This window comes from Ranitomeya imitator, chromosome 4 (genome assembly GCF_032444005.1).
Source record: "Ranitomeya imitator isolate aRanImi1 chromosome 4, aRanImi1.pri, whole genome shotgun sequence".
NCBI lineage: Eukaryota > Metazoa > Chordata > Amphibia > Anura > Dendrobatidae > Ranitomeya > Ranitomeya imitator.
In genome coordinates, this window is record NC_091285.1 from 166,300,870 (window position 1) to 166,445,048 (window position 144,179).

Here is a 144,179-nt window from a genome sequence, read left to right on the forward strand (position 1 = left end):
CCCAAACTGCCTTTTCTCCATTCACAGAATCCGATACTGCCTTATCTTCAAACCTACACTGTCCGATCTCCATACTGAGCCCCAATACTGCCCCATCTCCATACTAAGCTTGCTCATACTGTCTCATCTCCACACAGAGACCTAAACACAGTCCCAACATCATATAGAGCTCCCCCATTCTGTCCACACTCCATGCAGAGTCCCCCTACACAGCACCATCTTCATAGAGGCCCCATCACTGACCTATCTCTATAAAGATACATCCCATGCTGCCCCTTATCCATACAAAGCCCCTTATACTTCCTAATCTCCATACAGAGCTCAGCCATATTTACCATCTCCATGACAAGCCCCCCATACTTCCCCATCTCCACACAGAAACCCCAACAGTGTCCTACCTCCATAATGAGAGCCCTCTACTCTCCAGGGTATCCCTATACAGCACAATCGCAACAGAAAGCCTTTCCATACTGCCCCATTTCTACAGAGACCCCAATATTGCTCCAGCTCTATAAATAGCTCTCTTATGCTGCCCCATCTCATTACAGAACCCTCTAAACTTCCATATCTCCATTTAGATCCCCTATACTGCCCCATCTTCGCACAGTACTCAACATTGTCCTATCTTTTGGCCTTTCTCTATACAAAGAAAGAGTTCACCTACACTGCTTCATCTCTATACTGAGCCCCCTATATTGTCCCATCATAATTTAGAGTCCCCACATACTGCATCATCTTTATACATATCTCATTATACTGCCCCATGTCCATAAAGACCCCTTATGCTGCTTCATCTCAATAGCATCCCCATATAGAGTCCTATCTCAGCCCCCAACTCTCTTTTTCTGCCCTGCATTTTTAAAGAGACACCTGAATCCAGCTATAATGTCCCATATCCATACTGAGGCCACTTTCCAAATTTGGACCCTATCAAGGAACCCACATCTTCAGCTCTGCGAGCTCTTACTGACTCCCAACTGCCACTCCTGCGTTACCACGTCCTCTGTGGCGCTCTGATGACATCTGCAGCGTGATGAGATGACTTCATCTTCCTGCATGTCAGGCAAGGAGCTGAACCCGGACGGCCGGAAGCATGTATTTTCATCTGTAATGAATGTCAAAAACTTCTGATTCTGTTCTCCCTCCTCACCCCATAACGACTTTGATTTGGCAAAGGATAGGGGACATTGTATTATTTATGTATATATATATTTTTATTTTTACATTAGCCAAGGAAGTGCCAGATCTCCGGAGTCTGGTAGAAAATATGTCCCTGAAGTCTAGCAGTCAAGCAGAAGTCTAGGTGTCATACATATCTTTTTAGGACAATTGGAGGATTTGAAGTACTCATGATTCTCAACAAATTAATTTGCTGCAATTGACATTTTTAGGAAAATTCGGCAAAACTAGCAAAATTAAATTCAAAAGATTGTCTCATTTTCAATTTCTGCATTACAGTTGTATTAATTTATATTTACCGCACTTAAAGCAGAGACATCCATTATGCAAAACTAATAATGTCTTCATTTTAAGAGCAGTTCTTATTTTAAACTGGCAATATATAAACTCTGAACATAAGTCCTGAATATTTTTATACATATACATTGGCCTTAAGCATATTTTGTACTCTGAAATTTCAGTGCATCAGCTAGAGAGTGGCAGTTTGTCAAGTAAATTAACATCACTCTGTATGGATGATCCCATTTTTTTAATTGGAACATCTGGGTAAGTATAAATGGCTAAAACTATATCTCTATTTATGTTACGTCAACAATGGAAATTTTGATATCGAATCAACATTTACATTTTACTAGATAGAGAATCTTAGGCATGACAAATTCTTTGAGTGGCACTTTGTATATTTCATTGGCCTGTCAATCAATATCAAAAGTTACATATATATTACCCAAGGCAATACACACCACAAATGTAATACAAATGGATTCCAAATATTGATGATCAAAATGCAAATTTATTCTGAACAGTGCATTTGAATATTAATTTAGGACATTAGGTCTCATGCACATGGTCATATTTCAACATTGTAAAACCTGTATAGAGTCATAATACGATGCCAGTACAAGTGTGCTATGCTTCTGATTGCCTACGATTATGATCACACACAGAGATGAAGCATGAATGCGGTTTGTCAAAGCGTTTCAAGGTTTCCAAAGCTCTTCATCAGGACCAAACCACAATGATCATTAATTACAATATAACTCCCTGGTGGTCCTTCTGGAGCATGTACATGCTTCTGTAGCTGTTTTGTCTGTCACCACAACCCTATCAGGAGAGCATACCTAGAATATCTTATCTTGGTTGTCAGATAAGACCTTGTTTGCGCTTTTTGTCTCTCCAGCTTTACCGTTTGGATGGCAATTGGAGCAGAGGAAATATTAGATGTCGATGTCAATATAACTACTAGCCTAGATAAACATTCATATCTTTAACAAATAAACTCCAAGCAAAGAGCCACCCATAATTGTAAGTAATTGTAATGTTTCCCTTTTGGATTCCTTTTTAAAATAATTTTTGTTCATGGTTTTAGAGTTTTAATTCCAAAGTCTAGTTCAACAGCTTGTAATATTTTTCACTATAAAACAGGGAAAAACTTATGATGAAACAAGACCTTCCAATGCAGTTATTGCTAAATAGCATTGTATTAGGCTACGCTCCCAAGATGAATATGTAGCGCTTCTGCCAGCACCCATGCATGGTGTCTCCTTCTCCCTCCATACAGGGACCCCGGCTTACTCACCACCCCAGCTCCATGGCGTTGTCTCAAGGTGTCCCTTCTGCTTACTCGTGTGCATGCTGAATGTCCCAGTGGCATGCCCAGTATGCACGAGCATTCCACTGTTCTTAAAGAGGCAGCTCTCATACACTAAATGTTCTCAGCCTGTTGCTAAGAGGCTGTTAGTACGATGTAGTGCACTTGCAAGATGGGTCCCAGCCAATATCTGGGAGGCATCTTGTATAGAATACTCCCTTAGGGAGTCGCCAAGCAACATGCAGTATTATTATTATTTATTATTAAAGCGCCATTTATTCCATGGTGCTTTACATGTGAGGAGGTGTATACATAATAAAAAACAAGTACAGTAATTATAAACGATATAAGTCATGACTAGTACAGGAGGAGAGAGGACCCTGCCCATGAGGGCTCACAAACTCCAAGGAATGGTTGAGGATACAGTAGGCGAGGGTAGAGCTGGTCGATCGGTGGTTATTGCAGGTTGTAGGCTTGTCATAAGAGGTAGGTATGGTGTCATCAGTTAGTATCGGGTACTGCTAATGAGTTCTTAGGATCCCTTGTCCCGGTGTGTGGCCAGTGTCCTGTATCCATAGTCCCTAGGTCTAGGTGTGTCCTGTCCGGTATCCAAAGTCCTTTTCTCCCCAGAGTGGCCAGTGCCTGAACCTCATCCCCCTGGTCCTGGAGCAGCCAGTGCTTGAATCTTGTCTCCTGGTCCCAGAGCGGCCAGTGCCTGAACCTCATCCCTGGTCCGTGTGCTGCCAAATCCTGATCCAGTATCCTAGACTGGTGTGTCTTATCAGTGTCAGCATACCTATGTGCTTAGAGGAAGCGCACAGACAGCTGAGAAATCACAACTTCTATCAGAAGTTGCCCTCACATCCAAAACCAGTTTTTACCACCAAGATCAATAATCTTGTAAAGCGGGCACACATTTATGGCATTATCTCACTAAATGTACCCACATTTCATAGGCTTCCTAAGATTCACAAGGATCTCAATAAACCCCCAGGCCATCAAATTGTTTCCAGCACTGGCAGTCTCTGTGACTGCACATATATGAATTTCTTCTTCTCCACATATATGAATTTCTTCTTGCAACCATTTGTCCTGTCGCTTCTCTCTTACATTAGGGATTCATCTCATTTTATCAAGATTTGTCATCATGGCATCACCCTACCAGAGCAGGCCTTACTCGTGAATAACTCCAGTTCAGCTGACATAATTTTTTGTTACAAACTTAAAAACTTGCGATTACAAACTTTATTAAAAACTTACATTTTTCCTAATTTTTTATTATTGAGATTTTTTTCCTTTATATTTTGCTCTCTCTTCTCATCATGAATCTTCTCAGGAGATAATGATAGGCAATCTTTAGGATAATTGTGTTTTTTTTTTAGTTTTGCACAGTACTATTATTCAATGTAGAATGGTATTATGTAAAGAAGTTGATTTTGTGTTGGTAATATTATTTTGTCTGATATGTAATATTGTTTTTAATAAATTAACTATTACTTTGTTTTGTGAATGGATCACTTGACTGTGTTTCCATTCACAAATCAGAAGTTCTTTCTGAGCAATACAATAATCATGAGGCAAATCCTCTTGTGAGACTAACTCCCCATGGACAAAATGAGACTGATGACGTGAAAAGAGTGAAGCTGGTCACATGCAGTGTAACAGACTAGGCCGCATACAGGGTGTATGAGCGCAATGAAGAGATTTTATGAGGTAGCAAGGTCTCTAACTGTACTGCATATGGTGTCCATAATGGTAGTTCCCTTGGCACTACTCCAGAGGCTGTGTGCTGCCTTGGGGAAACTTTCCACTGAGTTACCAGCAAATCCAGAGACAAATAATTTCCAAGACACCAGAGAGATGATTCTATTCCTTTATTCATCCAAAATGGATCATAAAAGTAATGTTCCGGTAAGCAAGTGACCGTTTTCAAGCATAAACAAAAATTGGGTTCAATTTGCCATTTTGTTTATGCTTGAAAAAAGCCAGCTGCTGGCTGAAACGTTGCTTTTATGATGAATTTTGGATGACTAAATGAATACAATCATCTCTCTGGTGATTTGGAAACGATTTGTCTCTGTAAAGGATAAAGTGTAAATCTGGAACACAATATGCCTAGAACATCCTGGATCCTGGAAAGTGGGACAGACAAGGAGGAAAAGCTCAACTGCAATGGTTTTGAGAGCTCAATGAACTATAATTGTGGGTTTTTGTTAACCTGGTGCTAGCACAGGTAAAGAGGGCTGTAGAGACAACATTGAGGCCAGACTGGGGAGCCTTTGTAAATAAATAGTGGACTTGTCAGGTTGGGACAACGGCACCATAAGGAAGCAAAATGAAAATTACATATAGAGAATGGGAGGAAAATAACTAATTAACAGTATGTGAGAAAAAGACAGGTACACTAATAGATCACAGACTGCACATGAGTCAACAGTGTGATGCAGCAGCTAAAAAGGCAAACACAATTCTAGAATGTATTAAGAGAAGCATAGAGCTAAGATCACATGAAGTAATTATCCCCTCTCTTCCACCTTGGTCAGGCCTCATCTGAAATACTGTGTCCAGTTCTGAGCACCATATTTTAAAAAAAGACATAGAAAAACTGGAACAACTTCACAGAAGAGCTGCCAAGATGATGAGCTGACTGCAGAGTATGTCTTATAAGGTATGTTTAAAGAATCTGGGAATGTTTAGCTTGCAAAAAAGAAGGCTAAGAGGAGACTTAATAGCTGTGGTTAAATATCTAAAGGAATGTCGCAGTGTAGAGGAATTATCCTTATTCTCATTTGCACATGGAAACCCGAGAAGCGATGTAATTAAACTGATAGGAAGAAGATACAGATTAGATATTAGAAAAAACTTTTTCACAGTGAGGGTGATCAATGAGTGGAACAATGTAATAGAACAACCTTCAGCACTCTCATAAGAAAAAAAAGTCTTGTGTCAAATGATGAGTTCTTTATTGTAATTATTATAATTATTTGTTCTGGGAGTTCACAGCCATGACAACAGGATATAACAGAAAATTTTCCCAACGTTTCTACCATAAAGTGGTCTTTGTCAAGGGTACAATCTGTATAAGAGACAAGGTTCCAGATGGCAGTCCCAGAGCAGACTGAACTCCCAGAACAAATAATTATAATAATTACAATAAAGAACTCAACATTTGACACAAGACTTTTTTTTCTTATGAGAGTGCTGGAGGTTGTTCTATTACATTGTACTATTTTTTCCTCCCAAGCACCAGCGAATATTGTGTGCGGGTGACTCTGGTCATTTATATACAATGAGTGGAACAGGCTGCCACGAGAGGTGGTGAGTTCTCTTTCAACAAACATCTTCAAACAGTGACTGGACAGACATCCGTCTAAGATGGTTTTGTGAATCCTGTGCTGCATTGAGCAGGAATTTGGACACGATGACCCTGGAGGTCCCTTTCAACTCTAACATTCTATGATTTTAAGTTAGCTATGGTCAGTGAAGGACAGAAACAATGAATGTAGTATTCAAGTTAGTCATGCCATATTGCTTAAATGTTGTTTGTAAGAAATGTGCATAAAACCAATATGTTGAAACAGAAGATATGAAAACCAAGCTTTGTGCCTGCTACCTACTGTATTCATGTTACACCAGTTCAAATAGTAAAGTAGACTATAATTATAAAAAAGACTGAAATATTCCTTGCTATTGCCCTACATATGGTGTTCTTGAGTCCTCTGAGGGTATGAGGACCCTCAGAATGAAATAACATCTCACACACACACTGAGTAAAATAGGCTTGTTATTAGTGTTGAGCGATACCTTTTGATATCCGGAAATATCGGATCGGATTGGATCGGACCGATACAGATACCGGAAACCAATGCAAGTCAATGGGACACAAATATCGAAATTAAAATAAACCCTTTCTTTCCTTGTAGGTTAATTCTACATGAAGGAAAACAACTAAGAATAATGTAGAATGTATTGGGGGAGGTGGAGGAGACATTAAAGGCATAGAGGTTTATGCCAATCAAATGGAATAGCAGGAATTAATTTTTTTTAAGACGTTCAGAGTTACAAAGATATTGACTATGTAAAGCTTTTTTATATTTTGTTAGATATTTATGTTTCACTACTTCCATGCTCTTCACCTTCTTTTTTACTTCTCCCACACTTTCTCCTTCATCATCCTCAGCAGCAGCATCTTTTTCATCAACTTCTTCTTCACCTTATTCATCTTCTTCTTCTTCACCTTCTTCCTATTATTCTTTTTTTTACATTCTTCATATTCTTCTTATTCAACTATTATTCTTCCTCATATTCTACTTCTTCTTCATATTCTTCTTCTTAATCATATTCTTATTTGTGACAGGCATTCCTATAGTTGTTATCTGTAAAAGTTTGAAGATTACACCTTCCGTTCTGCCTGTCACAAAAGATTTACAACAGGATTTGTCCGCGTTCAGTTTTACCTGCAGCAGCAGGTTTTTTCCAGGGGCACCACGAGGAGGAACAGACTCACCCCCATACAATGCTTAGTCTTCTTCTGCTTATAATTTAGATAATCTCCTTTGCTCTCATTTTTAGTCTTATGCTTAACGTTTTTCTGCTTTTTGTTCTGCAGCTTCTTGTTCTTCTGCTTCTTGGTCTTCTGTCTCTTGTTCTTCTGTATTTTGGTGGTTGTCTTCTTGATCTTTGCCCTTTTGGTCATCTTCTTCAGGGTCATCTTCTTGGTCTTCTTCGGGGTGGTCTTCAGGGTCGTCATCTCCAGGGTCATCATCTCCAGGGTCGTCATCTCCGCGGTCGTTGTCTCCGGGGTCATCGTCTCCGGGGTCGTCGTCTTCTTCGGGGTGGTCTTCAGGGTTGTTGTCTCCAGGGTCATCGACTCCGGGGTCATCATCTCCGGGTTCGTCTTCTTCAGGGTGGTCTTCAGGGTCGTCGTCTCCAGGGTCATCATCTCCGGGGTCGTCGTCTCCGGGTTCGTCTTCTTCGGGGTGGTCTTCAGAGTCATCGTCTTTAGGGTGGTCATCAGGGAGGTCCAGAGTGATTACCAAAAACCATTTCAAAAAGCTTGAACTTGGAAATGAAGCAGAAGGTAAAAGAAGGCTGAGGAACTGCCGAGAACCAGCTGACGGTACTGGAACCCGGATGGGTAGCAGAAGGTACAAGAGCCAATGGAACTACCGAGGACCAGCTGATGGTACTGGAACCCAGTTACTAAGCAGGAGGTACCCATGCCAGAAAGCACTACCAAGGACCACCAGACGTTGGTGGAACTCGGATACCGAGAACGAGGCATCTAAGCCAAAGGCTCTGCCTGGGACCAGCTGACGATACTGGAACCAGGATGGGTAGCAGAAGGTACAAGAGCCAAAGACACTGCCGAGAACTAGCTGATGGTACTGGAACCCGGATGGGTAGCCGAAGGTACAGGAGCCAATGGAACTACTGAGGACCAGCTGATGGTACTGGAACCCGGTTACTAAGCAGGACGTACCCATGCCAGAAAGCACTACCAAGGACCACCAGACATTGGTGGAACTCGGATACCGAGAAGGAGGCACCTAAGCCAAAGGCTCTACCTGGAACCAGCTGATGGTACTGGAACCCAGGGGGACCTATTCAAGATTGACTTCCAAAGAACCAGCTAATGGTGCTGGAACTCAGAGAGGCAGCAGAAGGTCCACATGAAAAAAAAATTGCAAGGTCGCGAGCCGGCTGGAGTTACCGAAAACCCACAGTCCTACATGGGGAGCTTGTCCTATTGGCACTACAGAACCAGCCTTGATTGCCAGATCCCACAGCCCACATAGGAAGCACCTAAACTGCATGCACCATAGAGTCGGCTAACATGACCGCAACACGACAGGACAACGTATTGATGGCAAAGTGACCTTGACACTACCCAGAAACAGCTGGCGTGCTGGAACCAAGCTGGGCAGGAGGGAGTACCCGTGCCAAAGACACTGCCGAGAACCAGCTGACGGTACTGGAACCCGGATGGGTAGCCGAAGGTACATGAGCCAATGAAACTACCGAGGACCAGCTGATGGTACTGGAACCCGATTACTAAGCAGGAGGTACCCGTGCCATTAAGCAAAACCAAGTACCATCAGACATTGGTGGAACTTGGATACCGAGAAGGAGGCACCTAAGCCAGAGGCTCTGCCTGGAACCAGTTGATGGTACTTGAACCAGCCTTGATTGCCAGATCCCGCAGCCCACATAGGAAGCACCTCAACTGCAGCCACCAAAGAGTCGGCTAACCCAACCGCAACGCGACAGAAAAATGTATTGGAGGCAAAGTGACGTTGACACTACCTTGAAATAGCTGGCGTGCTGGAACCAAGCTGGGCAGGAGGGAGTACCCATGCCAACGACGCTGCTGAGCAGCAACTGGCGGTGTTGGAGCCCAGGGTCAATTCCAGAAACAGAGTGGAGGCAGAGGCGTAATTGGAGCAAGTTTAAAATCTGTAGTAGTGTGAATGTGGACAGAGCAGGCAAAATTACCGGACACACAGCAGGGGAGCAGCTGACGTTACTCAACCCCATTAACACAGCAGCAAGTGTTGACTATGCAGACAGCACTTCTGAGCAGCAACTGGTGCTGTTGGAGCTCAGGGTCAATACTAAAAACAGAGTGGAGGCAGAGGCCTAATTTGAGCAAGTTTAAAATCGGTAGTAGTGTGAATGTGGACAGAACAGGCGAAATAACCGGACACACAGCAGGGGATCAGCTGACATTACTGAACCCCAATAACACTGAAGCATGTGTTGACTGTGCAGATGGCACTTCTGAGCAGTAACTGGTGGTGTTGGAGCCCTGGGATTACAGTTCAGGTGGTAGAAACATGAACACAACATGAGACCTGGATGCCGTTGCCAACCAATTATTTAATCTGGAAGAGGACTGGCAAAATCCTGCGAGATCCAGGCCTTGTTCATTTTCAGAAAAGTAAGCCGGTCAACGTTATCGGAGGATAGTCACATGCAACGGTCTGTTAGTACACCACCTGCGGTGCTAAAGACGTGTTCTGATAATACACTAGCAGCAGGGCAAACCAGAACATCCAATGCATACTGGCAAGAGACCCAAAACTTGAAGGGGGAAGAGCCGTGTGGGAGAACACATGTAGTCTGTCACCATCTGACAGAAACGTTGCCTCCTGCTGACTGGAAACGTCTGTGATGGTGTAGACATTTGTGGCGGGGACACAAAACTTTGCCACATTTGGGCCATACTGGTCTTGCCTTGTGCTGAGGCGCTGCTTCTGCTCCCTCTTTGTGCAGAGCTTCCTCCACTGCCTTGACGCACTGAGCTGCTTTGTAAAGCACTAGCAGCACTGCTCCCAGTTGAAATGGAGAACATGATGGAATGCACCAGTGTGTCTTGGTACTCCCCCATTTTACGCTCCCGGTTCAACGGTGTCATGAGGCTTTGTAAGTTGTTCCGGTAGCGAGGATCTAGGATGGTGTACACCCAATAATCAGCCGTGTTGAGAATGTGGGCGATGCGGCGATCGTTACTCAGGCACTGCAGCATGAAATCAACCATGTGCTGCAGACTGCCAACTGGCCAAGATATGCTGTCCCCTGCTTGAGGCATCATCTCTACCTGCTCTGCATCACCCCACCCTCGCTCTACATACTGACTACTAGAGCATTGTGTAACTCCCTCCTCTGGACAATTGTCTTCCTCCTCCATTGGCTCCTCCTCATCCTCCTCACAAAGTGTTCCCTGCCTAGGCATTTGTGAGGAACCCCGCTGCGCAGACTGTCCAGAAGCAGATGGCATTTGTGACTCCTCATCCTCCACCTCTTCCACAACCTCATTTCTTAGGGCTTGCAGTGTTTTTTCAAGCAGGCAGATAAGGGGGATAGTCATGCTGACTAGTGCATCGTCTGCACTTGCCATCCACGTGGAATCATCGAAGGCATGCAAAGCGTGGCAGATGTCCTTCATAGAGGCCCACTCAGTGGTGGTGAAGTGTGAACGGCGCTCAGTGCGACTTGTTTGTGCCTGATGCAGCTGATACTCCATTACTGCTGCCTGCTGCTCACACAACCCCTCCAACATATGTAATGTTGAATTCCACCTGGTGGGTAGGTCACATATGATGCGATATTCCGGAAGGTGGACGTTTGGCCATGGCTGTGCTCATATCGGTCTTAACAGGTAAGCATTCACGGGTCCATGTGGAGGTAGACTGTGACGGCTTCTGCAGCAATGATTCAGAGGAACTGGAGTTTGAGGAGGAGTCAATGTGTACAGACTGGATTCCTGCAATCCTTGGAGTTGGCAGAACACATACAGCGCCACTCTCAAGATCTGTACCCGGCTCCACAACATTTACCCAATGGGCAGTGAGGGAAAGGTATCGTCCCTGTCCATGGTTACTGGTCCCCGCATCGGTGGTCAGGTGGACCTTGCTACTGACGGCGTTTAGTAGCACATGTTTAATGTTTCCCTCCACATGCTTTTGCAGGGCAGGGACGGCTTGCCTGCTGAAATAAAAGCGGCTGGGCATGTTGTATTGTGGGACTGCCAATGCCATGAAGTTACGGAAGGTGTCAGTCTCCACCAGCCTGAATGAGAGCATTTCAAGGGACAGTAGTTTTTCAATGCCAGCATTCAGAGCCTGTGCTCGGGGGTGGTTTGCCGAGTATGGGTGCCTTTTCTCCCATGCCTGTGCTACCGATGGCTGTAGACTGGCCTGGGAGTGTGAGGATGACAGTGAACGTGGTGCTGTGGGTGCAATTACACTGTGTCTCTGTACAACAGTGCCAGAGGAACCAGCTGTGTGTGAGTTGGAGGAAGAGGCTACAACATGAGCTGAAGAGGTGGTAGGTGGCACTGTAGGTTGGCCTAGGTCTTCAATGTGTCTTTGTAACTCCACCACGTGCATGGTCCGCACATGTTTCCACATATTTGTGGTATTGAGGTTGCTGACACTTTTCCCTCATTTGACTTTCTGATTACACAGCTTGCATTTGACAAAGCAAATGTCATCTGCAACTGTGTCAAAAAAGGACCAGGCACTGCAAGTCTTGGGAGTGCCCGTTTTGGGTTTTGGAAGAGGCATGCAACTAATGGGTGCCAAAGTGGAGGCTACAGGCAACACAGTCTGCCCCCTCCCTCTCCCTCCTTTTTGGGCCGTTCAGGGAATCTCTTCCTCAAAGCTGCTCCCAACACCTTCCTGTACCTCACGCCACGATGGGTCAAGGACCTCATCTTCTACACTACCCTCTTCCAACAACTGCTTCTCCTGGGTAGTCTCGGCAGCACAGTACACACTAGAAAGTGGCACCTGAGTCTCATCATCAGATGCGTACTGAGGTGTGCTGACAGTAGGCACTGGCCCACCTACCTCTTCAGATTCAGTGAGACAAAGCAGTTGCGCATCACTGCATACTGCCTCTTCTTCAATTTCTCAAGTGCTCCTTGGCTGGCCCCCTCTTTCCAAGCCAAGAGATTCAGAGAACAGAAGTAGAGATGGCTCCTGTCCAGGGGTCTCTGACTGCCTGGTCAATTTGGCAGGTGGTGAAGAGACAGATGGGTGCTCTTCAGTGCTCTGGACCTGAGATGATGTGGCACTAATTGAAGTCGATGTATTAGCTGCCATCCATCCGACAATGGCTTCAATTTGTTCGTCCCACAGCAGTGGGGTACGGCGAACTCCTACAAAGCTGCGCATAAAGGACTGTTCCCTGGTAAAACTGGGGGATGCTGAGTCACTGGTGCCCGCAGCAGGCAAAGAATCCCCACGTCCTCTCCCTGCAGAAACTCCACGCCCATGACCATGTGTCTTACTCCCTGCCTTCTTCATCTTGGTAGACTGATAAAGATAGGCAGAAAAGTACTAAGGGCTTAGTGTGCTTATTCCTGAACAGCTGCTAACAGGTATAAGAAACACTAATTTTATAAAGTGTGGACTAGACTTTAATATGAGCTAATGTGGCCTACACAACTGTAGAGTGGAGTGTTTGGTGAACTTCATTAACTTTTTGTTTTTTTCATAAAAAGACACTGGATGTGCCCAAAGATGTAAAACCGATAGTATCACAAACTTTTTGTAGCTATTACAGTGCAGGAAGGTAACCTACAATGCAATAGATGAGGCTCAAAAAAATAGGCTAATACTAATCTGGCTGGGGCTGCAGGGCACAAGGCTGCAGAAAGGCTCCTCTATATACTGCACTAATCCGTACCTCCCACTCCCGACTCCAAGACTTCTCCCGTGCTGCGCCAATCCTCTGGAATGCTCTACCCCAAGATATTAGGACCATCCATAATTTGCATAGTTTTAGGCGCTCGCTCAAAACACATTTGTTCAGAGCGGCCTATCACGTTCACTAATCAAAGTCATTTTATGTTTGTGTGTGTGTAGCCCATTCACTATCCCCATCTATTCCCCAACCCTGAAGATGGCTGGACCATGATTGTAAATACATCATTGTAAATACACACTCTTTGTAGATTGTAAGCTCTCACGAGCAGGATCGTCTTATTTTGCTTTAATTATTGTATTGTTAACGTTGTTACTTATGACTTTTGTTTTTGAAACTGTTAAACTGTAAAGCGCTGCGGAATATGTTGGTGCTATATAAATAAAGATTATTATTATTACTCATATATAGTGTTTGCACGCAATCTAGCTGGATACGGATGGAAACACACTAATAGGAGAAATCAGGAAAAATGTGCAGCAGCACTAATGCAAAAAAGGACAATGTAACAATATGAGGCAGTGACGCACGCTGAGCAGACTACAACCAGATGTGGCTGCAGAACAGACTACAGCATGAGCTGCATTCACACACAGAGACCTTGCAGACAGCCATGAACAGCACTGCAAGGCTGCAGAAAAGCTCCTCTATCTACTCCTATATAGTGTTTGCACGCAATCTTGCTGGATACGGATGGAAACATACTAATAGGAGAAATCAGGAAAAATGTGCAGCAGCACTATTGCAAAAAAGGACAATGTAACAATATGAGGCAGTGACACACGCTGAGCAGACTACAACCAGATGTGGCTGCAGAACAGACTGCAGCGTGAGCTGCACTCACACACAGAGACCTTGCAGACAGCCATGAACAGCACTGCAAGGCTGCAGAAAAACTCCTCTATCTACTCCTATATAGTGTTTGCACGCAATCTTGCTGGATACGGATGGAAACATACTAATAGGAGAAATCAGGAAAAATGTGCAGCAGCACTAATGCAAAAAAGGACAATGTAACAATATGAGGCAGTGACGCACGCTGAGCAGACTACAACCAGATGTGGCTGCAGAACAGACTACAGCATGAGCTGCATTCACACACAGAGACCTTGCAGACAGCCGTGAACAGCACTGCAAGGCTGCAGAAAAGCTCCTCTATCTATTCCTATATAGTGTTTGCACGCAGTCTAGCTGGATACGGATGGAAGCACACTAATAGGAGAAATCAGGAAAAATGTGCAGCAGCACTAATGCAAAAAAGGACAATGTAACAGTATGAGGCAGTGACACACGCTGAGCGGACTACAACCAGATGTGGCTGCAGAACAGACTACAGCATGAGCTGCACTCACACAGAGACCTTGCAGACAGCCGTGAACAGCGCTGCAAGCCAAAAAAAAGCTTCTCACACAGCAGTTGCTAAAGTAGCCTGGGTAAAGCACAATGAAGCAAATCGCTATCTCAAACTGTCCCTCAGTCAGAACAGCAGCATCATGTCCCTAACTGAATTCACAGCAGAGTGAACCCAAAATGGCGGCGGCGGCTTTTATAGTGCATCATGACATCATTTCAGCCTTCAATCACAGCCATGCCATTAGTTACATGCCTAAAATGCATAACAGGATGTGCCCACACCAAACTGGCTCATTGCATTATGGGAGCTTCCAATTCCGGTATTCGATATTGTAAAAGTATCGGAACTCAGTATTGGAACTCCGATACCGCGAATATTGGCTGATACCCGATATTGCAGTATCGGAATGATCAACACTAGTGATGAAAAAAAAATTATTTTCCCTATTAGTTTTTATTGTATAAAAGCAGCCAAATCTAAAAAAAAAAAAGTAAAAATAGATAACTGTGATATTGCTGTAATAGTACTGACCCAAAGAATTAAGCTGCTTTATCACTATTACCACATGGTGAATGGCATTAAAAATAAATATATATTTCTGAATTACTGGTTTTTGTTCACCCCGTCTCCCAAAAATCGGTAAATAAAGGGATCAATACATGTTCTATGCCTGAAAATGGTACTAGTAAAAAAAATCAACTCATCCCACAAAATAACAAAGCTGTCACATGACAGCAGAAATATAACGCATCGGGTATTCTAGAATATGCATATCCCCGTAGTATATGGACAATGATGATTCCAGAATTCCCTGATTGGTCGAGGCAACCTTTATGACATCATCGTCGCCATGGCAACCATTATGACATCTATGTCGATACTGTGCCCGTCGCTGATTGGTCGAGGCGAATTCGTGGCAGACTGTGCCCGTCGCTGATTGGTCGAGGCAACCTTTATGACATCATCATCACCATGCTGTGCCCGTCGCTGATTGACGTGGGATTTCCAGGATGTCCTTTATGACATCATCATCGCTGTGCCCATTGCTGATTGGTCGAGGCCGCCAGGCCTCGACCAATCAGAGACGCGGGATGTCTACGTCCTTTATGACATCATCATCGCTGTGCCCGTCGCTGATTGGTCGAGGCCTGGCGGCCTCGACCAATCAGAGACGCGGGATTTCTATGTCGATACTGTGCCCGTCTCTGATTGGCTGGCGTGGCCTGGCGGCCTCGACCAATAAGCAACGGGCACAGCGACGATGATATCATAAAGGACGTCCTGGAAATCCCGCGTCTCTGATTGGTCGAGGCCGCCTGGCCTGACAGACAGACAGACAGACGGAAAAACCCTTAGACAATTATATATATAGATTATAGCTCTCAAAATATGGCAATGCAAAAACTTATTGTTGAGAAAAAAAATCTTTTAGTGTGTAGTAGCAATTTTTGAGCTGTTGTACGTTTGCTTATTCTGCCTCCCAAAAATCACAGTAAGGCTCAGCTCACATTTATCCTATGTTCTATGAGGAGCGCTTACACCCGCGATTCTATGTAAATATCTGAAGCATGTGATTCAAATGGAAGTCCTTGCAGAAGATTTCCTATAATGAGGCAGATGGGTGCAATGTGGACTCTGTTTGGACTATGTGCATAAAAGAAGGGTCGGACACAGTTTTGTGCATCTCTGAAAAGAATAACGCCGCTGAATGAGCCTTGTATGTTAAGACAACCTACTGAACTATTTTAGAGTGACAAGTAGTGTCGAGCATTCCGATACTGCAAGTATTGGGTATCGGGTAGTGTTGAGCGATACCTTCCGATATCGGAAAGTATCGGTATCGGATTGGATCGGCCGATATTCAAAAAATATCGGATATCGCCGATACCGATACCCGATCCCAATGCAAGTCAATGGGACCAAAATATCGGAATTAAAATAAACCCTTTCTTTCCTTGTAGGTTCATTCTACATGAAGGAAAACAACTAAGAATAATGCAGGATGTATTTGGGGAGGTGGCGGAGACATTAAAGGCATAGAGGTTTAGCCCAATCAAATAGAATAGCATGATTTTTTTTTTTTAAAGACGTTCGGAGTGACAAAGATATTGACTATGTAAATTTTTTTTAATTTTGTCAGATATTGATGTTTCACTATTCCACGCCCTTCCCCTTCTTTTTTTTTACTTTTCCCACACTTTCATCTTCATCATCATCAGCATCTTTGCCATCAACTTCTTCTTCACCTTATTCATTTTCTTCTTCATCTTCTACCTATTTTTTTTTTATTACATTCTTCATATTCATTTTATTCAACGATTATTATTCTTCCTATTCTACATATTCATTTTATTCAACTATTATTATTCTTCCTATTCTACTTCTTCATCATATTCTCATTTGTGTCAGGCATTCCCGTAGTTGTTATCTATAAAAGTTTGAAGATTACACCTTCTGTTCGGCCTGTCACAAAAGTTACATTTGTCCGCGTTCAGTTTGGCCTGCAGCATCAGGCTTTATCCAGGGGCACCACGAGGAGGAACGGACTCACCCCCATACACTGCTTAGTCTTCTTCTGCATATAATTTAGATAATATCTTTTGCTCTGATATTAAGTGTTATGCTTAATGTTCTTCTGCTCTTTGTTCTGCAGCCTCTTGTTCTTCTGCTTCTCGGTCTTCCATGTCGTCGTCTCCAGGGTCGTCGTCTCCGCCGTCGTCGTCTCCGCCGTCGTCGTCTCCGCTGTCATCGTCGTCATCGGGGTGGTCTTCAGGGTCGTCATCTCCAGGGTCGTCGTCATCTCACTGGTTGTCGTCTCTGGTGTCGTCGTCATCTTAGGGGTGGTCTTCCGGGTCGTCGTCTTTAGGGTCTTCAACTTGGAAATGTAGCAGAAGGTACAAGAAGGCTGAGAAAATGCCAAGAACCAGCTGATGGAACTGGAACTCGGATGGCTACCCGAAGGTTCAAGAGCCTATGGAATTACCGAGGACCAGCTGACGTTACTGGAACCCGGTTACTAAGCAGGAGGTACCCGTGCTAAAAAGCACTACCAAGGACCGCCTGACGTTGGCGGAAATCAGATACCCAGAAGGAGGCACCTAAGCCAAAGGCTCTGCCCGGAACCAGCTGACGTTACTGGAACCAGGATGGGGAGCAGAAGGTACAAGAGCAAAAGACACTGCCGAGAACCAGCTGACGGTACTGGAACCCGGATGGGTAGCCGAAGGTCCAAAAGCCAATGGAACTACCGAGGACCAGCTGACGTTACTGGAACCCGGTTACTAAGCAGGAGGTACCCGTGCCTAAAAGCACTACCAAGGACCACCTGACGTTGGTGGAACTTGGATACCCAGAAGGAGGCACCTAAGCCAAAGGCTCTGCCCGGAACCAGCTGACGGTACTGGAACCAGGATGGGGAGCAGAAGGTACAAGAGCAAAAGACACTGCCGAGAACCAGCTGATGGTGCTGGAACCAGGATGTGTACCAGAAGGTCCACAGGAGAGGAGAGAACAACTAGGCCGCGAGGCAGCCGCAGTTACCGAACCCCAACAGTCCTACAGGGGGAGCCTGGCCTACTGGCACTACAGAACCAGCCTTGACTGCCAATTCACGCAGCCCACATAGGTAGCTCCTAAACTGGAGGCACCCTGGAGTTGGCTAACCCAACCGCAACACGACGGGGCAAGCATAGGCATCTCAGTGAGCTTGACACTACCCGGAAACAGCTGACGGTGCTGGAACCAGGCTGGGCACGAGGGATTACCCATGACAAAAACACTGCTGGGAACCAGCTGGCGGTGCTGGAACCCGGATGCGTTGCCCCAGTGTGCAAGAGCCAATGGCACCGAGGACCAGCTGATGGTGCTGGAACCCGGTTACTAAGCTGTAGGTGCCCGCGCTTAAAAGCACTACCAAGGACCGCCTGGCGTTGGCGGAACTCGGATACCCAGAAGGAGGCACCTAAGCCAAAGGCTCTGCCCGGAACCAGCTGACAGTGCTGGAACCAGGTGGTGGACCAGAAGGTCCACAGGAGAGGAGAGAACAGCTAGGCCGCGAGGCAGCCGCAGTTACCAAACCCCAACAGTCCTACAGGGGGAGCCTGGCCTACTGGCACTACAGAACCAGCCTTGACTGCCAATTCACGCAGCCCACATAGGTAGCTCCTAAACTGGAGGCACCCTGGAGTTGGCTAACCCAACCGCAACACGACGGGGCAAGCATAGGCATCTCAGTGAGCTTGACACTACCCGGAAACAGCTGACGGTGCTGGAACCAGGCTGGGCACGAGGGAGTACCCGTGACAAAAACACTGCCCGAGAACCAGCTGTGGGTGCTGGAACCCGGATGCGTTGCCTATTCAAGATTGTCTTCCTAGAGCCCCAACTAGCGGTGTTGGAGCAAAGGGTAAGCAGGGGGAGCATAGTGTAGGCCGAAGCCTGCACTGGAGGCAGCTTTGTGTCTGCGTTGCGTTTGCAGGACACGATGCCGGCTACACAGCGGGGGAACAGCTGGCGGTGCTTAACCCCACTAACACATTGGCTGGTGTTTTTCTCTGTGCAGCTAGCACGTCCGGGCAAAAACTGGCGGTGTTAGAGCCCAGGGTCAGCAGGAGGAGGAGAGGAGCAGGGTGTAGGCCAAAGCCTGCACTGGTGGCAGCTTTTGGTCTGTTGTGCCAGCGTGGCTTGTGCTGGACACGTTGCCGACTACACAGCAGGGGAACAGCTGGCATTGCCGAACCCCACTGACACATCAGCTAGTGTTTTTTCTGTGTAGACAACTTTTCCAGGTGGCAACTGACAGTGTTGAAACCCAGGGAATCAAAGAGGAGCAGAGTGTAGGCCGAAGCCTGCAGTGGAACAAGTTGAAAGGGAACCTTTAACCCCCCCCGCAGGAATTTGTTGCTGAAAGAGCCATCTTGTACAGCAGTAATACTGCACATGGAAAATGGTGGCTCCTAAAATTATGCTCCTTGCAAACGCTGAAGTACACACTCATATAATGTGTCCCCTCACACCGTTAAACCGTCCCGGAAGTGGGACTTTCCTTTGTAATGTGACAAAGCACAGCCGTCATTCCAACCCCCTTGGTGCCGTGCGCCACCTCCTCAACGTTGTTTGGTTCTGTCACGGAGCCCGCGCTGTAATGTTATCCCTTGGCCATGCACAGTTAGCGGTGCCCGTCTTCTGACATCATTTAGGTGTCAGGCTGGCAGTGCCTGTGCGTCAAAGCTGCCCGAGATCCAACCTCACAGTGTCATCTAATGTAATCCCACTGCGGGCCAGGGTTTCCATGGGCATGCGCAGTGCATATCATCGCCTCTCACTCACCTCCTTCCTGCTTCTTCAGACTGTGCGGCATCACGGCCATGGCATGCTATTAGGGATCAGCTGACGCCGCCTAGTCTGAAGAAGCGTGAAGAAGGGGAGTGAGAGGCTAGTATATGCACTGCGCATGGCCATGGATACCAGGCCCACTGTGGGATCACATTAGACGACACTGCAAGGTGGCATTTCGGGCAGCGTGAACGCACAGGCGCAGCCAGGACGACAACAAATGATGTCAGAGGACGGGCAGCGCAAACTGTGCATGGCCAAGGGATAACATAACAGCGCAAAGTCCATGACGGAATCAAACAACGCTAAGGAGGCAGTGCACAGAGCCAAAGGGGTAGGAATGACAGCTGTGCACATTACAAAGGAAAGTACCACCTCCGGGATGGTTGGACGGTGTGAGGGGACACATTACATGAGTGTGTAGTTCAGCGTTTCCAAGGAGCATAATTTCAAGAGCGACCTTTTCCTTGTGCAGTATTAGTGCTGCACAAGGTGGCTCTTTCAGTAACAAACGCCTAGGGGGGGGGGACAGGCTCCCTTACATTTTTGTTGTGCCAGCGTGGCAGTCGCATGACACGTTGCCGGATACACAGCTGGGGATCAGCTGACGTTACTGAACCCCAATAACAGAGGAACGACTGTTGACTGTGCAGACAGCACTTCCAGGCACCAACTAACGGTGTTAGAGCCCAGGGACAGCAGGAGGAGCAGATTGGAGGTATTGCCGCACACACAGTTGGGGATCAGCTGACGTTACTGAACCCCAATAACAGAGGAGCGACTGTTGACTGTGCAGACAGCACTTCCAGGCACCAACTGGCGGTGCTAGAGCCCAGGGACAGCAGGAGGAGCAGATTAGAGGTATTGCCGCACACACAGCTGGGGATCAGCTGACGTTACTGAACCCCAATAACAGAGGAGCGACTGTTGACTGTGCAGACAGCACTTCCAGGCACCAACTGGCGGTGTTAGAACCCAGGGACAGCAGGAGGAGCAGATTGGAGGTATTGCCGCACACACAGCTGGGGATCAGCTGACGTTACTGAACCCCAATAACAGAGGAGCGACTGTTGACTGTGCAGACAGCACTTCCAGGCACCAACTGGCGGTGTTAGAGCCCAGGGACAGCAGGTGGAGCAGATTGGAGGTATTGCCGCACACACAGCTGGGGATCAGCTGACGTTACTGAACCCCAATAACAGAGGAGTGACTGTTGACTGTGCAGACTGCACTTCCAGGCACCAACTGGCGGTGTTAGAGCCCAAGGACAGCAGGAGGAGCAGAGGAACAGAGTGTAGGCCGAAGCCTGATTGGATCAAGTTGAAAGGGAACCTTTAACCCCCCCCCCCCCCCAAGACGTTTGTAGCTGAAAGAGCCATCTTGTGCAGCACTAAGGATGCAAAAGGAAAAGGTTGCTCTTTTAATTATGCTCCTTGCAAACACAGAAGTAAACACTAAAAATGTGTCCCCTTATACCGTAAAACCGTCCCGGAGGTGGGAATTTCCTTCGTAATGGGACGCAGCACAGCTGTCATTCCTATCCCCTTGGTGCCGTGCGCTGCCTCCTCAGCGTTGTTTTAAGCTGTCACGGAGCCTGCGCTGGTCTGTTATCCCTTGGCCATGCCCAATTTGCGCTGCCTGTCTTCTGACATAATTTGGTGTCAGGCTGTCAGTGCCTGTGCGTCCACGCTGCTCCAGATCTCACCTCGCAGTGTCGTCTAATGTAATCCCACTGCGGGCCTTGGATCCATGGGCATGCACAGTGCATATCCTCGCCTCTCACTCCCCTCCTTCCCTCTTCTTCAGACTGTGCGGCGTCACGGCCGTGGCATGCTGTTAGGGATCAGCTGACGGCGCACAGTCTAAAGAAGGCGGAGGGAGATGAGCGAGAGCCCGAGGTGAAGATATGCACTGCGCATGCCCATGGATCCCAGGCTCGCAGTGTGATTCAATCAGAAGACACTGCGAGGCGGGTTCTCGGGCAGCGCGGGCGCACAGGTGCAGCCAGCCTGACACCAAATTATGTCAGAAGACAGGCAGCGCAGATTGGCCATGTCCAAGGGCTAACAGAACAGCGCAGGCTCCGTGACAGCTTAAAACAACGCTGAGGAGGCAGCGCATGGCACCAAGGGGGTAGGAATGACGGCTGTGCTGCGTCACATTATGAAGGAAAGTCCCAGCTCCGGGACGGTATAACGGTATCAATGAACACATTTTATAAGTGTTAAGTTCTGCGTGTGCAAGGAGCTAAACTAAAAGAGCTACCTTTTCCTTGTGCAACATTACTGCTGCACAAGATGGCTCTTTCAGTAACAAACGCCGGGGGGGGACAGGTTCCCTTACATTTAGGTTGTTGTGCCAGCGTGGCGGTCGCAGGACACATTGCCGGCTACACAGCTGGGGATCAGCTGACGTTACTGAAACCCAATAACACTGGGTCGTATGTTTTGACTGTGCAGCCTGCACTTCTGAGCCGCAACTGGCGGTGTTGGAGCCCAGGAATAGCAGTTCAGGTGGTAGAAAGATGAACACATCAGGAGACCTGGATGACACCCAATTACTTAATCAGGCAGAGGAGTGGCAAATTCCTGCGAGATCCAGGCCTGGTTCATTTTCAGGAAAGTAAGCCGGTCAACGTTATCGGAGGATAGTCGCATGCGACGGTCTGTTAGTACACCACCTATGGCACTAAAGACACGTTCCGATAAGACACTAGCCGCAGGGCAAGCCAGCACCTCCAATGCATACTGGCTTAGCTCTGGCCATGTATCCAGCTTAGAGACCCAAAACTTGAACGGGGAAGAGCCGTCTGGGAGTACAGTAAGAGGGCAAGCCATGTAGTCTGTCACCATCTGGCGGAACCGTTGCCTCCTGCTGACTGGAGCCGCCGGTGATGTGTAGACATTTGGGGCGGGCACACAAAAGTTTGCCACAGTTGTGCCATACTGGGCTTGCCTTGGGCAGAGGCACTGCTTTTGCTCCCTCTTTGTGCAGAGCCTCCCCCACTGCCTCGACGCACTGAGCTGCTTTGTAAAGCACTAGCAGCACTCCTCTCAGTTGAACTGGAGAAGATGATGGAATTCACCAGTGTGTCGTGGTACTCCCGCATTTTACGCTCCCGGGTCAACGCTGGGATGAGGTTTTGGACGTTGTCCCGGTAGCGAGGATCGAGGAGGGTGAACACCCAATAATCAGGCATGTTGAGAATGTGGTCGATGCGGCGGTCGTTTCTCAGGCACTGCAGCATGAAATCCACCATGTGCTGCAGACTGCCAACTGGCCCAGAAACGCTGTCCCCTGCTTGAGACATGATCTCTGCCCGCTCGTCATCACCCCACCCTCGCTGTACACACTGACCACTGGCCAATTGTCTCACTCCCTCCTCTGGACGGAGCTCTTCCTCCTCCATTGACTCCTCCTCATGCTCCTCACAAAGTGGCCCCTGCGTACCCCTTTGTGAGGAACCACGTGGCGCTGACTCTCCAGAAGATGATGGAAAAGGTGACTCCTCATCCTCCACCTCTTCCACAACATCATCCCATAACGCTTGCAAAGTTTGTTGAAGCAGGCAGATAAGGGGGACAGTCATGCTGACTAGTGCATCATCTGCACTTGCCATCCGCGTGGAATAATCGAAAGGACACAAAACCTGGCAGACGTCCTTCATAGTGGCCCACTCTGTGGTTGTGAAGTCTGATCGACGCTGACTCCGACTTTTTTGCGCCTGATGCAGCTGGTACTCCATTACTGCTTGCTGCTGCTCACACAACCGCTCCAACATATGTAACGTGGAATTCCACCTGGTAGGTAGGTCACATATGAAGCGGTGTTCCGGAAGGCGGAATCGGCGCTGCAGAGCAGCAATGCGGGATCTTGCCAAGCTGGAACGCCGCAAGTGAGCACACTCTAGGCGGACCTTGTGCAGCAGTGCATCAAGATCCGGATAGTCCCTCAGAAAACTCTGCACAACCAAATTGAGCACATGTGCCAGACATGGGATGTGAGTGAGGTTGCCAATGGCCAAAGCTGCCACCAGATTTCGGCCATTGTCACACACTACCATGCCTGGCTGGAGATTCGCTGGCACTAACCACACATCGCTCTCCTGCTTGATGGCATTCCAGAGCTCCTGCGCTGTGTGGCTTCGATTCCCCAATGAAACTAGTTTCAAGACGGCCTGTTGACGTTTGGCCACGGCTGTGCTCATGTCGGTCATAGGTAAACGTTCACGGGTCCATGTGGAGGTGGACTGTGACAGCTCCTGCAGCGATGATTCTGAGGAATTTGTGTATGAGGAGGAGTCAATGCGTACAGACTAGATTCCTGCAATCCTTGGAGTGGGCAGGACACATCCTGCGCCACTCGCACGATCTGTACCTGGCTCAACAACATTAACCCAATGGGCAGTGAGGGAAATGTATCGCCCCTGTCCATGTTGACTGGTCCACGCATCGGTGGTGAGGTGGACCTTGCTACTGACGGCGTTCAGTAGCACGTGTTTTATTTGTCCCTCCACATGCTTGTGCAGGGCAGGGATAGTTTGCCTGCTGAAGTAAAAGCGGCTGGGCACCTTGTACTGTGGGACTGCCAATGCCATCAAGTCACGGAAGCTGTCAGTCTCCACCAGCCTGAATGAGAGCATTTCCAGGGACAGAAGTTTGGCAATGCCTGCATTCAGAGCCTGTGCTCGGGGGTGGTTGGCCGAGAATGCCCGCCTTTTCTCCCATGCCTGTACTACCGATGGCTGTAGAGTAGACTGGGAGTGTGAGGATGACTGGGAATGTGGTGCTGTGGGTGGAATTACACTAGGTCTCTGGACAACAGTGCCAGAGGTTCTTCCATGGCGATCCTGGGAGGAAGCCAAACCAGCTGTGCATGAGCTGGAGGAAGAGGCAACACGAGCTGAAGAGGTGGTAGCTGCCTGTTGTGAATTCTGTGGCTGAGTTCACTTCTGTGGTCACAAGTGGTATTGCAGTCTCTGGGCTTCCTCCCTCAGGTGTTTTGGTGAGCTCGTTGGCTGCCTTGCTATTTAGCTCCACCTGAGTCTGTCTTCCTTGCTCCTTGTCAATGTTCCAGTGTTGGATCTGAGCTACTGCATCTTTCCTTGGTCTGATTCGTTCGTTCGGTCTACTGTTGTGAATTCTGTGGCTGAGTTCTTGTTTGCTCGGATTAAGGGGGGAGAAGATTTTGGATTCTCGTTTCTCTTCAGGACAGGTTGAGTCTTCGGACTGTCCTGGTGTGGATTCTGTGGTGGACAGGTTGCAGCAGATCTGGACTCAGGTAGTGGACAACTTGACCTTGTCCCAGGAGAAGGCTCAGCTTTTCGCTAATCGCAGACGCCGTGTGGGACCCCGACTTCGTGTTGGGGATCTGGTTTGGTTATCTTCTCGTCATATTCCTATGAAGGTTTCCTCTCCTAAATTTAAACCTCGTTTTATTGGTCCGTATAGGATTTCTGAGATTCTCAATCCGGTGTCTTTTCGTCTGATCCTCCCAGACTCCTTTTCCATACATAATGTATTCCATAGGTCGTTGTTGAGGAGATACGTGGCACCTATGGTTCCATCTGTGGAGCCTCCTGCCCCTGTTTTGGTGGAGGGGGAATTGGAGTATATTGTGGAGAAGATTTTTGATTCTCGTGTCTCTTGACAGAAACTCCAGTATCTGGTCAAATGGAAGGGTTATGCTCAGGAAGATAATTCCTGGGTTTTTGCCTCTGATGTCCATGCCCCAGATCTTGTTCGTGCCTTTCATGTGGCTCATCCTGGTCGGCCTGGGGGTTCTGGTGAGGGTTCGGTGACCCCTCCTCAAGGGGGGGGTACTGTTGTGAATTCTGTGGCTGAGTTCACTTCTGTGGTCACAAGTGGTATTGCAGTCTCTGGGCTTCCTCCCTCAGGTGTTTTGGTGAGCTCGTTGGCTGCCTTGCTATTTAGCTCCACCTGAGTCTGTCTTCCTTGCTCCTTGTCAATGTTCCAGTGTTGGATCTGAGCTACTGCATCTTTCCTTGGGCCTGCTGCTCTGCTAGATAAGTGCTTCTAGTTTGTTTTCTGTTTTTTTTTGTCCAGCTTGCTATTAACTTTTGCTGGAAGCTCTGAGAAGCAAAGGGGTGCACCGCCGTGCTGTTAGTTCGGCACGGTGGGTCTTTTTGCCCCTTTGCGTGGTTTTCGTTTAGGGTTTTTTGTAGACTGCATAGTTCTCTTTGCTATCCTCGCTCTGTCTAGAATATCGGGCCTCACTTTGCTGAATCTATTTCATTCCTACGTTTGTCTTTTCATCTTGCTAACAGTCATTATATGTGGGGGGCTGCCTATTCCTTTGGGGTATTTCTCTGAGGTAAGTCAGGCTTGTATTTCTATCTTCAGGCTAGTCAGCTCCTCAGGCAGTGCCGAGTTGCATAGGTAGTGATAGGCGCAATCCACTGCTGCTTATAGTTGTGTGAGGATAGATCAGGTACTGCAGTCTACAGAGATTCCACGTCTCAGAGCTCGTCCTATTGTTTTTGGTTATTGCCAGATCTCTGTATGTGCGCTGATTACTGCACGCTGTGTTGCCTGATTGCCAGCCATAACAGCTGCCGCTGTTGGTTGGCCTACGTCTTCAGTGTGTTTTTGTAACTCCACCGCGTGTCTGGTCCGCACATGTTTCCACATATTTGTGGTATTGAGGTTGCTGACACTTTTACCTCTTTTGACTTTCTGATGACACAGCTTGCATTTGACAAAACAAATGTCATCTGCAACTGTGTCAAAAAAGGACCAGGCACTGCAAGTCTTGGGAGCGCCCTTTTTGGCTTTGGAAAGAGACAGGCTCCTATTGGGTGCCAAAGCGGAGGCTACAGGCTCTGCAGTCTTCCCCCTCCCTCTCCCTCTTTGGCCCGTAAGGGGAATCTCTTCCTCAGAGCTGCTCCCACCACCTTCCTGTTCCTCACGCCACAATGGGTCAACGACCTCATCATCTCCACTACCCTCTGCCACCAACTGCTCCTCCTGGGTAGTCTCGGCAGCACAGTACGCACCAGAAAGCGGCACCTGAGTTTCATCATCAGATGCGTACTGCGCTGTGGTCACCGCATGCACTGGCCCACCCGCCTCTTCAGAGTCAGAGAGACAAAGCTGTTGGGCATCACTGCACACTGCCTCTTCTTCCATTTCTCCAATGCTGCTTGGCTGGCCCCCTGTTTCCAAGCCAAGAGATTCAGAGAACAGAAGTAGAGACGGCTCCTGTCCTGGGCTCTCTGACTGCCTGGCCAATTTGGCAGGTGGTGAAGAGACAGATGGCTGCTCTCCAGTGGTCTGTGCCTGAGAGGATGTGGCACTAATTGAAGTCGATGCCGATGCGTTAGCTGCCATCCATCCGACAACGGCTTCAATTTGATCTTCACGCAGCAGCGGTGCACGGCGCTCTCCGACAAAGCTGCGCATGAAGGATTGTTCCCTTCTGAAACTGAGTGATGATGAGTCACCGGTGCCCGCAGCAGGCACAGAATCACCACGTCCTCTCCCTGCTCCGTGCCCACGCCCACTGTTGTGAATTCTGTGGCTGAATTCACTCCTGTGGTCACAAGTGGTACTGCAGCTTCTGAGCTTCCTCCCTCAGGTGTTCTGGTGAGCTCGTTAACTGCTTCATTACTTAACTCCGCCTGATGCTGCTATCCTTGCTCCTTGTCAATGTTTCAGTGTTGGATCTGAGCTTCTCCTGATTGTTCCTGTGACCTGCTGCTCTGTATAGCTAAGTGCTTTTTGCTTTTTTGTTGCTTTTTTTCTGTCCAGCTTGTCTTTTGTTTTGCTGGAAGCTCTGAGACGCAAAGGGTGTACCGCCGTGCCGTTAGTTCGGCACGGTGGTTTTTTTTTGCCCCTTTGCGTGGTTTTGCTTTAGGGTTTTTTGTAGACTGCAAAGTTCGCTTTACTGTCCTCGCTCTGTCCTAGAATATCGGGCCCCACTTTGCTGAATCTATTTCATCCCTACGTTTTGTCTTTTCATCTTACTCACAGTCATTATATGTGGGGGGCTGCCTTTTCCTTTGGGGAATTTCTCTGGGGCAAGTCAGGCCTATTTTTCTATCTTCAGGCTAGCTAGTTTCTTAGGCTGTGCCGAGTTGCCTAGGTAGTTGTTAGGCGCAATCCACAGCCGCTTTTAGTTGTGTTTAGGATAGGATCAGGTGTGCAGTCTACAGAGTTTCCACGTCTCAGAGCTCGTTCTTGTATTTTTGGGTATTTGTCAGATCACTGTGTGCGCTCTGATCGCTAAGCACACTGTGTTTCTGGATTGCCTTCATAACACCTGTCATTAGCAAACATAACAGTACAAGGAGCCTAACTAATGATTCTCAATAGAGGGAAAGAAAAAGTTCTGACATCATTTTTTTTTTTTTTCTCAGCTCTGTGTTCACTTTTTTTTTTTCCCCTAGACATTTGGGTGATTCTGGACACAGGTGTGGACATGGATATTCAGGGTCTGTGCTCTTCAATGGATAATCTCGTTATAAATGTACAAAAAATTCAAGATACTATTGATCAGAAATCTATGTTAGAACCAAGAATTCCTATTCCTGATTTGTTTTTTGGAGATAGAACTAAGTTTCTAAGTTTCAAAAATAATTGTAAGCTATTTCTGGCATTGAAACCTCATTCTTCTGGTAATCCTATTCAACAGGTTTTGATTATTATTTCTTTTTTGCGCGGCGACCCTCAAGACTGGGCATTTTCTCTTGCGCCAGGAGACCCTGCATTGAGTAGTGTCGATGCGTTTTTCCTGGCGCTCGGATTGCTGTACGATGAGCCTAATTCAGTGGATCAGGCTGAGAAAAATTTGCTGGCTTTGTGCCAGGGTCAGGATGATATAGAAGTATATTGTCAGAAATTTAGGAAATGGTCAGTACTCACTCAGTGGAATGAATCTGCGCTGGCACCTTTGTTCAGAAAGGGTCTCTCTGAGGCTCTTAAGGATGTCATGGTGGGATTTCCTATGCCTGCTGGTTTGAATGAGTCTTTGTCTTTGGCCATTCAGATCGGTCGACGCTTGCGCGAGCGTAAATCTGTGCACCATTTGGCGGTACTGCCTGAGGTTAAACCTGAGCCTATGCAGTGCGATAGGACTATGACTAGAGTTGAACGGCAGGAATACAGACGTCTGAATGGTCTGTGTTTCTACTGTGGTGATTCCACTCATGCTATTTCTGATTGTCCTAAGCGCACTAAGCGGTCCGCTAGGTCTGCCGTCATTGGTACTGTACAGTCCAAATTCCTTCTGTCCATTACCTTGATATGCTCTTTGTCGTCGTTTTCTGTCATGGCGTTTGTGGATTCGGGCGCTGCCCTGAATCTGATGGATTTGGATTATGCTAAACGTTGTGGGTTTTTCTTGGAGCCTTTGCGGTGTCCTATTCCATTGAGAGGAATTGATGCTACACCTTTGGCCAAGAATAAACCTCAATACTGGGCCCAGCTGACCATGTGCATGGCTCCTGCACATCAGGAAGTTATTCGCTTTCTGGTGTTGCATAATCTGCATGATGTGGTCGTGTTGGGGTTGCCATGGCTACAAACCCATAATCCAGTATTGGATTGGAATTCCATGTCGGTATCCAGCTGGGGTTGTCAGGGGGTACATGGTGATGTTCCATTTTTGTCGATTTCGTCATCCACTCCTTCTGAGGTCCCAGAGTTCTTGTCTGATTATCAGGATGTATTTGAAGAGCCCAAGTCCGATGCTCTACCTCCGCATAGGGATTGTGATTGTGCTATCAATTTGATTCCTGGTAGTAAATTCCCTAAAGGTCGATTATTTAATTTATCCGTGCCCGAACACGCCGCTATGCGCAGTTATGTGAAGAAATCCCTGGAGAAGGGACATATTCGCCCATCGTCATCACCACTGGGAGCAGGGTTCTTCTTTGTAGCCAAGAAGGATGGTTCGCTTAGATCGTGTATTGATTACCGCCTTCTTAATAAGATCACTGTTAAATTTCAGTATCCCTTGCCATTGTTATCTGACTTGTTTGCTCGGATTAAGGGGGCTAGTTGGTTCACTAAGCTAGATCTTCGTGGTGCGTATAATCTGGTGAGAATCAGGCAAGGAGATGAATGGAAAACTGCATTCAATACGCCCGAGGGTTATTTTGAGTATCTAGTGATGCCGTTCGGACTTGCCAATGCTCCATCTGTGTTTCAGTCTTTTATGCATGACATCTTCCGTGAGTATCTGGATAAATTCCTGATTCTTTACTTGGATGACATTTTGATCTTCTCAGATGATTGGGAGTCTCATGTGAAGCAGGTCAGAATGGTTTTTCAGGTCCTGCGTGCTAACTCTTTGTTTGTGAAGGGATCAAAGTGTCTCTTCGGTGTGCAGAAAGTTTCATTTTTGGGGTTCATCTTTACCCCTTCTACTATCGAGATGGATCCAGTTAAGGTCCAAGCCATCCAGGATTGGATTCAGCCGACATCTCTGAAAAGTCTGCAAAAGTTCCTGGGCTTTGCTAATTTTTATCGTCGCTTCATCTGTAATTTTTCTAGCATTGCCAAACCATTGACCGATTTGACCAAGAAGGGTGCTGATTTGGTTAATTGGTCTTCTGCTGCTGTGGAAGCTTTTCAGGAGTTGAAGCGTCGTTTTTGTTCTGCCCCTGTGTTGTGTCAGCCAGATGTTTCTCTTCCGTTCCAGGTCGAGGTTGATGCTTCTGAGATTGGAGCAGGGGCGGTTTTGTCACAGAGAGGTTCTGATTGCTCAGTGATGAAACCATGTGCTTTCTTTTCCAGGAAGTTTTCGCCCGCTGAGCGTAATTATGATGTGGGCAATCGAGAGTTGCTGGCCATGAAGTGGGCATTCGAGGAGTGGCGTCATTGGCTTGAAGGAGCTAAGCATCGCGTGGTGGTATTGACTGATCATAAGAACTTGACTTATCTCGAGTCTGCCAAGCGCTTGAATCCTAGACAGGCCCGTTGGTCGTTATTTTTTGCCCGCTTCGACTTTGTGATTTCGTACCTTCCGGGCTCTAAAAATGTGAAGGCGGATGCCCTGTCTAGGAGTTTTGTGCCCGACTCTCCGGGTTTATCTGAGCCAGCGGGTATCCTCAAGGAAGGAGTCATTGTGTCTGCCATCTCCCCTGATTTGCGGCGGGTGCTGCAAAAATTTCAGGCGAATAAACCTGATCGTTGTCCAGCAGAGAAACTGTTCGTCCCTGATAGGTGGACTAATAAACTTATCTCTGAACTTCATTGTTCGGTGTTGGCTGGTCATCCTGGAATCTTTGGTACCAGAGAGTTAGTGGCTAGATCCTTCTGGTGGCCATCTCTGTCACGGGATGTACGTACTTTTGTGCAGTCCTGTGGGATTTGTGCTAGGGCTAAGCCCTGCTGTTCTCGTGCCAGTGGGTTGCTTTTGCCCTTGCCGGTCCCAAAGAGGCCTTGGACACATATTTCGATGGATTTCATTTCTGACCTTCCCGTTTCTCAAAAGATGTCAGTCATTTGGGTGGTCTGTGATCGCTTTTCTAAAATGGTCCATCTGGTGCCCTTGGCTAAATTGCCTTCCTCCTCCGATTTGGTACCTTTGTTCTTTCAGCATGTGGTTCGGTTGCATGGCATTCCTGAGAATATTGTTTCTGACAGAGGTTCCCAGTTTGTTTCAAGGTTTTGGCGAGCCTTTTGTGGTAGGATGGGCATTGACCTATCCTTTTCCTCGGCTTTCCATACTCAGACTAATGGCCAGACCGAACGAACCAATCAGACCTTGGAAACATATCTGAGATGTTTTGTTTCTGCAGACCAGGATGATTGGGTGTCCTTTTTGCCGTTGGCTGAGTTCGCCCTTAATAATCGGGCCAGCTCGGCTACATTGGTTTCTCCATTTTTTTGCAATTCTGGGTTCCATCCTCGTTTCTCTTCAGGACAGGTTGAGTCTTCGGACTGTCCTGGTGTGGATTCTGTGGTGGATAGGTTGCAGCAGATCTGGACTCAGGTAGTGGACAATTTGATTTTGTCCCAGGAGAAAGCTCAACTTTTCGCTAATCGCAGACGCAGTGTGGGTCCCCGACTTCGTGTTGGGGATCTTGTTTGGTTATCTTCTCGTCATATTCCTATGAAGGTTTCCTCTCCTAAATTTAAACCTCGTTTTATTGGTGCGTATAGGATTTCTGAGGTTCTCAATCCTGTGTCTTTTCGTTTGACCCTCCCAGACTCCTTTTCCATACATAATGTATTCCATAGGTCGTTGTTGCGGAGATACGTGGCACCTATGGTTCCATCTGTTGAGCCTCCTGCCCCGGTTTTGGTGGAGGGGGAATTGGAGTATATTGTGGAGAAGATTTTGGATTCTCGTGTTTCTAGACGGAAACTCCAGTATCTGGTTAAATGGAAGGGTTATGCTCAGGAAGATAATTCCTGGGTTTTTGCCTCTGATGTTCATGCTTCCGATCTTGTTCGTGCCTTTCATGCGGCTCATCCTGGTCGGTCTGGGGGCTCTGGTGAGGGTTCGGTGACCCCTCCTCAAGGGGGGGGTACTGTTGTGAATTCTGTGGCTGAATTCACTCCCGTGGTCACAAGTGGTACTGCAGCTTCTGAGCTTCCTCCCTCAGGTGTTCTGGTGAGCTCGTTAACTGCTTCATTACTTAACTCCGCCTGATGCTGCTATCCTTGCTCCTTGTCAATGTTTCAGTGTTGGATCTGAGCTTCTCCTGATTGTTCCTGTGACCTGCTGCTCTGTATAGCTAAGTGCTTTTTGCTTTTTTGTTGCTTTTTTTCTGTCCAGCTTGTCTTTTGTTTTGCTGGAAGCTCTGAGACGCAAAGGGTGTACCGCCGTGCCGTTAGTTCGGCACGGTGGTTTTTTTTTGCCCCTTTGCGTGGTTTTGCTTTAGGGTTTTTTGTAGACTGCAAAGTTCGCTTTACTGTCCTCGCTCTGTCCTAGAATATCGGGCCCCACTTTGCTGAATCTATTTCATCCCTACGTTTTGTCTTTTCATCTTACTCACAGTCATTATATGTGGGGGGCTGCCTTTTCCTTTGGGGAATTTCTCTGGGGCAAGTCAGGCCTATTTTTCTATCTTCAGGCTAGCTAGTTTCTTAGGCTGTGCCGAGTTGCCTAGGTAGTTGTTAGGCGCAATCCACAGCCGCTTTTAGTTGTGTTTAGGATAGGATCAGGTGTGCAGTCTACAGAGTTTCCACGTCTCAGAGCTCGTTCTTGTATTTTTGGGTATTTGTCAGATCACTGTGTGCGCTCTGATCGCTAAGCACACTGTGTTTCTGGATTGCCTTCATAACACCTGTCATTAGCAAACATAACAGCCCACGTGCCTTACTCCCTGCCCTCTTCATCTTGGTTGACAGATAAAGATAAGCAGAAAAGTACTAAGACCTTAGTGTGCTTATTCCTGAAATGCTCCTCCTAACAGGTGTAAGAAACACTAATGTTGTAAAGTGTGGACTAGACTTTATTATTTATAAAATGTGGCCTACACAAGTGTTAAGTGGTGTTTGGTGAACTTTACTTTTTTTTTTCTGCAGATCGGGCTACAGAGCGAGTTTCACTCACACGGGGACCGTGCAGAGAGCCGTAAACGGCGCTGCAAGGCCCAAAAACCCTCCTCTAGGTTATCCTATGTAGTGTTTTTCCACTATTTAGCTGGAGACGGGTGGAAAGACACTAATAGGAATTTTTTTTTTTAATTTTCAACAGGCTGCACTATTTGAAAAAAAAGGACAAGTTATTTAACGGTATGAGGCAGTAACGCACCCTGAGCTGAATCCAACCGGCTGTGCTTGAACACAGACTACAGGGCGAGCTGCGCTCACACGGAGACCTTGCAGACAGCCGTAAACGGCACTGCAAGGCCCAAAAACCCTCCTCTAGGTTATCCTATGTATTGTTTTTCCACTATTTAGCTGGAGACGGGTGGAAAGACACTAATAGGAAATTTTTGGAAAAATTTTTAGCAGGCTGCACTATTTGAAAAAAAGGAAAAGTTTTTTCACGGTATGAGGCAGTGACTTACCCTGAGCTGAATACAACCGGCTGTGGCTGCACACAGACTACAGGGCGAGCTGCGCTCACACGGAGACCGTGCAGACAGCCGTAAACGGCGCTGCAAGGCCCACAAACCCCCCTCTAGGTTATCCTATGTAGTGTATTTCCACAATTTAGCTGGAGACGGGTGGAAAAACACTAATAGGAAATTTTAGAAAAAATGTGCAGCAGGCTGCACTATGAGCAAAAAAGGACAATGGATAGAACTGTATGAGGCAGTGTGAACCGCCCCTGAGCTGAATACAACCGGGTACATGGCTGCACACAGACTACAGAGTGAGCTGCACACACACACACACAGAGACCTTGCAGAATGCTGTTAAAACAGCGCTGGAAGGCAAGAGCAAGGTGAACAGTGAACAACACACAGCGTTTTGCTAAATTAGCCTTGGGAAAGCAAAATAAAGCAATTAGCTATCTCAACTGGCCCTCAGTTAGAACACAGCGTCCTGTCCCTAACTGAAATCACAGCAGAGTGAGCGCAAAATGGCGGCAGCATTTTTTATAGTCCAGAGTGACATCATTTCAGCAGCCAATCACAGCCTTGCCAGTACTTACATGCCCACCATGCTAAAAAGGATGTGCCCACACTTCCATTCATTCCTCATTGGCTGCTGCGTGCAGTTTGAATTCTGGGAACTTCCGATTCCGGTATCCGATATGCGGGAAGTATCGGAATTCGGTATCAGAATTCCGATACGGCAAGTATCAGCCGATACCCGATACTTGCGGTATCGGAATGCTCAACACTAGTATCGGGTGATACTTGCTGTATCGGAATTCCGATACCGAGATCCGATATTTTTGTGATATCCGAAATCGGTATCGGAGTGTGCGGCGCATGTGGTTCCAAGGGTCTGGAGGAGAGGAAACTCTCCTTCAGGCCCTGGGATCCATATTAATGTAAAAAATAAAGAATACAAATAAAAAATATGGCTATACTCACCCCTCCGAAGAACCCTGGCTGTCACCGCTGTGAGCGTCCGCCTCCGTTCCTGAGAATGTAGTGAGTGAAGGACCTTCGATGACGTCGCGGTCAGGTGAGCGGTCACGTGAGCGGTCAGGTGAGCGGTCACCTGACCACGACGTCATCGAAGGACCTTCACTCTCTGCATTCTCAGTGACGGAGCCGGACGCTTGCAGCGGTGACAGCCAGGGTTCTTCGGAGGGGTGAGTATAGCCATATTTTTTATTTTTATTCTTTATTTTTTACATTAATATGGATCCCAGGGCCTGAAGGAGAGTTTCCTCTCTTTCAGACCCTGGGAACCATCGAGGAATACCTTCCGATATTTGTGTCCCATTGACTTGTATTGGTATCGGAACTCGGTATCGTCGAGATCCGCTATTTTGCCGGTATCGGCCGATACCATCCGATAACCAATACTTTCAAATATCGGAAGGTATCGCTTTACACTAGTGATAAGCCCTTCAAATTATTTTAGACCCCAGACCAGATCGTTAATTAAATTTATACCTCAGACCATATCCTCAAATTCAAACCCTAAACCTAATCACTTAATATACTTATCACCCCTTGTTTCTAACTACTTCTTAAGCTGCCACACACATGTTCATAGCGTGCTTGCAAACCAGGAGGTTGTGTGCCCTGCTGCTAGTACCCAAAGCACTGACTTCAGGAGCAGAAAGTGTCAGTCAATATTTCTTAATAAAAATAATAGAAAGGTCCAAATTGAAAAAAAAATGTACAACCCCTGTCAAAAATTATGGAATCACCAGCCTTGGAGGATGTTCTTTCAGTTGTTTAATTTTGTAGAAAAAAAGCAGATCACAGGCATGGCGCAAAACTAAAGTCATTTCAAATGGCAACTTACTGGCTTTAAGAAACACTAAAAGAAATCAAGAACAAAAAATGTGGTAGTCAGTAATGGTTACTTTTTTAACCAAGCATAGGGAAAAAATTATGGACTCACTCTTTTCTGAGAAAAAAATTATGGAATCATGAAAAACAAACAAACAAAAAACATCACTAGTATTTTGTTGCACCACCTCTGGCTTTTATAACAGCTTGCAGTCTCTGAGGCATGTACTTAATGAGTGCCAAACAGTACTCTTCATCAATCTGGCTCCAACTTTCTCTGATTGCTGTTGCCAGATGAGCTTTGCAGGTGGGAGCCTTGTCATGGACCATTTTCTTCAACTTCCACCAAAGATTTTCAATTGGATTGAGATCCGGACTATTTGCAGGCCATGACATTAACCTTATGTGTGTTTTTTCAAGGAAGGTTTTCACTGTTTTTGCTCTATGGCAGGATGCATTATCATCTTGAAAAATTATTTCACCATCCTCAAACATCCTTTCAATAGATGGGATAAGAAAATTGTCAAAAATATCAACATAAACTTGTGCATTTTTTGAAGATGTAATGACAGCCATCTCCCCAGTGCCTTTACCTGACATGCATCCCCATATCACCAATGACTGTGGAAATTTGCATGTTCTCTTCAGGCAGTCATCTTTGGAATCTCATTGGAACGGCACCCAAAAAAATACCAGCATCATCACCTTGCCCAATGCAGATTGGCGATTCATCACTGAATATGACTTTCATCCAGTCATCCATAGTCCACGATTGCTTTTCTTTAGCCCATTGTAACCTTGTTTTTTCTGTTTAGGTGTTAATGATGGCTTTCGTTTAGCTTTCTGTATGTAAATCCTATTTTATTTAGGTGGTTTCTTACAGTTCGGTCACAGACGTTGACACCAGTTGCCACCCATTTATTCCTCATTTGTTTTGTTGTGCATTTCCTGTTTTGGAGACATATTGCTTTAAGTTTCCGGTCTTGATGCTTTAATGTCTTCCTTGGCCTACCAGTATGTTTGCCTTTAACAACCTTCCCATGTTGTTTGTATTTGATCCAGATTTTAGACACAGCTAACTGTGAACAACCAACATCTTTTGCAACATTGCATGATGATTTACCATATTTTAAGAGTTTGATAATCCTCTCCTTTGTTTAAATTGTCATCTCTCATGTTGGAGTCATGATTCATGCTAGTCCACTTGGTGCAACAGCTCTCCAAGGTGGGATCACTCTTTTTTAGATGCAGACTAACAAGCAGATGTAATTTCATGCAGGTGTTAGTTTGGGTTATGAAAATTTACCGGGTGATTCCATAATTTTTTCCTCAGAATTGAGTGATTTCATATTTTTTTCCCCATGGTTGGTTAAAAAAAGTAACCATTACTGACTACCACATTTTTTGTTCTTGATTTCTTTTAGTGTTTCTTAAAGCCAGAAAGTTGCCATTTGAAATGACTTTAGTTTTGTGCCATGTCTGTGTTCTGCTTTTTTCTACAAAATTAAACAACTGAATGAACATCCTCCAAGGCTGGTGATTCTATAATTTTTGTCAGGGGTTGTAGTTGTTTAGTTGAGAGAATGGTCAACAGCCTGAATCACTCCCTACCTAATATGTAATACATATGCAGTGTATTTTGCAACCTATTGCAGATATTTACCAAACAATTGATAATTTATTGCAATTTGTGTCTACCGTTACATAAATTTGGTCAAGTACTCCAATTTCTCCCAACACAAATTCAGTAAAACACTGTGTTTTGTTCGCAAAAAGCTCAACAGACTGCAACCCACATCATCACCACTTGGTGGCCAATCATACAGTGGGTGTAGAAAGTATTCATAACCCTTTAAATGATTCACTCTTTGCTTCATTGCAGACATTTTGTAAATTCAAAAAAGTTCATTTTTTCTCATTAATGTACACTCTGCACCCCATCTTGATTGAAAAAACATAAATGTAGAAATTTTTGCAAATTTAATAAAAAAGAAAAACTGAAATATTACATGGTCATAAGTATTCAAACCGTTTGCTCAGACACTCATATATAAGTCACATGCTGTCCATTTCCTTGTAATCCTCCTTGAGATAGTTTTACTCCTCCATTGGAGTCCAGTTGTGTTTAATTAAAATGATAGGACTTGATACAGAAAAGCACACACCTGTCAGCCTCATAACTCACAGTGCATGTCAGACCAAATGAGAAACATGAGGTCAAAGGAACTGGCCAATTAGCCCAGAGACAGAATTGTGGCAAGGCACAGATCTGGCCAAGGTTACAAAAGAATTTCTGCAGAACTCAAGGTTCCTAAGAGCATAGTGGTCTCCATAATCCTTAAATGGAAGAAGTTTGGGACCGCCAGTAGTCTTCCTAGACCTGGCCGACCAGCCAAACTGAGCAATCGTGGGAGAAGAGCCTTGGTGAGAAAGATAAAGAAGAACCCCAAGATCACTGTGGCTGAGCTCCAGAGATGCAGTAGGGAGATGAGAGAAAATTTCACAAAGTCAACTATCACTGCAGCTCTCCACCAGTCGTGTCTTTTTGGCAAAGTAGCCCTATGAAAGCCCTAAGGAGAATCTCAGTGCAAGACCCATGAAAGCCCACATAAAGTTTGCTGAAAAACACATGAAGGACTCCCAGACTATGATAAATAAGATTCTCTGGTCTGATGAGATGAAGATAGACCTTTTTGATGATAATTCTAAGCGGTATGTGTGGAGAAAACCAGGCACTGCACATCACCTGCCCAATACAATCCCAAAAAGAGAAACCTGGTGATGGCAGCATCATGCTATAGGGGTGCTTTTCAGCTGCATTGACAGTACGGCTGGTTGTTATTGAAGGAAACATGAATGCAGCCAAGCACAGAGATATCTTGGATGAAAACCTCTTCCAGAGTGCTCTGGACCTCAGACTTGGCCAAAGTTTTACCTTCCAACAAGACAATGACCCTAAGTACACAACTAAAATAACAAAGGAGTGGCTTCAGAACATCTGTGACCATTCATGACTGGCCCAGTCAGAGCCCTGACCTAAACCCAATTGAGCATCTCTGGAGAGACCTGAAAATGGCTGTCCACCAATGTTCACCATCCAACCTGACGGAACTGGAGAGAATCTGCAAGGAAGAATGGCAGAGGATCCCCAAATTCAGGTGTGAAAAACTTGTTGCATCATTCCCAAGAAGACTCATGGCTGTACTAGCTCAAAAGGGTGCTTCTACTCAATACTGAGCAAAGGATCTGAATACTAGTTATGACCAAGTGCTATTTCAGTTTTTCTTTTTTAATAAATTTGCAAAAATTACTACATGTCAGGCCGCTACAATACAGGTAATTGCAAGTTCCACTAGGTGACAATAGAGTGGAGGGAGGACTGCACACAAGCAGGACCAGACGTGCAATGCAGCGGCGAGGCCGCGACCAGGTGGCAGCAGAATAGTCAAAACAAGCAGGGTCAAATATTAGACTGTAGTGCAGTACAAAGGGAATAAGCAAACAGAGTCAATAACAAGTCAAATGGGTCAGTACCAGTTAGGAGTGGATATGACAAGAACAAAAGACAAACCAACAGGTCAGGGTCCAAGCTGAGTAAAAAAAAAAACAGAGAGTCTATGCACGAAAGGGGAACACAGAGCATGAAAGGGAAGAGGGGATAAAGAGACACGGGTTCAGTGAGCAAGCATCAGGACAAATCAAGGCAAACGGATCAGCTACTCACGCCATAGGCAAAAGTTATAACTGACATGGTCTGCTGGACACAGCGGGGATAAATAGCAAACCTGAGACCAGACTGAGGCTGAGAAAGTCAACCCCAGGCATAACCAGACCGGAAAATGGGGAAGACAGAACTCAAAACCTGGTCTGGATCATGACACTACACGTCTGTTTTTTTCAGTCAAGATGGGATGCAGAGTGTACATTAATGAGAAAAAAATGAACTTTTTTGAATTTACCAAATGGCTGCAATGAGACAATGAGTGAAAAATTTAAAGGGGTATGAATACTTTCCGTACCCACTGTAGATAGATGTAGCATAAACATTGCTTGACAGAGTAGCATAAAATCATGCCTCTTAAAGAAAACATTCCACAAATCTGAGGATAAGTTAGGTCAAAAGCATAGTTAAGGAAAGGCAAATCAGTATAATTCTTTTACAGATTTGTGTTTAAAGTACTTTTCTTTTAAATCACAGAACAAGAGATATATTAACACATCCTCACCAGTTCAACAGCATTTAAAAATCGGACAGCAGCATTATCAATTTCATTCAAGGCTTTGGCATATCTTTCATGGTTGTTTTTCATTTAACTTTCCTCATAATTTAACTTTTCTTTACAGCTAGAAACTGTTTACAGTTCAAATAAGGATCAAATAGCTTAAGCACTTGCATTCAAAATTTATTATTGTTTGCCACTTGATCTTCCATTTTCTTAGTGAAGGATATATCCTCCAGCATTGCGTAAAGAAATGCTAACATTAAAAAGAACAACTGCACATTTCGACTTAAAAAAAGATGTTGGCTGCTATTTTTCCAAACATACAGTGTGATGGTGCTAAATATTCAGTGCATATATTTTGACAAGTTGTTTTTTCTCACATAGAAAGGGATACGTTTAGAGATGCCCTTTATGTTTAACAAGAGACGTTTGCCATTATATTTTGGTTTCTGTTGCCATTTGTGATTTAACTTTATTGTATTCCATACCATATGCTATTTTCAGTGTCTGGAAATCAATGAATAAGGCAATCACTGTTCTACAAAGTCAACTAGATAGCTAGAAGGAATATAGAACGCACATAGGATCTTATCCAAGATAAAATGAATGTTAGATAATTCACTCACCTCTTGTGGTTTCCTGAGACAGAACCACTGTACTTATCATTGGCAGCTGCTGCAAGCCCTGGAGCGATGATTCTTTGTTGGGTAAAGAGAATGGGCATCAGATTGTGCTGCTCGCCTGTCAGAATGATGAACCAGAGGAGTCCAAGTGGATACAATAGAGAAATAGACTTTATATCTATAAGTTTCGTGCATAGACGTCGGTCCCAGTGTCTCACTCAGGTTCATGCTGTTTGTTTGGTTACTGATGGCTCCACAGCCTAGCCCATAGTAACCAGTAATATTCAGGTGAAGTTCAGCACTCTGGAGCCTAAGTCCAGAAATCACCTTACTGAGCATGTCCGTGATGTGGCATCTCCGGATTGGCCTGCGGGCAATGTCACGGCCGGCTGGGCATGAGTATTTGGGGTGGAGCCTAATGTTTAATAGGCTCTCAGAGGTGCACGTCAATGCCCTAGTATCGTTTTATGTATGACTATGTGAGATAATCTCTACCACTCTGTCTGCAAGTGTCATGAGTCTGTCTAAGCTTGGGACTGTACACTTAGGCAGGCAGCTAGCGTCAGTGGGGGCAATTAGCCATTGGCTTAAAATATGGTTCCTACATGTGTGCCATTAGCACAGCAGAGTTCCAGAGCAAGCACAACCCTAGTCAGAGTATTAAGCTCAGAGCATCTGTTCCGTTTCTGTGTGCGAGTGACACAGCTCAGTTGCAGAGCTTCTCTTTCATTTCTGTGTGTGAGTGATACAGCTCAGTTGCAGAGCTTCTCTTTCATTTCTGTGTGTGAGTGATACAGCTCTGTTGCAGAGCTTCTCTTTTATTTCTGTGTGCGAGTGACACAGTTCAGTTGCAGAGCTTCTCTTTCATTTCTGTGTGTGAGTGACATAGCTCCATTGCTGAGCTTCCCTTCAGTTTCTGTATGCGAGTGAAACAGCTCAGTGCAGAGCAGCTCTTTTGTTTGTGTGCGAGTGACGCAGCTCAGTGCAGAGCAGCTCTTTCGTTTCTGTACTGTTCCTCTCTGTGGATTAACAGAGGTTGGAACTCAGCATCCTGTTCACACTGAGAGAGTAAACCCAGTGTGTACAGGCAATTGCTCGCCTTGTGTTCTGACATTGTTTACTAGCAGCAGTTTTCCTTCTCTGCTTGGTGGACCCCGGGTTGCGATTGTGCTTTATTATTTATTTATTTAGCGCAGTCTACCAACCCCAACACTTTGTATGTGTATGTGTATAGACTGTCCTGAGGAAGTGGTGTGATCACCACGAAAAGCGTAAAAATAAAGTCTATTTCTCTATTGTATCCACTTGGACTCCTCTGGTTCATCATTCTGACAGGTGAGCAGCGCAATCATAAAGTACATTAATTCAAACGAATACAATATCAAATTTACCCACAAACAGAATAAGGACAAAATTTCATTCTTGGATTTAGAGTTAATGGGAGTAGAAAATCACACCATTATCTGTAAAAGGCATAAAAAAAAGTGGGAACACTGTCTTACATGCTGCTAGCAGACACCCGAAACACACCATCAAATCTATACTAGTGGGTGAATATACAAGACTAAAGAGAAATTGCAGCAGAGAAGATGATATGAATAAAGAATTTGATGAACTTCAGAAAAAAGTTAAGTTTAAGAAAATATCCAAAATGGTCTCTAAAAAGAATGCAAAAAGTAGTGGAAAAGAAAAATAGAGAAAGTTTAATAGCACCCAAACAACAAGCAAACAAATGAAAAGAATATAAAAAAAGGAAGCCATATACATGCTTACAATATAGTCCACAATTTAATCAAATAAAAAATATACGGTAATCAGTAAACGTATACCAATTCTGAATGAAGATAGTACCTTGTCAGGTTTATTGGAGGAAGGTATCAACATAGTGGCTAGAAGAGCACTAACCATAGGAAATATAATATCTCCAGGATTATTTATATCTAGATCCACATCAAGAACATGGTTAGATTGCAAGCGCTTGTATAAGTGCGGAACGTAGATACGCTCACACAGGTAAAACATTTAATAACTCTAATAATTCAGAAACACATCGTATAAGACAGTTTATAAATTGCCATACAACAAATGTAGTATACCAGATTGATTGTACAATCTGCAATCTATCTATATAGGGTGCACCACAAGGAAATTAAAAACTCGTGTCTCCAAACACCTAAGAGACACAGCAAATTTCAATATAAGTAATCAAAATATATCTATGTTGGCAAAACATTTTGCCATGCATCATGCAGGGGATATCTCCGCTATGAAAATCCAGGTTATTGAACAAATAAAAAAATTACCTCGTGGCGGAGATCTCAAAAGATGCTTGCTAACGAGAAAAGCTTTCTGGATATACAACTTAGAAACAAGATATCCAAGTGGCATAAATAAGAGAAATGCGTTGATGTATCATTATTGTTAAATGTTTTAAACCAAGGATGTTAAAGTACGCCATATGATTTTAGAACTTATACAAAACACTTAGATATAGAGCACAATATTTTAAAGCACCTTAATCAAAATCATGTGACCACATAAGCTGAGTGTCAGGCTGATGAATACTATAGAAGATCCAGAGGTAAGACACAGAGGCACGTTGTGACAAAGATCTGAATAGATCGAAACTCGTTGCTTTTATATTTTCTTCTGCTAAGCTTGCATCTGTTTTTGTACAAGAATTTTATGCAAACTATAGAGTTTTAATGGATCAATAAAGACTTTTCAACTTTAAGGAGCTGGAACTACTAATCAATGTACGTCCAGTCAAGACGTAGTTCCGTGCACCTGTGGCTGTCGGTGAGATGGTTGGGGCTGTTGCCTCTGATTTTCCTTTTTCCTTGTTTATAGAATCTACAACTAGGACATACCACCGACAGTCAATAATATTACCCTACTAATTGGCTTCTTAGCAGTTTCGATTACTCCAATATTAACAGAAAAGAAGAGAGAATCCCAGTGTTAGGGCAGGTTCAGATGACCATGTAGTCTCTTATCTGAGACGATTGGGTCAATTATGAGATGAGAAGAAAGAAAAATAAATATCTTCGCTTCTCCATTGTGTCAGTCCTTGGAAATCAGACTGCACTCCTAGTTCAGTACAATGTTTCCCATGCATTCATTGACTTGTATGGTTGAGTGCAATCCGAATATCAGATCACATTCTGACATTTTGCAATTCTTTCCCTGGAACGGCACTGTCTGAGGAAAAATAGGACATTTGCACTGCCTCATAGGATAAAATTGGTCCAGGTGCAATCCAATATTTTCTCAGATTGCGCTCGGACCAAAAATATGCTCTTCTGCATGTGCCCTTACTCATGTCACCCTAGTCTAGCATTGGGTTCCTGCTTTGGGTCTCCGTGAGCTAGGACGGCTCCTATTAGTATGGTTTCTAGAAAATGATAAGCCGCCTTCTCTTCTGATTCAGTTTCTACTGTCTTTAATGTGCATAGCAAGTAAGGTTGCCAAAGTTACTAGCGCTCCCAAAGAAAAGTTCAGACCTCATGAGTCCCATGAGTTGATCCACAAAAGATAGACTTCAAGTCGAATTGCCTGATATGCACACATCCTTGTAAATTTGAACACTGAAATTTGAATCATGAAGATTGGCAAAGAATAAAAATGCCAAGCACAATTTCACATACTCAGAGAGTCGGCTAATGGTGTCACACATTGCCAGGCGGGCTTCCAATAAAGTTCTGCAGCTATAACATCACATGGAAGACTATATCAGCCAGTTTAATAAAAGAGGAAGGCAGGCCAAGGAGTGTAATTTTTTGATTTTACAGTATAGGGATAAGAGTTAAGAGCACACAGATTATTCCACCTAGGGTTTAAAAGGCCTAATCTGATTGTGCTGTACTACTTGCAGGCTCAAACAGATAGAAAATGTGAGCGCTAGTGTCAATATAATATGTAATAAGTAGGGAAGTTCTGTAGCTGAATAGTCACTCATAGTGACTAAATTGTTTGATCTAAGATATACAGCAGTAACAGTACCTTTTTTATTGCTCATACACTGCAAACAAGGAAGGTACTATGAAAAACCATTAAATACTATTTTTACAACTAAAATAAAATCCTGAATGCAAGGCTATGTCATAAAAATTGTGCTCCCTGCATTGTAAGACAAGCAGACATATTTTATCTTAAATCCACAAAACGTTCTCTACACTGCAAACATTTAACATAACTGGCCACTAGAGTTGAGCGACCTTGACCTTTTTAGAGTCGAGCCGGGTTTCGCGAAACCCGACTATCTCAAAAGTCGGGTCGAGTGAAATCGGCCGATTATGACGTAAAGTCGGGATCGACCGAAACACGAAACCCAATGCAAGTCAATGGGGCAGCATAGTCGGCAGTGAGTGGGGGCCAGGAAAACACCTAGAGTGCCCATTTTAATGTCAAAACCATCCATTCTTCTTAATGAAGCTTGTCAAGCGTAATTTACCTTATAATAATTGGAAGGCATTTGAAATTGGGGGTCATTTGGCTAAAGTTGTGGTGGGTAGGGCTGGTTCAAGTAATTAGTGGGCCCAGGAAATCTGGACCACGTCACGGCAGTGGAGCAGGGAGAGGTAAGTATTTCAACTTTGCAAGTGCTGTGAACCTGAGCAAGCAGGGGGGCCCACTCGTTGGCATTGGCACTGGCACAGGGCCCCTCAAAGTACAGCGGTGTGTTTGCACGGCGGGGGCGCCTCCCACCGGCAGCAACACTTTTGCGTACCATGAGAGGCCCTGTGCCAGTGACGTCGCCAACTAGTATTCCTCCCCCCACCTGATGAGGGAACCTGCACTTTCATCTGCACCTTCCTGTTTGTCCCCGTGTAAGGTGGTATGGTATGCGGGAAGGGGGACCTGACTTTCAGCAGGGTCACAATCTTGCAGTGTAGCGTGCACGGGAAATGTTGCGTTATGGGTCAATGTACCAGCAGACTCATCTATCACTGGCTGGGCAATGGGCAGGATGAGGAGGAAACACAGATATAGGCCCAAAGAATAAAGTGGGCTAAATGCAGTTCAAAATTGGTAACACAGGACTAATCAGGGGGCATTGCAGTGGAGGACAACTGGAATGAGAGGCTGACACAGAGAGTAGGCCCAAATCAGTAAGTAGTCGAAATGCAGTTCAAAATTGGCAACAGTAGTAAACAGGCGGCACAGCTTTGTTCAGTGGAGGAGAACAGCAAGGAGAGGCAGACACCGATAGTAGGCCCCAAACCAACTAGTACGCCAAATGCAGTTGTTCCGTTTAACCACAATTTAATGAGAGCCTGAAGATAGAAGTTCAGGAAAGGCAACCTGGAGAACACCTTGGAGTGGAACACACCATCTCACTACACCCCATACCCAATTTGTATGTCTAATGCAGCGTAGTTTCCAACAACTACTAAACGAGAGCATGATGATCGAAGCATTGGCGAGGAAACCTGGGGAACACCTTGGAGTGGAACACACCATCTCTCTACACCCCATACCCAATTTGTAGGCCTAATGCAGCGTAGTTTCCAACAACTACTAAACGAGAGCATGATGATCGAAGCATTGGCGAGGAAACCTGGGGAACACCTTGGAGTGGAACACACCATCTCTCTACAGTGGAACACACCATCTCTCTACACCCCATACCCAATTTGTAGGCCTAATGCAGCGTAGTTTCCAACAACTACTAAACGAGAGCCGGAAGATCGAAGCTCAGGAAAGGCAACCTGGAGAACACCTTGGAGTGGAACACACCATCTCTCTACACCCCATACCCAATTTGTAGGCCCAATGCAGCGTAGTTTCCAACAACTACTAAACGAGAGCCGGAAGATCGAAGCAATGGAGAGGAAACCTGGGGAACACCTTGGAGTGTAACACACCATCTCTCTACACCCCATACCCAATTTGTAGGCCTAATGCAGCGTAGTTTCCAACAACTACTAAACGAGAGCCGGAAGATCGAAGCAATGGAGAAGAAACCTGGGGAACACCTTGGAGTGTAACACACCATCTCTCTACACCCCATACCCAATTTGTAGGCCTAATGCAGCGTAGTTTCCAACAACTACTAAACGAGAGCCGTAAGATCGAAGCAATGGAGAGGAAACCTGGGGAACACCTTGGAGTGTAACACACCATCTCTCTACACCCCATACCCAATTTGTAGGCCTAATGCAGCGTAGTTTCCAACAACTACTAAACGAGAGCATGATGATCGAAGCATTGGCGAGGAAACCTGGGGAACACCTTGGAGTGGAACACACCATCTCTCTACACCCCATACCCAATTTGTAGGCCTAATGCAGCGTAGTTTCCAACAACTACTAAACGAGAGCATGATGATCGAAGCATTGGCGAGGAAACCTGGGGAACACCTTGGAGTGGCACACACCATCTCTCTACAGTGGAACACACCATCTCTCTACACCCCATACCCAATTTGTAGGCCTAATGCAGCGTAGTTTCCAACAACTACTAAACGAGAGCCGGAAGATCGAAGCTCAGGAAAGGCAACCTGGAGAACACCTTGGAGTGGAACACACCATCTCTCTACACCCCATACCCAATTTGTAGGCCCAATGCAGCGTAGTTTCCAACAACTACTAAACGAGAGCTGGAAGATCGAAGCAATGGAGAGGAAACCTGGGGAACACCTTGGAGTGGAACACACCTTCTCTCTACACCCCATACCCAATTTGTAGGCCTAATGCAGCGTAGTTTCCAACAACTACTAAACGAGAGCCGGAAGATCGAAGCAATGGAGAGGAAACCTGGGGAACACCTTGGAGTGTAACACACCATCTCTCTACACCCCATACCCAATTTGTAGGCCTAATGCAGCTTAGTTTCCAACAACTACTAAACGAGAGCCGGAAGATCGAAGCAATGGAGAGGAAACCTGGGGAACACCTTGGAGTGTAACACACCATCTCTCTACACCCCATACCCAATTTGTAGGCCTAATGCAGCATAGTTTCCAACAACTACTAAACGAGAGCCGTAAGATCGAAGCAATGGAGAGGAAACCTGGGGAACACCTTGGAGTGTAACACACCATCTCTCTACACCCCATACCCAATTTGTAGGCCTAATGCAGCGTAGTTTCCAACAACTACTAAACGAGAGCCGGAAGATCGAAGCAATGGAGAGGAAACCTGGGGAACACCTTGGAGTGTAACACACCATCTCTCTACACCCCATACCCAATTTGTAGGCCTAATGCAGCGTAGTTTCCAACAACTACTAAACGAGAGCATGAAGATCGAAGCAATGGAGAGGAAACCTGGGGAACACCTTGGAGTGGAACACACCATCTCTCTACACCCCATACCCAATTTGTAGGCCTAATGCAGCGTAGTTTCCAACAACTACTAAACGAGAGCATGATGATCGAAGCATTGGCGAGGAAACTTGGGGAACACCTTGGAGTGGAACACACCATCTCTCTACAGTGGAACACACCATCTCTCTACACCCCATACCCAATTTGTAGGCCTAATGCAGCGTAGTTTCCAACAACTACTAAACGAGAGCCGGAAGATCGAAGCTCAGGAAAGGCAACCTGGGGAACACCTTGGAGTGGAACACACCATCTCTTTACACCCCATACCCAATTTGTAGGCCCAATGCAGCGTAGTTTCCAACAACTACTAAACGAGAGCCGGAAGATCGAAGCTCAGGAAAGGCAACCTGGGGAACACCTTGGAGTGTAACAAACCCTCTCTCTACACCACGGAAGGGCTGATTCTTAGGAAGGAAGGCTGTCGGAAAGAAGCAGGGCGCGTCCGAGGGTGATTATATTCTTATTAGGTATATACTCACCCTCGGACGCGCCCTGCTTCTTTATTTGTAATGAATGTTTATTTGCAATGTGGTTTTGACTTACTCTATTTTTTTGGTAAATAATGATTTTATTATTTTCATTGTTTTGCATCTTCTTGGCAATAATATAAAGAAGACGCGACAGGACAACACTCGGTGGATGCCATATCTGTGTTTAAAATTGAAAAAACCTTTCAGTTAACTACTTGCAGGAGAAAGTTATTGTAGCTGGTGGCCATTTTTAGTACTGTACCAGATTTTTGTTGTATGTGTTTGTTTTTAATGTTAAAATGTCTGCATTTGATATCTCTCCAGTATTTTCTTTTTTATAAGCAAAATACTTATTTTTATATTTTCTGATGTTGGTTCCAGGGGTACACGGGCAGCAGTGGTGTGGTCAGTGGAGGCCTAGTGGAAGGAGTGACCGCAGACAGGCATCGAAGGCCTAAAATAATAACACATGGCTGTAGGCAATTTTAAATTGGTTCCAGGGGTACACGGGCAGCAGTGGTGTGGTCAGTGGAGGCCTAGTGGAAGGAGTGACCGCAGACAGGCATCGAAGGCCTAAAATAATAACACATGGCTGTAGGCAATTTTAATTTGTTACAGGGGTACACGGGCAGCAGTGGTGTGGTCAGTGGAGGCCTAGTGGAAGGAGTCACCGCAGACAGGCATCGAAGGCCTAAAATAATAACACATGGCTGTAGGCAATTTTAAATTGGTTCCAGGGGTACACGGGCAGCAGTGGTGTGGTCAGTGGAGGCCTAGTGGAAGGAGTCACCGCAGACAGGCATCGAAGGCCTAAAATAATAACACATGGCTGTAGGCAATTTTAAATTGGTTACAGGGGTACACGGGCAGCAGTGGTGTGGTCAGTGGAGGCCTAGTGGAAGGAGTCACCGCAGACAGGCATCGAAGGCCTAAAATAATAATACATGGCTGTAGGCAATTTTAAATTGGTTACAGGGGTACACGGGCAGCAGTGGTGTGGTCAGTGGAGGCCTAGTGGAAGGAGTGACCGCAGACAGGCATCGAAGGCCTAAAATAATAACACATGGCTGTAGGCAATTTTAAATTGGTTCCAGGGGTACACGGGCAGCAGTGGTGTGGTCAGTGGAGGCCTAGTGGAAGGAGTGACCGCAGACAGGCATCGAAGGCCTAAAATAATAACACATGGCTGTAGGCAATTTTAAATTGGTTACAGGGGTACACGGGCAGCAGTGGTGTGGTCAGTGGAGGCCTAGTGGAAGGAGTCACCGCAGACAGGCATCGAAGGCCTAAAATAATAATACATGGCTGTAGGCAATTTTAAATTGGTTACAGGGGTACACGGGCAGCAGTGGTGTGGTCAGTGGAGGCCTAGTGGAAGGAGTGACCGCAGACAGGCATCGAAGGCCTAAAATAATAACACATGGCTGTAGGCAATTTTAAATTGGTTCCAGGGGTACACGGGCAGCAGTGGTGTGGTCAGTGGAGGCCTAGTGGAAGGAGTGACCGCAGACAGGCATCGAAGGCCTAAAATAATAACACATGGCTGTAGGCAATTTTAAATTGGTTACAGGGGTACACGGGCAGCAGTGGTGTGGTCAGTGGAGGCCTAGTGGAAGGAGTGACCGCAGACAGGCATCGAAGGCCTAAAATAATAACACATGGCTGTAGGCAATTTTAAATTGGTTACAGGGGTACACGGGCAGCAGTGGTGTGGTCAGTGGAGGCCTAGTGGAAGGAGTCACCGCAGACAGGCATCGAAGGCCTAAAATAATAATACATGGCTGTAGGCAATTTTAAATTGGTTACAGGGGTACACGGGCAGCAGTGGTGTGGTCAGTGGAGGCCTAGTGGAAGGAGTGACCGCAGACAGGCATCGAAGGCCTAAAATAATAACACATGGCTGTAGGCAATTTTAAATTGGTTCCAGGGGTACACGGGCAGCAGTGGTGTGGTCAGTGGAGGCCTAGTGGAAGGAGTGACCGCAGACAGGCATCGAAGGCCTAAAATAATAACACATGGCTGTAGGCAATTTTAAATTGGTTACAGGGGTACACGGGCAGCAGTGGTGTGGTCAGTGGAGGCCTAGTGGAAGGAGTGACCACAGACAGGCATCGAAGGCCTAACATAACAAAAATGTCAATACAATGGTATTGTCAGTGGCAGGCATTGAAGAATGTCAGCGCATAGACTAAACATTGGTGGAGCTGTGAGATAATATTGCAAGTGGTAGAGCACTGTTTGAGCTGGGGGGGGGGAAACTGTCTTGTGGCCAGCGGTACAGGCCCAGGGCCCCTCATATTACAACGGTGTGTCTGACGTTGGGTGCGCACCACCACCGCCAGAGACACTTTATTGTACTAGGAGGGACCCAGTGGCAGTGCCGTCGACCAAAAGCGGGCTCACCCACCTCTTCAGACAAACTGCACTCTCACGGGTGCTGTCGCCAAGTGTCGATACCACGGCCCCGTGTGGGGAGTTTGGCCATTTAGTGAGGTGTAAACATGTCGTATGCTGGACAATCAGGTGCAGAAAATTACGAGATTGGAAAAGGCATTCAGAATAGTCCACAGGCAAGACCTTTTCATAGGAAAGCTAGGTGTCAGCCGGGCAAGGTGGGGCAAAAGATTTCGAAATCCAGTTGTGGCTCATTTTAATGAAGGTTAGATCATCTACATTTTGGGTAGCCAGACGAGTTCTTTTTTCTGTTAATATTGAACCTGCAGCACTGAATACTCTTTCTGATAGGACACTAGCTGCCGGGCAAGCAAGCTCCTGCAATGCATATTCTGCCAATTCTGGCCAGGTGTCTAATTTTGATGCCCAGTAATCAAATGGGAATGACGGTTGAGGGAGAACATCGATAAGGGATGAAAAATAGTTTGTAACCATACTGGACAAATGTTGTCTCCTGTCACTTTGAATTGATGCTGCAGTACCTGTCCTGTCTGCGGTCATAGCAAAATCACTCCACAACCTGGTCAGAAAACCCCTCTGGCCAACGCCACTTCTGATTTCTGCCCCTCTAACTCCTCTGGTCTGCTGGCCCCTGCAGCTCGTGTGAGAACGATCACGGGCGCTGTGTGCAGGGAATGCCAGAAGCAAACGGTCAACAAGAGTTGATTGTTTGGTTGCTAATATTAGTTCCAAGTTCTCATGTGGCAATATATTTTGCAATTTGCCTTTATAGCGAGGATCAAGGAGGCAGGCCAACCAGTAATCATCATCGTTCATCATTTTAGTTATGCGTGTGTCCCTTTTGAGGATACGTAAGGCATAATCCGCCATGTGGGCCAAAGTTCCAGTTCTCAAATCTGCGGTTGTGCTTGGTTGAGGGGCAGTTTCAGGCAAATCCACGTCACTTGTGTCCCTCAAAAAACCAGAACCCGGCCTTGCCGCGCCACCAATTTCCAGTGGCCCCGGAAAAGCTTCCTCATTAAAAATATAATCATCCCCATCATCCTCCTCGTCCTCCTCCTTCTCTTCGCCCGCTACCTCGTCCTGTACACTGCCCTGGCCAGACAATGGCTGACTGTCATCAAGGCTTTCCTCTTCCTCAGCTGCAGACGCCTGATCCTTTATGTGCGTCAAACTTTGCATCAGCAGACGCATTAGGGGGATGCTCATGCTTATTATGGCGTTGTCTGCACTAACCAGCCGTGTGCATTCCTCAAAACACTGAAGGACTTGACACATGTCTTGAATCTTCGACCACTGCACACCTGACAACTCCATGTCTGCCATCCTACTGCCTGCCCGTGTATGTGTATCCTCCCACAAAAACATAACAGCTCGCCTCTGTTCACACAGTCTCTGAAGCATGTGCAGTGTTGAGTTCCACCTTGTTGCAACGTCTATGATTAGGCGATGCTGGGGAAGGTTCAAAGAACGCTGATAGGTCTGCATACGGCTGGAGTGTACGGGCGAACGGCGGATATGTGAGCAAAGTCCACGCACTTTGAGGAGCAGGTCGGATAACCCCGGATAACTTTTCAGGAAGCACTGCACCACCAGGTTTAAGGTGTGAGCCAGGCAAGGAATGTGTTTCAGTTGGGAAAGGAAGATGGCAGCCATGAAATTCCTTCCGTTATCACTCACTACCTTGCCTGCCTCAAGATCTACAGTGCCCAGCCACGACTGCGTTTCTTTCTGCAAGAACTCGGACAGAACTTCCGCGGTGTGTCTGTTGTCGCCCAAACACTTCATAGCCAATACAGCCTGCTGACGTTTGCCAGTAGCTGCCCCATAATGGGAGACCTGGTGTGCAACAGTGGCAGCTGCGGATGGAGTGGTTGTGCGACTGCGGTCTGTGGACGAGCTCTCGCTTCTGCAGGAGGACGAAGAGGAGGAGGAGGGGGTGCGAACGGCTACAGCCAATTGTTTCCTAGACCGTGGGCTAGGCAGAACTGTCCCAAACTTGCTGTCCCCTGTGGACCCTGCATCCACCACATTTACCCAGTGTGCCGTGATGGACACGTAACGTCCCTGGCCATGCCTACTGGTCCATGCATCTGTTGTCAGGTGCACCTTTGTGCTCACAGATTGCCTGAGTGCATGGACGATGCGCTCTTTAACATGCTAGTGGAGGGCTGGGATGGCTTTTCTGGAAAAAAAGTGTCGACTGGGTAGCTCGTAGCGTGGTACAGCGTAGTCCATCAGGGCTTTGAAAGCTTCGCTTTCAACTAACCGGTAGGGCATCATCTCTAACGAGATTAGTCTAGCTATGTGTGCGTTCAAACCCTGTGTACGCGGATGCGAGGCTAAGTACTTCCTTTTTCTAACCATAGTCTCATGTAGGGTGAGCTGGACTGGAGAGCTGGAGATCGTGGAACTAGCGGGGGTGCCGGTGGACATGGCAGACTGAGAGACGGTGGGAGATGGTATTGTTGCCACCGGTGCCCTAGATGCAGTGTTTCCTACTACGAAACTGGTGATTCCCTGACCCTGACTGCTTTGGCCTGGCAAAGAAACCTGCACAGATACTGCAGGTGGTGCGGAAAATGGTGGCCCTACACTGCCGGAAGGGATGTTGCGTTGCTGACTAGCTTCATTGGCCGAGGGTGCTACAACCTTAAGGGACGTTTGGTAGTTAGTCCAGGCTTGCAAATGCATGGTGGTTAAATGTCTATGCATGCAACTTGTATTGAGACTTTTCAGATCCTGTCCTCTGCTTAAGGTAGTTGAACATTTTTGACAGATGACTTTGCGCTGATCAATTGGATGTTGTTTAAAAAAATGCCAGACTGCACTCTTTCTAGCATCGGATACCTTTTCAGGCATTGCAGACTGAGCTTTAACCGGATGGCCACGCTGTCCTCCAACAGGTTTTGGCTTTGCCACGCGTTTTGGGCAAGATACGGGCCCGGCAGATGGAACCTGTTGCGATGTTGATGCCTGCTGCGGCCCCTCCTCCTCCGCTTCAGAACTGCTGCCGCCTGAACCCTGTTCCCCCAATGGCTGCCAATCGGGGTCAAGAACTGGGTCATCTATTACCTCTTCTTGTAGCTCGTGTGCAACTTCATCTGTGTCACCGTGTCGGTCGGTGGTATAGCGCTCGTGATGGGGCAACATAGTCTCATCAGGGTCTGATTCTTGATCAGCACCCTGCGAGGGCAATGTTGTGGTCTGAGTCAAAGGACCAGCATAGTAGTCTGGCTGTGGCTGTGCATCAGTGCACTCCATGTCAGATTCAACTTGTAATGGGCATGGACTGTTAACTGCTTCACTTTCTAAGCCAGGGACGGTATGTGTAAAGAGCTCCATGGAGTAACCCGTTGTGTCGCCTGCTGCATTCTTCTCTGTTGTTGTTTTTGCTGAAGAGGACAAGGAAGCGACTTGTCCCTGACCGTGAACATCCACTAACGACGCGCTGCTTTGACATTTACCAGTTTCACGAGAGGAGGCAAAAGAGCTAGAGGCTGAGTCAGCAAGATAAGCCAAAACTTGCTCTTGCTGCTCCGGCTTTAAAAGCGGTTTTCCTACTCCCAGAAAAGGGAGCGTTCGAGGCCTTGTGTAGCCAGACGACGAACCTGGCTCCACAGCTCCAGACTTAGGTGCAATATTTTTTTTCCCACGACCAGCTGATGCTCCACCACTACCACTACCCTCATTACCAGCTGACAATGAACGCCCCCGGCCACGACCTCTTCCACCATACTTCCTCATTGTTTTAAAAACGTAAACAAACTAACGGTATTTGTTGCTGTCACACAAATTACACGGTGAGCTATAACTTCAGTATGATTTAGCTACCCCTTTACAGGTGAGTGAGACCACAATGAAAATCAGGCACAATGTTACACACTCTGTTGTTGGTGGCAACAAATGAGAGAGAGCCCACACACGCAGGACTGTCACTGAAGCACAAATGTAAATATTAATCTCCCACTGATTTGATTTTTTTTTTTTTTTAAGGGAGACTTTAGGAAAAAAAATAATAGAATAAAATGATTTTTTCAGGAAGAATTTAGAACCCAAATAAAATAAAATGATTTTTTCAGGGAGAATTTAGAAAACAAATAAAACAAAAAAAGGCTTTCTATGGCCCACTGAGTGAGAGATGACGCACACAGGAGTCAGGAGTGGCACACAAGCCCAGAGGCCAATATTTATCTCCCACTGATTGATGTAGTGATTTTTTCAGGTAGATTTTGGAACCCAAATCAAGCTAAAAAAATAATAGGCTTTCTATGGCCCACAATTGGAGAGAGAGAGAGAGATGGCACACCCAGGAGTCAAGACTGGCACACAAGCAGAAAGGGCAATATTAATCTCCCACTGATTTGTTTTTGTTTTTTGTTTTTTCAGGGAGACTTTAGGAAAAAAAAAATAGAATAAAATGATTTTTTCAGGAAGAATTTAGAAACCAAATAAAATAAAATGATTTTTTCAGGGAGAATTTAGAAAACAAATAAAACAAAAAAAGGCTTTCTATGGCCCACTGAGTGAGAGATGACGCACACAGGAGTCAGGAGTGGCACACAAGCCCAGAGGCCAATATTTATCTCCCACTGATTGATGTAGTGATTTTTTCAGGTAGATTTTGGAACCCAAATCAAGCTAAAAAAATAATAGGCTTTCTATGGCCTTGTCAGGGAGTCACAAAAACATTGAACTTTAGGAAGGCAAAGTTTGAACAGCTTAGAGATGCCCTTAATCTGGTAGACTGGGACAATATCCTCAGAAATGAGAATACAGATAATAAATGGGAAATGTTTAAGAACATCCTAAATAGGCAGTGTAAGCGGTTTATACCTTGTGGGAATAAAAGGACTAGAAATAGGAAAAACCCAATGTGGCTAAACAAAGAAGTAAGACAGGCAATTAACAGTAAAAAGAAAGCATTTGCACTACTAAAGCAGGATGGCACCATTGAAGCTCTAAAAAACTATAGGGAGAAAAATACTTTATCTAAAAAACTAATTAAAGCTGCCAAAAAGGAAACAGAGAAGCACATTGCTAAGGAGAGTAAAACTAATCCCAAACTGTTCTTCAACTATATCAATAGTAAAAGAATAAAAACTGAAAATGTAGGCCCCTTAAAAAATAGTGAGGAAAGAATGGTTGTAGATGACGAGGAAAAAGCTAACATATTAAACACCTTCTTCTCCACGGTATTCACGGTGGAAAATGAAATGCTAGGTGAAATCCCAAGAAACAATGAAAACCCTATATTAAGGGTCACCAATCTAACCCAAGAAGAGGTGCGAAACCGGCTAAATAAGATTAAAATAGATAAATCTCCGGGTCCGGATGGCATACACCCACGAGTACTAAGAGAACTAAGTAATGTAATAGATAAACCATTATTTCTTATTTTTAGTGACTCTATAGCGACAGGGTCTGTTCCGCAGGACTGGCGCATAGCAAATGTGGTGCCAATATTCAAAAAGGGCTCTAAAAGTGAACCTGGAAATTATAGGCCAGTAAGTCTAACCTCTATTGTTGGTAAAATATTTGAAGGGTTTCTGAGGGATGTTATTCTGGATTATCTCAATGAGAATAACTGTTTAACTCCATATCAGCATGGATTTATGAGAAATCGCTCCTGTCAAACCAATCTAATCAGTTTTTATGAAGAGGTAAGCTATAGACTGGACCACGGTGAGTCATTGGACGTGGTATATCTCGATTTTTCCAAAGCGTTTGATACCGTGCCGCACAAGAGGTTGGTACACAAAATGAGAATGCTTGGTCTGGGGGAAAATGTGTGTAAATGGGTTAGTAACTGGCTTAGTGATAGAAAGCAGAGGGTGGTTATAAATGGTATAGTCTCTAACTGGGTCGCTGTGACCAGTGGGGTACCGCAGGGGTCAGTATTGGGACCTGTTCTCTTCAACATATTCATTAATGATCTGGTAGAAGGTTTACACAGTAAAATATCGATATTTGCAGATGATACAAAACTATGTAAAGCAGTTAATACAAGAGAAGATAGTATTCTGCTACAGAAGGATCTGGATAAGTTGGAAACTTGGGCTGAAAGGTGGCAGATGAGGTTTAACAATGATAAATGTAAGGTTATACACATGGGAAGAGGGAATCAATATCACCATTACACACTGAACGGGAAACCACTGGGTAAATCTGACAGGGAGAAGGACTTGGGGATCCTAGTTAATGATAAACTTACCTGGAGCAGCCAGTGCCAGGCAGCAGCTGCCAAGGCAAACAGGATCATGGGGTGCATTAAAAGAGGTCTGGATACACATGATGAGAGCATTATACTGCCTCTGTACAAATCCCTAGTTAGACCGCACATGGAGTACTGTGTCCAGTTTTGGGCACCGGTGCTCAGGAAGGATATAATGGAACTAGAGAGAGTACAAAGGAGGGCAACAAAATTAATAAAGGGGATGGGAGAACTACAATACCCAGATAGATTAGCGAAATTAGGATTATTTAGTCTAGAAAAAAGACGACTGAGGGGCGATCTAATAACCATGTATAAGTATATAAGGGGACAATACAAATATCTCGCTGAGGATCTGTTTATACCAAGGAAGGTGACGGGCACAAGGGGGCATTCTTTGCGTCTGGAGGAGAGAAGGTTTTTCCACCAACATAGAAGAGGATTCTTTACTGTTAGGGCAGTGAGAATCTGGAATTGCTTGCCTGAGGAGGTGGTGATGGCGAACTCAGTCGAGGGGTTCAAGAGAGGCCTGGATGTCTTCCTGGAGCAGAACAATATTGTATCATACAATTATTAGGTTCTGTAGAAGGACGTAGATCTGGGTATTTATTATGATGGAATATAGGCTGAACTGGATGGACAAATGTCTTTTTTCGGCCTTACTAACTATGTTACTATGTTACTATGTATGGCCCACAATTGGAGAGAGAAAGAGAGATGGCACACCCAGGAGTCAAGACTGGCACACAAGCAGAAAGGGCAATATTAATCTCCCACTGATTTGTTTTTTTTGTTTTTTTTTTCAGGGAGACTTTAGGAAAAAAAAAATAGAATAAAATGATTTTTTCAGGAAGAATTTAGAAACCAAATAAAATAAAATGATTTTTTCAGGGAGAATTTAGAAAACAAATAAAACAAAAAAAGGCTTTCTATGGCCCACTGAGTGAGAGATGACGCACACAGGAGTCAGGAGTGGCACACAAGCCCAGAGGCCAATATTTATCTCCCACTTTTTTTTTTTTGTTCCAGGGAAAATTTATAAACCCAATAAAAAAAATAATAAATAGGCTTTCTATGGCCCACTATCTGAGAGACAGAGAGAGATGGCACGCTTAGGACTGGCACACAAGCCCAAAGGCCAATATTAATCTCCCTTTTTTTTTAAGGGAGAATTTATAAAACCAAAAAAAAATAAATAAATAGGCTTTCTATGGCCCACTATCTGAGAGACAGAGAGAGATGGCACGCTCAGGACTGGCACACAAGCCCAGAGGCCAATATTAATCTCCCACTTTTTTTTTTTTTTCCAGGGAAAATTTATAAACCCAATAAAAAAATAAATAAATAAATAGGCTTTCTATGGCCCACTATCTGAGAGAGAGAGATGGCACGCTTAGGACTGGCACACAAGCCCAAAGGCCAATATTAATCTCCCACTGATTGATTTATTGATTTTTTCAGGTAGAATTTAGAACCCAAATAAAGCAAAAAAAAAAATGGGCTTTCTATGGCCCACTGAGTGAGTGATGATGCACACAGGAGTCAGGAGTGGCACACAAGCCCTGAGGCCAATATTTTTCTCCCACTGATTGATGTAGTGATTTTTTCAGGTAGATTGTAGAACCAAAATCAAGCAAAAAAATAAATAGGCTTTCTATAGCCCACTGAGTGAGTGATGATGCACACAGGAGTCAAGAGTGGCACACAAGCCCTGAGGCCAATATTTTTCTCCCACTGATTGATGTAGTGATTTTTTCAGGTAGATTTTAGAACCCAAATCAAGCAAAAAAATAAATAGGCTTTCTATGGCCCACTGAGTGAGAGATGACACAGACAGGGATGGCACTCTAGCAGAAATGTCAATCTTAATCTCCCACAAAAAAAAAAAAAAAAACAGAGAGTGTCCTTCAATTACTATCTCCCTGCAGTAATCTCAGCCAGGTATGGCAGGCAGCAATAAGGAGTGGACTGATGCACAAATTAAATAAAAAGTGTGTACAAACCAAAAAGATAGCTGTGCAGAAAGGAAGGAACAAGAGGATTTGTGCTTTGAAAAAAGCAGTTGGTTTGCACAGCGGCGTACACACAGCAATGCAGCTATCAGGGAGCCTTCTAGGGCAGCCCAATGAGCTACAGCACTGAGGGGGAAAAAAAAAAATGTAGCTTCCACTGTCCCTGCACACCGAAGGTGGTGTTGGGCAGTGGAAATCGCTACAGCACAAGCGGTTTGGTGGTTAATGGACCCTGCCTAACGCTATCCCTGCTTCTGACGAAGCGGCAGCAACCTCTCCCTAAGCTCAGATCAGCAGCAGTAACATGGCGGTCGGCGGGAACGCCCCTTTATAGCCCCTGTGACGCCGCAGACAGCAAGCCAATCACTGCAATGCCCTTCTCTAAGATGGTGGGGACCAGGACCTATGTCATCACGCTGCCCACACTCTGCGTTTACCTTCATTGGCTGAGAAATGGCGCTTTTCGCGTCATTGAAACGCGACTTTGGCGCGAAAGTCGCGTACCGCATGGCCGACCCCGCACAGGGGTCGGATCGGGTTTCATGAAACCCGACTTTGCCAAAAGTCGGCGACTTTTGAAAATGAACGACCCATTTCGCTCAACCCTACTGGCCACCTCACAAAGTGTGCTTGCTGTAAATAAAAAATGTTTTGCTTATTTCTTTGATGTAATATCTCAATATTAGATTTAGTGCTTGTTTTTGGGACATAAATCTTCCTATGCCTCCTTGTTAAGTGATATCTTCTTTTGTAAAATAGATGTAGCCATGTTTTTGTTTTTTTATTCTTTTAATGAAAGGTCACATTTCAGTTTATGAAAATCTGTTTGTTACACACATGGCTTCCTGGGCTCTGTTTTCTTCCCCTGGGCCAGCAGTCCTTTGTTGTGCTCCATGTCGGGTTTTGCTGGTTGCCCAGCTTGGCTCAGTGAAACAATTTCCCTAATCCAATATAATGCCCATTAGGAGACACACCTGTGTTTTAGAAATGAGACTCTAGACTTCTGTTTGGTGTGCTCAACCTTCTGTGCATTCTGGGCTTCAACTAGCTTCTGTCCCTGTAGGGTTCCATTTCATCCATCCTACTGCTCCTGAGATTCTTGAATGTGCCAAGTCCTTGCATCCCAGTGACTACCTGCTTGGTGCAACAAAGCCCAGAGTCTGCATACCCTCCTAGACTTGAAATGTAGAGGATTCACCTCAGCAGATTTAGTCTAAACACTGTTTTAATTGTCCAATCTTTCAACCAAACAGTGTACAACTTGTACAAGCTAATTCGCAAAATGTAATTTTAAGACAGAGTAACTTATGTTGAATTTGTGATAAAACTATAGAATTGTAAAAATTATTTAATCAAATTGAAAAAAAACTAAATAATAATTTCAAAGAAAAATATGAAAAATATGGCAAGTATTGAGCTGCTTGCTGTAGTTTTGCTAAAGTCACTGTTTACTAGGGTTGAGCGACTTTTATTTTTATAGGATCGGGTCGGGTTTCACGAAACCCGACTTTCTCAAAAGTCGGGTCGAGTGAAATCGACCGATCCTATAGAAAAGTCGGGGTCGGGGTCGGCCGAAACACGAAACCCAATGCAGTGCAATGGGATACTATGAAAGAAGCAGGGCGCGTCCGAGGGTGAGTATATACCTAATAGGAATATACTCACCCTCGGACGCGCCCTGCTTCTTTCCGGCAGCCTTCCTTCCTAAGAATCAGAGCTTGAATGACCTTCGGTGACGTCGCGGCTTGTGATTGGTCGCATGAGCGGTCACATGGGTGGTCGCGCGACCAATCACAAGCCGCGACGTCATCTAAGGTCCTTCACGCGCTGATTCTAAGGAAGGAAGGCTGCCGGTTAGTACCATGGCGCGTCAGAGGGTAAGTATAGCAATATTTTTTATTTGAATTCTTTATTTCACACTTAAATATGGATTCCGATACCAATTTCCGATATTGCAAACATATCGGAACTCAGTATTGGAATTCCGATACCAGATTCAGAAGATCGCCGACCTCATGGCCGACCCCACACAGGGGTCGGGTCGGGTTTCATGAAACCCGACTTTGCCAAAGTCGGCGACTTCTGTAAATGGCCGACCCATTTCGCTCAACCCTACTGTTTACCATCATTAAATTATCACTAGAGAACTAGCAAACGTGCTGCCATGTAATCCTCAAAAATCATAAACTCTGTATAACCCTGTCTCACCGATGATTGATAGCTTTCTATGTACGTTAGACACAGAAAACTCTCAATCAGTGGTGTGGGTGGTGTTGAATAGATCTCAGCATTCAGAGAAATGCAGCAGATAATATTGAATTTTTAAAAAGCCAAACAAGCAACCTACTAAATGATACATGACTAGAATATTTGTCTCTGCTTTCCATCATGCCGATTTTATGTGGGGTAGCAAAAACATAGGTCATGGGTCTTCCAGCAGGACAATAACCCCAAACATACTTAACCCCTTAACGACCGCCGATGCGCCTTTTAACGGCGGTAGTTAAGGGTACTTAAACCACAGCGCCGTTAATTAACGGCACTGTGGAAAAAGTGAATAGCGCCCCCCAGAGTCAGATTTTCTCTGGGGTCTCAGTTGCCGGGGGTAGAACATGATTCGGGTTTTTTTTACTGACCCCCGGGTTGCGATCGCCGGTAATTAATAGCAAAAAAAATGCGATTTCCCATTTAATTTCTCTGTCTTCCGATGTGATCGCACATCAGAGGACAGATAAATGGGGTCCCCAATAGCACCCCGATACTCACCTGTCTCCCCATTTAATGGCAAAAACATACATTCTTGTTACTGAAGCTTGTCAATCTTAATTTACCTTATAATAATAGTAAGGCATTGGAAATTGGGGGTCATTTGGCTAAAGTTGTGGGGGGTAGGGCTGGTTCAAGTATTTAGTGGGCCCAGGAAATCTGGACCACCTCAGGGCAGTGGAGCAGGGAGAGGTAAGTATTTCAACTTTGCAAGTGCTGTGATCCTGAGCAAGCAGGGGGAGGCACTCATTGGCATTGGCACTGGCACAGGGCCCCTCAAAGTGCGGCGGTGTGTTTGCACGGCGGGGGCGCCTCCCACCGGCAGCGACACTTTTGCGTACTATGAGGGGCCCTGTGCCAGTGACGTCGCCAACGAGTTCCCCCCCCACACACCTGATGAAGGAACCTGCACTTTCATCTGCACCTTCCTCTTTGTCCCCATGTAAGGTGTTATGGTATGCGGGAAGGGTAACCTGACTTTCAGCAGGGTCACAATCTTGCTGTGTAGCGTGCACGGGGAATGCTGTGTTATGGGTCAATGTACCAGCAGACTCATCTATAACTGGCTGGGCAATGGGCAGGATGAGGAGGAAACACAGATATAGGCCCAAATAATAAAGTGGGCTAAATGCAGTTCAAAATTGGTAACAGGACTAACCAGGGGGCATTGCTTTGTTCAGTGGAGTATAACTGTAATGAGAGGCTGACACAGTGAGTAGGCCCAAATCAGTAAGTAGGCTAAATGCAGTTCAAAATTGGTAACAGAAGTAAACTGGCAGCACTGGTTTGTTCAGTGTAGGAGAACATCAAGGAGCGGCAGACACCGTTAGTAGGCCCCAACCACACTAGTAGGCCAAATTCAGTGTAATATTAACAACTATTTAAGGAGAGCCTGAAAATGGAATTTCAGGACAGGAAACCAGGAGAACAGCAAGGAGCGGCAGACACCGTTAGTAGGCCCCAACCCAACTAGTAGGCCAAATGCAGTTGTTCCATTTAACAACTATTTAACAAGAGCCTGAAGATAGAAGCTCAGGAAAGACAACCAGGAGAACACCTTGGAGCGGCAGACACCGTCTCTACAACCCAGACCGAACTTGTAGGCCTAATGCAGTGTTGTTTCAACAACTACTTAATGAGAGCTTCAAGACAGAAGCTAGTGAGGGGCAACCTGGAGAAAACCTTGGAGCAGCAGACACCGTGTCTACAACCCAGACCCAACTTGTAGGCCTAATGCAATGTTGTTTCAACAACTACTTAATGAGAGCTTCAAGATAGAAGCTAGGGAGAGGCAACCTGGAGAACATCTTGGAGTGGCAGACACCGTCTCTACAACCAAGACCCAACTTGTAGGCCTAATGCAGTGTTGTTTCAACAACTACTTAAAGAGAGCTTCAAGATAGAAGCTAGGGAGAGGCAACCTGGAGAACACCTTGGAGCGGCAGACACCGTCTCTACAACCAAGACCCAACCTGTAGGCCTAATGCAGTGTTGTTTCAACAACTACTTAATGAGAGCTTCAAGATTGAAGCTAGGGAGAGGCAACCTGGAGAACACCTTGGAGTGGCAGACACCGTTTCTACAACCCAGACCGAACTTGTAGGCCTAATGCAGTGTTGTTTCAACAACTACTTAATGAGAGCTTCAAGACAGAAGCTAGGGAGAGGCAACCTGGAGAACACCTTGGAGCAGCAGACACCGTCTCTACAACCCAGACCCAACTTGTAGGCCTAATGCAGTGTTGTTTCAACAACTACTTAATGAGAGCTTCAAGACAGAAGCTAGGGTGAGGCAACCTGGAGAACACCTTGGAGCGGCAGACACCGTCTCTACAACCAAGACCCAACCTGTAGGCCTAATGCAGTGTTGTTTCAACAACTACTTAATGAGAGCTTCAAGAAAGAAGCTAGGGAGAGGCAACCTGGAGAACATCTTGGAGTGGCAGACCCCGTCTCTACAACCAAGACCCAACTTGTAGGCCTAATGCAGTGTTGTTTCAACAACTACTTAATGAGAGCTTCAAGATAGAAGCTAGGGAGAGGCAACCTGGAGAACACCTTGGAGCGGCAGACAACGTCTCTACAACCTAGACTCAACTTGCAGGCCTAATGCAGTGTTGTTTCAACAACTACTTAACGAGAGCTTCAAGATAGAAGCTAGGGAGAGGCAACCTGGAGAACACCTTGGAGCGACAGACACCGTCTCTACAACCCAGACCCAACTTGTAGGCCTAATGCAGTGTTGTTTCAACAACTACTTAATGAGAGCTTCAAGATAGAAGCTAGGGAGAGGCAACCTGGAGAACACCTTGGAGCGGCAGACACCGTCTCTACAACCAAGACCCAACCTGTAGGCCTAATGCAGAGTTGTTTCAACAACTACTTAATGAGAGCTTCAAGATAGAAGCTTGGGAGAGGCAACCTGGAGAACAACTTGGAGTGGCAGACACCGTCTCTACAACCAATACCCAACTTGTAGGCCTAATGCAGTGTTGTTTCAACAACTACTTAATGAGAGCTTCAAGATAGAAGCTAGGGAGAGGCAACCTGTAGAACACCTTGGAGCGGCAGACAACGTCTCTACAACCTAGACTCAACTTGTAGGCCTAATGCAGTGTTGTTTCAACAACTACTTAACGAGAGCTTCAAGATAGAAGCTAGGGAGAGGCAACCTGGAGAACACCTTGGAGCGGCAGACACCGTCTCTACAACCCAGACCCAACTTGTAGGCCTAATGCAGTGTTGTTTCAACAACTACTTAATGAGAGCTTCAAGATAGAAGCTAGGGAGAGGCAACCTGGAGAACACCTTGGAGCGGCAGACACCGTCTCTACAACCAAGACCCAACTTGTAGGCCTAATGCAGTGTTGTTTCAACAACTACTTAATGAGAGCTTCAAGATAGAATCTAGGGAGAGGCAACCTGGAGAACATCTTGGAGCGGCAGACACCGTCTCTACAACCCAGACCCAACTTGTAGGCCTAATGCAGTGTTGTTTCAACAACTACTTAACGAGAGCCTGAAAATGGAATTTCAGGACAAGAAACCATGAGAACAGCACGGAGCGGCATACACCGTTAGTAGGCCCCAAACACACTAGTAGGCCAAATTCAGTGTAATATTAACAACTACTTAAGGAGAGCCTGAAAATGGAATTTCAGGACAGGAAACCAGGAGAACAGCAAGGAGCGGCAGACACCGTTCGTAGGCCCCAATCCAACTAGTAGGCCAAATGCAGTTGTTCCATTTAACAACTATTTAACAAGAGCCTGAAGATAGAAGCTCAGGAAAGACAACCAGGAGAACACCTTGGAGCGGCAGACACCGTTACTAGGCCCCAAACAAACTAGTAGCCCCACTGCAGTTGTTCGATTAAAAAACTATTTAACGAGAGCCTGAAGATTGAAGCTCAGGAAAGGCAACCAGGAGAACACCTTGGAGCGGCAGACACTGTTAGTAGGCCCCAACCAAACTAGTAGCCCCACTGCAGTTGTTCGATTAAAAAACTATTTAACAAGAGCCTGAAGATAGAAGCTCAGTAAAGGCAATCAGGAGAACACCTTGGAGCGGAAGACTCAGTTTGTAGACCACAACGAAACTTGTGGCCCCAATGCAGTTTTATAATTCTGACAGGCTGAAAACCAGCCTTTTTTTTTTTTTTTTTTTAGAGGAGGGCAGCTGTATTAAGTGGCGCAGACAGACACTGCTAGTAGGCCTTACACCACAAAGTAGGCTCACTGCAGGTTGAAAAAAGTTACATGGGTACACGGTCGGCATTGGTGTGCTCAGCGGAGGACAAATGGAAGGAGAGACCGCAGACACACTTAGTAGGCCTAAAATTAAAAAAACATAGACTCAAAGCACCTTCGATTATGTGGCAGGGGTACACAGGCAGCATTGGTGTGGTCAGCGGAGGACGATTGGAAGGAGTGTCTGACACAGTTAGTACTCCCAAAAAATAAATAGATGTTAATGTCTCGCAAAACAACAAAAACAAAAAACAAAAGGGTGGCATACTTAGGTAGAGGGGTGGGCTCCTCTGCTGAGTTTCAGACATAGTAATTTGGTGCTAAGTATTTACTGGTGTCAATATAGGACACTGACCCTGACTACTTTAACTAGCATCATACATGTCAACAAATTGGTATTGTCAGTGCCAGGCATTGAAGGATGTCAGCGCATAGACTAAACATTGTTGGAGCTGTGAGAGATAATTTTGCAAGTGGTAGAGCACTGTTTGAGCTGGGGGGGAACTCTCTTGTGGCCGGCGGTACAGGCCCAGGGCCCCTCATGGTACAACTGTGTGTCTGACGTTGGGTGCGCGCCACCACCGCCAGAGACACTTTATTGTACTATGAGGGACCCAGTGGCTGTGCCATCGACCAAAAGCAGGCACACCCACCTCTTCAGACAAACGGCACTCTCACGGGTGCTTGCACCAAGTGGCGAGACCACGGCCCCGTGGGGGGAGTTAGCCCATTTAGGGAGGTGTAAACATGTCGTATGCTGGACAAACAGCTGCTGCAAACTAAGAGATTGGAACAGTCAGTAAGACCAGTTCACAAGCAAGACCTTTTTATAGGAAAGCTAGGTGTCAGCCGGGAAAGGTCGGGCAAAATAATTAGAAATCCATGAGTGGTTCATTTTAATGAAGGTTAGATCATCAACATTTTGGGTAGCCAGACGAGTCCTTTTTTCTGTCAATATTGAACCAGCAGCACTGAATACTCTTTCTGATAGCACACTAGCTGCTGGGCAAGCAAGCTCCTGCAATGCATATTCTGCCAATTCAGGCCAGGTGTCTATTTTGGATGCCCAGTAATCAAATGGGCATGACGGTTGAGGGAGAACATCGATACGGGATGAAAAATAGTTAGTAACCATACTGGCCAAATGTTGTCTCCTGTAACTTTGAATTGATGCTGCAGCACATGTCCTGTCTGCGGTCATTGCGAAATCACTCCACAACCTGGTCAGAAAACCCCTCTGTCCAACGCCACTTCTGATTTGTGCAACTCTAACACCTCTGCCCTGTTGCCCCCTGCAGCTCGTGTGAGAACCATCATCGGCGCTGTGTGATGGGAATGCCTGAATCAAATGGTCTACAAGAGTTGCTTGTTTGGTTGCTAATATTTGTTCGAGGTTCTCATGTGGCATGATATTTTGCAATTTGCCTTTATAGCGAGGATCAAGGAGGCAGGCCAACCAGTAATCATCATCGGTCATCATTTTAATAATGCGTGGGTCCCTTTTGAGGATACGTAAGGCATAATCTGCCATGTGAGCCAAAGTTCCTGTTGTCAAATCTGCGGTTGTGCTGGGTTGAGGGGCAGTTTCAGGCAAATCTACGTCACTTGTCAAAAACCTGAACCCGGCCTTGCAACGCCACCAGTTGCTATTGGCCCCGGAGAAGCTTCCTCATTCAAAAAATACTCATCCCCATCATCCCCCTCGTCCTCCTCCTCTTCGCCCGCTACCTCGTCCTGTAGACTGCCCTGACCAGACAATGGCTGACTGTCATCAAGGCTTCCCTCTTCCTCGGCTGCAGACGCCTGCTCCTTTATGTGCGTCAAACTTTGCATCAGCAGATGCATTAGGGGGATGCTCATGCTTATTATGGCATTGTCTGCACTAACCAGTGTTGTGCATTCCTCAAAACCCTGAAGGACTTGACACAGGTCTTGTACCTTCGACCACTGCACACCTGACAACTCCATGTCTGCCATCCAACTGCCTGCCCGTGTATGTGTATCCTCCCACAAATACATAACAGCACGCCTCTGTTCGCACAGTCTCTGAAGCATGTGCAGTGTGGAGTTCCACCTTGTTGCAATTTCGATGATTAGGCGATGCTGGAGAAGGTTCAAAGACCGCTGATGGTTCTGCATACGGCTGGAGTGCACGGGCGAACGGCGCATATGCGAGCAAAGTTTGCGCACTTGAAGGAGCAGGTCGGGTAACCCCAGATAACTTTTCAGGAAGCACTGCACCACCAGGTTTAAGGTGTGAGCCAGGCAAGGAATGTGTTTCAGTTGTGAAAGGGCTATGGCAGCCATAAAATTCCTTCCGTTATCACTCACTACCTTGCCTGCCTCAAGATGTACAGTGCCCAGCCATGACTAAGTTTCTTTCTGCAAGAACTCGGACAGAACTTCCACGGTGTGTCTGTTGTCGCCCAAACACTTCATAGCCAATACAGCCTGCTGACGCTTGCCACTAGCTGTCCCATAATGGGACACCTCGTGTGCAACAGTGGCAGCTGCGGATGGAGTGCTCGTGTGACTGTGGTCTGTGGACGAGCTCTCGCTTCTGCAGGAGGACGAGGAGGAGGAGGAGGGGGGCGAACGCCTACAGCCAACTGTTTCCTAGACCGTGGGCTAGGCAGAACTGTCCCAATATTGCTGTCCCCTGTGGACCGTGCATCCACCACATTAAACCAGTGTGCCGTGATGGACACGTAATGTCCCTGGCCATGCCTACTGGTCCATGCATCTGTTGTCAGGTGCACCTTTGTACTCACAGATTGCCTGAGTGCATGGAAGATGCGGTCTTTTACATGCTGGTGGAGGGCTGGGATGGTTTTTTTTCTTAAAAAGAAGTGTCGACTGGGTAGCTCATAGCGTGGTTCAGCGTAGTCCATCAGGGCTTTGAAAGCTTCGCTTTCAACTAAACGGTAGGGCATCATCTCTAATGAGATTAGTCTAGAAATGTGGGTGTTCAAACCCTGTGTACGCGGATGCGAGGATGAGTACTTCCTTTTCCTAACGAGAGTCTCATGTAGGGTGAGCTGGACTGGAGAGCTGCAGATCGTGGAACTAGCGGGGGTGCCGGTGGACATGGCAGACTGAGAGAGGGTTGGAGATGGTATTCTTGCTGGTGCCCTACATGCAGTGTTTCCTACTACGAAACTGGTGATTCCTTGACTGCTTTGGCCTGGCGACGAAATCTGCACATTTACTGCATGTGGTGCGGGAAATGGTGGGCTTACAGTGAGGGAAGGGATGTAGCGTTGCTGACTAGCTTCATTGGCCGAGGGTGCTACAACCTTAAGGGACGTTTGGTAGTGAGTCCAGGCTTGCAAATGCATGTTGGTTAAATGTCTACGCATGCAACTTGTATTTAGACTTTTAAGATTCTGACCTCTGCTTAAGGTAGTTGAACATTTTTGACAGATGACTTTGCGCTGATCATTTGGATGTTGTTTAAAAAATGCCAGACTGCACTCTTTCTACTATTGGATACCTTTTCAGGCATTGCAGACTGAGCTCCTTTAACTGGATGTCCACGCTGTCCTACAACTGGTTTTGGTTTTGCCACACGTTTTTGGCCAGATATGGGCCTGGCAGATGGAACCTGTTGCGATGTTGATGCCTTCTGCGGCTCCTCCTCCTCCGCTTCAGAGCTACTGCCGCCTGCATCCTGTTCCCCCAATGGCTGCCAATCGGGGTCAACAACTGGGTCATCTATGACCTCCTCTTCTATCTCGTGTGCAACTTCGTCTGTGTCACCATGTAAGCCGGTGGTATAGCGTTCGTAACGGGGCACCATAGTCTCATCAGATGCTCCGGCACACACAGGAGTGGCACTGAAGCAGAAATGCCAATCTTAATCTCCCACTATTTTTTTTCAGGGAGAATTTAAAAGAAATCTGGCCCAGTATTACACACTAGGTATAATGTGGCACAAAATTAGAGACAGATGCCACACACAGCACTGGCACTGAGGCAAAATTGCCAATCTTAATCTCCCACTATTTTTTTTTTAATTTATGGGAGAATTGGCAAGAAATCAGGCCCACTGTTAGACTGTATGTTTTCTGTGCCAGAAAATGAGACACAGATGCCACACACAGGACTGCCACTGATACAGATTTGCCAATTTTAATCTGCAACCTTTTTTTTTTTCTTCAGGGAGACTAGTGAATAAATCTGGGCCACTGTATTAGAGTATATTTTCTGTGGCAGAAAGTGGCTTGAAGAGATATAACGAAACAAAAAAAAAGGGACTGTCCTACAATTACTATCTCCCTGCAGTAATCTCAGCAATGTATGGCAGGCAGCAATAACAAGGAGTGGACTGCTGCACAAAATAGTCAAAAGTGTGGACAAACAAACAAGAAAGCTGTGCAGAAAGGAAGGAGCAACAGGATTTGTGCTTTGAAAAAAGCAGTTGGTTTGCACAGCGGCGTACAAACAGCAATTCAGCTATCAGGGAGCCTTCTAGGGCAGCCCAATGAGCTACAGCGCTGAGGAAAAAAATGTAGCCTCCACTGTCCCTGCTAAGAAAAGGTGGTGTTGGACAGTGGAAATCGCTACAGCACAACCGGTTTGGGGGTTAATGTACCCTGCCTAACGCTATCCCTGCTTCTGACGAAGCGGCAGCAACCTCTCCCTATGCTCAGATCAGCAGCAGTAAGATGGCGGTCGGCGGGAACGCCCCTTTATAGCCCCTGTGACGCCACAGAAAGCAAGCCAATCACTGCAATGCCCTTCTCTAAGATGGTGGGGACTGAGACCTATGTCATCACGCTGCCCACACTCTGCGTCCACCTTCATTGGCTGAGAAATGGCGCTTTTCGCGTCATTGAAACGCGACTTTGGCGCGAAAGTCGCGTACCGCATGGCCGACCCCACACAGGGATCGGGTCGGGTTTCATGAAACCCGACTTTGCCAAAAGTCGGCGACTTCTGAAAATGACCGACCCGTTTCGCTCAACCCTACTGGTCACATCTATTGGCTCACGGTGTCATCTGACGATGTGGGATGTTACCGCCGATCAGAGCCCATATTTGCCACGCTGTTAATCAAAAACTGTGTTACCTAAGTACCCTATGTTATTTATATGCACTATTTAATTTACTTATGTACTATCAGCAGGGTATATGTTAATTTTGTTTCTGTCTTTGGTTAAGCCTCGTAAAATAGCTGAATAGGTAAAGGATGAAATGCTGGGACAAACTAAAAAGGCAGCACATAATAATGGTCCTTATTATGTGTGATTTTAACTATCCAGATATTCAATGAAACATAGAATTTTCTGGTTGTGCTTAAAGCTGGAAGTTCTTATGTGCAGTCCGAGAAAATTTCTTCTTTCGTTTGGTAGATAAACCAACCAGGGGAGTTAATCTGCTGCATTTGGTCATATCAAATAGACCAAATAAAATTTAAGATGTACAGGTCCGGGAGCATTTGGTATGCAGCAACCGTAACATTTTTGCTTCAATGTAGTATTCAAAAAAACATTTCAAAGGAGAATTACAAAAGCCTGGAAGTTTAGCAAAGCTAATTTCATCAAATTAAGGGAAGAGCTTAATCGTGTAAACTGAGACCATGTCATGGTAACTGAGGATTCTGAACAAAAATGGGGCATGTTTAACGATATACTACTAGAATCATAGAGAAAACGTATACCCCCTGGTAATAATATGTCCAGGAATAAAAAAATATTATTTGCAATATGGATAAATAAGACAGCACAAAGTTTAATAAAACAAAAACAATGGGCATTCAAAATCTTAAAGGCAGAGAATACAGAAATAGCATTTCAGGAGTACAAAGATCTCAAAAAGAAATATATAAAAAAAAAATTAAGCTAGCAAAGTTATCTACTGAAATTCAAATCACCAGTGACATTAAAATAAGTATCAACAATTTTTATGGGCATATCAATGCCAAAAAGAAAAAACGGACGTATCAGCCGCTTAAAAGGTGATAATAACAAGATAATTTTGGAGGTCAAAGAAAAGGCTGAAATATTAAACAGGCACTTTTCACGCGTGTTCACCAATGAAATGATTGTTCCAGGGATCATTCAGCAAGGGAAAAAAATCAAACTTCACCACCTGATATAACTAGTATAACATAACAACAGTACACCTGTGTCTTAGCAAATTAATTATTGACCCCATGTCAATATTATTTATTATTATTAAATAATAATTAACAAATTATTGACAAATCTTGACAAATTCTTTATAATTTAATCTCCCAAGCCAGATGGCATTCATCAACGGATACTGGGAGAATTTATTACAGTGACAGTCCACTGTATCCCAACTACTTAGATTCTCTTGTAGCAGGGTTGATGCATAAGGTTGGGAAAATGACTGATGTGGTATCGATATTTAAGAACGGTAAGAATGTGGATCCAGGCAACTACTGTACGGTAAGACTGGCATCAGTAGTGTGCTAAGTTCTATAGGGCATTATAAGAGATGACCTGTAAGAATATATTGCAGAGAATAATTTAATAACTGACAACCAGCATGGATTCATGAAGAATAAGTCTAGCCTAACTAATATTAAGAGTTTCTGTGAGGAGGTAAGTGCAAATCTAGATGCCCGTAATGCGGCTGATGTGGTTTATCTGGACCTTGCAAAGGCATTTGATACTGAACCACATAGCAGCCTTATACTGAAGCTCCAGAAGGTGGGACTGGTGGAAACTATATGCAGATGGATAAGGAATTGGCCAAATGACAGGGGAAAAAAGGATCATCGTAAATGGTATGTTCTCTAAATGGCAAGCAGTCAGCAGTGAGGACCGCAGGGATCTGTGCTAAGACTGATTCTTTTTAATCTCTTTATTAATTACTTTGTGGATGGAAATGAGTCAGTCTTTGCTGATGCCACCAAACTATGTAAGATAATAAAAACTGACCTTGACATCAATGTCAAGCAGCAGTGACAAAAGCAGACATGATTTTAGGGTGTATAAAAAAGAGATAAAATCCTGCGATTCCAATGTATTTTTGCCCCTTTATAAAACACTTGAGAGGCCACATCTAGAATATACGATCAACTTTTGAAAGGATATTCAGAAGTTAAAGTCAGTTCAAAAGCAGGCAACTAGATTATTACAAGGGATAAAAGGCCTCTCATATGATGACAAGTTGGAAAAATTGGGCTTGTTTAGCTTAGAAAAAAGACGACTAAGAGGAAATCTGATTTACATGTATAAGTATATGTGTGGCCAGTTGCCGCTTGACTTATTCCTTCCAAAGACCAGGGGGCATTCAGGTGGAAGAAAGGTGATTCTGGCAGTTAAACAGGAAACAGTTCTTTAGAGTTGGAGCAGTCAGACTGTGGAATACTGACTACAAAAGTTAGTAAAGAAAGTAATGGCAGCTTTTAAAAAAGGGCTGGATGATTTCCTCAGTATATGTAACATTGTGGGTTATTGTTAGTGTTGAGCGATACCGTCCGATACTTGAAAGTATCGGTATCGGATAGTATCGGCCGATACCCGAAAAATATCGGATATCGCCGATACCGATATCCGATACCAATACAAGTCAATGGGACATCAAGTATCGGAATGTATCCTGATGGTTCCCAGGGTCTGAAGGAGAAGAAACTCTCCTTCAGGCCCTGGGATCCATAGTGAGGTGTAAAATAAAGAATTAAAATAAAAAATATTGATATGCTCACCTCTCCGGAGGCCCTTGGACATCACGCTGGTAACCGGCCGGCTTCTTTGTTTAAAATGAGCGCGTTTAGGACCTGCGAATGATGTCGCGGCTTCTGATTGGTCGCGTGCCGCTCATGTGACCGCCACGCGACCAATCAGAAGCCGCGACGTCATTCTCATTCACTAAATTCCTAATTCTAGGAATTTAGGACCTGCGAATGACGTCGCGGCTTCTGATTGGTCGCGTGGCGGTCACATGAGCGGCACGCGACCAATCAGAAGCCGCGACGTCATTCGCAGGCCCTAAACGCGCTCATTTTAAACAAAGAAGCCGGCCGGTTACCAGCGTGATGTCCAGGGGCCGCCGGAGAGGTGAGCATATCAATATTTTTTGTTTTAATTCTTTATTTTACACATCCCTATTGATCCGATACCGATACCCGATACCACAAAAGTATTGGATCTCGGTATCGGAATTCCGATACCGCAAGTATCGGCCGATACCCGATACTTGCGGTATCTGAATGCTCAACACTAGTTATTGTTAATTTAGTGACAAAATGCATAATTGGTGAAGAAAGGTTGAACTTGATGGACCTAAGTCTTTTATCAACTTATGTAACTATTAAAATTATTTATGTAGGAATGCTCCGACCTGACACCCATAATGTGGTGGTGCACCATGTTGGATGTCAGGTCCATGCATTCCTACATGAACAGTTTCCTGGAAAGTGGATTAGTCATCGTAGGCCAGTTGAATGGCCACCAAGGTCTACCGATATGACCCCCTTTGACTTTTATCTTTGGGGTCATCAGAAGACAATTGTCTATGCTGTGAAGATGCGAGATGTGCAGCATCTAAAACAATGGATACTGGAAGCCTGTGCTAGCATTTCTTCTGCAGTGTTGCTATCAGTGTGTGAAGAGTGGGAGAAGAGGGTTGCATTGACAATCCAACACAATGGGCAGCACTTTCAACACATTTTATAAGTGGTCATACACTTATAAATTACTCATGAAAGAACAAAGTTACGTTAAAACCAAGCACATCTTTGTTTTTCTTGTGAAATTATCAATAAGTTTGATGTGTCACATGACCCTATTCCCATTGAAAAAAATAAAGTTGGATACAAAATGGCTGACTTCAAAATGGCCGCCATGGTTACCACCCATCTTGAAAAGTTTTCCCTCTCCCATATTCTAATGTGCCACAAACAGGAAGCTGACATCACCAACCATTCCCATTTTATTTAGATGTATCCTTATAAATGGCCCACCTTGTATACTATTAAATATACTTGTCTCAAAAATGTACAGAATGGTACAGAATGTTACAACAAAATGTGGTATGGGATTCAGGCATGGTAGCATGATAGGAAAAAAAATCAAATCATGTAAAAAGTTTGAGAGCTGCAACCTCATCACCAGCACTGCTGTCAGCAACCATCCCAGCTGTAAAAGTACCAAACCCTGGCTATATTTGGCCTTCTTTGCATTTGTCAAGCATATCAGTAGAGAAGAAATAGGGGGTATAATGGAATATCTGTCACAATACTTATCTCACTCACAGCAGTATGATGTACCTTATGACAGCAACAACATCAGCAGGAGACAGTGTTCTGCTCAGTCCACTTATCCCACCAACATAATATTCAATGCTGTATAGAGTGTAATTTCTATTCCATAAATTAATACATTTTTCTATTTAGTTTCCCTGGACCTACATCAATGCAAGGGTTACGTAAGACACTAGACCAGAACAACTTCTTCTAGTTAATTTATTGGAAGAGATGAACAAACAGCCTTTGCTCTCAAATAACATGAGGACAGATACGATTGAGAAGGAGAAATTGATGCTATGTTGTCATGCTGGCCTTGTGGGTGGTTGTGGTGATAGATACGCTGGCAGTGAAAGTCGCCCTCTGAGCCATAAAAAAATTTCAGTGTGAGAGTCAGACAAATTTGGGATGACCATGATGATTATTTTGTGGTGTACAAGACCTCAGAGTCACCATGATTGCCATGGAAGTGAGATTACTAGAAAAGTGTGTTAGTTTTGGAGATATTCAGAACAGGTGGCTACAAGATCTTCTAGGACAAAATTAGCAAGCATTTTCTACATTCAGCTCTAGGACAGGTGCGGTGTAAGGTGTTGGTGAAGGAAGCTTAACAGTGCATCAAAGAGTCTGATGGTGGTTGTACCTGTGGGGATCTTACATAGTTCCAAAGCTTGAAAAAAATCTAGGACCATCAAGTTCAACCTGTATCCCTCAATTTTGGGTTTTGTCACCAAATTAACTATAACCTGTATTTTTATGTGCATTGGGGAAATCATCCAGGCCTTTTTTAAAGTTGTTATAGTGTCTGCCATTACTACCTCTTGTGGGAGAGCATTACACATTTTGACTGCTCTGACTGTGCAGAACCCTTTCCTATTTAGCCATAGGAATTGTCTTTAGATCATCCTTAATGAGCGCCCCTTCATCATTAGTATGGACCTTGGAAGGAATAAGTCATGCGCCAGTCCTGTGTACTGACCACTAGGGTTGAGCGAAACGGGTTGTTCATTTTCAAAAGTCGCCAACTTTTGGCAAAGTCGGGTTTCATGAAACCCGATCCGACCCCTGTGCGGGGTCGGCCATGCGGTACGCGACTTTCGCGCCAAAGTCGCGTTTCAATGACGCGAAAAGCGCCATTTCTCAGCCAATGAAGGTAAACGCAGAGTGTGGGCAGCGTGATGACATAGGTCCTGGTCCCCACCATCTTAGAGAAGGGCATTGCAGTGATTGGCTTGCTGTCTGCGGCATCACAGGGGCTATAAAGGGGCGTTCCCGCCGACCGCCATGTTACTGCTGCTGATCTGAGCTTAGGGAGAGGTTGCTGCCGCTTCGTCAGAAGCAGGGATGGCGTTAGGCAGGGTCCATTAACCACCAAACCGCTTGTGCTGTAGCGATTTCCACTGCCCAACACCACCTTCGGTGTGCAGGGACAGTGGAAGCTACATTTTTATTTTTTTCCTCAGCGCTGTAGCTCATTGGGCTGCCCTAGAAGGCTCCCTCATAGCTGCATTGCTGTGTGTATGCCGCTGTGCAAACCAACTGCTTTTTTCAAAGCACAAATCCTCTTGTTCCTTCCTTTCTGCACAGCTATCTTTTTTGTTTGTCCACACTTTTTATTTAATTTATGCATCAGTCCACTCCTTATTGCTGCCTGCCATACCTGGCTGAGATTACTGCAGGGAGATAGTAATTGTTGGACACTCCCTGTTGTTTTTTTTTTTTTTTTTTGTGGGAGATTAAGATTGACATTTCTGCTAGAGTGCCATCCCTGTGTGTGCCATCTCTCACTCAGTGGGCCATAGAAAGCCTATTTATTTTTTTGCTTGATTTGGGTTATAAAATCTACCTGAAAAAATCACGACATCAATCAGTGGGAGAAAAATATTGGCCTCAGGGCTTGTGTGCCACTCTTGACTCCTGTGTGTGCCATCTCTCAGTCAGTGGGCCATAGAAAGCCTATTTATTTTTTTGCTTGATTTGGGTTCTAAAATCTACCTGAAAAAATCACTACATCAATCAGTGGGAGAAAAATATTGGCCTCAGGGCTTGTGTGCCACTCCTGACTCCTGTGTGCATCATCACTCACTCAGTGGGCCATAGAAAGCCTATTTTTTTTTTTTTGCTTTATTTGGGTTCTAAATTCTACCTGAAAAAATCAATAAATCAATCAGTGGGAGATTGATATTGGCCTTTGGGCTTGTGTGCCAGTCCTAAGCGTGCCATCTCTCTCTCTCAGATAGTGGGCCATAGAAAGCCTATTCATTATTTTTTTTATTGGGTTTATAAATTTTCCCTGGAACAAAAAAAAAAAAGTGGGAGATTAATATTGGCCTCTGGGCTTGTGTGCCAGTCCTGAGCGTGCCATCTCTCTCACAAATAGTGGGCCATAGAAAGCCTATTTATTTATTTTTTTTGGTTTTATAAATTCTCCCTGAAAAAAAAAAGGGAGATTAATATTGGCCTTTGGGCTTGTGTGCCAGTCCTAAGCGTGCCATCTCTCTCTCTCAGATAGTGGGCCATAGAAAGCCTATTTATTATTTTTTTTATTGGGTTTATAAATTTTCCCTGAAAAAAAATAAAAAGTGGGAGATTAATATTGGCCTCTGGGCTTGTGTGCCAGTCCTGAGCGTGCCATCTCTCTCACAAATAGTGGGCCATAGAAAGCCTATTTATTTTTTTGGTTGATTTGGGTTCTAAATTCTACCTGAAAAAATCAATAAATCAATCAGTGGGAGATAAATATTGCCCTTTCTGCTTGTGTGCCAGTCTTGACTCCTGGGTGTGCCATCTCTCTCTCTCTCCAATTGTGGGCTATAGAAAGCCTATTATTTTTTTAGCTTGATTTGGGTTCCAAAATCTACCTGAAAAAATCACTACATCAATCATTGGGAGAACAATATTGGCCTCTGGGCTTGTGTGCCACTCCTGACTCCTGTGTGCGTCATCTCTCACTCCGTGGGCCATAGAAAGACTATTTTTTCTTTTATTTGTTTTCTAAATTCTCCCTGAAAAAATCATTTTATTTTATTTGGTTTCTAAATTCTTCCTGAAAAAATCATTTTATTCTATTATTTTTTTTTCCTAAAGTCTCCCTGAAAAAAAAAAAAAAATCAAATCAGTGGGAGATTAATATTGCCCTTTCTGCTTGTGTGCCAGTCTTGACTCCTGGGTGTGCCATCTCTCTCTCTCTCTCCAATTGTGGGCCATAGAAAGCCTATTATTTTTTTAGCTTGATTTGGGTTCCAAAATCTACCTGAAAAAATCACTACATCAATCAGTGGGAGATAAATATTGGCCTCTGGGCTTGTGTGCCACTCCTGACTCCTGTGTGCGTCATCTCTCACTCAGTGGGCCATAGAAAGCCTTTTTTTGTTTTATTTGTTTTCTAAATTCTCCCTGAAAAAATCATTTTATTTTATTTGGTTTCTAAATTCTTCCTGAAAAAATCATTTTATTCTATTATTTTTTTTTCCTAAAGTCTCCCTGAAAAAAAAAAAAAAATCAAATCAGTGGGAGATTAATATTTACATTTGTGCTTCAGTGACAGTCCTGCGTGTGTGGCATCTCTCTCATTTGTTGCCACCAACAACAGAGTGTGTAACATTGTGCCTGATTTTCGTTGTGGTCTCACTCACCTGTAAAGGGGTAGCTAAATCATACTGAAGTTATAGCTCACTGTGTAAGTTGTGTGACAGCAACAAATACCGTTAGTTTGTTTACATTTTTAAAACAATGAGGAAGTCTGGTGGAAGAGGTCGTGGCCGGGGGCGTTCATTGTCAGCTGGTAATGAGGGTAGTTGTAGTGGTGGAGCATCAGCTGGTCGTGGGAAAAAAAATATTGCACCTAAGTCTGGAGCTGTGGAGCCAGGTTCGTCGTCTGGCTACACAAGGCCTCGAACACTCCCTTTTCTGGGAGTAGGAAAACCGCTTTTAAAGCCGGAGCAGCAAGAGCAAGTTTTGGCTTATCTTGCTGACTCAGCCTCTAGCTCTTTTGCCTCCTCTCGTGAAACTGGTAAATGTCAAAGCAGCGCGTCGTTAGTGGATGTTCACGGTCAGGGACAAGTCGCTTCCTTGTCCTCTTCAGCAAAAACAACAACAGAGAAGAATGCAGCAGGCGACACAACGGGTTACTCCATGGAGCTCTTTACACATACCGTCCCTGGCTTAGAAAGTGAAGCAGTTAACAGTCCATGCCCATTACAAGTTGAATCTGACATGGAGTGCACTGATGCACAGCCACAGCCAGACTACTATGCTGGTCCTTTGACTCAGACCACAACATTGCCCTCGCAGGGTAATGATCAAGAATCAGACCCTGATGAGACTATGTTGCCCCATCACGAACGCTATACCACCGACCGACACGGTGACACAGACGAAGTTGCACACGAGCTACAAGAAGAGGTAATAGATGACCCAGTTCTTGACCCCGATTGGCAGCCATTGGGGGAACAGGGTGCAGGCGGCAGCAGTTCTGAAGCGGAGGAGGAGGGGCCGCAGCAGGCATCAACATCGCAACAGGTTCCATCTGCCGGGCCCGTATCTTGCCCAAAACGCGTGGCAAAGCCAAAACCTGTTGGAGGACAGCGTGGCCATCCGGTTAAAGCTCAGTCTGCAATGCCTGAAAAGGTATCCGATGCTAGAAAGAGTGCAGTCTGGCATTTTTTTAAACAACATCCAATTGATCAGCACAAAGTCATCTGTCAAAAATGTTCAACTACCTTAAGCAGAGGACAGAATCTGAAAAGTCTCAATACAAGTTGCATGCATAGACATTTAACCACCATGCATTTGCAATCCTGGACTAACTATCAAACGTCCCTTAAGGTTGTAGCACCCTCGGCCAATGAAGCTAGTCAGCAACGCAACATCCCTTCCGGCAGTGTAGGGCCACCATTTTCCGCACCACCTGCAGTATCTGTGCAGGTTTCTTTGCCAGGCCAAAGCAGTCAGGGTCAGGGAATCACCAGTTTCGTAGTAGGAAACACTGCATCTAGGGCACTGGTGGCAACAATACCATCTCCCACCGTCTCTCAGTCTGCCATGTCCACCGGCACCCCCGCTAGTTCCACGATCTCCAGCTCTCCAGTCCAGCTCACCCTACATGAGACTATGGTTAGAAAAAGGAAGTACTTAGCCTCGCATCCGCGTACACAGGGTTTGAACGCCCACATAGCTAGACTAATCTCGTTAGAGATGATGTCCTACCGGTTAGTTGAAAGCGAAGCTTTCAAAGCCCTGATGGACTACGTTGTACCATGCTACGAGCTACCCAGTCGACACTTTTTTTCCAGAAAAGCCATCCCAGCCCTCCACCAGCATGTTAAAGAGCGCATCGTCCAAGCACTCAGGCAATCTGTGAGCACAAAGGTGCACCTGACAACAGATGCATGGACCAGTAGGCATGGCCAGGGACGTTACGTGTCCATCACGGCACACTGGGTGAATGTTGTGGATGCAGGGTCCACAGGGGACAGCAAGTTTGGGACAGTTCTGCCTAGCCCATGGTCTAGGAAACAGTTGGCTGTAGCCGTTCGCACCCCCTCCTCCTCCTCTTCGTCCTCCTGCAGAAGCGAGAGCTCGTCCACAGACCGCAGTCGCACAACCACTCCATCCGCAGCTGCCACTGTTGCACACCAGGTCTCCCATTATGGGGCAGCTACTGGAAAACGTCAGCAGGGTGTATTGGCTATGAAGTGTTTGGGTGACAACAGACACACCGCGGAAGTTCTGTCCGAGTTCTTGCAGAAAGAAACGCAGTCGTGGCTGGGCACTGTAGATCTTGAGGCAGGCAAGGTAGTGAGTGATAATGGAAGGAATTTCATGGCTGCCATCTCCCTTTCCCAACTGAAACACATTCCTTGCCTGGCTCACACCTTAAACCTGGTGGTGCAGTGCTTCCTGAAAAGTTATCCGGGGTTATCCGACCTGCTCCTCAAAGTGCGTGGACTTTGCTCACATATCCGCCGTTCGCCCGTACACTCCAGCCGTATGCAGACCTATCAGCGTTCTTTGAACCTTCCCCAGCATCGCCTAATCATAGACGTTGCAACAAGGTGGAACTCAACACTGCACATGCTTCAGAGACTGTGCGAACAGAGGCGGGCTGTTATGTTTTTGTGGGAGGATACACATACACGGGCAGGCAGTAGGATGGCAGACATGGAGTTGTCAGGTGTGCAGTGGTCAAAGATTCAAGACATGTGTCAAGTCCTTCAGTGTTTTGAGGAATGCACACGGCTGGTTAGTGCAGACAACGCCATAATAAGCATGAGCATCCCCCTAATGCGTCTGCTGATGCAAAGTTTGACGCACATAAAGGATCAGGCGTCTGCAGCTGAGGAAGAGGAAAGCCTTGATGACAGTCAGCCATTGTCTGGCCAGGGCAGTGTACAGGACGAGTTAGCGGGCGAAGAGGAGGAGGAGGACGAGGAGGATGATGGGGATCATTATATTTTTAATGAGGAAGCTTTTCCGGGGCCACTGGAAATTGGTGGCGCGGCAAGGCCGGGTTCTGGTTTTTGGAGGGACACAAGTGACGTAGATTTGCCTGAAACTGCCCCTCAACCAAGCACAACCGCAGATTTGAGAACTGGAACTTTGGCCCACATGGCGGATTATGCCTTACGTATCCTCAAAAGGGACACACGCATAACTAAAATGATGAACGATGACGATTACTGGTTGGCCTGCCTCCTTGATCCTCGCTATAAAGGCAAATTGCAAAATATAATGCCACATGAGAACTTGGAACTAATATTAGCAACCAAACAATCAACTCTTGTTGACCGTTTGCTTCTGGCATTCCCTGCACACAGCGCCCGTGATCGTTCTCACACGAGCTGCAGGGGCCAGCAGACCAGAGGAGTTAGAGGGGCAGAAATCAGAAGTGGCGTTGGCCAGAGGGGTTTTCTGACCAGGTTGTGGAGTGATTTTGCTATGACCGCAAACAGGACAGGTACTGCAGCATCAATTCAAAGTGACAGGAGACAACATTTGTCCAGTATGGTTATAAACTATTTTTCATCCCTTATCGATGTTCTCCCTCAACCGTCATTCCCATTTGATTACTGGGCATCAAAATTAGACACCTGGCCAGAATTGGCAGAATATGCATTGCAGGAGCTTGCTTGCCCGGCAGCTAGTGTCCTATCAGAAAGAGTATTCAGTGCTGCAGGTTCAATACTAACAGAAAAAAGGACTCGTCTGGCTACCCAAAATGTAGATGATCTAACCTTCATTAAAATGAACCACAACTGGATTTCGAAATCTTTTGCCCCACCTTGCCCGGCTGACACCTAGCTTTCCTATGAAAAGGTCTTGCCTGTGGACTATTCTGAATGCCTTTTCCAATCTCGTAATTTTCTGCACCTGATTGTCCAGCATACGACATGTTTACACCTCACTAAATGGCCAAACTCCCCACACGGGGCCGTGGTATCGACACTTGGCGACAGCACCCGTGAGAGTGCTGTTTGTCTGAAGAGGTGGGTGTGCCCGCTTTTGGTCGACGGCACTGCCACTGGGTCCCTCCTAGTACAATAAAGTGTCTCTGGCGGTGGTGGTGCGCACCCAACGTCAGACACACCGTTGTAATATGAGGGGCCCTGGGCCTGTACCGCCGGCCACAAGACAGTTCCCCCCCCCCAGCTCAAACAGTGCTCTACCACTTGCAAAATTATCTCACAGCTCCACCAATGTTTAGTCTATGCGCTGACATCCTTCAATGCCTGGCACTGACAATACCATTGTATTGACATTTTGTTATGTTAGGCCTTCGAAGCCTGTCTGCGGTCACTCCTTCCACTATGCCTCCACTGACCACACCACTGCTGCCCGTGTACCCCTGGAACCAATTTAAAATTGCCTACAGCCAGCCCAATTTTTTTATTTTAGGCCTTCGATGCCTGTCTGCGGTCCGTTCTTTCTACTACTACTACACTGACCAGGCCACTGCTGCCCGTGTACCCCTGGAACCAATTTAAAATTGCCTACAGCCATGTGTTATTATTTTAGGCCTTCGATGCCTGTCTGCGGTCACTCCTTCCACTAGGCCTCCACTGACCACACCACTGCTGCCCGTGTACCCCTGGAACCAATTTAAAATTGCCTACAGCCATGTGTTATTATTTTAGGCCTTCGATGCCTGTCTGCGGTCACTACTTCCACTAGGCCTCCACTGACCACACCACTGCTGCCCGTGTACCCCTGGAACCAATTTAAAATTGCCTACAGCCATGTGTTATTATTTTAGGCCTTCGATGCCTGTCTGCGGTCACTCCTTACAATATGCCTCCACTGACCACACCACTGCTGCCCGTGTACCCCTGGAACCAATTTAAAATTGCCTACAGCCAGCCCAATTTTTTTATTTTAGGCCTTCGATGCCTGTCTGCGGTCCGTTCTTTCTACTACTACTACACTGACCAGGCCACTGCTGCCCGTGTACCCCTGGAACCAATTTAAAATTGCCTACAGCCATGTGTTATTATTTTAGGCCTTCGATGCCTGTCTGCGGTCACTCCTTCCACTAGGCCTCCACTGACCACACCACTGCTGCCCGTGTACCCCTAGAAACTATTTATAATTGCATAGAGCATCCTTTTTTTAATAGTAGGCGTACAAAGTCTGTCTGCGGTTCACTATTGAACTTGTCCTCCACTGCCCAGAGCACTGCAGCTTGTGTACCCCTGTAACTTTTTTCTGCTGCAGTGAGCCACATTTTTGGTTTGAGTCCTACTACCTGTGTCTGTCTGCGCCACTCAATTCAGCTGTGTTCCTTTGAAAAAAGCTGAGCGTCAATAGTCTTGTTTTCAGCCTCTAGGAATTTTAAAATTGAATTGGGTGTACAACTTTGGTAGGGCCTACTAACGGTGTCTGCCTCCCCAAGGTGTTCCCCAGGTTTCCTCTCCATTGCTTCAATCTTCATGCTCTCGTTTAGTAGTTGTTGGAAACTACGCTGCATTAGGCCTACAAATTGGGTATGGGGTGTAGAGAGATGGTGTGTTCCACTCCAAGGTGTTCTCCAGGTTGCCTTTCCTGAGCTTCGATCTTCTGGCTCTCGTTTAGTAGTTGTTGGAAACTACACTGCATTAGGCCTACAAATTGGGTATGGGGTGTAGAGAGATGGTGTGTTCCACTCCAAGGTGTTCTCCAGATTGCCTTTCCTGAGCTTCGATCTTCTGGCTCTCGTTTAGTAGTTGTTGGAAACTACACTGCATTAGGCCTACAAATTGGGTATGGGGTGTAGAGAGATGGTGTGTTCCACTCCAAGGTGTTCCCCAGGTTTCGTCCACATTGCTTCGGTCTTCCGACTCTCGTTTAGTAGTTGTAGAAAACTACACTGCATTAGGCCTACAAATTGGGTATGGGGTGTAGAGAGATGGTGTGTTCCACTCCAAGGTGTTCCCCAGGTTTCATCTCCATTGCTTCGATCTTCATGCTCTCGTTTAGTAGTTGTTGGAAACTACGCTGCATTAGGCCTACAAATTGGGTATGGGGTGTAGAGAGATGGTGTGTTCCACTCCAAGGTGTTCCCCAGGTTTCCTCTCCATTGCTTCGATCTTCATGCTCTCGTTTAGTAGTTGTTGGAAACTACACTGCATTAGGCCTACAAATTGGGTATGGGGTGTAGAGAGATGGTGTGTTCCACTCCAAGGTGTTCTCCATGTTGCCTTTCCTGAGCTTCGATCTTCTGGCTCTCGTTTAGTAGTTGTTGGAAACTACACTGCATTAGGCCTACAAATTGGGTATGGGATGTAGAGAGATGGTGTGTTCCACTCCAAGGTGTTCTCCAGGTTGCCTTTCCTGAGCTTCGATCTTCTGGCTCTCGTTTAGTAGTTGTTGGAAACTACACTACATTAGGCCTACAAATTGGGTATGGGGTGTAGAGAGATGGTGTGTTCCACTCCAAGGTGTTCCCCAGGTTTCCTCTCCATTGCTTCGATCTTCATGCTCTCGTTTAGTAGTTGTTGGAAACTACGCTGCATTAGGCCTACAAATTGGGTATGGGGTGTAGAGAGATGGTGTGTTACACTCCAAGGTGTTCTCCAGGTTGCCTTTCCTGAGCTTCTATCTTCAGGCTCTCATTAAATTGTGGTTAAATGGAACAACTGCATTTGGCGTACTAGTTGGTTTGGGGCCTACTATCGGTGTCTGCCACTCCTTGCTGTTCTCCTCCACTGAACAAAGCTGTGCCGCCTGTTTACTACGGTTGCCAATTTTGAACTGCATTTCGACTACTTACTGATTTGGGCCTACTCTCTGTGTCAGCCTCTCATTCCAGTTTTCCTCCACTGCAATGCCCCCTGGTTAGTCCTGTGTTACCAATTTTGAACTGCATTTAGCCAACTTTATTCTTTGGGCCTATATCTGTGTTTCCTCCTCATCCTGCCCATTGCCCAGCCAGTGATAGATGAGTCTGCTGGTACATTGACCCATAACGCAAAATTCCCCATGCACGCTACACAGCAAGATTGTGACCCTGCTGAAAGTCAGGTTCCTCTTCCCGCATACCATACCACCTTACACGGGGACAAAGAGGAAGGTGCAGATGAAAGTGCAGGTTCCTTCATCAGGTGGGGGGAGGAATACTAGTTGGCGACGTCACTGGCACAGGGCCTCTCATAGTACGCAAAAGTGTTGCTGCCGGTGGGAGGCGCCCCCGCCGTGCAAACACACCGCTGTACTTTGAGGGGCCCTGTGCCAGTGCCAATGCCAACGAGTGGGCCCCCCCTGCTTGCTCAGGATCACAGCACTTGCAAAGTTTAAATACTTACCTCTCCCTGCTCCACTGCCGTGACGTGGTCCAGATTTACTGGGCCCACTAATTACTTGAACCAGCCCTACCCCCCACAACTTTAGCCAAATGACCCCCAATTTCAAATGCCTTCCAATTATTATAAGGTAAATTACGATTGACAAGCTTCTTTAACAAGAATGGATGTTTTTGCCATTAAAATGGGCAGTGTAGGTGTTTTCCTGGCCTCCACTCACTGCCGACTATGCTCCCCCATTGACTTGCATTGGGTTTCGTGTTTCGGGCGATACCCGACTTTTCGCGATAATCGGCAGATTCCACTCGACTCGACTTCTAAGATAGTCGGGTTTCGCGAAACACGGCTCGACTCTAAAAAGGTCAAGGTCGCTCAACCCTACTGACCACACATATATTTATACATGTAAATGAGATCCCCTTTAAGGCTTCATTTTTCTAATCAAAGCAAGACCAACTTATCCAACAACTCATCATATGAGAGTCCTTCCATCCGTTGTAATAATCTAGTTGTCCACCTTTGAACTAACTTTTGAATATCTTTTCTTAAATGTGGAGCCCAAAACTGGATCTCATATTCTAGATGCGGCCTCCCAAGTGATTTTGTAAAGAGGTAACAATACGATGAGATGGCAGAATTGTATCTCTCTTTTTATACGCTCTCAAATCTTGTTTGCATTGTGGCTGCTGCTTGACATTGAGCACTGCTGTACAGCTTATTGTAACCAGAATACCCAAATCCTTCTCCTGTTCTGTAGTCATGTGTTTACTTCCATTTAATGTATATGTAGCTATAATATTACTTATTCCTAGGTGCATTATTCTACATTTATCTAGATTAATCTACATTAGCCACCATTTGCCAATGTTGTAGTTGTTTTGCACATTGCCACCAGACAATTCTTTGGCATTGCAAGAGGAAAAAAGCCATGGACATCCCAGCATGTATAGACTAGGGAATACGGCTGTTCATCAGCACATGAAGCCACATCACCTGTTTCATTTACACTATATATGTACAGAGGTGTGAAAAAGCGCTTGTCCTCTTACTGATTTCTTATTTTTTGCATGTTTGTCACACTTAAATGCCTCAGATCACCAAGCAAATTTAAATATTAGACTAAGATAACACAAGTAAACACACAAAAACAGTTTTTTTAAATGAAGGTCTTTATTATTAATGTAAAAAGAGCAACAACTGTAATCAAGTGTTTCGATAGCTGGCAATTTTTCTTTTACAATGTTCTGGAGGAATTTTTGCCCACCCATCTTTGCAGAATTGTTGTAATTCAGCCATATCGGAAGGTTTCCAAGCGTGAACCACTTTTTTTAAGGTCATGCCACAGCATGTCAATCAGATTAAGGTCACGACTTTGACTATGCCACGACAATTCTTAATTTTTCCTTTTCTTAAGCCATTGAGATGTGGACTTGTGGTGTGTTTTGGACCATTATCCTGCTGCATAACCCTAGTGTGCTGCAGTTTGAGATAAAAAAAGGTGCTGGACATTGTCCTTCAGGATTTGTTGGTAGACAGCAGAATTCACAGTTCATTCACCACAGCAAGTCTTCCAGGTCCTGAAGCAGCAAAATAGCTCCATCACACTACCACCACCATATTTTACTACTGGTATCATGTTTCTTTTCTGAAATGCTGTGTGTTAGGTGTCGAGTTCCCGAAGCTGCACAGGGGGAATCTCGAACCACCTCCACTGCGATCTCCCATTTTCCTCCAGCCGCAGTGGAGCCTGCTCAGCAGAGACGTTGGTCCCAGCGCCTGGCTCAGACAGATACTGTGCGTCTGGTTACTGCTGGCCTTCCAGGTTCAGCCATTATAGCCAGTACAGATCAGCTGCAAGCAGGCGCTCCTGGGACTAAGTCCTGCTTTACTCCTTCTGAACATGCCCAAGGGAAGACCTCTCATTGGAGGTCGGGGGTCACACGCTCAGGTCCTGTAGCAGCTCTTATTGGTCCTCTCGGAAGGTCCTGGAAAGCTACAGCTATTAAAGGTTTGCATGGCCGCACTGCCATGCGCTAGTATAAACCTATTATCATGTGTGTGGTTGTATGCCTGTTCTGGTGATTGCTCCTTAATCATTCCCATTCCTAGTGATGGTGAATGTTTGTGAATGTTGGAGTTAACTACTGCCTGACAGGGCTATTCTATACACAAGAGGATGATCTGTACTGCGTCTAACCAGCAGTAACCGCCAGTGCAGTGCTATTCGCACTCTGTGCGGCTATCTTCTACTACTCCTGACAATCGGTCAGTGTAGGGTGGGAACTCCCACTCGATCTCTGCATCTGAATCAGGGCATCCTCAGGCGCGGGCTCAAAAGCCACCAAGGGTCAGAGCGGGATCAAGCACCCGTAGTGGGGGTGAATTGCAGGGATCCCACTAGTATTCATTTGCTGCTCCCTGTGACAGCTAACAGGGCACAGCGTTTCCTTGATTCCCTGCAACTCTGTGAAGCAACAGAGTTCGCTCCTGTACAGACCGGGTGACGGAACCCATGTCTATTCTGTAATAGTACCGCCATATAGTGCCGCCATTACCTAGCAGCAGGTTCCACTCCTGCACGGTGGACCCCGGGCTGTGAACGCACCTTTACTATCATTATATTTACTCGGTGCCTTCCGCCAGCCCGAACACTGTGTTACTTCTACGCCAGATGTAATTGGACACACACCTTCCAAAAACTTCAACTTTTGTCTTGTCAGTCCATAGAGTATTCTCCTTGGGAATCATCAAGATGTTTTCTGACAAATTTGAGATGAGCCTTTATGTTCTTATTGCTCAGCAGTGATTTTCATCCTGGACCTCTGCCATGCAGGCCATTTTTGCCTAGTCTCTTTCTTATGGTGAAGTCATGAACACTGACCTTAACTGAGGCAAGTGAGGCCTGCAGTTCTTTGGATGATGTTGTGGGGCCTTTGAAGAGTCATCGCTGCACTCTTGGGGTAATATTATGGGCAAACCACTCCTGGGAAGGCTCACCACAGTTCCATGCCTTCGCCATTTGTGGATAATGGCTCTCACTGTGGTTTGCTGGAGTCCTACAGCTTTAGAAATGGCTTTATAGCCTTCTCCAGACTTATAGATCTCAATTACTTTGTTTCTCTCTTGTTATAGAATTTCTTTGGATTGTGGCTAGTGTTGAGCATTCCGATACCGCAAGTATCGGGTATCGGCCGATACTTGCGGTATCGGAATTCCGATCCCGAGTTCTGATATTTTTGCGATTTCGGGAATCAGGATCGGGATGAATATTCATGTGTAAAATAAAGAATAAAAATAAAAAATATGGGTATACTCACCCCTCCGGCGGACCCTGGACCTTAGCGGTGTAACCGGCAGCCCCCGTTCCTAAGAATGAGCGGGTGAAGGACCTGCGATGACGTCGCGGCTTGTGATTGGTCACGTGAGCGGTCAAATGAGCGGTCACGTGACCAATCACAAGCCGCGACATCATCGAAGGTCCTTCACCCACTCATTCTTAGGAATGGAGGCTGCCGGTTACACCGCTAAGGTCCAGGGTCCGCCAGAGGGGTGAGTATACCCATATTTTTTATTTTTATTCTTTATTTTTTACATGAATATGGATCCCAGGGCCTGAAGGAGAGTTTCCTCTCCTTCAGACCCTGGAAACCATTCCAGGATACCTTCCGATATTTGTGTTCCATTGACTTGTATTGGTATCGGGTATCGGTATCGGCGATATCCGATATTTTTGGGATATCGGCCGATACAATCCGATATCGATACTTTCAAATATTGGAAGGTATCGCTCAACACTAATTGTGGCATGATGTATAACTTTTGAGGATCTTTTGGTCTACTTCACTTTGTCAGGCAAGTCCTACTTAAGTTATTTCTTGATTGAGAACAGGTGTGGCAATAATCATGCCTGCATGTGGCTTGGAAATTTGAACTCAGCTTTCCAAAGATGTGATAAACTACAATTAATTTATGTATTAAGGGGAAAAGAGATCCATCACTTTTTCATGCCGGGCCCTGTAGGTTTGGATTTCTTTTTAATTTAATAATAAAAACCTATATTTAAAAACTGCATTTTGTGTTTACTTGTGTTATAATATTTACATTTTTTGGTGATCTGAAACATTGAAGTGTGACAAATCTAAATAACCTATCAACAAATCTTTGGAGTGGGGGAGGAAGTTGAAGTACCTGGAAGAAACTCAACGCAAGGAGAACATACTAAGGCTCCTTAGTTGAAACGTGTCGGTTTCTCCTATGAATATGTGGTGGTTGCCAACATGTTAATTTTTATTTTTCGACTAATAAACATGATGTTTTAATCTTATACTTACTCGTCAATAGCAATACATGATTTAGTTTTCTGTGGGCTTACTGTCATGTTGAGCCTCAAGTTTCATGTCAGAGAGTGTGTTTAGCATGGCTGATGGCTTTGTAACACTCAAGTGCACCAGATTATCCTCCACAACATAATAAGTGCTTTCACCTGAATAGCGGTGGATACCGCATAGCTCTGCCCTGCGCTGCTTAAGCAGTTTTCTCTATTCCAGCTGACTGATAAAGGTCAAGTTGCAGACCAAAACATTTCTTTATTGTCTGGAAAATATGTCAAATAAAATCTCATCTTTAATAGTCACAAATTGAGTGCTAAGTTTTTCATACATTTGCATATGGAATTGGATCCCACTTGTGAACCACCTATCTGACGTGCCATGTCTATTTTCTATTGGTTATCCTAATCCTCTACCACATATTGCTTAGTTGCCTGCCTCTTCTGTTTTATAGTGCTAAAATGTACTGCTGCTGTCGGGCCTACCATTGCTGACCTTCCTCAGCCTCATATCTCCTTACCTGCCCTGTGCAAACTGTCTACTTTGTGACTTCTTCGACTGCCACTGATAAGCAAAGCCAGCCATACATCTCCTGGCTGTCTATTGTATTTTATTGTGGTCGAGTTTTTCATTTTGAGAAGAACTAGCCTGTCACTGTTTTCCAAAAAAGGGGGATCATTTTGGGGTAGCTTGATAAAAAATCCTTTGTAACTGCTGAGTTTTTTTGTGAATAGCAAACCTGTTGTGCATTACAAAAAAGGGATATTTTTTTACTCCTAGTTGAGTAACATAGTAACATAGTAACATAGTTAGTAAGGCCGAAAAAAGACATTTGTCCATCCAGTTCAGCCTATATTCCATCATAATAAATCCCCAGATCTACGTCCTTCTACAGAACCTAATAATTGTATGATACAATATTGTTCTGCTCCAGGAAGACATCCAGGCCTCTCTTGAACGCCTCGACTGAGTTCGCCATCACCACCTCCTCAGGCAAGCAATTCCAGATTCTCACTGCCCTAACAGTAAAGAATCCTCTTCTATGTTGGTGGAAAAACCTTCTCTCCTCCAGACGCAAAGAATGCCCCCTTGTGCCCGTCACCTTCCTTGGTATAAACAGATCCTCAGCGAGATATTTGAATTGTCCCCTTATATACTTATACATGGTTATTAGATCGCCCCTCAGTCATCTTTTTTCTAGACTAAATAATCCTAATTTCGCTAATCTATCTGGGTATTGTAGTTCTCCCATCCCCTTTATTAATTTTGTTGCCCTCCTTTGTACTCTCTCTAGTTCCATTATATCCTTCCTGAGCACCGGTGCCCAAAACTGGACACAGTACTCCATGTGCGGTCTAACTAGGGATTTGTACAGAGGCAGTATAATGCTCTCATCATGTGTATCCAGACCTCTTTTAATGCACCCCATGATCCTGTTTGCCTTGGCAGCTGCTTCCTGGCACTGGCTGCTCCAGGTAAGTTTATCATTAACTAGGATCCCCAAGTCCTTCTCCCTGTCAGATTTACCCAGTGGTTTCCCATTCAGTGTGTAATGGTGATATTGATTCCTTCTTCCCATGTGTATAACCTTACATTTATCATTGTTAAACCTCATCTGCCACCTTTCAGCCCAAGTTTCCAACTTATCCAGATCCATCTGTAGCAGAATACTATCTTCTCTTGTATTAACTGCTTTACATAGTTTTGTATCATCTGCAAATATCGATATTTTACTGTGTAAACCTTCTACCAGATCATTAATGAATATGTTGAAGAGAACAGGTCCCAATACTGACCCCTGCGGTACCCCACTGGTCACAGCGACCCAGTTAGAGACTATACCATTTATAACCACCCTCTGCTTTCTATCACTTAGCCAGTTACTAACCCATTTACACACATTTTCCCCCAGACCAAGCATTCTCATTTTGTGTACCAACCTCTTGTGCGGCACGGTATCAAACGCTTTGGAAAAATCGAGATATACCACGTCCAATGACTCACCGTGGTCCAGCCTATAGCTTACCTCTTCATAAAAACTGATTAGATTGGTTTGACAGGAGCGATTTCTCATAAACCCATGCTGATATGGAGTTACACAGTTATTCTCATTGAGATAATCCAGAATAACATCCTTCAGAAACCCTTCAAATATTTTACCAACAATAGAGGTTAGACTTACTGGCCTATAATTTCCAGGTTCACTTTTAGAGCCCTTTTTGAATATTGGCACCACATTTGCTATGCGCCAGTCCTGCGGAACAGACCCTGTCACTATAGAGTCCCTAAAAATAAGAAATAATGGTTTATCTATTACATTACTTAGTTCTCTTAGTACTCGTGGGTGTATGCCATCCGGACCCGGAGATTTATCTATTTTAATCTTATTTAGCCGGTTTCGCACCTCTTCTTGGGTTAGATTGGTGACACTTAATATAGGGTTTTCATTGTTTCTTGGGATTTCACCTAGCATTTCATTTTCCACCGTGAATACCGTGGAGAAGAAGGTGTTTAATATGTAAGCTTTTTCATCGTCATCTACAACCATTCTTTCCTCACTATTTTTTAAGGGGCCTACATTTTCAGTTTTTATTCTTTTACTATTGATATAGTTGAAGAACAGTTTGGGATTAGTTTTACTCTCCTTAGCAATGTGCTTCTCTGTTTCCTTTTTGGCAGCTTTAATTAGTTTTTTAGATAAAGTATTTTTCTCCCTATAGTTTTTTAGATCTTCAATGGTGCCATCCTGCTTTAGTAGTGCAAATGCTTTCTTTTTACTGTTAATTGCCTGTCTTACTTCTTTGTTTAGCCACATTGGGTTTTTCCTATTTCTAGTCCTTTTATTCCCACAAGGTATAAACCGCTTACACTGCCTATTTAGGATGTTCTTAAACATTTCCCATTTATTATCTGTATTCTTATTTCTGAGGATATTGTCCCAGTCTACCAGATTAAGGGCATCTCTAAGCTGGTCAAACTTTGCCTTCCTAAAGTTCAGTGTTTTTGTGACTCCCTGACAAGTCCCCCTAGTGAAAGACAGGTGAAACTGTACAATATTGTGGTCGCTATTTCCTAGATGCCCAACCACCTGCAGATTTGTTATTCTGTCAGGTCTATTAGATAGTATTAGGTCTAAAAGTGCTGCTCCTCTGGTTGGATTCTGCACCAATTGTGAAAGATAATTTTTCTTGGTTATTAGCAGAAACCTGTTGCCTTTATGGGTTTCACAGGTTTCTGTTTCCCAGTTAATATCCGGGTAGTTAAAGTCCCCCATAACCAGGACCTCATTATGGGTTGCAGCTTCATCTATCTGCTTTAGAAGTAGACTTTCCATGGTTTCTGTTATATTTGGGGGTTTGTAACAGACCCCAATGAGAATTTTGTTACCATTTTTACCTCCATGAATTTCGACCCATATGGACTCGACATCCTCATTTCCTTCGCTAATATCTTCCCTTAAAGTGGACTTTAGACAAGACTTTACATAGAGACAAACCCCTCCTCCTCTCCGATTTTTACGATCCTTTCTAAACAGACTGTAACCCTGTAAGTTAACTGCCCAGTAATAGCTTTCATCTAACCATGTCTCGGTTATTCCCACTATGTCAAAGTTACCTGTAGATATTTCTGCTTCTAGTTCTTCCATCTTGTTTGTCAGGCTTCTGGCGTTTGCGAGCATGCAGTTTAGAGGATTTTGTTTTGTTCCAATCTCCTCGCTGTGGATTGTTTTAGAAATGTTCTTACCTCCCTTCTGAGTATGTTTTCCTGGGTCTTCTTTGTTCAAGTCTAATGTTTTTCTTCCCGTCCCCTCTTCTTCTAGTTTAACGCCCTCCTGATGAGTGTAGCGAGTCTTCTGGCGAATGTGTGTTTCCCAGGTTTGTTGAGGTGTAGTCCGTCTCTGGCGAGGAGTCCATCGTACAAGTAATTCACACCGTGGTTCAGGAATCCGAATCCTTGTTGTCTGCACCATCGTCTTAGCCAGTTGTTTGCATCAAGTATCCTGTTCCATCTCCTGGTGCCATGCCCGTCTACTGGAAGGATAGAAGAAAAAACTACCTGTGCATCCAGTTCCTTTACTTTCTTCCCCAACTCTTCAAAGTCCTTGCAGATTGTTGGTAGGTCCTTCCTTGCCGTGTCATTGGTGCCAACATGTATCAGAAGAAATGGGTGGACGTCCTTGGAGCTGAAGAGCTTTGGTATCCTATCGGTCACATCCTTGATCATCGCACCTGGAAGGCAGCATACTTCTCTTGCAGTTATGTCCGGTCTGCAGATGGCTGCTTCTGTGCCTCTCAGTAGTGAGTCTCCCACCACCACCACTCTTCGTTGCTTCTTGGCTGTACTTTTTGCTGTCACTTGTTGCTGTGTGCCCTTTTCTTTTTTGCTTGCTGGTATTGCTTCATCCTTGGTGTGCCATCTTCATCCTCTACAAAGATTTGATATCGGTTCTTCAGTTGTGTGGTTGGTGATTTCTCCATGGCCTTCTTGCTTCTTTTGGTCACATGCTTCCACTCATCTGCTTTTGGAGGTTCTCTGACACTTTTTTCACCTTCTGTGACCAGTAGAGATGCTTCTGTTCTGTCTAGAAAGTCTTCATTCTCTTTGATGAGTTTCAAAGTTGCTATTCTTTCTTCCAGACCCCGCACCTTTTCTTCTAAAAGGGCCACTAGTCTACACTTCTGACAGGTGAAATTTGATTCTTCTTCTGGTCGATCTGTGAACATGTAGCACATGCTGCAGCTCACCATGTAGGTTGTCACATCTGCCATGTTGCTCCTAGATCCTGCTGACTTGCTGTGTGTTTTCCTTCTTGTGTAATCTACTCAGCCAAGCTCTCTTGCAATAATGTCCTACAGGCAAAAATTTGCGCGCTGTAAGGCGCGCGGTTTGGTGATGCTTTCGAAGCAGCTGGTCCCGGCTGTACCCAACGATCTTCTAGCTTAGGGAGACTCCTTGCTTTTCCCAGAAGGCACCTGGAATATGCAAATTAGCCTCCTCTAGCTTGAGAAGCTATTACTTATTCACAATCAAACAAGTACATCTGTTTTTGCTCCTTAAACGAAGGGATAATATTTCAATGGTTTGTAAATTGCTATCAATACTAAATTTTGCAAAGAACAAGACTCTTCATACTTCTACTGCACTCTCCGAAGCTATGGCTTCTTCTGTTTGCCCCACCTGAGTATAAACACCAGCAAGGAAGACATCTGCTCTCAAAAAGGGATAATTTTTGGAATCTTCATACTATCAACGTAGCTTACAAAGTCTTAAACTTCAGTGTGTAGTAAAGTAGGCTGCTGATTGCCATCAGTTAGAATCTCTTTTCCACTATCCAGATAGGTTGAGGACACTTGGACTTTAATAAGGCTGTTTTTGCATTACAGAGCCTAAAACTAGTTCAATATACATTTAGTAGACCTCAGAGTATTATACATATTTTGTAAGGGAAAATAAAGGAATTGCAGTAATGGGATTTGCTGCAAATTTATTGGCGGGTGAATGACATTTTGGGGCAAATTTGACAAAATTGGAGAATTGAATTTCATATGACCCACTAGGAAGCTAATTATGGCTTTTCAGATTCATCCCCTGTGCTTTTTTCCTGATTCATTGGTTTAGAGAATCTATTTCTCTTGTACGTATTTGTAACAACCAGTAGCGACAAATGATAGATGTAATAACTGAGCTCTGTTGGAAACTACTGATCTGTGATGACCGATGTAATGATCACCTCTGTACAAGGTATCATAGTCTGTAAGGTGTCAAAGCTGCAGGGCATTTTTTGGAGGATCAGACAGCAATGCAAAATTACTTTAACCTACTGTTAGGACTGGCGGAACGCACCAAGAGAGATGATATAGATGCGTTCGCAGTCCGGGGTCCACCGTGCAGGTGAAACCTGCTGCTAGGAAATGACAGACAATATGGCGGTATTCAAAAGAATACACGCGTGGGTTAAACCTCACCCAGCGTGAAGAAAGCGATCCTGTTGCGTCACAGGACCGCGGTACCGCACATAGAGCGCGAGCAAGTGGTCAGCGAACTAAACCCCAACAGGGATTGTAGTCCGATTAGACCCTTGCTGGCACTACACCGCTACTGGGTGTGAAAGGAATTATATAATAAAGGCACCGAAGTGCGAACTGTGCCGTGCTGGCAGGCCCCACTAAGCACCCAGACGTGGGTCAGGAAACGCACACTGGCGCGTGGCACCGCACTGGCGGTCACAGCAGTAGACGCTGACACGTGTGTGACACATTGAGTGATAAGTCGGGCGCTAGATAGCAGCCATACTCCATACGCGAACAATCATACAATAGGGTAGGGGTATTTAAAGAACGACTTGCACTCACAACAAACACACGTATTAAATTGTACACTAGCGCATGGCCGTGCGGTCATGCGCAGTTTATATAGTTGCAGGACAGGAAGCGGCCACAGAAACTTTGCCCTTCCAAGACCTGCCAAGAGGACCAATAGAATGCGCTGCAGAGTCTGAGCACATGACCCTCGATCTCCAACGGGAGATCTTGCCCTGGGCATGCTCAGTGTGCGCAGACAAGGACTTAGTCCCAGAGAAGTCCACTCGCTGCTGACCAGTATAGGCTTTACAGGCAGAAGCTGGAGAAGCAGCAGTAACTCTTCTCACAGAGTCAGACTGAGCGAGACGCTGGGATCGACGTCCCTGCTGAGCAGGCTCCACTGCGGCTGGAGGAGAATGGGAGACCGCAGCGGAGACGGATCGAGATTCCCCCTGTCCAGCAGAGGAAACTCGACTCCTAACATTACCCCCCCCTCCTAGGGCCCCCCCTCCTTGGGCCTCGCTACGTTCGAAGGCAGCAATGAGCTGTGGGGCCCGAATGTTTTCAGCAGGCTCCCATGACCTGTTCTCTGGACCATAACCCTTCCAATCCACCAGATAGAACTTTTTGCCGCGTACCACCTTACACCCCAAAATAGCGTTCACCTCGTAATCATCCGTAGACGAACCCGATGTCCCGGCAGATGACTCGGAAAACCGGGACATGTATACGGGTTTCAAGAGGGACACATGAAAGGTGTCGGTGATACCCAAGCGTGGAGGAAGAGCCAGGCGGTAGACCACAGGATTAACCTGTTCGAGAACCTTGAAGGGACCCAAGTAGCGAGGCGCAAACTTAGTGGACTCAACTCGCAGCCTGATGTTACGGGCGGAGAGCCACACCAAGTCGCCAGGAGCAAAGGTCGGAGCGGGGCGCCGATGAACATCGGCGGAGGACCTCATTCTCTCCTTGGAAGCCCGAATGGCATCCTGAGTGCGATCCCAAATGTCCCGTGCCTCCACAGCCCAGTCTGCCACCCTGGAATCGGCAGAAGACACGGGCATGGGCACAGGTACCCGCGGATGCTGACCATAGTTAAGGAGGAATGGGGTCTGTCCAGTGGAGTCAGCTACAGCATTGTTAAGAGCAAACTCCGCCCACGGTAGCAAAGATGCCCAGTCATCTTGTTTAGCAGAGACAAAATGTCGCAGATATGTGACCAAGGTCTGGTTGGCTCTTTCCACCAACCCATTCGTCTCGGGATGATATGCCGAAGAGAGATTCAACTCGATACTGAGAAGGCGACAAAGCTCTCTCCAGAACCGAGACACAAACTGGGGACCCCGGTCACTGACAATTTTGTCTGGCATACCGTGAAGACGGAAGATGTGTTTAACAAACAATGCTGCCAAGGCCCGTGCAGAAGGTAGCCGGGGAAGCGGCACCAAATGCACCATTTTAGAAAAATGGTCGGTGATAACCCAAATGACAGTACAGCCACGTGACTTGGGCAAACCCACCACAAAGTCCATCCCGACCATCTCCCAGGGCCTGTCTGCCACCGGCAGAGGGTATAACAACCCAGCTGGCCGTTGACGGAGAGACTTATTTTTGGCACAAGAGACACATGCCCGAACGTAGTCTCCAACGTCACGAACCATATGTGGCCACCAATACATTCTCGCCAACAACTCAGATGTCCTCTTCGCCCCAAAGTGTCCACCCACTCTGGACGAATGAGCCCACGAGAGAACCTCCGGACGCAAATTGATGGGGACAAAAGTCTTGCCCGGAGGCACAGACTCAAGCGAAACCGGAGCTACGGTTCTCAGACTCTCTGAAGGGACAATGAGCCGAGGCTCGTCCTCCTCCTCCACAGTTGACACCAGGGAGCGAGAGAGAGCGTCAGCACGGATGTTCTTCTCTCTGGCGAGATAATGTAGAGTGAAGTGGAACCGGGTGAAAAACAAGGACCATCTGGCCTGACGAGAATTCAGCCGCTGGGCTGTCTGTAAATAGACCAAATTCTTGTGGTCCGTGAAGACTTGGAATGGGAACCGAGCACCCTCCAAGAGATGTCTCCATTCCGAAAAGGCCAACTTCATTGCCAGCAACTCCCTATCCCCGATGGAGTAATTTCTCTCCGCTGGTGAGAAGGTTTTTGAGAAGAAGAAGCATGGATGCTTCCGACCTTGAGCATCCTTTTGATAGAGGACTGCTCCTGCACCAACGGAAGAGGCATCCACCTCCATTAGGAATGGCTTATCCACATCGGGACGACGTAAGATGGGAGTGCTAGCAAAGTAAGACTTAATAGAAGTGAAGGCCTTGGAGACCTCTTCGGACCACGATTTAGGATTCGCTCCCTTCTTGGTGAGGGATACCAAGGGAGCTACCAGGGTTGAAAAGTGGGGGATGAACTGACGATAGTAATTTATGAACCCCATAAAGCGCTGCACCGCTTTCAGAGAATGGGGTTCCTGCCAGTCCATCACTGCCTGTAGTTTGGCAGGATCCATAGCCAATCCCTGGGCCGAGATGATGTAGCCCAGAAAAGGTAAAGACTCCTGCTCAAACATACACTTCTCCAATTTGGCATAGAGGGAGTTTGCCCATAGGAGGTCGAAGACTTTGCAAACCTCTCTCCGGTGGGAGTCAATATCTGGAGAGTAGATAAGAATATCATCCAGATAGACTACGACCGAGGTGGAAAGCATATCCCGGAAGATATCGTTCACAAAGTCTTGGAAAACAGCTGGGGCATTACAGAGCCCGAAGGGCATCACCAGATATTCATAGTGCCCATCCCTGGTGTTAAAGGCCGTCTTCCATTCGTCCCCCTCACGGATGCGAATCAGGTTGTAAGCACCCCGCAAATCTAATTTAGTAAATACCCTTGCTCCTCGAAGTCTATCGAATAACTCAGATATCAAGGGCAAAGGATACTTATTCTTAACGGTGATGGCGTTAAGACCCCTGTAGTCTATGCACGGGCGCAATTCCCCATTCTTCTTCTGCACGAAGAAGAACCCTGCCCCAGCAGGTGACACTGACTTCCTAATGAATCCTCTTGCCAGATTTTCCCGGATGTACTGTGACATTGCCTCCGTCTCCGGGAGAGATAGCGGATAAACTCGACCCCGGGGAGGCTCAGCACCAGGCAAGAGATCAATAGGACAGTCATAGGGGCGATGAGGCGGAAGGACCTCCGCCGCCTTTTTGGAGAACACGTCTGCATAAGACCAATACTGCTTGGGGAGAGAGGATAGATCTGCGGGTACCTCAGTAGTAGCAACCTGAACGCACTCCCTCTGACACCTACCCCCACAAGATTCACCCCAACACAGAATTCTGCCTGAGGACCACTCGATATGAGGAGAGTGGTACCGTAGCCAAGGTATTCCCAACAGGACCTCATCAATTCCTTCCGGAATGACGAGCAGAGAAATAATCTCCTGATGAGATGGCGACATGGACAGAGTAAAAGGGATGGTCTGGTGTGTTATCTGTGAGGGCAATGTCGACCCATTCACCACTCGCACCATTACTGGTTGAGCAAGCATAACCAGGGGTATTGCGTGACGTTGGGCAAAGGCAGAAGACATAAAATTGCCCTCCGCCCCAGAATCCACGCAGAGCTCTACCGAGTGGGAGAATGAGCCAATAGTAATTGTCCCCTTAAAGGACAACTTAGAGGCAAACGTCGCCGTGTCTAGTGTACCTCCACCTACTACCACTAGACGCTGACGTTTCCTCGACCGCTGAGGACATCTGGTGGCTAGATGTCCTGACTGCTGGGAAACATGACAGACCCTGAGTGCACAAGCGGTCCGGGACTTAGATCCTGCTTGTGACACTTCCCTGGCCTCATGTGACTCAGGAACCAGGACCGGAAATTCCAGAGGTTTGGCGAAAGTAGGAGCCAGCCGAAACCTCTGCCTACACTGGGCTCGCTCTAACCTCCGCTCATTAAAACGGAGGTCAATTCGAGTGGAGACAGTTATTAACTCCTCCAGTGTGGCAGGAATCTCCCTAGTGGCCAGAGCGTCCTTTACGTGGTCAGCCAAGCCCCTCCAAAATATGGGGATAAGAGCTTTATCCGACCAATCCAGCTCAGATGCTAAGGTGCGGAATTGGACGGCAAAATGACTGACCAAGGACTCACCCTGAGTTAATGCCAGCAATTGGAGCGCAGTATCATGGGTGACTTGAGGTCCTACAAAGACCTGTTTTAGAGCGCTCAGAAACAGCGGAACACTCTGCACCACATGATCGCCACGCTCCCACAGCGGCGTAGCCCATTCCAACGCCCTGTCCGACAATAGAGACAGAATAAATCCCACCTTAGCCCGCTCTGTGGGAAAACGTGTAGCCAGGAGCTCGAGGTGAATAGAGCACTGACTCACAAATCCCCTACAAAACTTGCTATCACCAGAAAATTTTTCTGGCAGCGGGAGGCGAGATAATGTCGGAACAGGGGTGGCAATGGACATAGTAGCTGCAGCCACGCTGGCAGCCTGTACAGCTACTGCGGTAACATCCACAGCTGAGGTCGCGCTCTCGAGAGCCGCCAACCTACCCTCCAGCTGCTGGATATGCCGCAGAGATTGCTGTTTGTCTGTCATCACTAGCCAGACCCTGGCGCTAGTGTAATGTTAGGACTGGCGGAACGCACCAAGAGAGATGATATAGATGCGTTCGCAGTCCGGGGTCCACCGTGCAGGTGAAACCTGCTGCTAGGAAATGACAGACAATATGGCGGTATTCAAATGAATACACGCGTGGGTTAAACCTCACCCAGCGTGAAGAAAGCGATCCTGTTGCGTCACAGGACCGCGGTACCGCACATAGAGCGCGAGCAAGTGGTCAGCGAACTAAACCCCAACAGGGATTGTAGTCCGATTAGACCCTTGCTGGCACTACACCGCTACTGGGTGTGAAAGGAATTATATAATAAAGGCACCGAAGTGCGAACTGTGCCGTGCTGGCAGGCACCACTAAGCACCCAGACGTGGGTCAGGAAGCGCACACTGGTGCGTGGCACCGCACTGGCGGTCACAGCAGTAGACGCTGACACGTGTGTGACACGTTGAGTGATAAGTCGGGCGCTAGATAGCAGCCATACTCCATACGCGAACAATCATACAATAGGGTAGGGGTATTTAAAGAACGACTTGCACTCACAACAAACACACGTATTAAATTGTACACTAGCGCATGGCCGTGCGGTCATGCGCAGTTTATATAGTTGCAGGACAGGAAGCGGCCACAGAAACTTTGCCCTTCCAAGACCTGCCAAGAGGACCAATAGAATGCGCTGCAGAGTCTGAGCACATGACCCTCGATCTCCAACGGGAGATCTTGCCCTGGGCATGCTCAGTGTGCGCAGACAAGGACTTAGTCCCAGAGAAGTCCACTCGCTGCTGACCAGTATAGGCTTTACAGGCAGAAGCTGGAGAAGCAGCAGTAACTCTTCTCACAGAGTCAGACTGAGCGAGACGCTGGGATCGACGTCCCTGCTGAGCAGGCTCCACTGCGGCTGGAGGAGAATGGGAGACCGCAGCGGAGACGGATCGAGATTCCCCCTGTGCAGCAGAGGAAACTCGACTCCTAACACCTACTTTCTGATACTTCAGTAGTGTGGGAGATGGTGCTGGAAAAAATTACACTTTATTAAATTTAACTGTGAATCAAATCTCAAAATGTTCAAATTTGCTTGAAATTGTGAACTTTAGGAAACCCATTTCGAACTTGATTCTACGTGGAATGATTAGCTCATCTTTAGTCATTACTGTAATGTCACAGAAGAATTGAAGGAAGTCATATGATGTAAATAGTGTAAGCATTTAATGTACACATTTTTTAAAAAAAATGATATTAAATCTTCTAAAATGACTAGAGATTGAAAGCTGCAGAAGGAAATGAAGCTCGCACAGGTTGTGCACAAAAAAAAGCTAGTCTCTAAGAATAAATTAGTGCAAAGTGATGCAGTGGCCAATAAAATTTACAGGATGTTTCAACAAAGTGTTTTGAAAGTGCTTCACAAATATCTTATAGGTGATTATAGACAACTAATATGCCTCTCTTTTTGTTTATTTGGATGCATTTCCACAATAGTCTACTGCAAACTTACTTTTACTGTTTGAGACCTAAACCACTTTGCTAAAAATTCCCTTTATGGAATGATACTACAATTTTGCATTATGGTTATGTAATATACTTATTGTAGGAAATAATGTGGGTTGCATTATGCTATAATGAGGGGGATGTCTGGAAGAGCAAAACCAAATAAAATAAAATACTGTATGCCAGTTACTAACATGTATACTTTGAATCTGGGACATGCTTATCCTTGTGATAAGATATGTTCAAACTCATCATGTCCTGTCGCTTAAGAGAAATCAATGGCTGTGCATGCTGAAGGTCTGATGAAAAGAGCTGATCGAGCGAAGAGGAACACAATAAAAAATTTGACTTGTTTACATATTCATTTCTCTGGCAGAGACTTCAGGGTAAATGAGTGTCAAGACAAAGAAACGCTACTTAAGGCCTTTTAGTTTATAAACCGCGCATGAGGTACTTTTCTCTCAACCAATAAAATGTTGTTTTCTTCTACTATGTTGGCACTATAAGCTTTTTAAATCTGATGGTTTATTTGTTTCAGCAACACCTCAACAAAATATTAAGCCTTAGGCTATCAAAGTACGCTACATAGCTAAAACAAATTGTAAAAAAGATTTGTGGTCCTAAATAAATAATAAGCTTAATTAGAAAGAAAACAATATATATAGAGTAAGAGAGATTAGAAAACAAAGATTGACAATGTATACATAGATAGAAACAAAAGAATACAGCAGCACTCTATAAGCTCCAAGATGTATGCAAATATTGAAAATATGTAATTTGAACTCCATTACTGTTATATGTAATATAATTATAAAATGAAGGTACTTAGCGCATAAATTGGTCAATTCATAAAAGTTGATCAACCACGACAAGGTGACCATTTTTGATAGGACCCTAAACATAATATTTAACATGCCACTCCTGAGCTTAAAACCCACAAATTTAAATGGCAGGTTGGTTCCACCACTAAGCAACGGCCAAAATAAAACCATATTTTATTATTCAATATTGATAAATCTGTCTCATTGTGCCCTCACAATACACCATGTAAAAATATATAAAGCACGTCACTCTGTAACTGGAAGGTGCTCGGAAAGGGATACCACACCCTTAATAAGTACAGTTCAAAAAATTCCGGCACTCATGAAAGTCTGCAAATAAGATTTATTCCAATGCAATCCACAATATATAACGTTTCGGTCTGAAACTTAGACCTTCATCAGACTAGGATTGAAAAAACAAAACAAAATCAATATTAAACAATAAACAATATATGCCCGTATGCCTAGAACTAGACAGAAACAATAATCTATATGCATACAACATCTGAGAGAAATTCACGAAAAAAAATTGGCGTACATGAGAGAAATATGAATAGCATACAGAATAACGTAACATAATAAGTTGCACATAGAGTCATATCTTTCTAATACATGAGAAGAGCACTTCAGGGTTCCTTGAGATATGGTAAAAGTACATGCTGGTACACAGTAACAAAAACAGCCATAGTGAACACTGGTATGGGAGTAACATTGAAAATATAACATCATATAAGCAATGCGTTTGATGTCTCAATAAATCCTGTAACAGGATATACAAAATACCTCAGGGTTCCATGAAGAAAAAAATAAAAATAAAATTAAAAAGAAGCCAAAAAACCAAAACATACAGCCGGGTTCAGTGAAAATAAAAATAAAAAGTGCAAAATGTCCAAGAGATATGGCTAAAGCTCAGCCAGGTAAGGAGCCGGAAATCCATAGCGGCATATCGGCATAAAAGCCGCTCAAAGAAAAAGTCCAAAGTAGCCAGGAGGACTGAGAGAACAGCTATACAGGTGCTTACCGGATTGCTGCAGCGTGGAAGGAATCAGGTGAAGTCAGCGCATAGAAAAGGATAAACTTCCTGTGAGAAATGGCGCTGTGTAGGGCCCGACGGAGAGGACTTAAATACAGCGGCAAGTGGGTAAACGCCGGAAATACCAGTGAGCTGCACGTCTGAAAAAGCGGAAGTGACGTGGATGGATCAGACTGCGCATGTCGCGCTCAGTGAATAACGTGCCGTGGAGCGCACAAATGAAACGCAAACATAGTCCCTCCAGATAAACGTAGGTAGGTGCGTCGGACACATAGTGATGGGTGGAGCCGCAAGGTGGAGCGCAAGGAAGTGTCCCACGGTCGAAACTGTGTAGAAGTGCGCATGTCCAACATAGGGACCAACAAAGAAATCTCCGGCTAGAATAGGAAAAACAGTAATTAATAAGAAAAAAACAATTAAGATACAAACAGTGGTAACAGAAGGAAATAACTAAGGATAAGTAAAAGAAACATTAGGGGAGAAGAGGTAATAATGTGAATAATATATTAAAATATATGCAAAAAGTAAAGGAAAAACTGAAAAAATAATAAAAAATATAAATACAGAAAAATAAAATAGTATAATGATAAAGTCCATGAGATATGAAAAATAAGGGGTAAAAATATAATAAAGAATGAAATAAAATTCTGAAAAAAATAAAAAATAAAAAATGAAAAAATAAAAATGAGAAGAGAAAAAGAGAAGGAATAAGCAGTACTCCATACCCTACTGATGAGATGATCAGTTATGCAATTGAGACAACTAAAAAAGAGGAAACATAAATTAGAGACAAATTAAGAGTACTTAGATATTCATAATATCATATTCTCTATTAAGCCCTTTGGGTTCCATACTTTGCAAATAGTGAATCCAAAATGCTTCCCTTAATTTGAGTCGTTTGACCCGGTTACCTCCTCGTCTGCTGGGAAAAACCTGCTCCAGTACTAGGAATCTAAGTTGAGCTATTGTATGACCTGCATTATGGAAATGATATGGAACGGGTAGGTGAGTCTTCCCACACCGTATGTCAGATTTATGGTGGGAGATACGAACTTTCACCGCCTGAGTGGTTTCACCCGCATATATTTTGCCACAGGGACACTTTATTGCATAGACCACATATTGGGAATCGCAAGTAAAGAAACCTTGTATGGGTATGTCAGTTCCTGTGAGCGGATGCGAAATCCTTGGGCCCTTTAAAACATTGGCACATTGTGAACACTGTAGACAAGGGAACGTACCCTTTTTCTGTGTTTGAAGGAATGTCTGTCTAGGTTCCTTTTGAATGGACCCCATATCGGCTCTCACTAATTTGTTCCTAAGATTACTAGGCTTCCTAAAGCAGGGTAGAAAGGGTGTTCTAAACTCAGGTATATCTGGATAGCTTGTTTGTAGTAATGGCCAATGTTTACGGATTTTACGGTGTAGTTTATAGGCAAAGGGGTGAAAGGTGTGTACAAACGGTATTCTTTGAGTGGGAACTCTATCATCTAGTGTGTCAGGTCTATGACGACAGTCATGCAGTAATCCCTTAGGATAACCTCTTTGTGTAAATTTTGCCTCCATTTCGTCAAGTCGTGATATACATGTATTCTCATTACTAACTATTTTCTTTACCCTATGAAATTGCGAGATTGGAATAGATCTTTTGGTCGCCGTCGGGTGGCAACTCTGGTACAAAAGTAAACTGTTACGGTCAGTGATTTTGGTATAAAGATCAGAGCTGAGGGTCCCATCCTCCTCCTTTATAATGATAGTATCCAAAAAGTTAATTCGATTATAATCATGAGTAATTGTAAACGTCAATTCGGGCCACACATTATTGATCTGCTTAAAAAATTTGTCCAAAGTGGTAAGTGGCCCTACCCACATACAGAATATATCATCTATATACCTTAGCCATGTGCGGCAGTGTGATCTATATAGTGTATTGGTATATACGAACTCAGATTCAAAGAAAGACATAAACGCATTAGCGTAGGGAGGGGCCACATTAGACCCCATGGCCATACCTTGTACCTGTAGAAAATATGAATCTTCAAACAGAAAAAAATTTTCAGTTAATACCAAATGTAGTAAATTCATCAAAAAGTTAATTGCCCTCGGTTCCATACTTGTACTCTCTAGCAGGAGCCTAGTTGCATGTATTCCCTTCTCATGTTTTATGGACGTATATAGATTATTCACGTCCAGTGTAACCAATATGGTATCACTGGTAACGTCCTTGTTACTTTTTATGACATCAAGAAAGGCTCCTGTATCTAGGATAAAAGACGGAGTATTTTTAATCAAGGGCGTCAGTACCTTCTCAAGTAATATGGATAATGGCGATAAAATTGAGTTTGTGGAGGCCACTATGGGCCTGCCCGGAGGTCTATCAAGTCTCTTATGTATTTTAGGCAATGTGTAAAATACAGGTATCATGGGGTCTGTCTTGGTTAGGAATTCTTGTGTTTTTTTATCAATAATGCCTAAGTGGAGGGCTTCCTCAAGTAATATTTTGATCTTAGATTCTATAGTAGAGCTAGGATTACGCAGTAACGGTAAATAAACAGTTCTGTTGTTGAGTTGTGCGAGAATTTCATCTCGATACATGGAACGATCCATTACCACCGTGGCTCCCCCTTTGTCTGCTGGCTTTATGATTATATCCTTATCTGACATAAGGGATTGGAGTGCCGTATATTCACTATGGTCTAGATTTTTCTGTAAGACTAGCTCGCCTTTAGTGATCTGTTTGGAAAATTTATCAACCTCTTTTTCTATCAGGGCAATAAATGTCTCGACTGGTGGATTATTTTTAGGTGGATTAAAGTGACTAGGAAGCCTTAGGCCTAGACTGGGTAGGTTAATCGGTGTATTCTCTATGGTTTAGAACACCCTTTCTACCCTGCTTTAGGAAGCCTAGTAATCTTAGGAACAAATTAGTGAGAGCCGATATGGGGTCCATTCAAAAGGAACCTAGACAGACATTCCTTCAAACACAGAAAAAGGGTACGTTCCCTTGTCTACAGTGTTCACAATGTGCCAATGTTTTAAAGGGCCCAAGGATTTCGCATCCGCTCACAGGAACTGACATACCCATACAAGGTTTCTTTACTTGCGATTCCCAATATGTGGTCTATGCAATAAAGTGTCCCTGTGGCAAAATATATGTGGGTGAAACCACTCAGGCGGTGAAAGTTCGTATCTCCCACCATAAATCTGACATACGGTGTGGGAAGACTCACCTACCCGTTCCATATCATTTCCATAATGCAGGTCATACAATAGCTCAACTTAGATTCCTAGTACTGGAGCAGGTTTTTCCCAGCAGACGAGGAGGTAACCGGGTCAAACGACTCAAATTAAGGGAAGCATTTTGGATTCACTATTTGCAAAGTATGGAACCCAAAGGGCTTAATAGAAAATATGATATTATGAATATCTAAGTACTCTTAATTTGTCTCTAATTTATGTTTCCTCTTTTTTAGTTGTCTCAATTGCATAACTGATCATCTCATCAGTAGGGTATGGAGTACTGCTTATTCCTTCTCTTTTTCTCTTCTCATTTTTATTTTTTCATTTTTTATTTTTTATTTTTTTCAGAATTTTATTTCTTTATTATATTTTTACCCCTTATTTTTCATATCTCATGGACTTTATCATTATACTATTTTATTTTTTGTATTTATATTTTTTATTATTTTTTCAGTTTTTCCTTTACTTTTTGCATATATTTTAATATATTATTCACATTATTACCTCTTCTCCCCTAATGTTTCTTTTACTTATCCTTAGTTATTTCCTTCTGTTACCACTGTTTGTATCTTAATTGTTTTTTTCTTATTAATTACTGTTTTTCCTATTCTAGCCGGAGATTTCTTTGTTGGTCCCTATGTTGGACATGCGCACTTCTACACAGTTTCGACCGTGGGACACTTCCTTGCGCTCCACCTTGCGGCTCCACCCATCACTATGTGTCCGACGCACCTACCTACGTTTATCTGGAGGGACTATGTTTGCGTTTCATTTGTGCGCTCCACGGCACGTTATTCACTGAGCGCGACATGCGCAGTCTGATCCATCCACGTCACTTCCGCTTTTTCAGACGTGCAGCTCACTGGTATTTCCGGCGTTTACCCACTTGCCGCTGTATTTAAGTCCTCTCCGTCGGGCCCTACACAGCGCCATTTCTCACAGGAAGTTTATCCTTTTCTATGCGCTGACTTCACCTGATTCCTTCCACGCTGCAGCAATCCGGTAAGCACCTGTATAGCTGTTCTCTCAGTCCTCCTGGCTACTTTGGACTTTTTCTTTGAGCGGCTTTTATGCCGATATGCCGCTATGGATTTCCGGCTCCTTACCTGGCTGAGCTTTAGCCATATCTCTTGGACATTTTGCACTTTTTATTTTTATTTTTATTTTCACTGAACCCGGCTGTATGTTTTGGTTTTTTGGCTTCTTTTTAATTTTATTTTTATTTTTTTCTTCATGGAACCCTGAGGTATTTTGTATATCCTGTTATAGGATTTATTGAGACATCAAACGCATTGCTTATATGATGTTATATTTTCAATGTTACTCCCATACCAGTGTTCACTATGGCTGTTTTTGTTACTGTGTACCAGCATGTACTTTTACCATATCTCAAGGAACCCTGAAGTGCTCTTCTCATGTATTAGAAAGATATGACTCTATGTGCAACTTATTATGTTACGTTATTCTGTATGCTATTCATATTTCTCTCATGTACGCCAATTTTTTTTCGTGAATTTCTCTCAGATGTTGTATGCATATAGATTATTGTTTCTGTCTAGTTCTAGGCATACGGGCATATATTGTTTATTGTTTAATATTGATTTTGTTTTGTTTTTTCAATCCTAGTCTAATGAAGGTCTAAGTTTCAGACCGAAACGTTATATATTGTGGATTGCATTGGAATAAATCTTATTTCAGACTTTCATGAGTGCCGGAATTTTTTGAACTGTACTCACAATACACCACGCTGCTGAAATATCCAATTATAGTGTGTTAGGAGTCGAGTTTCCTCTGCTGCACAGGGGGAATCTCGATCCGTGTCTGCTGCGGTCTCCCATTCTGCTTCGGCCGCAGTGGGCTCTGCTCAGCGGAGGCGTCGCTCCCAGCGTCTCGCTGGGACTGATTCTGTGCAAAGGGTTACTGCTGCCTTTTCCGGCTCTCCTGTTGTACCCTGCACTGATCTGCGGCGAGCGGGCTTCCCTGGGACTAAGTCCTTATTTGCACACACTGAGCATGCCCAGGATAGGATCTCCCGTTGGAGATCGAGGGTCACATGCTCAGGTGCTGCAGCACATCCCATTGGTCCTCTTGGCAGGTCCTGAAAGGGCAAAACTTCTGTAGCAGCTTCCTGTGCTGCAACTATATAAACTGCGCATGACCGCACGGCCATGCGCTAGTATTGTCTTGATAATATGTGTGTGTGTTGTGAGTGAAAGTCGCTCTTTAAAATACCCTCCCTATTGGATGACTGTTTGCGGAAGGTGTATGTTTGCTATCTAGCGCCCGACTTATCCAACAGCACGTTACACACATAACAGCGTCTAGTTGCTGTGACCGCCTGTACGGCGCCGTGCGCTTCCTCTGCGCTTTCCTTACCCAAGCCTGGGTGGTTAGTGGCGTCCGTCTGTGCGGCACTGCATGCACTCTCATGCCTTTATATACTATTTTATAGTTTCTTTACACACCCAGTTGCGGTGTTGTGCCAGCAAGTGGTCTAATCAGACTTCAATCCTGTGTTGGGGTTGTGTTCGCTGACTTCTTGCTCGTGCTCTATGTGCTGTACCACGGTCCTGTGACTCAACAGGATCGCTTCCTTCACGCAGGGTGAAGTTAACCCATGCGTGTATACTTATAGTACCGTCATATAGTTCGTCTTACTAGCAGCAGGGTTTTTACCTGCACGGTGGACCTCGGACTGCGAGCGCACCTAGTTTCATATCATCTATACTTGGTGCGTTCCGCCAGTCCTTAACATAATACTAGCGCCAAGGTCTGGCTAGTAATGACGGACGATCAGCGTTTACAGCGGTACATCCAGCAGCTGGAGGGAAGGTTGGCGGCTCTAGAGCGTTCAACCTCAGCTGTGGATGTTACTGCTATCGCTGTTCAGGCTGCAAGTGTGGCTGCAGCTACTTTGTCCACTGCCGCCCCTGTACCGACGCTATCTCGCCTCCCGCTACCAGAGAAATTTTCTGGTGACAGTAAGTCCTGTAGGGGTTTCGTGAGTCAGTGCTCAATACATCTCGAGCTTCTGGCCTCTCATTTCCCTACAGAGCGGGCTAAGGTGGGCTTTATCATATCCTTATTGTCGGACAGGGCGTTGCAGTGGGCTATGCCGCTGTGGGAGCGTGGCGATCATGTGGTGCAGAGTGCTCCGTTATTCCTGAGCACTCTGAAACAGGTCTTTTTAGGACCTCGTGTCACCCATGATACGGTGCACCAACTGTTGGCATTGACTCAGGGCTCGTCCATGGTCAGCCTTTTTGCCGTCCACTTCCGCACTCTAGCATCTGAGATGGAGTGGTCGGATAAAGCCCTTATCCCTATATTTTGGAGGGGGCTGGCTGACCATGTTAAGGACGCCCTGGCCACTAGGGAGATTCCCGCCACACTGGAAGAATTAATAACAGTATCTACTCGTATTGACCTCCGTTTTCACGAGCGGAGGTTAGAGCGAGCCCAGTGTAGGCAGAGGTTTCGGCTGGCTCCCACCTTCGCCAAACCTTTGGAATCTCCAGTCCAGGCTCCTGAGCCCCATGAACCTAAGGTAGTGTCACGAGCGGGATCTAAGTCCCGGACCGCTCATGCACCCCAGGTTTGCCATGTATGCCAACAGTCAGGACATCTTGCCACCAGATGTAATCAGCGGTCGAGGAAACGTCAGCGTTTGCCTCCAAATTGTCCTTTAAGGGGACAATTACTTTTGGCTCATCCTCCCACTCGGTAGAGCTCTGCGTGGATTCTGGGGCGGAGGGCAATTTTATGTCTTCTGCTTTCGCCCAACGTCACGCAATACCCCTGGTTATGCTACCTCAACCAGTAACGGTACGAGTGGTGAATGGGTCGACACTCCCCGCACAGATAACACATCAGACCATCCCTTTTACTCTGTCCATGTCACCATCCCATCAGGAGATTATATCTCTGCTCATCATTCCTGAGGGGATTGATGAGGTCCTGTTGGGCATACCTACCTTGGTTACGGTACCACTCTCCTCACATCGAGTGGTCCTCAGGCAGAATTCTGGGATGGGTGAATCATGTGGGGGTAGGTGTCACCGAGAGTGTGTTCAGGTTGCTACTACTGAGGTACCCGCAGATCTATCCTCTCTTCCCAAGCAATATTGGTCTTACGCAGACGTGTTCTCCAAAAAGGCGGCGGAGACCCTTCCGCCCCATCGCCCCTATGACTGTCCTATCGATCTCTTGCCTGGTGCGGAGCCTCCCCGGGGTCGAGTTTATCCATTATCTCTCCCGGAGACGGAGGCCATGTCTCAGTACATTCAAGAGAATCTGGCAAGAGGATTAATCAGGAAGTCAGTGTCACCTGCTGGGGCAGGGTTCTTCTTCGTGCAGAAGAAGAATGGGGAACTACGTCCATGCATAGACTACAGGGGTCTTAACGCTATCACCGTTAAGAACAAGTATCCTTTGCCCTTGATATCCAAGCTCTTCGATAGGCTTCGGGGAGCTAGAGTGTTTACTAAATTAGATCTGCGGGGTGCTTATAACCTGATTCGCATCCGTGAGGGGGACGAATGGAAAACGGCGTTTAACACCAGAGATGGGCACTATGAGTATCTGGTGATGCCCTTCGGGCTCTGTAATGCCCCAGCCGTTTTCCAAGACTTTGTCAACGACATCTTCCGGGATATGCTTTCCACCTCAGTTGTAGTCTATCTGGATGATATTCTCATCTTTTCTCCAGATATAGACTCCCACCGGAGAGATGTTGGCAGAGTCTTCGACCTCCTACGGGCAAACTCTCTTTATGCTAAGTTGGAGAAGTGTATGTTTGAGCAGGAGTCTTTACCGTTACTGGGCTATATCATCTCCGCCCAAGGATTGGCTATGGATCCTGCCAAACTACAGGCTGTGATGGACTGGCAAGAGCCCCATTCTCTTAAAGCGGTGCAGTGCTTTATGGGGTTCATTAACTATTACCGCCAGTTCATTCCCCACTTCTCAACTCTGGTAGCTCCCTTGGTAGCCCTCACCAAGAAGGGAGCGAATTCCAAATTGTGGTCGGAAGAGGTCTCCAAGGCCTTCACTTCTATTAAGGCCCACTTTGCTAGCGCTCCCATCTTACATCGTCCCGATGTGGATAAGCCATTCCTAATGGAGGTGGATGCCTCATCCGTTGGTGCTGGAGCAGTCCTTTATCAAAAGGATGCTCAAGGTCGGAAGCATCCATGCTTCTTCTTGTCTAAGACCTTCACGCCAGCGGAGAGAAACTACTCCATTGGGGATAGGGAGTTGCTAGCAATGAAATTGGCCTTTTCAAAGTGGAGACACCTTCTGGAATGTGCGCGGTTTCCCTTCCAAGTTTACACGGACCACAAAAATTTGGTCTACTTGCAAACAGCCCAGCGGCTAAATTCTCGCCAAGCCAGATGGTCCTTGTTCTTTTCCCGGTTCCACTTTTCCCTTCATTTTCTCGCCGGGGAGAAGAATATTCGTGCTGACGCTCTCTCTCGCTCCCTTATGTCAACTGAAGAGGAGGAAGAGGAGCCTCGGCTTATTGTCCCTTCTGAGAGCCTGAGAACCGTAGCGCCGGTTTTGCTGGAGTCTGTGCCTACGGGCAAGACTTTTGTGCCCATTAATTTGCGACCGGAGGTTCTCTCTTGGGCTCATTCGTCCAGGGTGGGTGGACACTTTGGGACAAAGAGGACATCTGAGCTACTGGCGAGGACGTACTGGTGGCCGCATATGGTCCGGGATGTCAGGGATTATATTCTGGCGTGTGTCTCCTGCGCCAAAAATAAATCTCCGCGGCAAAGGCCAGCTGGGTTGCTCTATCCCTTGCCGGTGGCAGATAGGCCTTGGGAGATGGTCGGGATGGACTTTGTCGTGGGTTTACCCAAATCTCGCGGCTGTACCATCATTTGGGTCATCACCGATCATTTCTCAAAAATGGTGCATTTGGTGCCGCTACCACGGTTACCTTCTGCACGGGCCTTGGCAGCGTTGTTAATTAATCACATCTTCCGCCTACATGGTATGCCTGACAAAATTGTCAGTGACCGGGGTCCCCAGTTTGCGTCTCGGTTCTGGAGAGAGCTTTGTCGTCTTCTCAGTATTTAGTTGAATCTCTCTTCCGCTTATCATCCCGAGACGAATGGGTTGGTAGAGAGGGCCAACCAGACCTTGGTCACATACCTGCGACATTTTGTTTCAGCCAGGTAGGATGACTGGGCATCCTTGCTATCGTAGGCAGAGTTTGCGCTGAACAACGCCGTAGCCGACTCCACTGGACAAACCCCATTCCTCCTCAACTATGGTCAGCATCCACGGGTACCTGTGCCTATGCCCGTGTCTTCCGCAGACTCCAGGGTAACAGACTGGGCTGTGGAGGCACGGGATATTTGGGACCGCACTCAGGATGCCATTCGGGCCTCTAAGGAGAGAATGAGGTCCTCCGCCGATCCTCATCGGCGCCCCGCTCCGACCTTTGCTCCTGGCGACTTGGTGTGGCTCTCCGCCCGTAACATCAGGCTGCGAGTTGAGTCCACTAAGTTTGCTCCTCGCTACTTGGGTCCCTTCAAGGTCCTCGAACAGGTTAATCCTGTGGTCTACCGTCTGGCCCTTCCTCCACGCCTTGGTATCACCGACACCTTTCATGTGTCCCTCCTTAAGCCCGTATACATGTCCCGGTTTTCTGAGTCATCTGCCGAGACATCGGGTTCGTCTACGGACGATTTCGAGGTGAACGCTATCTTGGGGTGCAAGGTGGTACGTGGCAAAAAATTTTTTTTTGTGGACTGGAAGGGTTACGGCCCTGAGGATAGGTCCTGGGAGCCTGCTGAGCACATTCGGGCTCCGCAGCTTATTGCTGCCTTCGAACGTAGCGAGGCCCAAGGAGGGGGCGCCCTAGGAGGGGGGGTAGTGTTAGGAGTCGAGTTTCCTCTGCTGCACAGGGGGAATCTCGATCCGTGTCTGCTGCGGTCTCCCATTCTGCTTCGGCCGCAGTGGGCTCTGCTCAGCGGAGGCGTCGCTCCCAGCGTCTCGCTGGGACTGATTCTGTGCAAAGGGTTACTGCTGCCTTTTCCGGCTCTCCTGTTGTACCCTGCACTGATCTGCGGCGAGCGGGCTTCTCTGGTACTAAGTCCTTATTTGCACACACTGAGCATGCCCAGGATAGGATCTCCCGTTGGAGATCGAGGGTCACATGCTCAGGTGCTGCAGCACATCCCATTGGTCCTCTTGGCAGGTGCTGAAAGGGCAAAACTTCTGTAGCAGCTTCCTGTGCTGCAACTATATAAACTGCGCATGACCGCACGGCCATGCACTAGTATTGTCTTGATAATATGTGTGTGTGTTGTGAGTGAAAGTCGCTCTTTAAAATACCCTCCCTATTGGATGACTGTTTGCGGAAGGTGTATGTTTGCTATCTAGCGCCCGACTTATCCAACAGCACGTTACACACATAACAGCTAGGGTTGAGCGACCTTGACCTTTTTAGAGTCGAGCCGTGTTTCGCGAAACCCGACTATCTTAGAAGTCGAGTCGAGTGGAATCGGCCGATTATGGCGAAAAGTCGGGTATCGACTGAAACACGAAACCCAATGCAAGTCAATGGGGGAGCATAGTCGGCAGTGAGTGGAGGCCAGGAAAACACCTACACTGCCCATTTTAATGGCAAAAACATCCATTCTTGTTACAGAAGCTTGTCAATCGTAATTTAGCTTATAATAATTGGAAGGCATTTAAAATTGGGGGTCATTTGGCTAAAGTTGTGGGGGGTAGGGCTGGTTCAAGTAATTAGTGGGCCCATTAAATCTGGACGACGTCACGGCAGTGGAGCAGGGAGAGGTAAGTATTTCAACTTTGCAAGTGCTGTGATCCTGAGCAAGCAGGGGGGGCCCACTCGTTGGCATTGGCACTGGCACAGGGCCCCTCAAAGTACAGCGGTGTGTTTGCACGGCGGGGGCGCCTCCCACCGGCAGCAACACTTTTGTGTACTATGAGAGGCCCTGTGCCAGTGACATCGCCAACTAGTATTCCTCCCCCCACCTGATGAAGGAACCTGCACTTTCATCTGCACCTTCCTCTTTGTCCCCGTGTAAGGTAGTATGGTATGCGGGAAGAGGAACCTGACTTTCAGCAGGGTCACAATCTTGCTGTGTAGCGTGCACGGGGAATTTTGCGTTATGGGTCAATGTACCAGCAGACTCATCTATCACTGGCTGGGCAATGGGCAGGATGAGGAGGAAACACAGATATAGGCCCAGAGAATAAAGTTGGCTAAATGCAGTTCAAAATTGGTAACACAGGACTAACCAGGGGGCATTGAAGTGGAGGACAACTGGAATGAGAGGCTGACACAAAGAGTAGGCCCAAATCAGTAAGTAGTCGAAATGCAGTTCAAAATTGGCAACAGTAGTAAACAGGCGGCACAGCTTTGTTCAGTGGAGGAGAACAGCAAGGAGTGGCAGACACCGATAGTAGGCCCCAACCCAACTAGTAGGCCAAATGCAGTCTAACATTAACAACTACTTAACGAGAGCCTGAAAATGGAATTTCAGGACAGGAAACCAGGAGAACAGCAAGAAGCGGCAGACACTGTTAGTAGGCCCCAAACCAACTAGTACGCCAAATGCAGTTGTTCCATTTAACCACTATTTAACAAGAGCCTGAAGATAGAAGCTCAGGAAAGGCAACCTGGAGAACACCTTGGAGTGGAAGACACCGTCTCTACACCCCATACCCAATTTTTAGGCCTAATGCAGTGTAGTTTCCAACAACTACTAAACGAGAGTCGGAAGACCGAAGCAATGGCGAGGAAACCTGGGGAACACCTTGGAGTGGAACACACCGTCTCTACACCCCATACCCAATTTGTAGGCCTAATGCAGTGTAGTTTTCACCAACTACTAAACAAGAGTAGGAAGATCGAAGCAATGTGGACGAAACCTGGGGAACACCTTGGAGTGTAACACACCATCTCTCTACACCCCATACCAAATTTGTAGGCCTAATGCAGTGTAGTTTGCAACAACTACTAAACGAGAGTAGGAAGATCGAAGCAATGTGGACGAAACCTGGGGCACACCTTGGGGCGGTTAGTAGGCCCTACCAAAGTTGTAGCCCCAATGCAGTTTTAAAATTCCTAGAGGCTGAAAACAAGACTATTGACGCTCAGCTTTTTTCAAAGGAACACAGCTGTATTGAGTGGCGCAGACAGACACAGGTAGTAGGCCTTAAACCAAAAATGTGGCTCACTGCAGCTTAAAAAAGGTTACAGGGGTACACAGGCAGCATTGCTCTGGGCAGTGGAGGACAATTTCAATAGTGGACCGCAGACAGACTTTGTACGCCTACTATTAAAAAAAGGATGCTCTATGCAATTAAAAATAGGTTCCAGGGGTACACGGGCAGCAGTGGTCTGGTCAGTGGAGGAGTAGTAGAAAGAACGGGCCGCAGACAGGCTTTGAAGGCCTAACATAAAAAAATATTGGGCTGTAGGCACTTTTAAATAGGTTCCAGGGGTACACGGGCAGCAGTGGTCTGGTCAGTGTAGGAGTAGTAGAAAAAACGGGCCGCAGACAGGCTTCGAAGGCCTAACATAAAAAAATATTGGGCTGTAGGCACTTTTAAATAGGTTCCAGGGGTACACGGGCAGCAGTGGTCTGGTCAGTGTAGGAGTAGTAGAAAGAACGGGCCGCAGACAGGCTTCGAAGGCCTAACATAAAAAAATATTGGGCTGTAGGCACTTTTAAATAGGTTCCAGGGGTACGCGGGCAGCAGTGGTCTGGTCAGTGGAGGAGTAGTAGAAAGAACGGGCCGCAGACAGGCTTCGAAGGCCTAACATAATAAAATTTGGCTATAGGCAATTTAACATTGGTTCCAGGGGAACACGGGCAGCAGTAGACAGGTCAGTGGAGGCCTAGTGGAAGGAGTGACCGCAGACAGGCTTCGAAGGCCTAACATAATAAAATTTGGCAGTTGGCAATTTAACATTGGTTCCAGGGGAACACGGGAAGCAGTAGACAGGTCAGTGGAGGCCTAGTGGAAGGAGGGACCGCAGACAGGCTTCGAAGGCCTAACATAATAAAATTTGGCAGTAGGCAATTTAACATTGGTTCCAGGGGAACACGGGCAGCAGTAGACAGGTCAGTGGAGGCCTAGTGGAAGGAGGGACCGCAGACAGGCTTCGAAGGCCTAACATAATAAAATTTGGCTGTAGGCAATTTAACATTGGTTCCAGGGGAACACGGGCAGCAATAGACAGGTCAGTGGAGGCCTAGTGGAAGGAGGGACCGCAGACAGGCTTCGAAGGCCTAACATAATAAAATTTGGCTGTTGGCAATTTAACATTGGTTCCAGGGGAACACGGGCAGCAGTAGACAGATCAGTGGAGGCCTAGTGGAAGGAGGGACCGCAGACAGACTTCGAAGGCCTAACATAATAAAATTTGGCTGTTGGCAATTTAACATTGGTTCCAGGGGAACACGGGCAGCAGTAGACAGGCCAGTGGAGGCCTAGTGGAAGGAGGGACCGCAGACAGGCTTCGAAGGCCTAACATAATAAAATTTGGCTGTAGGCAATTTAACATTGGTTCCAGGGGAACACGGGCAGCAGTAGACAGGTCAGTGGAGGCCTAGTGGAAGGAGGGACCGCAGACAGGCTTCGAAGGCCTAACATAATAAAATTTGGCTGTAGGCAATTTAACATTGGTTCCAGGGGAACATGGGCAGCAGTAGACAGGTCAGTGGAGGCCTAGTGGAAGGAGGGACCGCAGACAGGCTTCGAAGGCCTAACATAATAAAATTTGGCTGTTGGCAATTTAACATTGGTTCCAGGGGAACACGGGCAGCAGTAGACAGGTCAGTGGAGGCCTAGTGGAAGGAGGGACCGCAGACAGGCTTCGAAGGCCTAACATAATAAAATTTGGCTGTAGGCAATTTAACATTGGTTCCAGGGGAACACGGGCAGCAGTAGACAGGTCAGTGGAGGCCTAGTGGAAGGAGGGACCGCAGACAGGCTTCGAAGGCCTAACATAATAAAATTTGGCTGTTGGCAATTTAACATTGGTTCCAGGGGAACACGGGCAGCAGTAGACAGGTCAGTGGAGGCCTAGTGGAAGGAGGGACCGCAGACAGGCTTCGAAGGCCTAACATAATAAAATTTGCCTGTAGGCAATTTAACATTGGTTCCAGGGGAACACGGGCAGCAGTAGACAGGTCAGTGGAGGCCTAGTGGAAGGAGGGACCGCAGACAGGCTTCAAAGGCCTAACATAAAAAAAATTGGGCTGTAGTCACTTTTAAATTGGTTCCAGGGGTACACGGGCAGCAGTGGTCTGGTCAGTGGAGGAGTAGTCGAAAGAACTGACCGCAGACAGGCTTCGAAGGCCTAACATAATAAAATTGGGCTGTAGGCAATTTATAATTGGTTCCATGGGTACACGGGCAGCATTGGTGTTGTCAGCGGAGGCCGATTGTAATGAGTGTCTGCCAGTTAGTAGTCCCAAACAATAAATACATGTTAATCTCTCGCATGACAACAAAACGAAACCACCAAAGGGTTCAATCATTCGGTACTGGGGTGGGCTCCTCTGCGTAGTTTCTGACCTAGTAATTTGGCACAAAGTATTTACTTGGGTAAATATAGGACACTGCCCCTGACTATGTTAAGTACCATCATACATGTCAACACAATGGTATTGTCAGTGGCAGGAATTTACGGATGTCAGCCCATAGACTAAACATTGGTGGAACTGTGAGAGATAATTGTGCAAGTGGTTTTGCAATGTTTGAGCTGGGGGTGGGGGAACTCTCTTGTGGCCGGCGGTACAGGCCCAGGGCCCCTCATGTTACAACAGTGTGTCTGACGTTGGGTGCGCACCACCACCGCCAGAGACACTTTATTGTACTATGAGGGACCCAGTGGCAGTGCCGTCGACCAAAAGCGGGCACACCCACCTCTTCAGATAAACAGCACTCTCACGGGTGCTGGCGCCAAGTGGCGATACCACGGCCCCGTGTGGGGAGTTTGGCCATTTAGGGATGTGTAAACATGTCGTACGCTGAACAATCAGGTGCTGCAAATTACGAGATTGGAAAAGTCATTCAGAATAGCCCACAGGCAAGACCTTTCATAGGAAAGCTAGGTGTCGGCCGGGCAAGGTGGGGCAAAAGATTTCGAAATCCAGTTGTGGTTCATTTTAATGAAGGTTAGATGATCTACATTTTGGGTAGCTAGACGAGTCCTTTTTTCGGTTAATATTGAACCTACAGCACTGAATACTTTTTCGGATAGGACACTAGCTGCCGGGCAAGCAAGCTCCTGCAATGCATATTCTGCCAATTCTGGACAGGTGTCTAATTTGGATGCCCAGTAATCAAATGGGAATGACGGTTGAGGGAGAACGTCGATAAGGGATGAAAAATAGTTAGTAACCATACTGGACAAATGTTGTCTCCTGTCACTTTGAATTGATGCTGCAGTACCTGTCCTGTCTGCGGTCATAGCAAAATCACTCCACAACCTGGTCAGAAAACCCCTCTGTCCAACGTCACTTCTGATGTGTGCTCCCCTAACACTCCTGGTCTGCTGCCCCCTGGAGCTCGTGTGAGAACGATCACGGGCGCTGTGTGCTGGGAATGCCTGAAGCAAACGGTCAACAAGAGTTGATTGTTTGGTTGCTAATATTAGTTCCAAGTTCTCATGTGGCATAATATTTTGCAATTTGCCTTTATAGCGAGGATCAAGGAGGCACGCCAACCAGTAATCGTCATCATTCATCATTTTAGTAATGCGTGTGTCCCTTTTGAGGATACATAAGGCATAATCCGCCATGTGGGCCAAAGTTCCAGTTGTCAAATCTGCGGTTGTGATTGGTTGAGGGGCAGTTTCAGGCAAATCTACGTCACTTGTGTCCCTCACAAAACCAGAACCCGGCCTTGCCACGCCACCAATTTCCAGTGCCCCCGGGAAAGCTTCCTCATTAAAAATATACTCATCCCCATCATCCTCTTCGTCATCCACCTCCTCTTCGCCCGCTACCTCGTCCTGTACACTGTCCTGACCAGACAAGGCTTTCCTCTTCCTCTGGTGCAGACGCCTGATCCTTTATGTGCGTCAAACTTTGCATCAGCAGACACATTAGGGGGATGCTCATGCTTATTATGGCGTTGTCTGCACTAACCAGCCGTGTGCATTCCTCAAAACACTGAAGGACTTGACACATGTCTTGTATCTTCGACCACTGCACACCTGAAAACTCCATGTCTGCCATCCTACTGCCTGCCCGTGTATGTGTATCCTCCCACAAAAACATAACAGCCCGCCTCTGTTCGCACAGTCTCTGAAGCATGTGCAGTGTTGAGTTCCACCTTGTTGCAACGTCTATGATTAGGCGATGCTGGGGAAGGTTCAAAGACCGCTGATAGGTCTGCATACGGCTGGAGTGTACAGGCGAACGGCGGATATGTGAGCAAAGTCCACGCACTTTGAGGAGCAGGTCGGAGAACCCAGGATAAGTTTTCAATAAGCACTGCACCACCAGGTTTAAGGTGTGAGCCAGGCAAGGAATGTGTTTCAGTTGGGAAAGGGAGATGGCAGCCATGAAATTCCTTCCGCTATCACTCACTACCTTGCCTGCCTCAAGATCTACTGTGCCCAGCCACGACTGCGTTTCTTGCTGCAAGAACTCGGACAGAACTTTCGCGGTGTGTCTGTTGTCGCCCAAACACTTCATAGCCAATACAGCCTGCTGACGCTTGCCAGTAGCTGGGCCATAATGGGACAACTGGTGTGCAACAGTGACAGCTGCCGATGGAGTGGTTGGGTGACTGCGGTCTGTGGAAGAGCTCTCCCTCTGCAGGAGACGAGGAGGAGGAGGGGGTGCAAACGCCTACAGCCAACTGTTTCCTAGACCGTGGGCTAGGCACAACTGTCCCGAAATTGACATCCCCTGTGGACCCTGCATCCACCACATTCACCCAGTGTGCCGTGATGGACACGTAATGTCCCTGGCCATGCCTACTGGTCCATGCATCTGTAGTCAGGTGCACCTTTGTACTCACAGATTGCCTGAGTGCATGGACGATGCGCTCTTTAACACGCTGGTGCAGGGCTGGGATGGCTTTTCTCGAAAAGAAGTGTCGAATGGGTAGCTCGTAGCGTGGTTCAGCGTACTCTATCAGGGCTTTGAAAGCTTCGCTTTCAACTAACCGGTAGGGCATCATCTCTAACGAGATTAGTCTAGCTATGTGCGCGTTAAAACCCTGTGTACGCGGATGCGAGGATAAGTACTTCCTTTTTCTAACCAGAGTCTCATGTAGGGTGAGCTGGACTGGAGAGCTGGAGATCGTGGAACTAGCGGATGTGCTGGTGGACATGGCAGACTGAGAGACGGTTGGAGACGGTATTGTTTCCGCCGGTGCCCTAGATGCAGTATTTCCTCCTACGAAACTGGTGATTCCCTGACCCTGACTGCTTTGAGCTGGCAAAGAAACCTGCACAGATACTGCTGGTGGTGCAGAAAATGGTGGCCTTACAGTGACGGAAGGGATGTAGCGTTGCTGACTAGCTTCATTGGCCGAGGGTGCTACAACCTTAAGGGACGTTTGGTAGTTAGTCCAGGCTTGCAAATGCATGGTGGTTAAATGTCTATGCATGCAACTTGTATTGAGACTTTTCAGATTCTGACCTCTGCTTAAGCTAGTTGAACATTTTTGACAGATGACTTTGTGCGGATCAATTGGATGTTGTTTAAAAAAATGCCAGACTGCACTCTTTCGAGCCTCGGATCCCTTTTCAGCCATTGCAGACTGAGCTTTAACCGGATGGACACGCTGTCCTCCAACAGTTTTTGGCTTTGCCACGCGTTTTGGGCCAGATACTGGCCCGGCAGATGGAACCTGTTGCGATGTTGATGCCTGCTGCGGCCCCTCCTCCTCCGCTTCAGAACTACTGCCGCCTGCACCCTGTTCCCCCAATGGCTGCCAATCGGGGTCAACAACTGGGTCATCTATAACCTCCTCTTGTAGCTCGTGCGCAACTTCGTCTGTGTCACCATGTAAGTCGGTGGTAGAGCGTTCGTGATGGGGCAACATAGTCTCATCAGGGTCTGATTCTGGATCAGTACCCTGCGAGGGCAATGTTGTGGTCTGAGTCAAAGGACCAGCATAGTAGTCTGGCTGTGGCTGTGCATCAGTGCGACTTGTCCCTGACCGTGAACATCCACTAACGACGCGCTGCTTTTACATTTACCAGTTTCAAAAGAGGAGGCAAAAGAGCTAGAGGCTGAGTCTGCAAGGTAAGCCAAAACTTGCTCTTGCTGCTCCGGCTTTAAAAGCGGTTTTCCTACTCCCAGAAAAGGGAGCGTTCGAGGCCTTCTGTAGCCAGACGACGAACCTGGCTCCACAGCTCCAGACTTAGGTGCAATATTTCTTTTCCCACGACCACCTGATGCTCCACTACCACTACCATCATTGCCAGCTGACAATGAACGCCCACGGCCACGACCTTTTCCACCAGACTTCCTCATTGTTTTAAAAACTTAACCAAAGTAACGTTATTTGTTGCTGTCAAACAACTTACACGGTGAGCTATAACTTCAGTATGATTTCGATATCCCTTTACAGGTTGGTGACCTTAAGGAAAATCAGGCACAATGTTGCACACTCTGTTTTCTGTGGCACCAAATCAGAGAGATGCCACACACGCAGGACTGTCACTCAAGCACAAATGTCAATATTAATCTCCCACTGTATTTTTTTTTTTTTCAGGGAGAATTTAGAAAGCAAAAAAAAAAAAAAAAATTGCCTTTCTATGGCCCAGTGCCCACTATTTGAGAGAGAGAGATGGCACACCCAGGAGTCAAGACTGGCACACAAGCAGAAAGGGCAATATTAATCTCCCACTGATTTTTTTTTTTTTTTTCAGGGAGACTTTAGAAACAAAATAAAATAAAATGATTTTTTTAAGGAAGAATTTAGAAACCAAAAAAAAGTGAAGTGATTTTTTCCGGGAGAATTTAGAAAGCAAAAAAAAAAAAATTGCCTTTCTATGGCCCAGTGCCCACTATTTGAGAGAGAGAGATGGCACACCCAGGAGTCAAGACTGGCACACAAGCAGAAAGGGCAATATTACTCTCCCACTGATTTTTTTTTTTTCAGGGAGACTTTAGAAACAAAATAAAATAAAATGATTTTTTCAGGAAGAATTTAGAAACCAAAAAAAAGGAAAATGATTTTTTCCGGGAGAATTTAGAAACCAAATTAAAAAAAATTGCCTTTCTATGGCCCAGTGCCCACTATTTGAGAGAGAGAGATGGCACACCCAGGAGTCAAGAATGGCACATAAGCAGAAAGGGCAATATTAATCTCCCATTTTTTTTTTTTTTTTTTCAGGGAGACTTTAGAAACAAAATAAAATAAAATGATTTTTTCAGGAAGAATTTAGAAACCAAAAAAAAGGAAAATGATTTTTTCCGGGAGAATTTAGAAACCAAATAAAAAAAAAAAATTGCCTTTCTATGGCCCAGTGCCCACTATTTGAGAGAGAGAGATGGCACACCCAGGAGTCAAGACTGGCACACAAGCAGAAAGGGCAATATTAATCTCCCACTGATTTTTTTTTTTTTCAGGGAGACTTTAGAAACAAAATAAAATAAAATGATTTTTTTAAGGAAGAATTTAGAAACTGTTAGGGCTAGCGGAACGCACCAAATAATAAGACAGATAGAGTATGGTGCGTTCGCAGCCCGGGGTCCACCGTGCAGAGATGGAACCTGCTGCCAAGTAATGACGGACTATATGGCGGTACTCATAAGTATACACACGTGGGTTAAACTTCACCCAGCGTGAAGGAAGCGATCCTGTTGCGTCACAGGACCGCGGTACCGCACATAGAGCGCGAGCAAGTAGTCAGCGAACTCAACCCCAACTAGGATTGAAGTCCGATTAGACCCTTGCTGGCACAACACCGCAACTGGGTGTGTAAAGAAACTAAATAACAATTTTAAGGCACAAGAGTGCATGCGGTGCCGCACTGACGAACGCCACTAACCACCCAGGCTTGGGTAAGGAAAGCACAGAGGAAGTGCACGGCGCCGTACTGGCGGTCACAGCAACTGGACGCTGTAATGTGTGATTAGTGCTGTAGGCTAAGTCGGGCGCTAGATAGCAACCATACTCCTTCCGCGAACAGACATTCAATAGGGTAGGGGTATCCAAGGACGACTTGCACGCACAACATACACACATTAACAATTGTACACTAGCGCATGGCCGTGCGGTCATGCGCAGTTTATATAGTTGCAGCACAGGAAGTGGCCACAGAAACTTTGCCCTTCCAAGACCTGCCAAGAGGACCAATGGAATGTGCTGCAGAGCCTGAGCACATGACCCTCGATCTCCAACGGGAGATCTTGCCCTGGGCATGCTCAGTGTGTGCAGACAAGGACTTAGTCCCAGAGAAGTCCGCTCGCTGCTGACCAGCACTGGCTTTAATGGCAGAAGCTGAAGAAGCAGCAGTAACTCTCTGTACAGAGTGAGACTGAGCAAGACGCTGGGACCGATGTCCTTGCTGAGCAGTCTCCACTGCGGCTGGATGAGAATGGGAGACCGCAGCGGAGATGGCTCGAGATTCCCCCTGTGCAGAAGCGGGAACTCGAGACCTAACATTACCCCCCCTCATAGGGCCCCCCTCCTTGGGCCTCGCTACGCTCAAAGGCAGCAATGAGCTGTGGGGCCCGAATGTTTTCAGCAGGCTCCCATGACCTGTCCTCCGGGCCATAACCCTTCCAATCCACCAGATAGAACTTTTTGCTGCGTAGCACCTTGCACCCCAAAATAGCGTTCACCTCGTAATCGTCCGTAGACGAACCCGATGTCCCGGCAGATGACTCGGAAAACCGGGACATGTATACGGGTTTCAAGAGGGACACATGAAAGGTGTCGGTGATACCCAAGCGTGGAGGAAGGGCCAAATGGTAGACCACAGGATTAACCCGTTCGAGAACCTTGAAGGGGCCCAAGTAGCGAGGAGCAAACTTAGTGGACTCAACTCGCAGCCTGATGTTACGGCCGGAGAGCCACACCAAGTCGCCAGGAGCAAAGGTCGGAGCGGGGAGCTGATGAACATCGGCGGAGGACCTCATTCTCTCCTTGGAGGCCCGAATGGCATCCTGCATGCGGTCCTAAATGTCCCGTGCCTCCACAGCCCAGTCTGCCACTCTGGAGTCAGCAGAAGACACAGGCATGGGCACAGGAACACGCGGATGCTGGCCGTAATTTAGGAGGAATGGAGTCTGACCGGTGGAGTCGGCTACGGCATTGTTAAGTGCAAACTCTGCCCACGGTAGCAAGGATGCCCAGTCATCCTGCCTGGCAGAAACAAAATGTCGTATATATGTGACCAAGGTCTGGTTGGCCCTCTCTACCAACCCATTCGTCTCGGGATGATATGCCGAAGAGAGATTTAACTCAATACTGAGTAGACGACAAAGCTCTCTCCAGAATCGAGACGCAAACTGGGGACCCCGGTCACTAACAATTTTGTCTGGCATACCGTGTAGGCGAAAGATATGCTTGACGAACAAAACAGCCAACGCCCGTGCAGAAGGTAGCCGTGGAAGAGGCACCAAGTGCACCATTTTGGAAAAATGGTCGGTGATCACCCAGATAATGGTGCAGTTACGAGACTTGGGTAAGCCCACCACAAAGTCCATCCCGACCATCTCCCAGGGCCTGTCCGCCACCGGCAGAGGATAAAGCAAACCAGCTGGCCGTTGCCGAGGAGTCTTGTTCTTGGCGCAAGAGACACACGCCCGAACATACTCTGCGACATCACGAGCCATATGCGGCCACCAGTATGTCCTCGCCAGTAACTCAGATGTCCTTTTGGTACCAAAATGTCCACCCACCCTGGACGAGTGTGCCCAAGAGAGAACCTCCAGTCGCAAACTGGATGGAACAAAAGTCTTGCCCGGGGGCACAGACTCTAGCGAAACCGGGGCTACAGTTCTCAAGCTCACGGTGGGGACAATAAGCCGAGGCTCCTCCTCCTCCTCCGCAGATGACACAACGGAGCGAGAGAGAGCGTCGGCCCGAATGTTCTTCTCCCAGAAAGAAAATGGAGGGTGAAATGAAACCGGGAGAAGAATAAGGACCATCTGGCCTGGCGAGAATTCAACTGCTGGGCTGTCTGCAGGTACACCAAATTTTTATGGTCTGTGAAGACTTGGAAGGGAAAACGTGCTCCCTCCAAGAGATGTCTCCACTCCGAGAAAGCCAACTTCATGGCTAGCATCTCCCTGTCCCCGATGGAATAATTCCTCTCTGCTGGTGAGAAGGTCTTGGAGAAAAAGAAGCAAGGATGCTTCCGACCTTGAGCATCCTTTTGGAAGAGGACTGCTCCAGCACCAACAGAAGAGGCATCCACCTCCATGATAAATGGCTTATCAACATCGGGGCGATGTAGGATGGGAGCGCTAGCGAAGTGTGACTTTATAGAGTTAAAGGCCTTGGAGACCTCCTCAGACCACAATTTGGGATTCGCCCCCTTCTTGGTGAGGGCAACCAAGGGAGCTACCAAAGTTGAGAAGTGCGGAATGAACTGGCGATAATAATTAATGAACCCCATAAAGCGCTGCACCGCTTTAAGAGAATGAGGTTCCTGCCAGTCCATCACAGCCTGTAGTTTAGCAGGATCCATAGCCAATCCCTGGGCAGAGTTGATGTAGCCTAGGAAAGGTAAGGACTCCTGCTCAAACATACACTTCTCCAACTTAGCATAGAGGGAGTTTGCCCGTAGGAGGTCGAAGACTTTGCAAACATCTCTCCGGTGGGAGTCAATATCTGGAGAGTAGATGAGAATATCATCCAGATAGACTACGACTGAGGTGGAAAGCATATCCCGGAAGATATCGTTCACAAAGTCTTGGAAAATGGCCGGGGCATTACAGAGCCAGAAGGGCATCACCAGATATTCATAGTGCCCATCCCTGGTGTTAAAAGCCGTCTTCCATTCGTCCCCCTCACGGATGCGAATCAGATTGTAAGCACCCCGCAGATCTAGTTTAGTAAATACCCTTGCTCCCCGAAGCCTATCGAAGAGCTCAGATATCAAGGGCAAAGGATACTTATTTTTAACGGTGATGGCGTTAAGACCCCTGTAGTCTATGCATGGACGTAGTTCCCCATTCTTCTTCTGCACGAAGAAGAACCCTGCCCCAGCAGGTGACACTGACTTCCTAATGAATCCTCTTGCCAGATTTTCCTGGATGTACTGTGACATTGCCTCCGTCTCCGGGAGAGATAGCGGATAGACTCGACCTCGGGGAGGCTCAGCACCAGGCAAGAGATCAATAGGACAGTCATAGGGGCGATGGGGCGGAAGGATCTCCGCCGCCTTTTTGGAGAACACGTCTGCATAAGACCAATACTGCTTGGGGAGAGAGGAAAGATCTGCGGGTATCTCAGTAGTAGCAACCTGAACGCACTCCCTCTGACACCTACCCCCACAAGATTCGCCCCATCCCAGGATTCTGCCAGAGGACCACTCGATATGAGGAGAGTGGTACCGTAGCCAAGGTATTCCCAACAGGACCTCATCAATTCCCTCAGGAATGACGAGCAGAGATATAATCTCCTGATGAGATGGCGACATGGACAGAGTAAAAGGGATGGTCTGGTGTGTTATCTGTGAGGGCAGTGTCGAACCATTCACCACTCGTACCGTTACTGGTTGAGCTAGCATAACCAGGGGTATTGCGTGACGTTGGGCGAAGGCAGAAGACATAAAATTGCCCTCCGCCCCAGAATCCACGCAGAGCTCTACCGAGTGGGAGAATGAGCCTATAGAAATTGTCCCCTTAAAGGACAATTTAGAGGCAAACGTCGCCGTGTCTAGTGCACCTCCACCTACTACCACTAGACGCTGACGTTTCCTCGACCGCTGAGAACATCTGGTGGCTAGATGTCCCGACTGCTGGCATACATGACAGACCTTGAGTGCACCTGCGGTCCGGGACTTAGATCCCGCTTGTGACACTTCCCTGGCCTCATGTGACTCAGGAACCAGAACCGGAGATTCCAGAGGTTTGGCGAAGGTAGGAGCCGGCCGAAACCTCTGCCTACACTGGGCTCGCTCTAACCTCCGCTCGTTAAAACGGAGGTCAATTCGAGTGGAGACTGTTATTAACTCCTCCAGTGTGGCAGGAATCTCCCTAGTGGCCAGAGCGTCCTTAACGTGGTCAGCCAGGCCCCTCCAAAATATGGGGATAAGAGCTTTATCCGACCAATCCAGCTCAGAAGCTAAAGTGCGGAATTGGACGGCAAAATGACTGACCAAGGACTCACCCTGAGTTAATGCCAGCAGTTGGAGCGCAGTATCATGGGTGACTTGAGGTCCTAAAAAGACCTGTTTCAGAGTGCTCAGAAACAGTGGAGCACTCTGCACCACATGATCGCCACGCTCCCACAGCGGCATAGCCCATTCCAACGCCCTGTCCGACAAGAGAGACACTATAAATCCCACCTTAGCCCGCTCTGTGGGAAAACATGCAACCAGGAGCTCGAGGTGAATAGAGCACTGACTCACAAATCCCCTACAAAATTTGCTATCACCAGAAAATTTTTCTGGCAGCGGGAGGCGAGAAAATGTCGGAGCAGGGGTGGCAATGGACAGGGTTGCTGCAGCCACACTAGCAGCCTGTACAGCAACTGCGGTAACATCCACAGCTGAGGTTGCGCTCTCAAGAGCCGCCAACCTACCTTCCAGCTGCTGGATATACCGCAAGGATTGCTGTTTGTCCGTCATTACTAGCCAGACCCTGGCGCTATTGTAATGTTAGGGCTAGCGGAACGCACCAAATAATAAGACAGATAGAGTATGGTGCGTTCGCAGCCCGGGGTCCACCGTGCAGAGATGGAACCTGCTGCCAAGTAATGATGGACTATATGGCGGTACTCATAAGTATACACACGTGGGTTAAACTTCACCCAGCGTGAAGGAAGCGATCCTGTTGCGTCACAGGACCGCGGTACCGCACATAGAGCGCGAGCAAGTAGTCAGCGAACTCAACCCCAACTAGGATTGAAGTCCGATTAGACCCTTGCTGGTACAACACCACAACTGGGTGTGTAAAGAAACTAAATAACAATTTTAAGGCACAAGAGTGCATGCGGTGCCGCACTGACGAACGCTACTAACCACCCAGGCTTGGGTAAGGAAAGCACAGAGGAAGTGCACGGCGCCGTACTGGCGGTCACAGCAACTGGACGCTGTAATGTGTGATTAGTGCTGTAGGCTAAGTCGGGCGCTAGATAGCAACCATACTCCTTCCGCGAACAGACATTCAATAGGGTAGGGGTATCCAAGGACGACTTGCACTCACAACATACACACATTAACAATTGTACACTAGCGCATGGCCGTGCGGTCATGCGCAGTTTATATAGTTGCAGCACAGGAAGTGGCCACAGAAACTTTGGCCTTCCAAGACATGCCAAGAGGACCAATGGAATGTGCTGCAGAGCCTGAGCACATGACCCTCGATCTCCAACGGGAGATCTTGCCCTGGGCATGCTCAGTGTGTGCAGACAAGGACTTAGTCCCAGAGAAGTCCGCTCGCTGCTGACCAGCACTGGCTTTAATGGCAGAAACTGAAGAAGCAGCAGTAACTCTCTGTACAGAGTGAAACTGAGCAAGACGCTGGGACCGACGTCCTTGCTGAGCAGACTCCACTGCGGCTGGATGAGAATGGGAGACCGCAGCGGAGATGGCTCGAGATTCCCCCTGTGCAGAAGCGGGAACTTGAGACCTAACAGAAACCAAAAAAAGTAAAGTGATTTTTTCCGGGTGAATTTAGAAAGCAAAAAAAAAAAAAATTGCCTTTCTATGGCCCAGTGCCCACTATTTGAGAGAGAAAGATGGCACACCCAGGAGACAAGACTGGCACATAAGCAGAAAGGGCAATATTAATCTCCCGTTTATTTTTTTTTTTTCAGGGAGACTTTAGAAACAAAATAAAATAAAATGATTTTTTCAGGAAGAATTTAGAAACCAAAAAAAAGGAAAATGATTTTTTCCGAGAGAATTTAGAAACCAAATTTAAAAAAAATTGCCTTTCTATGGCCCAGTGCCCACTATTTGAGAGAGAGAGATGGCACACCCAGGAGTCAAAACTGGCACACAAGCAGAAAGGGCAATATTAATCTCCCACTGATTTTTTTTTTTCAGAGAGACTTTAGAAACAAAATAAAATAAAATGATTTTTTAAGGAAGAATTTAGAAACCAAATAAAATAAAATGATTTTTTCCGGGAGAATTTAGAAACCGAATTAAAAAAAATTGGCTTTCTATGGCCCAGTGTCCACTATTTGAGAGAGAGATGGCACACCCAGGAGTCAAGACTGGCACACAAGCAGAAAGGGCAATATTAATCTCCCATTTTATTTATTTTTTTTCAGGGAGACTTTAGAAACAAAATAAAATAAAATGATTTTTTCAGGAAAAATTTAGAAACCAAATAAAATAAAAGGATTTTTTCCGGGAGAATTTAGAATCCAAAAAAAAATAGGCTTTCTATGGCCCACTGAGTAAGAGATGGCACACACAGGAGTCAGAAGTGGCACACAAGCCCAGAGGCCAATATTTATCTCCCACTGATTGATTTATTGATTTTTTCAGGTAGAATTTAGAAACCAAATCAACCAAAAAAATAAATAGGCTTTCTATGGCCCACTGAGTGAGAGATGGCACACACAGGAGTCAGAATTGGCACACAAGCCCAGAGGCCAATATTTATCTCCCACTGACTGATTTATTGATTTTTTCAGGTAGAATTTAGAAACCAAATCAACAAAAAAAATAAATAGGCTTTCTATGGCCCACTGAGTGAGAGATGGCACACACAGGAGTCAGGAGTGGCACACAAGCCCAGAGGCCAATATTTATCTCCCACTGATTGATTTATTGATTTTTTCAGGTAGAATTTAGAAACCAAATCAACCAAAAAAATAAATAGGCTTTCTATGGCCCACTGAGTGAGAGATGGCACACACAGGAATCAGGAGTGGCACACAAGCCCAGAGGCCAATATTTATCTCCCACTGATTGATTTATTGATTTTTTCAGGTAGAATTTAGAAACCAAATCAACCAAAAAAATAAATAGGCTTTCTATGGCCCACTGAGTGAGAGATGGCACACACAGGAGTCAGAAGTGGCACACAAGCCCAGAGGCCAATATTTATCTCCCACTGACTGATTCATTGATTTTTTCAGGTAGAATTTAGAAACCAAATCAACAAAAAAATTAATAGGCTTTCTATGGCCCACTGAGTGAGAGATGACACACACAGGAGTCAGGAGTGGCACACAAGCCCAGAGGCCAATATTTATCTCCCACTGATTGATTTATTGATTTTTTCAGGTAGAATTTAGAAACCAAATCAACAAAAAAAATAAATAGGCTTTCTAAGGCCCACTGAGTGATAGATGGCACACACAGGATTCAGAATTGGCACACAAGCCCAGAGGCCAATATTTATCTCCCACTGATTGATTTATTGATTTTTTCAGGTAGAATTTAGAAACCAAATCAACAAAAAAAATTAGTAGGCTTTCTATGGCCCACTGAGTGAGAGATGGCACACACATGAGTCAGGAGTGGCACACAAGCCCAGAGGCCAATATTTATCTCCCACTGACTGATTTATTGATTTTTTCAGGTAGAATTTAGAAACCAAATCAAACAAAAAAAAATAGGCTTTCTATGTCCCACTATGTGAGAGAGATGGCACACACAGGGATGGCACTCTAGCAGAAATGCCAATCTTAATCTCCCACAACTTATTTTTTGTAGGGAGAATTAAAAAAAATAAAAAAAATAAAAGGGACTGTCCTACAATTACTATCTCCATGCAGTAATCTCAGCCAGGTATGGCAGGCAGCAATAAGGAGTGGACTGATGCACAAATTAAATAAAAAGTGTGGACACACAAAAAAGATAGCTGTGCAGAAAGGAAGGAACAAGAGGATTTGTGCTTTGAAAAAAGCAGTTGGTTTGCACAGCGGCGTACACACAGCAATGCAGCTATCAGGGAGCCTTCTAGGGCAGCCCAATGAGCTACAGCGCTGAGAAAAAAAAATGTAGCTTCCACTGTCCCTGCACACCGAAGGTGGTGTTGGACAGTGGAAATCGCTACAGCACAAGCGGTTTGGGGGTTAATGGACCCTGCCTAACGCTATCCCTGCTTCTGTCGTAGCGGCAGCAACCTCTCCCTAAGCTCAGATCAGCAGCAGTAAGATGGCGGTCGGCGGGAACGCCTCTTTATAGCCCCTGTGACGCCGCAGAAAGCAAGCCAATCACTGCAATGCCCTTCTCTAAGATGGTGGGGACCAGGACCTATGTCATCACGCTGCCCATGAAACCCGACTTTGCCAAAAGTCGGCGACTTTTGAAATTGAACGACCCTTTTCGCTCAATCCTAATAACAGCGTCTAGTTGCTGTGACCGCCTGTACGGCGCCGTGCGCTTCCTCTGCGCTTTCCTTACCCAAGCCTGGGTGGTGAGTGGCGTCCGTCTGTGCGGCACTGCATGCACTCTCGTGCCTTTATATACTATTTTATAGTTTCTTTACACACCCAGTTGCGGTGTTGTGCCAGCAAGTGGTCTAATCGGACTTCAATCCTGTGTTGGGGTTGTGTTCGCTGACTTCTTGCTCGTGCTCTATGTGCGGTACCGTGGTCCTGTGACTCAACAGGATCGCTTCCTTCACGCAGGGTGAAGTTAACCCGTGCGTGTATACTTATAGTACTGCCATATAGTTCGTCTTACTAGCAGCGGGGTTTTTACCTGCACGGTGGACCTCGGACTGCTAACGCACCTAGTTTCATATCATCTATACTTGGTGCGTTCCGCCAGTCCTTAACATAGTGAGAGCTTATTGTTATTATCACATAGTATACATCTTTATAACCTTCATTTAATCCATTGCCCTTACAGAAGGATGATAAGCAAATTTTGAGTCTTTTTAACCCTCCGTCACATACAACTGATCTGACAGGCGCTTCTCTTTTACTTTCATTTCTCCTTCCTCACCAGATTGTGAGGAAACCCCCTCCCTCCAGGTAGTCTCCTGTCTCTTGAAGGTCTGTGAAACCTGATATCACAGTTGGATTTCAGAGCTTCAGGGGAGAGGATATAGCTGCACAGATCTCTCAGGCTCATTGTATGTGAATACGTCACATTCAGTAAGGTTGGTATTTTATGTTTTTATTCATCACAATAGTTTATTTAGCTTGTTTTATGAATGTATAGCACAAAATGTGAGGATATTTCATAGAAATAAGGGAGATTTTATAAAAGAAAGTGTGCTGCTCAGGCATATACAGTAGTTCCCTAACATATTCCTTCTCTTGCTTCAGATTATCTGCTGAAATGGAGAGGAAAATGTACAATTTATCCAAACAACTTGATGTTGAGGAAGTAACAAACATGCTGTTAGATGATAGAGACCTCACACTGAATGAGGATTTAGGAGAGGAAAGTGAGATTGATTCTCATGATGAGGTGGAAGAATGTGTCCTGGATTCTGAAACAGAGCAAGATGGTGACAGTGGTGAGGATGAAGAAGTTGGATCATATTATATTGGAAAAGATAAAAATACTAAATGGAACAAGAAGCCATTCCAGAAAAAACGTAGGGAACCTTTAAACATTATTACTCACCTTCCTGCAGTAATAGGAACTGCACGTAATGCAAAAACTGCAGTTGAATGCTGGAACAGTATATTTACAGATGACATTCTGGACTCTATTGTCACATATACCAACCAATATATAGACATTATAAAGGACAAGTACATCTGCAACAGAACCATCAAGCCCACAGATGAAATAGAACTGCGTGCTTTTTTTGGATTACTGTACCTTGCAGGAGCTTATAGGGCAAATAGACAAAGTTTGGAGGAACTTTGGGGTAAAGATGGGGATGGAGTTGAAAAATTTAGCCTTGTTATGTCCATAAACAGATTCAAGATTCTAATTCGTTGCCTTCGGTTTGACGACAGAACTACCCGAACCGAACGCAAAACATATGACCGACTTGCTCCAATTCGTGATATATTTCAAAGATTTGTTGTAAACTGTAAACAAAGTTATTACCCTGGAGAGAATCTCACTATTGACGAAATGCTCCCTGGTTTTCGTGGTAGATGTGCCTTTCGTCAATATATTCCATCAAAGCCAAACAAATATGGAATAAAAATTTATGCCCTTGTTGATGCCAGTAAGACCTACACTTACAACCTGGAAGTTTATGCAGGAAAACAACCAGAAGGTCCTTACTGTGTGAGCAACAAAGCCATTGATGTTGTAAAAAGACTGGCTGAACCCTTATTTGGATCGGGTCGCAATATTACAGCTGACAATTGGTTTACAAGTTGTGATCTGATTGATTATCTGAAAATTCAGAAGCTGTCATATGTGGGAACTGTAAGAAAAAACAAAAGGGAATTGCCGCCACAGTTTGTAAGTGTGAAAGAGAGACAAGAGTACAGCAGTATGTTTGCATTCCATAATGGAAAGGCTTTAGTTTCCTATGTACCACATGCCAAAAAAATCGTACTTCTTCTATCAACACTTCATGATGATGCTGCCATCGATCTTGGGACTGGGGCAGAAAAAAACCCGGAGATAATTACATTTTACAATGCCACCAAAGGGGGTGTGGATACAGCAGATCAGATGTGCTCCACTTTCAACGTCAGCAGAAACATCAAACGCTGGCCAATGGTCATATTTTTTGCTATGTTGAATTTGGGTGGTATAAATTCACAAGTAATTTATCTTGAAAACAAGCTTGAACCACTCCGTAGACGATTGTATCTGAAAAAATTGGCCCATGAACTAGTACTTGGAGAGCTACGCAGGAGAAGCGTGAAAACAATCGGTATCCCCTCTCGCCTTCAAGTTCAGCTCAAAAGGTTCCGCCCAGAAGATGATGGTGAAAAGTCACCATCTGCACCACCTCACAAAAGAAGGAGATGCACCACCTGCCAAACGGAAAGCGGAACCAGAAGGCTTTCAAATTATGAATGTCTCAAATGTCATAAAGCAATTTGCCTGACACATGCAAAAATGGTGTGTAATTCTTGCTATTTGCTCTGCAAGTGTGACTTTTCTGGGGAAACCTCAGCATCTACTTCTAATTGAATATGTTTTTAATAGTACTTAAGGTACCTTAAAATTAAGTTTGTGTTTAAAAATTTTCTTTGTACATTTTTTTGAGAGAGTCGAACTGGGGACTATTTGGCGGGAGTTTTGAAAAGTTTGTATTTCATAGTTATTAGTTTTATGTTAAATCATTCTCTTGAAAGATTGACAACATTTATATCATTCTCAGATCTAAAAACGTATAGAAGCTGATTATTTAAAAAAAATATAATTTTAGATCTGTTTAAATTAGAAACATATGCATCTTACAAATATACTGGAATTAAAAAATTCCCATGGTTTTCAGCAGTTATCAGCAGTCCAAGATCTTGTTAGCTCCACTTCAGGCTTGTTTTTGGCATAGAGTAAAGATTACTGTCATCAGTACTGTGTATGAAAGGAGCCACTCACTGCCTCAATTAAAGTGAAGCCAGCTAGCTTTGAAGTGAATCAGTCAGCCAGTCATTACATATGAAAAAGGTCATATGCTGACACAGAGTTCTCTCCCATGTAAAACCCAAGCAAGATACAAAGGTGCTGAACCCAGAACTAGGACTGACTGCTCAAGAGTAGATTATCTTTCTAAATTTAAGTATATTGCATGCACAATTATTAGGCAATTTATATTTTTGATAATTACCATATTTTTAAGGACAACAGGATAAGAAATGAGTGAACCTTTGAAGGTTTGGTTCTGTTTGGATTGGCGAATGTTCAGATGTTCGCCGAACAGTTCACTGAATGTATCCAAACCCCAATGAATTCAATAGTAGGCAAAATCAATGGCATAGATAACACGTTTGGGGGGGCCAAAAAGCTGTAAAAAATGCTCAAATTATGGGCAGACACCAGGAAAAGTGGCAACAATTGACCCAGAGTACAAATAGTATTATTGTGCAGCATGGACGCATGGGACAGGGCCTGGCACAGAGCTTGGACCAGCATTTCTAGCTTAAACATTGATGAGTAACAGCTGGATAAGTGACAGGTGTAGGCCTGGTGCTCTGAGAGCCCTGCCAAATTTAAGCAACACACATGAAGGAGACCCAACTTGTAGTCCAAGCACCTCCAAAAATTAGGGGCAGACACCGGGAAAAGTGGCATCAATTGACCCACAGTAGAAATTTGGTAAGGGCACAGATGCAGTCAGCCATGGGCCATGCATGAGGCATCAGGGTGTGGGCCAGCATTTACAGCTTTGAAATTAAGTTTAAATTAAATTAAAACGAGGTTAGTGAGTGACAGGTGTAAGGCTGCTTGGCCTGGAGCCCTGATACTTCATGCAACAGCTTAAATTGCTTTTTTGCTCCCCCACATACAGGTGGCATGAATATCAGCTGCGTAGACTACTATTGTTAGAAAAATTTAAGGACAGTAACACAGTTAGTTGACTGAAATAAAGTGCATGTCTGCCGGTCTCGGGGACCTACTGCTACAGGCAACACATATAAAGCAGACCCAAATTGAAGTGCAAACATTTCCAAAAATTATTCCATCATTTTCCACAGAGTAGATATAGTGTAATAGGTCTCTAATACCCCTTCAACAACAGGCAACCCATCAGATAGAGACCCAAATCGGAGTCTCCACATTTCAAAAAATTGTTTGTAACATCAGCAGCAGTAGCAACAGCAGGCACAGAAGCCACAGCAAAGGTGACACAGACTGCAATAAAGTGAGATGCAGCACACTAAAAACTACACCATTGCATAGTCTGCCCAATCTGCGACTGGGGTGCTAAAGTCATTTGAGAACTATGACTTGTTCATCTTGATTAAAGTTAGGCGGTCAACATGTTCAGGAGGTGGCTGGATGTGCTTATCCATCAGGACACCACTAGCAGCGCTGAAGACACATTCTGAGAGAACACTGACTGCCGGGCATGAAAAAACCTCCAAGGCGTGACAGGCGAGCTCAGGCCATTCTTCCATTTTTAAAGACCAAAATGCAAAAGGGTCCAAATTCCCCCTGGTGGCATTGATATTGAGCTTGAGATACTCCTGCACCATTATCTCCAATCATTCACAACATGTCAGACTTGTACTCTGTTCTGCTGATGCACAGGTTGGTCTAAAAAATGTGTGAAACGACTCACAGCAATTGCTTCTGCCAATGTTTTTTCATTGATGACTCGACATTCCCAGAGTTATAAGTCTATACAGGTCCTTCTCAAAAAATTAGCATATAGTGTTAAATTTCATTATTTACCATAATGTAATGATTACAATTAAACTTTCATATATTATAGATTCATTATCCACCAACTGAAATTTGTCAGGTCTTTTATTGTTTTAATACTGATGATTTTGGCATACAACTCCTGATAACCCAAAAAACCTGTCTCAATAAATTAGCATATTTCACCCATCCAATCAAATAAAAGTGTTTTTTAATAACAAACAAAAAAACCATCAAATAATAATGTTCAGTTATGCACTCAATACTTGGTCGGGAATCCTTTGGCAGAAATGACTGCTTGAATGCGGCGTGGCATGGAGGCAATCAGCCTGTGACACTGCTGAGATGTTATGGAGGCCCAGGATGCTTCAATAGCGGCCTTAAGCTCATCCAGAGTGTTGGGTCTTGCGTCTCTCAACTTTCTCTTCACAGTATCCCACAGATTCTCTATGGGGTTCAGGTCAGGAGAGTTGGCAGGCCAATTGAGCACAGTAATACCATGGTCAGTAAACCATTTACCAGTGGTTTTGGCACTGTGAGCAGGTGCCAGGTCAGCATGAAGTGCTCCAAAATCTCCTGATAGCTAGCTGCATTGACCCTGCCCTTGATGAAACACAGTGGACCAACACCAGCAGCTGACATGGCACCCCACACCATCACTGACTGTGGGTACTTGACACTGGACTTCAGGCATTTTGGCATTTCCTTCTCCCCAGTCTTCCTCCAGACTCTGGCACCTTGATTTCCGAATGACATGCAAAATTTGCTTTCATCAGAAAAAAGTACTTGGGACCACTTAGCAACAGTCCAGTGCTGCTTCTCAGTAGCCCAGGTCAGGCGCCTCTGCCGCTGTTTATGGTTCAAAAGTGGCTTTACCTGGGGAATGCGGCACCTGTAGCCCATTTCCTGCACACGCCTGTGCACGGTGGCTCTGGATGTTTCCACACCAGACTCAGTCCACTGCTTCCTCAGGTTCCCCAAGGTCTGGAATCGGTCCTTCTCCACAATCTTCCTCAGGGTCCGGTCTCCTCTTCTCGTTGTACAGCGTTTTCTGCCACATTGTTTCCTTCCAACAGACTTACCATTGAGGTGCCTTGATACAGCACTCTGGGAAGAGCCTATTTGTTGAGAAATTTCTTTCTGGGTCTTACCCTCTTGCTTGAGGGTGTCAATGATGGCCTTCTTGACATCTGTCAGGTCGCTAGTCTTACCCATGATGGGGGTTTTGAGTAATGAACCAGGCAGGGAGTTTATAAAAGCCTCAGGTATCTTTTGCATGTGTTTAGAGTTAATTAGTTGATTCAGAAGATTAGGGTAATAGGTCGTTTAGAGAACCTTTTCTTGATATGCTAATTTATTGAGACAGGTTTTTTGGGTTATCAGGAGTTGTATGCCAAAATCATCAGTATTAAAACAATAAAAGACCTGACAAATTTCAGTTGGTGGATAATGAATCTATAATATATGAAAGTTTAATTGTAATCATTACATTATGGTAAATAATGAAATTTAACACTATATGCTAATTTTTTGAGAAGGACCTGTAATTATATTGCACACTGTGTGTTACACTGCTGTCTTGGGGAAAATGACTCTTAAGATTGTCTCCAAACGTGTTTCGATATTCCAGTATGTGTGCATCCCTTTCCAGGGGGTAAAGCAGCTGGCAAAATGTACTCTTGTACCGCAGATCTAACAAAGTAATAAACCAATAGTCAGCACTATTTCTAACCCTAAGAATATGGGCATCATGTGGCAAATAGTGGAGAATGCGCTCATGTGTCGGGTGCTTACATGAGGTCAAAGTCCATGGTGTGTGTTAGGTGTCGAGTTCCCACCTCTGCACATGGGGAATCTCGAACCATCTCCGCTGTGGTCTCCCATTCTTCTCCAGCCACAGTGGAGTCTGCTCAGCAGAGACGTCAGTCCCAGCATCTATCTCAGGCTGATACTGGACGACTGGTTACTGCAGACTTTCCAGGCTCTGTCCTTGTAGCCAGCAATGTTCAGCAGCAAGAAGGTCTTTCTGGGATGAAGTCCTGCTTTTCCTTTACTGAGCATGCCCACGGGATGACCTCCCATTGGAGGTCGGGGGAACATGCTTAGATCCTGTTGCGGTTCCTATTGGACCAGCTGGATGGTCTTATAGCACTGCCGCTATAAAAGGTTCGCATGGCCACTCGGACATGCGCTAGTGTACACTTGTAAACGTGTGTGTGTGTTGATGTGTGAAAGTCACTCATTAACTATCCCCTCCCTTGTGACTGCTCGCGTAAGGTGGATGATTGCTATCTAGCGCCTGAGTTGCTATCAGCACATGACACACAAAACAGCGTCAAATTGTTGTGACCGCCAGTGCGACGCCGTGCGCTTTCTCAGCACTTTCCTTGCCCAAGCCTGAGTGATTAGTGGCGTCCGCCAGAGCAGCATCGCATGCACTCCCATGCATTTAAATTATTATTTCAGTTACGCTGACACCCCAGTTGCGGTATCAAATATTAATAGTAAAGCCGCACCCTATAATGGCAATGTCTCTATGGACAGCAGATTGCACGTCCTCACCAGGGGATCCATCCCAGTAGGTAAATCCAGAAGCGCATGAAGAGAAGGACAGCACCACAGCAATTGTGAAAAAACAGCTCCTGTATTTATTCTGCCATCTGCAACGTTTCGGTCCGTGGACCTTTTTCAAGCACCCCAGTTGCGGTGTCGAGCGTAACAGGTCTAGTACTTTAATCCCGAGTCTAGGGGTAGAGTTCTGTGACTCCTTGCTTGCGCTCTTTGTGCAGTGCCGCAGCCCTGTGACGTAACATGGTTTGCTTTCTTCATACTGGGTGAAGTTATCTCTTGTGTGAATCCATATTGTACCACCATATAGTCCGTCATTACTTAGCAGCAGGTTCCATTTCTGCACGGTGGACCCCGGGCTGCGAACATACCTTACTCTATCTTTCTAATTATTTGGTGCGTTCCGCTAGCCCTAACAGTGTTTTGATGGCGAGGTAACATTTAAGCTTGCTTCCTCCATCCCTTCCCGCCAACAAAGGACAACAGAGAGGGAATCATTATCTTCTCTATCTCCTGACTGTTGCATGCCCATCACCTCTTCCACTTTGTCCTCCTACATTTGTTTCACGGCTCCTGCACCTTCACTGAAAGTTTGTCTGGTACTGTGAGCCTCCCTTGATCGCTGTAATCCACCCTCCCATGGCACCCGCCTAAGCGCCAACCATCCTGAAATTTTAAATATTGTTATTTTTTCTGCATCCTCCCCTGATTCCACCTATTTCTCTGCGACCATCACCTTCTCCCGCAGACTATTTAAAGTGTGCTCCAGCATGTAGACGCCATGACCTGGAATAGTGATGTAGGTCATGGCATCATCAGCACTAACCACCTTAGTAGCTATTTCAAAACTGTGCAGAAGGATGCACAGGTCCTTCATCTGTGCTCACTCCCAAACGTGATTTTGCACCAAGTCCGTATTAGGTTGGGCGAGGCTAAAACAGCTAAAAGAAAGTACAGTTCGGGTACCAAAATGGTACCTGAACCTACACCCATTCAGATGAATAAGGGGGTTAAACATCTGTTGTTTACCATGCTGTCATCTGCATGACAGAATGTAACCATGGGCTCTGATCGGCAACAAGATCATTACCACTGATTGGTGGGGGAACGACATCGGGAACCTCCACCAATCAGCAGCTGGAACTGCTCAGTTACAGAGCTGCACAGCTTAGTTAAATAGCTGGGTCATCTGTCACCAAACAGACATTTGTGACCTATCCATCAATGTTAAAGTCAAGGAACATAGTTGTATGTATCCCCAAATGCTATAAAAAATCATCTAAAAAAGAACAAGCCCTCACACAGTTCTAATGATGAAACCACACAATGAACAGGGAATTTGGTCTTGTAATTTTCTTTCCTACTTTCCAGTACATTGTGTAGGAAAAATGATTAGTGTAATTTAAAACTAAAACTTGACCAGCAAAAAACAATACCTGGTATAGCTATACTGACAGAATAATAAAAAAAAAATGGCACTTGAAAGAAGTGTAGGGAAAAACAAACACACAAAAACAAAAGTTTTGTGGCAAGGAGTTATGCTAAACCTCTCAAGTGATTTATCCTTTCAATAGTTGATACATTTTAATGTTGGTGATAACCGTTTAAGTTCAAATTAACAAATATAAATGTAATCATATCATGCAAATAAATCATAATATATACAATGTTGACCAAAGTCAACCATGTATTTTCAGCCAATGAATAACAAAATATAAATACAATGCCACTGTTATTTAATTACATATCTTATGACAAAACAGTTAAATTATGGATCATGGTATTATATAATTTTTTCATCACTGTGCATATTATTATGTACGAGTCATTGCAATAAGTATAAAGAGCTTTATGCAATTTAGCTAATGAACTAACATGACATAGTCTAAATTCATAATTATTTCACCCATTTTGCTTATTAACAGCAGACTGTAATATATAAAACTTCCTCTCTACTTATGCTTCAAGCAATACTTCACCATGGTTGCCTATATTGTTGGGTATATGTTGTTAATAAAGCACAATGTAGAAACTCATTTATGCATATTTTTATTACCTGATTTAGTTGATAAGCCATTTCTTGACATTCATGTTTCATTTTTTCCCCCGGATATGGTTTTTGAGAATTTAAGTGGGGGTAGTCTACTGATGCTGCACTTGCTCTACTCTGAGTTCTATCAAAGGGCAGCTGTGATAGAGCAGTGATATAAAACTGCTATGCTCTGACTTACACTACAAAGTCTCAGTATATTCTAAGTGAGGTTTAAGTAGAAAAAAGCACACTGAATAAAAACAAACATGTATATTGTACTCACAGCGATACAAACTAAATTAAATGTTATATATAATTATATGTTTGCTTAGAAGGGTAAATGGCAGACGATACGGCTAAATGACTAGTAAGTAAGGAAAACAAACTGGGCAAAAAGGTCGTAACAAAAGATGAGAGAAAAATGAAAGGTATAAAAATATATAATATTTATTCAGACAAAAAATAAAAGGTAGATTCCCTGACGAAGGATCTATTCTGAAACGCGCGTCGGGGCGCGTACCGGCAGCCATCCTTCTGCTGTCTCAGGTATCATTCTAGTCTTACCCATGGGTCATTAATGACATGTTGCTTATATCAGTCTTGCATAAACTAGGGCATAGTACATTTGTTCCATGATGTGTTTTTCACATTTGATGTGCGAACTTATGATTTCATTTTACATTTATTTGTACCCACTGTGGCTTTAATTTTTGCACATCTGTGTCATTATATATTATTTCATTGGTTATTGTCACTTTAGCATATTTTTAGTCACTGAAGCTCCTCCCCTTTTTTGATTATCATGGATCCATCATATATATATATATATATATATATATATACTTGTCCATGCAAAGAGAATAAAAGGTGGCCGAAACGGCCGCCTTCCCCACACTAAAGTGTCCACTTTCCCACTGCTTAACCGAAGATGTTTTAAAGGTGACTAAATAAAATGTTGGATTTTATTCTGGTGAGTGCCACCCTTTATTCTCTTTGCATGGACATTTAGTACTGTTGTATTTTTGGGGGGTTGGCACCCAAAGATTGGGGTAAATTAGCCTGCAGCGTGTTATTTTTAATAAACAGGAGTGCATTATTCCAGGAGGTATAATGGTAGTGCCAATCACTTTGCGCTTTTTGTGGAATATACAGTTAGGGCCAGAAATATTTGGACAGTGACACAATTTTCGCGAGTTGGGCTCTGCATGCCACCACATTGGATTTGAAATGAAACCTCTACAACAGAATTCAAGTGCAGATTGTAACGTTTAATTTGAAGGGTTGAACAAAAATATCTGATAGAAAATGTAGGAATTGTACACATTTCTTTACAAACACTCCACATTTTAGGAGGTCAAAAGTAATTGGACAAATAAACATAACCCAAACAAAATATTTTTATTTTCAATATTTAGTTGCAAATCCTTTGGAGGCAATCACTGCCTTAAGTCTGGAACCCATGGACATCACCAAACGCTGGGTTTCCTCCTTCTTAATGCTTTGCCAGGCCTTTACAGCCGCAGCCTTCAGGTCTTGCTTGTTTGTGGGTCTTTGCGTCTTAAGTCTGAATTTGAGCAAGTGAAATGCATGCTCAATTGGGTTTAGATCTGGAGATTGACTTGTCCATTGCAGAATGTTCCACTTTTTGGCACTCATGAACTCCTGGGTAGCTTTGGCTGTATGCTTGGGGTCATTGTCCATCTGTACTATGAAGCGCCGTCCAATCAACTTTGCAGCATTTGGCTGAATCTGGGCTGAAAGTATATCCCGGTACACTTCAGAATTCATCCGGCTACTCTTGTCTGCTCTTATGTCATCAATAAACACAAGTGACCCAGTGCCATTGAAAGCCATGCATGCCCATGCCATCACGTTGCCTCCACCATGTTTTACAGAGGATGTGGTGTGCCTTGGATCATGTGCCGTTCCCTTTCTTCTCCAAACTTTTTTCTTCCCATCATTCTGGTACAGGTTGATCTTTGTCTCATCTGTCCATAGAATACTTTTCCAGAACTGAGCTGGCTTCTTGAGGTGTTTTTCTGCAAATTTAACTCTGGCCTGTCTATTTTT